Source organism: Diceros bicornis, chromosome 24, assembly GCF_020826845.1.
Source record: "Diceros bicornis minor isolate mBicDic1 chromosome 24, mDicBic1.mat.cur, whole genome shotgun sequence".
Classification (NCBI taxonomy): domain Eukaryota; kingdom Metazoa; phylum Chordata; class Mammalia; order Perissodactyla; family Rhinocerotidae; genus Diceros; species Diceros bicornis.
Window position 1 is genome coordinate 37,712,731 of NC_080763.1, and position 113,234 is coordinate 37,825,964.

Consider the following 113,234-nt stretch of genomic DNA (forward strand, 5'->3'; position numbering starts at 1 on the left):
TCTTTATCAGCCTTTATCAGTCTCTTTCATGCACTTTGAAGGATTTCCCTGAGTGAGCTTTAGGAGGTCCAGTGTTACTCCAAGTAGAGTATCTACTGGAGAGTGATAGAAGGTAGGGGTGAGAAGATAGGCTGTAAAGTCTCTTGAATATCTTACTAAGGAGTTTGCATATTAATCTACAGGACACATATTGAATAAACTAGGGACTATTTGAGGTGGGATAAGTTTTTTCTTTTTTCTTTTTCTTTCTCCCTTCATTTTCTTTCCTGGGTAACTAGTACCCCCTCAAGCTAAGGTAACAATGGGAAAATAGCTAGTTATAGATGCTCCACCAAGAGACCTAATCATGATGAGGGCCTCTTTTCTCAGTGTCCTTGCCCCACAACCCTTCCGTCCTCCAAACCCCATTAATCAGTGAAACTTCATAGCACCAAAACGCTGACAGTTTCACTGGAGGCCTAAACAAAAAATATTCAGCCCCTAGGATGGAAGGCCATAGCCGCAGTAGGATCAAAGAAACTTATAAAGAAAGAAAAGAAGAGAGGATTCAGGAAAAAAAAAAAAAATAGAAGGGTTTCTACCAGCCACAAAATGGAGTCACCCAGGCTGGGAAGCTGGTCCAAAGGGGATGAGAGACATGTGGAGCATGTGGTGTGAAACTGCCCCAAGATTCCAGAACAAAGGCCCCCAGACTCATTCAATAAAACAGAGAAAGATCTAAATCCCAACTTCCTCTGAAGTCTGTAGGGATTGGAAGAAATGATTCACATCTGAAGTAAATAACTCTGCATTTTTCTGGACATGTGCAATGGTTTAAACTGTGTCAACTTGCTTAAGCCAGAACTATCTTTCCCCAAATTTCTTTCCTCATATAGTTCTGAGTTAGATTGACCAAAAAGAAGAATTTAGATGAGATTTGGAAGGTAGCAGTGAAACAAACCTATTCCTCTCTGAAGATCCTCATGATTACACACAGTGGCAGACAAACACAGAGATGCTGGCACGTTCCAGCTTGTTCTTGCTCCCCACGCCTAGCTCGTCCTCCTAACCGCTGGCCCTGCTGACCACCAGAGTCTCAGGCCCACCTCCAGAGCTTGGCTGAAGACCTACAGAGGTGACAGCTCTCCAGAGACTTTTCCATGCTCACCTCCTGGATAGCACTTGAGCAGCTAGATGTGCCCAGCTTCCTAGTTTCATTGCACGTTCTGAGCCTACAGGTCCACCAGGGCTTCATGGGGGCTGGTTAGTAACTTTTCTCTGATCCTTCAATCCCACATCCAGGCCTTTACTTCCCTAGTTTCTCCCACAATTCTGTAAGATCTTATTCTTAAATGACTAATACTTTAGTGTTCTGCTTCCCTGATCGAAGCCCTCTGGTCACCATGCACGTACTTGGCTGCCCAACAGGAAGATTCTGTGGATTGTACTCTCTTCCCTTCCATTATTAAAGGACAAGTGCTGGAGTTATATATAGGAACTACAGAAATCTGGGTAAAAATTACGCCTTGGTAGAGGTGTCCCCAAGAGAGGGTGGTTGGTTAGTTGGCTTCATGGTGTGACTGTAGTATGGAAACTGACGTTCAGCTTTTCAAGCTTGAAACTTGCTTCCTTTCCCCTTATCGTACTAAGTTAACCTCTGCTGAAGAAGAAGACTCAGTCAGGCTCACAACAGACTGAAGTAGACAGTAGGGGGCCTGTCTATTAATACAGCATGAGAAACAGAATTGTTGCAGGGCCCAGACATTTGTATCTTATGATCAAAACACTATACCCTGTAGAAACAGGCATATAGGAAGCTAAATGATAATCACAAGGTTGCCTGGGGAGGGACATGGAACCAAAATTAGAACACTTAGAAGGAATATTGAGTGATTAATAGCATCAAGTTATGATAGCCATCATCAATACCGCAGAACAGACTGGACTGTCACAGTTGCAGACAAGCTGTTTGGTCCTGCTCACCAAGGGTACAGCCATAGTCATAGGCCTTCTTCTCTGTAGTAGATTACAGCATTGGCCCCAGTTCTTCATCCCTCACTGTATCCTTTGTCATGACTTTGAAGTTTCTTCCACGCAAGGAGTAGAGTATATTTCCCTAACACTTGATTATAGGTTCAGCCACGTGACTTGCTTTGAAGATGAAAGTAACAGTATTAAAGTTCTGAGCTTAGGCCTGAAGAGGCCTCATATGCTTCTGCCTGCCCTCTTGTGCTTCAGCCAACACCATGAGAAGATTTTGCTTGGGCCAGCCAGCTGATCCAAGGAGGACGAGGGACGTGGAGCAGAGTCATTCCAGATAAGCCCAGACTAGATGAGCTAATCCCCAGCTGACCAGCAGACAGTTGAGAAGTGGTAGATGATTGTCATTTTATGTCATGGCATTTGGGGACTGTTTGTTACACAGCAGTAATTACCCAACATGCCCTCCAACCATGATTTTCTGGGATGGGTTGGAGGAAGTATTCTTATCCCCTTGTGGCCCCAGAGATCCAGACCAGTGTGCCCAGGATTCCCTTCCCAAGTCACTAGGGGGCACCAATTGGGCCAATAGTAGATTAGAGGATTCAGCTTTGCACCCTCAGTAAAATTGTTTGACATTTTCTATCCTTTTGGTTAGATGTAAAATCTAAATATTTGTCACCGCAGAGGAAAGATTTAAAAAGTCTTCAGAAGGCTACTTCCGAATATTAATGGTTGTTTACAAATGCAACTCAAAATCACTATCTGAAATAAAATTTGAAGCCCATCATTTGCGATTTTTGCTTTCATCAGAGTTTTAGGAAACCTCATACGCCCAGCAAAATCCCCAGGCAGCTTAGGTTGCCAAGACTTTCTTCCCCCTCTTGAAATCTGCTCCAAGTCCATAAGGAGAATTCATGAATAAATGTGTTTGGCAGATGAACCAAATATCTAAAGACATTTTTTGTAACAAATACGTCTTAATGTGTTAATTTGAAGTATGCATTCGTCTTTATATGAATTAGAAGGATTGGTGGGGGGGGTCCTCAAAACACTTTACAATCCTGTTTTTTCAGACATTCCTTCTTTCCCCACCACTCCCTGCCTTTCATTAGCTTCCCCCACCCTTCTAGTTTATGAGGAGTCTGATGATGTTGGGATATTTTTTGAGGAAATGTGGGAGGTCTGCAGTCCATTTCCTATTTGAGGTGGGCTTCACTTACCAGAAGAAGAAACAACGACGACAACAATGACAACAAGGCAAACACCCTTCCAGCACAGCTGGGCAGCAGCTCCACACTCTGGCTTTTAAAGAGCTATCGCGTCACCCCGCGAGGTGACAGCACTCAAGGGACAGGACGGGGTCCGTGAGGGCCAGTGAAGCATACTCTTCCATTCCTGAAAAACATCCCCTCAGGAAACAATTTGGCATTTCCTGCAAAACATGAATTGCTTGGCAGTCTGACCAACTCATCACCCCTGTTCGTCTCATACCGCATGCCTGACTAATAACAATAACCAGTCCGAGAACATAGTGAATACAACTTCACTAGGAAAGGGGACAAGGAGAGACAAACAATACCATTGCCAAACAAACACGCATGCACACACACACACCCTCCCCTCCAGGCATATAAAGCCACTTTTAAAATGTTGAGAAATACAAAATGCCTCAGTCGAAACCACTTCACGTTACTGGGAACAGGGTTGAAAATTACTTTCTTCTCCCATCCAAATATGTTTGGAATGATAATAGCTGCCATTCTTCATTGACCGATCATGTGCCAAGCACTGTGTTAATGGTCCATACAGACACATTTATTTTAATTCTTGCAAAAACCCTGCAGAGGAGGTATTATCATCCAAACTTTACAGACATGTAACTTTTCCAAGATCACAAAGAAGTGACCGAGGAGCTGGGATTTGAACCCAAGTCTGCGTGTGACTCTAAGGTCAAGCTCCTTTCGTTAAATCACAGACTCGGTCGATAAACTGTAAAGCCCAGACATAGGAGTTGTTTTTACATAAACCCAATTCATTACTCAAAGCCCATTGAACTCGCCATCTCTACTATGAATTCTTGCCTTGTTTTACACAGAGCTCTGAGGGTTACAAGTAACAGAAACCCCCTGAAATTAGTTCAAGTAGAAGGCAGAGAATGGTATTCTAGTCTCAGGCCTAACTTGGGTCTGGAAGCAATGGGAACGTACAGGAATTCAGGAATTTGAACAAGCAGGCCTCAGAAAGGGCCGGACCTGAGGCAACCCAGATACCCCTCAGCCTCTCATCTCATGGAGACTGCTTCTTTCTGCACACCTGTGTGTCCCAACCAGCTTCTTTGAGTCTCTAATCCCTCAGAGCTGCAGTCTGCACCCGATTCCGCAATGAATTCCTTGATGGCAAAGCTACTAGACCTGAGCTCAGGGCCTACCACCTAAGAGAACTACCCGCTTCTCCCTTTCCCGATTCCGGGAATCTGATAGGCTCAGCTCGTATTTCCCACACACAAGGCACAGGCTGCTGGCTGGTTTATAGATGGGCACCCCGGGTCAGATGATCACCCTGGTCCAGTTGGAGGTAGCTGGGGAAGAGAGGATCAAGTGACCCGCTGCTGCACCTTCTGGGTGGGGAAGCACCCTGAAATCCAGGAACTGCTCAGCTCTTCCTCACTCCCCTTTTCTTTACAAGGCTGGTTTATACACCTGGTTTAGCACTTAACTTTAAGTAGCCTCCCGTTGCTCTCCAATTGCCTTCTATTTATTTTCTAGATTCCTAGAGAACCATGTCTTATTGTCATTATATCTGCAATGCCTAGCAGAGTGCTAAGAACAGAGTGGACACTTAAAAAATGATTTGTTTTATTAGAGTTCATCGTGGGGCAATGCAGATGATCAATAATTTCTTTATTCGTTCCCTTGTCCACAGAAAGACCATCAGAATTAGAGAGAGAATATCAAATGTGACACAAGTCTTTAACCTCACTGGCTTAGCCGAAGCATATGTGGAGAAGGAAAAGAATGTGACCCTGAGCACACAAACTGTAAAGTTCCTTCTAACTCTTACTAAAAGAGGCATCCAGGCCAACGGCTCTCAACCTGGAGTAATGCTGCCATGGACCATATCCTTGCTCTGATTCCATCCTTTCATCACCCATTCAGAGAAGTCTACTAGAATTAAAATAAATGGCTCTTTTGCTATTATAGTTGTAAGCTTAATTCTGCTCTGATTTACAAAATAAAAAAAGTAAATAGTTTCACAACCTAGGTATTAAAATACTAGTAACAAATTAATGGTAAACATGTGACAATTGGCATTGTGATGGACAGCTGTTAATTTTAAGACATTCTGCTGCCCACAGCTGAGATGAGACTAACTGTATCAATAAGGGTGCTTTCAGCCACAAATAACAGAAAACCCAACTTAAATGGTCATAAAAATAAGGAAATGTATTAGCTGGTGTGGTGGCTTAAATCTTGTTCATAATTCTTTGAATTTCCTCTCATCAAAGTTTGGAATCTGTGTCCTCTCTCCTATACCTAGGTAACCATAGTGACCATGTCCTCTTTCCTATATCTAAGGTAATCATAGTGGTTGAACAAGAGAGTGCTGTGGAAATAATGGAATATGACATCCAAGGCTGGGTCATAAGAGGCAATAAAATTTCTACTTGATTCTCTTTGGATGCTTGCTTTTGGAATCCAGCCACCATGCCCTGAGGAAGCCCAAGCAGTTTGTGGAGAGACCCACATGGAGAGGCCCACATGAAAAGGAACCAAGGGCCGTGACTCCCAAATCTGACTGAGCCAGCAACCAACTTTCTATCTATGTGGCTGAGCCATCTTGGAAGTGGATCCTCCAGCCCCTAGCTGAGCTGCCCCAGCCGACACCTCATGGAGCAGAGGCAAGCCTTCCTCACTGAGCTCAGCCCATATTGCAGATTCATGAACTAAATAATGATAATATGTTGCTGTTTTAAGCCACTAAGTTTTGGGAAAGTTTGTTACACAACAATATGTAACTGATACGACTAACCTAAAAGGAAGTCCAAAGGTAGATAGAATTTCATAGTCAATGATTCAGCAATTCAACCATTTATCACTGAATGTTTTCCTTCCCTTTGCTCTGTTCTAGATTATGTGAGTTTCAGCCTAAAACTAGTTCCCTCATGTTTGTAGAATGGCTGCCAGGGGCAATCAGACCTTCCTCCTTCAATTTAAGTGAGGGGGATAGAATGAATTCCCCTGGACTAGTCTTGAAAGAGAAACTTTTCCAGAAGCCAGCAAACCTATCCTCATATTTCTTTGATCAGAACTAGGTCACATACTCATTCATGAACCAATAAGTGGCAAAGAGACTGAGACAACATTTTTGACTAAACAGGGCTACCCCTTAAGTTGAGATCAATTCCCCAAACCACATTGCTAGTACTTATGGGATGGAATGGATGCTGGGAAAGCCACTTCTCTGATCTAAGACATTTGAAAAGAGGGTCAGATGAAAGGGGAAACCCCAGGTTGTGACCAGCCCCAGCATATAACTAGAAGATTCACAGGATTGGCACTGTCCTGAGTAAGCTATACAGAATCCAGCTTTGTATAGATTATGAAGGAGATAAAGTCTACTTTCAAAACCCATTGACTCTGGACATTTCCCTTATCCCCTTCTTTGGCCTCTCCCATTTTTATCATCTGTCTCATCTTCATCAGCCATCTGCATATTTATACCTGCTCTCTGGCAAAGGTCAGCCTACTGGGGAGAAATGCAGTATTCAACTTCTATTAACTTTATTTCAATTTCTCTCTGAAGAATAACCCTCTAACATAGGCAAGAGTTAGTGTTATCCATTTTTGCTGATGAAATAATTAAGGCTTTATGGTTTGGGCAGATTACTTCTCCCTGGATCTATCTACTCGTATGAAAAAATGAAAAGAATAGGCCAGAAGGTTAATAAACTTTCTAACTCCAGGAGTTTCTGTATTTTGCCTCCTCTGTCCTCCAAGATGAGTACAGCCAGGCCTGAAATTCAACCCAGTTTTGTGCCTAACGTGCTACATGCTTAGCTCTTCTCACAGTCACCATCTCCCCATCCTTCACTAGTGTGCTTTCACTGCTCTGGGTCATCTCCAGATTCTGCCTTCCTCCTTCACTTCCTGGCCTGGCTAAAAGTAATGAGGATTCCTTAGCTTTTCTACTCAGAGAGCAGGAGTTATCCTGCTCATACCTTTTGGCATTGTGCTGCCTCCTTTAAACACAGCACAACATTGTGATGGAGTTCAGCAAATATTTCATTTCCAAAAATAGAATAGGATATTTCTTGAAAAAAATATTTTTGTGGATTATGTTTAGGATGCCCAGAGTAGATATCTATTTATAGTCTGATCGTGAGAACCACTCCTCCCTCCACTCCAAATCTGTACTTCTAGCAGTGGCTACTATATTCTCCCATGACTTCGCTCCCCTAGTCAGAGTTGATCGGTTCATGAGAAGGCATCTGACCCCAGAAGGGTCAATCAGAATCCTCTAGAATTTCTTTTCAAACTATAACTAGGAAAAAACAGCCAGTCCTATTTTTAGCAATAGAGGTGGCCATGCCTCTAGGTAGTCACTATATAACAAAGGAGAATGAAGTTGATATGCTGAGAGAAGTAAAAATAAGAGATGGTATAAGAGGTTCCAAAGGTATTAGATTTCTTGATTCCATTCAGTCCTGAAGGAAGCTGCACCCTGGTTTTTCCATTGTACTGGTATATAAGCCACACCAGCTAAAAGCCCATAAATTACATCTTTTGCCTAAGTTAATACATGTTTAGTTTCCATCACTTAAACACAAGAGACTTGATATGAGTACTCAAAAAACTAGTCCCTACAAGATTCTTTGGAACTAGGTCTTTGACATTTTTATTTGATTGTGACTTGCATACATTTCCACTTGCCTTAAGTGCTCACCTCTTAGTATTTGTTTATGGCATAGAATGGGAAAAAATGGGATTTAGAGGAAAAAAACCTGAGATTAAATTCTGGCTTTAATACTTCTTTAGTGACAGTGCGAGATCCTCCCTGAACCTCAATCTCTTTCCTATAAAGTGGGGACAATAATATTCTTTATCCTACCAACCTCTCGGGGTCATTATGACAACCAAAATAAGAAAACAGGGAGACGGACAGGGCCGTATTCATCTTTGCACTCCTGGGACAGTGGTGCAGATGCTGAGCAAATATTTGATAAATGGAATAAAAAAGTGAAAGCATTGTGTACATTTTAAAACATTATTTAAGTGTGAATTAATATGATTAAGACCACTTCACGATAGTGGAGTGCAAGTATAAAGATTTACATTGGTAGGTTAAATTGGTCTTGGACTGAATGACAATTTCAGCATCATGAACAAAACTTCCTATAAACAAGATGTGAACGGAACCTGTGTCCAGCACCCCTCCATCCTCTCTTTGGTTATTCTCCCTGTTTGGTCCAGACAGTGTGTCAAAGTGTCTCTGGTCCCAAGTTCTAAAAGTGGCCAATGTTCTGGAACTGCTGGATGCTGTTGCAGAAGCATCAAGATGGAGATGACAGTGAACGAAGAGATTATTAAAATGAACAAAGGCCCTTTCACTTATAATTAGCACATAAACTTACCTCTCCCTTTGAATCATCAATATGGCTAAGGCTCCCATAAAACACTTAGGATGCAAATTGATCATTTGTGACTCCTTTTTCCCTTCCCAAATGCCCACGTAGAATTATACAAAGAAGACACCAGGACTCAAGAAGCACAGTTGCCTGGGCCATTCAGTGTAGGAGCAAACAGATCTCCACTCTGTATTATAATACATCAGAGTGTAGCCACCAGTGTTTATAATGATAATCCCGAATTATCATCAAGTGAAACTTTACACATGGCTACCAAGACAAGAAAGTGGTCAATGCTTTATTTTAAAAATCCATCAGAATGACTAAAATTACTTTAAAGGTTTAGTGCTTCAAAAAGCACATTCTGAATTATCTAAAACACATTTTCCAAAATGATTCATTTTCCAACTATTCAAAAGAGCCTTAGTTTTCGGGTATCATTGCTCACTTGATGGTTCAGTAATTTAATCACAGATACTAGATGCCCATAACATAAAGATCCCAGCCTTTAACATTGTATAGTAGGTAAAAATGAGCAATCTCCTAACAATAAGTATATTCTGTTGGGATAAAAATGCTTTTTCTCACTAACCATGACTTTTTTAATTTATAAGGGAAATTTGTCTTTGGCCAAAGTTCCTACAGCAAAGATTGTTGAAAAAAATGAATTATCATGGGCTTTGGATTTTTTTTACCCCACCAATAGATCATTAAATTAATCATTTGAAACAAATTATCTCCCACTTGCCTACCTAAACCGACATAACATAATATGTATGCTTTAACTTTCACTGGACCAGTGAACCATACAGAAGAAACTTGCCTGGCATGTTTGAGGAATGGCGAGAGGGCCAGAGCGAGTGGAGCAAGAGAAAAGGAGGAAGAAGGGTGGAAACTGAGGACAGAGGAGCATGGGGTGGGGTTCGGGGTAAAGGAGATAGCGTGGGCCATTGTAAAGACATTTGCTTTGGCTCTGAATAAGCTGAGAAGCCATTGGAGGGTTTGAGGTAGCAGAATGACATGAACTGATTTGACATTTATACGGATCACTTCAGCTGTTGGATTGAGAATAGACCACAGGGAACGGGAGCAAATGTGGAAGCAGAGAGACTGGCTAGCCGACTGACTATAACGGAGGCAAGAGAGGAGAGTGGCTGGAACCAAGGTGGTAGCAGTGAAGGTGATGGGTGTGAGGGTTAAATGATATAACATATGCAAAGAAAGCAGCATAATGATTGGCACAGTCGGTCCGCAGTAGATGCTGGCCATTAGTATTACAGCATCCTGAATTCCAAGACTCATCAATAAATGGTTGGTTGATTGAATGGCAGACCCACGTGATTGATTATAAGTTAGAGAGTCAATGTTAGGATTAGAAAAGAAATTTTTTGAACATTTCTGCATAGATCAACCAAAATGAGCTGAAATTGAGTCAAAACTAAAGAATTCATGCTCCCCCTCATTGAACTGTCTGCTTGGATTGTTTAAAAAAATTATACACATACACACACACACAAAAACCTGTGATCCAAAAGGTTGTTGAGGTGCTGCAATCGCCCAGAATCCAGCCTGACCTTGCAACACTCCTAGATATTAAAAATCATTTCTATGGTCTTACGTTTTTTGGTTTAACAAGCACAAGAGGCCATGAACTCCAATATCTGAAGCAAACGTGTTAAACATCTGGGACCTGGCATAAGTTTTTCCTGTGGGATGCATTGTTTGTGCAAACTTTTATTGAATAAAAAAAAAAAAAAGGAAGGACTGAGTTTCAAAATATTCGTGTAACCTAGTAAAAATATTTTTCTGAAACCAGAGTCAAAATACAGAGTTCTTCAAACAAATTAATAAACTTAATTTAAAATCAGGCTAGAAATCAGTTCTGAAAACATAGAGTTGTGTCTAAATGAAATCAAGCCTACGTATCCAGAGCTCTGGCTCTAATAAGAAGATGGCTGGACCAAATCGAGTGGATTTTTCCAGGCTACAGGCTGCAGCTCACAACCAGTCTAAGAAAGGCCATATCATTTGCAGGAAGGATGCTGGCCTGCAGTGTAGGGCAAGCTCTGTCACTTAAATGCAGATGATCTTGGGCAATTTACTTTACCTCTGGGATTGATTTTCCTTATTTCCTTTGAAAAGTGAAAAGAACAATATAGCCCCACAAGTCTTAGAAATTTATAAGCATTAAAAAAATAGAATAATAAGGGTGACAGAACACTTAAAAGCTCTATACATACAGACACATAAGAGAAGAGAAAATACAGAGAGGGAGGAGGAGGAAGTAGAATGCAAGAGATTGTTACTAGAAGATGAGAGAGATCAAACAAGCTGAACAAGGCTTTTAAAGAAGAAAAGCTAAGGGTGGTTCTCTGGAGTGTTCCTCAAGGATGGGACAACCTCTTGTACTCCTTTAGTATCTCCCCAAAGTGCCCAGGGCAGCATCCACTGACTGACAGACGGACTTGTCCCTCTTGACTTCCACAATCCATACCCTGAGCATTCTAAGGGATGGGTGGGGTGAGGGTAAAGGTTGACAGAGCCTACCCCATTGTCTCTGGCAGGCTGAAGGACAGGAGGTAGAGAAGGAATATGTCCTCTCAAAAGGGGGACAGGAATAGTTTTTTAAATCCACATCTCTCTTCTGAGAGGGGTTGCTAGTCTCTGCAACGTGTTTTGTGCAGCTGAGCTCTGGAGGAGTTTTGGCCTGAGTGTTAGACTGGGAGCTGAGTTTGTGAGTAGGAGTTCTGCATAACAGAGTAAGATGAATTTGGAATTTGTGCACTTCATTGGAAGGAGGGATGAGGAGACAAGTTGAGCACGGAAGAGGAAGGATGGGTGGCAGAAGACAGAGCCTGCAGAAGAGCAGGGATGGAGAGCTGAAATATAAATTCCTCTCTGTCCCACCCTCCACTCTCAAATCCTCAGTAAAGTTGACTACATAACCAATGAAAATGGCATTTGTATTAGTTTCCTAGAGCTGCTGTAACAAACTTGGTGGCTTAAAACTACAGAAATTTATTCTCTCCCAGTTCTGGAGGCTAGAACTCCAAAATCAAGGTGTCAGCAGGACCATGCTCCCTCTGAAGGCTCTAGGGAAGAATCCTTGCACACCTCTCTCGTAGCATTTGGTGGCTCCTGGAAATCCTTGGCATTCCTTGGCTTATAGCTGCATCACTCCAACTCTGCCTCCATCTGCACATGACATTTTTTCTCTCTACATATCTTTGTGTGCTCTCTCCTCTTCCTATAAGGACATCAGTCATTGGATTTAGGGCTCACGTTATTCCAATATGACCTCATCTTAACTTGATGGATTACATGTGCAAAGAGCCTATTTCCAAATAAGGTCAATTCTGATGTTCCGGGCAGACATGAATTTGGGGGGGAGACTATTCAATCCACTACAGTGCTATTTCATCTTGTTTTTGTAGAAATCAAGTGAGAGGCAGAGTTTCATGTCAGGGTCAACTGGCAAAGGACTCGGGGGAGAGAGGGCGTTGGTGGTAAAATGGCCTATGAACCTAGTGAATTCAGGAGAAGTTCAGAGTTTGGAGTCAGAGGTGACCATGAAAATAAAAGCCCTTCCACCTGCCTTGGGAATGTTCAGAAATCTGGAAGGTCTTTGGAATTCGATAGGGCATGGAATGAGGCATTCAAGGCCATATTATCTAGAGTCATGGGCCAGGAGACCACAGCTAACTTCTGCGTTACCAATAAAAGCAAGGCAGCTGGGAGAGGGGAAAACAGAGAGGTGTAAGAGAAGAACCAACAAACGGGAAAAAGGTGGGGAGGTGAGTAAGAAAGACAGATGAGTTTTTGAAGAGAGACACAGGGAAAAGATAAGTTTGGGGAAGAAAGAAAAGAAGGGAGGGAGAGAGAGCTGTGCATGGTAGGCCTCAGGCAGTGTCACCAACAATTGCCTCCACTGTCACCCATAGCTGTCTGCACCGTGGCTGCTTGCTCATGACCCTAATTAACTTCAAAGACCAGAGCGCCACGGGGGAACCCTGTCTGCTCCTCTCTCTGTATCACAGTATTTTAGACTGAAGAGGCAGCAGTCCATTTTCCACCCAAGGCCACTGAAGTCTTTCCTTTTCTGATGATACTATCCTAACTCTATTCTATCTTACCTCTAATTTGAGTTGCCACACACTTCTGACCTCTGTGGTTTCCGCTGCCCCTTATAGTGCTAGAGTTTACCTTACTGAATTCCCACAAACGGCCATGAAGGTGGTCTAAATTAGTGAATGTCCTTCAACACAGAAGGGCAAGGACAGCCCTGTGGATTAAGCAAATAGCTTTCAGATCACTTGAGATACAAGCAGTAAAAATAGTTTAGGATTGGAAAAATTCTGTGGTTTACGGGAAAGAGAGCTAGACCAGGAATCAGGAGACCTGTATCTCCCACCAGGTTACCTGGAGCTAGTCAATCCCTTCTCCCCAGCCTCAGATTCCTCATTGTAAACAAGGCGATTGGACCTCATGACATAATTTCTAGATCCTTTCAGCTGTTGTGGTCAATATGGAGGCATTATCAATAAAATTCTATTAAAACGACCTCCCTGGTACATCTATAATGTCTTGGAAGAGTGAAAATGTTGTTAGAAACCACATTCCCAGTTTGTAGAAAGTGGAGATGAAATGGACCTGATTTCAAGTCTCCCTGAAATGAGATGAGAAGGAAATTGCTGAAAGTGTGCTGAGGGAGGTGGGGCCACTTTGGTCCTCCAGGTTCCAGGAATTGTTTATAAACTGAGTCGTGACTCAGGTCAATGGCTTGCATATTTGGACTATTTGAGGTGAAGAAAGACATAGGGCAACTGCTGCTTGCTAGGATAATAGAGAAGAAAAGCACCAAGCATTTCTACACACATCATCTTCTTTCTCAGAACATCAGGAAGTATCATTATCCCCATTTAACAGATGAGGAAAGTGAGGCTCAGAGAACCTAAGCGACTTATTCCAAGTCACAAACTTGGAATAAGAAAAAGTGGAAAAAGTGGCAGAATTGGGACCAAAATCCAAGTCTAACTCCAATCCCAGTGTTCCCTCTGCCTCACCAGATAGATGGGCACTATTACGCCCCATTGGCTGAGCCAGAACAAAATTCCTATAAAGAACCTGAGTGGTGCACATCTCACTTTTCTGTCCTGTGCAGTAAAGAGCACAGGCATGCTTTTGAATTGAGAATGATGGCTATGCGGCCAAGGGCCAGAGCAAGGAATGGTTAGAGCAGGGATTCTTAACCAGGTCAGAGCCAGGAACAGAGTAGGAACTTGAAAAATATTTATTGAGGAGTTCAGGGTTCAGGGTTAAAATTTTCTGCAGGTTACAAAAGAAAGATCTGAGGCTCGGAGAGGCCAAGTGACTTGTCCTAGGTTGAGACCTAAAATAGGTCTCTGTTTTTCCAGAGAGAGCAGGAAAAAGAAAAAAAGATGTCTAGACTTCCAGACTAGAGATCTTCCCACCATATCACCATAACTCCCAAGGCCAATAGAATTTTTCCTATACATTTAATTAAATGCAGTGTACTTTGGGGGGAAATGAATGCTAACCTCCAACCGAGAACATTTATTTGCCTGGTGGGTTAATCAGAAAATGACTCTGCTGTTTCCAGATAGCATGCTTAATGCGATTTTCAGTTTTCAAATTAGGCTGTGAGTCATTTTTGTTTGTCTTAGCGTTCTTTCCTCATGTGTGGTATGTGCTGAGCATAATCACCAGGGAAAGGAGTCCCGTCCCTTACTCAGGAAGCAATTGACTGACTCGCTGTGAGTGGATGACTCTTTCATGAGCGTGTTTGGTCATTTAGATCAAAGGATGGGTTCTCAGCTTTCTCATCCCCAAGGAGCCACCTCATCTGATCCCCAGGACCCCTGCTCACAAGGACCCCCAGAGCTCGATCTCTAGCACCAACTCTCTCCTTCAATACATACTTCTGACCATCTTCAGAATACCTCCACCTAGATGTCTTACAGTCTTCTCAAATGTGTAGGATACTCTTTCTGTCCAAGTGTATCTAACTGTGGAATTAAAATCTATGCCTTTCACGGTATGTAAATTATACCTCTGCAAAAAAGAAAAAGAAAAAAGGAAGCAAGTTTAAAATGGAATTCATCTTCCCCCTCTACCAAAACTCCTCCTCCTGAGGAATTCTTTAGCTCTATTCAGGGTGTCCCTTAGTTCCCTAAGCCTCCACACCCAGTAAATCACCAAGTCCTACTGCTTCCATCTACTACAGTTCTCTTGCATCTTTCTCCTTCTATTTTCTCTTGTCAGTTTCCATCATCACATTCACTGAGCTGACACTGATCACCTACTGTGTGTTAGGCACTCTGCTAGCCCCTAAGTCTACAGTGATGAGAAACACATAAATAGTGTCTTGAAGGACTTTGCGGAACAAAAGCACAGGTAACACTGAAGGAGTGATTTGCTCTACACAAGAGTAGGGGGCAACGTGGGCAGTGCAACTGGAGGGTGTCAGGGATGGGTCTGGAAAGTTCCTAGAGGAGCTGACCTCTGAGGGGAATGTTGACAGATGAATAGGCATTTGCCAAGTGGGCAAAGAGAAGAACTGCCAATGGGAAGAGCTCTGGCAAGAACAGCTGGAGGGAATATATAAGCCTGTTAGGTTTAGGGGAGTGTGTGTGTTTGCAAATTTGTTATAAAGGAGGGGAAAGCGGAGATGGAGCTGGAGAAGTAGGCAGGAAACAGATCATGGAAGGCTTTGTCAATTGTCTTTAGCAGTTGGAACCTTAATCTGTGCGGAGGTGGGGTGTCAGTAAGAGTTTTAAGCAAGGAAATAGTCAGCCTTGCTCTTTAGAAAGGTCAACTTAGAGATAATGATCTCTTGTGTAAACAATTGCATTATTTTTATTGACTCCCATCTCCATACACCATTTCTAAAGTGATCTTCCTAAAAATAAGACCACGTCTCTTCCCTAATTAAAAAGCAAAATAAGGGGGCTGGCCCCGTGGCGTAGCGGTTGAGTGCTGGCGCTCTGCTACTGGCGGCCTGGGTTCGGATCCTGGACGTGCACCGGCCCACCGCTTGTACGGCCATGCTGGGGCGGTGTCCCACATGCAGCAGCTGGCAGGATATGCAACTATGACATACAGCTGTCTACTGGGGCTTTGGGGAGAAAAAGGGGCGGGGGAAGCAAAACAAAATAATAACCCTACCATAGTTCTCCATAGCAGACAGCAGCAATTCCCAAGCTCTAAGGAAAATTGTTTCTGAAGGTGTTGATGGTAGTTCTAGGGGGAAAAACATTTCCCTGGCAAATAAGTTTGATTAACCTTGATACAAAATTAAATGTTTCCTATTTATTGCAGGACTTCTCAGAGCCTTTCTCTAATGTCAACTGTGAATCTTTAAAAAGGAGGTTCAGAATTCAGATTCCCCAATCTATTAAACAAGTGAACTCTTTGATCTTGGAGCACTGGTTAGCATCTCCATGGATGAGTGTTCTGTGAAATACTGGCCTCCGAGATCAAGTTCAAACTCTGATGAACAGGGCCATAAATAATCTGGCCTCAACTTCCTTTGCTTCTTGCCATACACACAACCCTGCATCCTCCGCTCCAACCATATGGTCTTTTTAGTGCTCTTCCCTTCTTATGCTTGAGGAATTCTTAATCATCCTGAGTCATAGCCAATTATCAACACCACTGTGAAAAAGTGGTATACGGGTGAAGGTTGCCAAGATATGGGTTGGTCTGAAAAAAGTCTACTGCCCATAAAACCACACTATGTACTATTTGGGAATAGTTTGGACGAATAATTCTGTAATCTGTGAAAAGTACTAGACTATTTTTTACAAAGAAAATTAAGGGTTATTTGTTATTGCAAAAAGACCCTAGTCTCTGGAGACTCTGTACTGTCCTGTATTTAAAGGGACTCCAGTTTTTCCAGCCCCTCTGCTCCAGATTACGTGAGGAATACAGGCACCGTGTCAAGCCACTAGATGCCGTGATGGACTAGAGACAAAGGGAGTGCTAGAAATATCTTTAAAAGTGCATTTGTGGGAATAAGTGGGGGTAGCCTGGCTCCCCGGACAAGGGGTGTTGGACTGAAGGAGGTCGACCCTAGAATGGAGAGACTGGAGGTCAGAAAGAACCCTGGGGTGGATCTTCATGAAGAACAGCCACAAGGAAGCCCCAGGATCAGATGACTGGATCAACATACTTTCTTTTTTGAGCAAGGGAAAACAGGAAAAGAACAAGAAAAAGGAAGTCATGGTTTTGCTCAGGAAGTGATGTCCTGGAGACTGGGGAGCGGTTCTGTGTGCTTGGGAGAGAAGAAAAGGGGAGCTGGAGGGAAAAGAGGTCAAAAAAGTAAACAGCTTTGTACGTTGCCCCTCGGACCCAGCTATGCTTTCACTGGACGGGACCTTGCCCTGACCACTTCCTTCCAACTTTGGGATGGAGATCAGGTAGTGCTGGTGGGGGACAGGGGAGAAAAGGAAAGAAGAGAGAGAAGAGAGGAAAGGGAAGAAATGAGAGGAGGAAAAGGAGGGGAACAAGGGTTCTCCCAATCACAAGCCCACAACCTTACTCAGAAGCAAAGCAGGGAAGCAGAGTTTAACCTCGGGAGGAAGAACAAGGGAACCAGCCCCATCTCCATCCTCCTCCTCTTCTCTCCCACCTCAGCCTTCAGCAGGTTGTTGAAGAACAAACAAAGGAGTGGAGCGGGGCCGAGAGAAATCTGGTGAAAACTAAGAACAAGAGCAGCCTTGAGGCAATTTCCCCAAGATGGAAGCACGCAGCTGGAGGAAATGAGTGTGAAGAACAGAGTATTTCTTAGCTGAGTATTACCAGAGTGTTGGCTCAGTATTAGCTGGAAGGAGCAGCTTCGTCTCATCCCAGGGCCTGCCCCATCTCCACAGTTGCTCCAAATGAGGCAACCACTCCTTTTTGGTCTGCCTTATTGTCCCAAATTCTTGCAGGACACCTGGGAGCTCTTCATCCCCTACTTGTGAAAAGTCCCGGCTTTTATGATGAAAAATGATGCCATGGAGTTTTTTAAAAGTCCTACTGAGGGCCCTAAGAAGATAATACATTCCAAAGTTCCAATAGGAAAAAAAGCAGGAAGCAAGGGGGTCCAGCTCTCCCCAAATATGCATAAATTCTGAGCTGAAAAGATCCTCTTGACTAACCATGGTTTTACTGAAAGAAGCAGATTCTGGTTTTAGTGGGGCCCTTGCACATAAAATGCAGCAGTGTTATTGGCCCATTGGTCTGCTTTTCAGAAAGACTGGCAAGATGCTGTGTGGAAGTGCCAGGCTTAGGGTGGAACTCTCCATGGGGTATTTTTCAATGTGGAACTAGAAGAAAATAAGACAAAACAAAAACGTAACACTATAGGATCACTGTAAAGAGCTTAGTTTTTTGCAAATACCACTTTGGTTTCCATGATGGCTTTTTTGGTAAAATTTTTAAGAGCAGAGGATATCACATTTCACAAATATAAAATCAATCCATGCTCTTCTTTAAGGATACATTACAAATGGTTTGTACGTTAAGACTCAAGAACTCAAGGCGCCTGTTTTAAAGGATAGTAGCTATCTTGTGATATAAGCCACTTCTGCAACACCACTGCACTCTGAGTGGAAGGGTGGATAGTAAGGACTAGAACAAAGGTGAGGTTGAAACCAAAACAATCCTACCCCCAAACTACTTTTAGATGGCATCAAGCTATCCAACAACTCTCTGACCCTAAATCAGTATTAGTAAATTAATAATTTGTCAAATCTTGATAAATAAGTATCATAATGACCTTGGTGTCTGCATTTACAATTTACCCCAGCCTTCATTTTACATGATTCTTCAAGAATATTTCAAATTCCTGAAATAAGTGCTGTTAGTCACAGCCTGTCAACATATACTTCCTCTCTCTGAGAGGACACCAATAATGGCAATTTAATAGACCATTCCTATGTTGACACCTACTTTCTCACCCAAATAGTTTATTTCACTGATGGCTGCCATGGAAGATTTATTAGTAGTAGGAAGCATTAGCAAGTCAAAGATTCTAACTGGAGGTTGTCATCACAACAAAAGCCACAAAGTGATAAATTTTGCCTCTATGCACTCCCTTTGTCCTGAAACCTCTTGGTTCTTTTTTTTTTTTGTTTGGTTGGTTTTTTTTTTTTTTTTTTTTTGTGAGGAGATCAGCCCTGAGCTAACATCTGCCAATCCTCCTCTTTTTTTTTGCTGAGGAAGATGGCCCTGGGCTAACATCGGTGCCCATCTTCCTCCACTTTATATGGGACGCCGCCACAGAATGGCTTACCAAGCAGTGCGTCGGTGCGCGCCCGGGATCCGAACCAGCGAACCCCGGGCCGCCGCAGCGGAGCGCACGCACTTAACCGCTTGCGCCACCGGGCCGGCCCCCCCTCTTGGTTATTTTTTTAAAAAAATATCTTTTAATCATTCTGAGGGATTCTAATGAAGACATCAGCTATCTGTTAAGTAAATTTGAGAACAAAAATATCAACGAGAAGGAATGATCTGTATATTTGTTTGTAGTTGATAAGTATTGGCCAATTCCAAAATAATAAGAGCTTTACTAAATGTTTGGTTTTTTCTAGAAAAGAAAACACTGCATTTCAAAGTACATACAAACTGTATCAAAAAGAAAGAAAATTTTCACCCAACATTGATTTTGTGTTTCCTTTCAATGTATTTAATAATTCTCAGCAGAGGGATCTTATTCTAAATTTCAAATATTTGCCTGTGGATGTTCATAAGAATTTTTGTTGTATAAAATAGGTATATCTTAATACTTATTAAAATCTAACCAAAATCGTTTTGTTCACACTGCTAAAATCCTGTATTCTAGTTTTGTCTTACCGGCAGCATAAACCCTTGGATAAATATCTTATCAATGGATTGTATCTATCTTGTTCATCTCTCTAAATCCAAAAATTGGCTCAACTGAAGTTGGGTGGGTGGGCGCTCAACCAAAGTGTGTTTTCCTCTTCAGACAAAAATCTTTCACAAACAGGATTTCACGTGTTGAGAGGGCAGTAAAAAATAGTTGCTCCTTTGTCGTGTCACCTCTCTCCGGGTGACCATCTTGGCTCACCCAGATGAAGAACTTGAGCACATTAAACTCTCAGGCCACATAAATACATTTTAACCACTGAAAATGAAGGAATCAGACCTACTTGAATGTTTTCACCATCTGGGAAAATAACACCCCAAGGGCCAAGACAGTTACCTAAGAAAATTTCTAAGTATGTTCCCCAGGCCTGAGAGGCAACAGGTAGGTGGATCTCATGCCAATTAGAAAGTGTTATGATTGGCAAACCACTGTGAAACTCTGCAACTGCAGTTTAATGGAAATGCTGGCTGTCATCCCCAAAGTACATTTCAAGGAATCACAAAACTTCAGAATTAGAGGCAGCTGAATGGAAGTTTTCATCCATATTGAACTCAGAAGATTAGGCGGTAACACAAGGACTTTTGCAGGTGTCCCAGCTCTTAATCCGGCGCCCCTCCGCCACACAAGGCTTCATTCTTCAAGACCTGATGGAGCAGGACAGAGCAGGGTTCATATGACAAGCTCTCGGCCCAGCTCGGGCACGGAGCAAAGCTGACCAGGGACAGCCACGGAGACACCAGATATCTGAGTCCAAGGGAACACCAGCTCCGTTAGACTCCAGGGAAGCACAATGCTATGATTCAAACAGCAAGCTTATCCCCAATCTTGTGAAAATAATAACATCCGACTATTCCCAAGAGGTGGGTGAAGCCAACAGCTTTTCGGGTTCTAGGAGCCTCTGTAACTGTTTCCCAAATGTTTTGAGTTTGGCCTTACAGAACACGCTTTGCCCCAGGGCGTCTTTCCCTTAATTTCTAGGCCCAAGTGTATTTTAAGGTAAATTGATCCCACATGCTTCTGATTCATTTACACTGAACTCATCAGACCGTGTTTGGAAAGAGCAATCTGAGGTCCAAGAAGCCCTTTGAGCCTGCTTTTATGAGTCTCTCTGCGCCTTTTTTCTTAGAAGCAGGAAGCCACATTTTGCCATGGACAAGTAAAAAGCAAGCCCTAGAGACTCGGGTCTGGTTCCAAATGTGGCACCTCTGAAACCAATGGGTCCTCAGATCACCAAGACAAAGCTGCCCGACCTTCTTTTTCAGACGTTCAAGGAAACCTTACCCTTGTGCTGTGTTGGGCCTTGAGTCAGTAATTCGGGGCTGCTCGGGGCAGAGCGCACATAAACTGTCAGCATGCCTAATTCCACACCCATCCCTGACACCTAAGCCTCCCCACAGGAGGGGAGCCCCAGGCTCAGCGCCACCTTCTGCTCTTGGCTCTGCAGAGAGCTAAGCTGGGCTCGCACGCTGGCAAGTCTGTAGGAAATGGCCCTTTCTCTTCCGAGCTAGGAAACTGGGGTGTCCTGAGCCATTTGTTCTTGATGTTATGCTTAACATCACTTGAACCTGACGGAAGGGGCACAATGGGAAATGGTTTGGATGTGCATAGTTTTAGTTAGAGAAAAAAAGAACCACAGCCAGCAGCAGAGTTAGGTGTGCGGTGTGGGTGTGAGAAATGCTCTCCGGGTGAGGGAGCTGAACATGCTATTCCCTCTACTGAAGAACTAGCTATTAAGAATCTATGAAACCCCTATGAACCCTGAGAATCCGGGGCACAGTTCCTGGCACATAGTGGGTCTTTAATAAATATATCCCCAAAACGTAGAATGGGAGCATCCACAGATCTATCCTGTAGACTCAACCTCGGCCGTCAGGGAGGATGCCTTCTCCTTCTGAAGCCTCAGGTGGACTCCTGGGATGGGACACAAAGGCAGCTGTCCCCACCTGTTCTCTAGTCTGACTTGCGCTATTAACTCTCTTTGTGCCTACCTGGGGTTCTAAGACTTGAAGGAAATCCAGAGTCCCTGATCAGGAAAGGGACGACGAACCCTATAATTAACTGAAAACACGTTGAGGGCAAGGTGGCCAGGGCTTGGGCCACAATTGTCTCCCTCTCTTTATAGGATTTATAACAATGCACTCTCAACTCCTGCTATATATTAGAGTTTTCAAAAAATACCGATGCCTGGGCCCTACCTAAGACCAACTAAATCAGAATCTCTAGAGGTGAGCCCTAGGAAATCAGTTTTTTTTCTTAAAAATCCACTAGTTATCCCACTATGCAGTCAGGGTTGAGGACCACTGGTTTAAAGAAATTTGGATGCATTCCTGTTCTGGAAGAGTACCTGAAAATAATCCACATAACAGAGAGATTTTAGTTGTTTTCTAATCACATGAAACAGGATTCAGGGTTGATGCTTCCCTCTACCTTCTGCACCCCCATTTCTCTGCCCCTCTCTCCCCATCACATGCCTGATTTATAAATGATCATCAAGTTCTCCAGAGAGTTTTGAAGCTGGTACACAATAAATGGGTTGAAAGTGAACGAGAACCAACCCCAAATGTTGAATCATCTACCACGTCACAATGAACCAAACACAAGATCTCTTAGAATATTTAATCAGTTTGGAGACTTCTGCCTTCCAACCCAGTTGGGTAAAAATTCTAAAGAAAGTATGATTAAGGGGTCTTCAGAGAAAACATTGGGCTAAAATGGACAGGAGACTGGGCTTGGGAAGACAGAACATAACATGTGTCTTAAGGCCTTTTGAAGGAATTCTACCACTTGTTTAACAAAAAAGTACTCAAAATGAACAAGGAAGGATTAAACAGTTACACACATTTAAGGACAACTAAAACTTCTTTTATGGCTGAAAAGACCAGACGTGGTTTTGAAATAGACTCTTTAAAAACCCTTAGATCCTGCTGCGGTTTCTTTCCATAGCCTTCTCTGTACATACAAGAAGCAAACTAGCTACACCCAGCATCCCCATGAGCTCTTTGAGCCTTGGCAAAGCAGCGATCAGCGCGAGATAGAAAGAAGGCGTGGAAGAGGCGAGAGCAAGCTGTTCACAGTCTTTGAACATGGACTCAGACCCCAGCAAACCTAATCTATTTTCTTTGAAAAATATGAAAACAAACTGAAGGCCTTGAAAAATCACCGTCGATCTCAGGTCAGGGTGCCAACGATAATACTTTTCAATAACTGCATCGCAGGAACTGGGGGAAGCGTGTCCTCCACAGCGACAGGTGTACGATAAAACAGGCGGGATCAGGACATCGGCACTGACCCCTCGGGGAACGGTCAGCAGGAAAGGCGTAATGTCTGTCTCGCTCTCATCCTCCCTCTGTTTCTTCTCTTCTCCTGTCCCTTGGTGCTGTTGAGAGGCAGTGTCTGAGGCGCCAGCCCAGGCTCAGAACGGGTACTGCGACACGTATATCCGCAGTCGGATCACGGAGCTGCCTCTGAAGTTGATGACAGTGTTGACGGTGATCATTTCCAAGTCCAGCTGTATGTCCCGGGGCCCTTTGATGGGGCGCGTCATCACCAGGGTGGCACTGATGGGGCCCGTTTGCTGTGGACAGAGCCGGGATACTCGTTAGAGAAGGCCTGACCGACTTAAGGGGGCCCCAGAAATTGTCGAGCAACAGCAGAGAAGGTGAGGAACGAGGAAAGCAGACGGCTGTCCGTCAGGAGACGTGGCATCTTGTACAGTCCCCAAAGTAGACCAGGTGTCTGGCCTCTGTAGCCTCAATCCGGGCGCTCCCCCTTACCCACAGCAGTCAAACTGGCATCCCCTTGGTGCCACGCTCTTCTCCCGGCTTTGCCCCTGCTCCACCTGGCTCTCTCCTGCTAACCCTTCAGGTCTCCCCTGAACCATCACTTCCTCAGAGGAGCCATCCCTGCTTTCCCCAATCTAAGTCGGAGCCCCCTGTGACCCTCTGCCTCTGCACCCTTTGCTTTGCACAGGATGGTAAGTACTCATTACCACGTGTCATCGTCTATTCTAATTTCTTGGTCCATGTCTGATAGCTAGGTCCCACTAGACTATGAGCTCCATAAGAGCAGGGACCGGGGTCAGGTTTTTCACCCTTAAATCCCTCCAGAACCCAGCATGGTGCCTGGCACACAGTAAATATGTCTGGAATGAAAGAATGAATAATTGATCGAATTAACTGTGTGACTCAGGGCTGTCACTTCACCTCTCTGGGCCTCATCCCTAAAATGAGGGTTTGTACCCGATCAGTAGTCCCCAGGTAAACAGCCTCCAAAGCACCTGAGACACTTTTTTTTTCAACTAACAATTCCAGGGGCCCATTCCAAGATTTTCTGCTTCAGTGGATTTTTAGCTGAGGGAGGCCTGGGGAAAGTGTCATTTGTTTACGAGCCTCCAGGTGGTTCTGACGTGCAGCCCCTGCTGGAGCTCCCGTCTAGACACTGGAGCCACGTCCAGCTTGGCCCTCTGTGACCCTGCCGCTGTGGTCCTAATAATTTCATGTGAGCTTTTCTCCTCCATGGAATCTTTTTCTAAAACTTTTGAGGAGGTGGGGAGAGAAGACTGACATCAACTGAGCACCCACCACGCGGGACGCACCCTTCCAGCCACTTTTATGTACCTGTGCTCATTTAATCCTCATAAAAACCCTAAAAGGCCTTGCTACTCAAAGTGTGGTCCCTAGACCAGCAGCGTCAGCATCATCAGGGAACTTGTTAGAAATGCAGGATCTCAGGCCCCACCTAAGACCTACTGAGCCAGAATCTGCGGCTTAACACAATCCCCAGGCGATCATGGGCACGTTAACAATTGCGAAGTGCTGATCTAAAAGCACAGGACCCAGTCTGGGGACCCTGGCTGCCATACTAAAGACACGTCTCATCACTTCCCTATTTTATAAATAGGCAAACTGAGGCCCAGTGAGATTAAGTAATTTCTTACGGTCACCCGACTAATCAAGGGCAGAGCCAAGGGATTCCATTTGGGTGCTTCTGTCTCACCCTTAACCCCAGGTCATTTTCACTGCACAATTATCAGAAGAGACTGCTGTGTGTTTTAATTCTCCCTGGCACTGCCCTTAAGGAGAGATGCTCAGGGGTCAGCGCAACAGCCAGATAGTGGGTCCCTGAAGAGGAAATAGCACGAGGGAACCAGGAGAGGCTGGACAACTGCTTCCTACAAGCTGCAGAGCCCAGCACTGTGCCCAGAAGCTGAAAGCAACAGGCTCTGCAAAATCAAGAAACGTGGCTTGTTTAAAGCCACGCCAGGTAATTGATCTGTCTCCATAAAGGGAGGGCTCCCCATAAAGTTCACCCTGAAGAGGTGCCACAGGTATGTCAAGGGCGGGGCTGGCAGATAGGTGCGGCCAGGTATTGGGACCCCCTCTGTTGGCCAGGCTATCAGCAGCCTGACAACCACGCCATTTCCTCTTGGCATCCGCTCCCTCTGTTCCCGTCAGCATCAGCGCAATTGTCACCTCTGCACGCAGAGGATCGCTCGGACTTCCTTGCCAACTCTTGCAAAACCCCGGAGCCCTGGGCCAGGACTTCAGGGGTACAGCCACACAGGGAAATGCCCAAGGCATTTACATATACAAATATCTCGCCAGCTTTCACTGTTCACATGAATAAAGGCCAAAGGTTGAGGACTGAGCAGTGGGCAGCCCTCTGAAGGGAGATCTGCAGAGCCTGAGAGGGGGAATGGAACAAATGGAAACTTCCAAGTGGTTCCTTTGCGCTTTCCTGGTAAAAGTCTCCAGAGTGTAAGAGGATCATTGCCTCTCCCACTTGGAAGTAATCTTAGAGGTCGGGGAGCTGATCTCCACCAGGATCAGATCTGCAGCAGCCTGAGAGAGGCCTGCCCACAAGCACCTGGGAGGACTTGAGTGCCTGCCAGGAATGCTGAGGACAGCCACCTCCACTCCTCGCTAGGCTTTTAGGGCAGACTCAGGGCATTAGTGAAATAGGCCCCCCAAGAGCCCCTGGTCATTGTGGACTTGGTGGTCATTGGTGCAAAATGATGATGGTGATGATGATGATGTTGATGGTGATGATGGTGGTGATGACGGTGGTGGTTGATACCAGGCATTTGACTACAACCTTTCATACATCTTTTATTTCATCCTTATAACCCTACAGTGTAAGTAGGTTAAGCACACACATAAGGTCACAGAACTAGTACATGGTACCAGAGCATCGGACTCCAAAAACCACGCTTCTAACTACTACGCTCTATGATAAGGTCTCGGCAGCTCTCAACTTCCTGAGAGTCCCACCACACTTACTCAACTTGAGAACCACCACTGTGCATTGTAAATGTTGGCCTGGTTGTCCGCCCCTCCCCGCTATAGCGTGCGTTCAAGGGCAGAGGCCACATCCTGTTTGTTCCTGAACTCTCAGTGTCTGACTCAAAGCCGCATCTATACTGGTGCCGAATTAACATTGGTGACGGAAGAAGGAACGAGTGACTGAACGCCAGTGGAGTTGACCGCAGTGGGAGCAGGTTGCAAACAGCCCACCAATGCATGTGGTCTTGGCCCTGCTCCCACAAATGCTCAGGTTTGTTCTGAATCGACTTTCGGCATGGCATTGTCTGACGTGGCAAGCAGCCAGGCAGTAGCAAGTCAACTTCCCTTGGCCCTGCCACCTGACCCACGTGTGTCACAGAGTAAACGCACTTTGGCACAGTCTGAACCCCGTGACTGTGCTCCTTCTTCTGGCCCTAATTGTGTCCCCAAGTCACCTGGCCAAAGCCAATCACCAGTCCTTTATCCAGGGCTCAGGGTGAGACAGACTGCCAACAGGGCTTATGAAAGGGGCATGTGTGTGTCCATGTGTGTATGTACCTGTGCATGTGGGTGTGTGTGCACGTGTAGGTGTGCACTTGCATGAATGGGTATGCATGTGTGCGTGGGGGGGTGTGCACATGTGTGTGCATGCATGTGCGTGCATGCATGTGCGTGCATGCATGTGTTTTGCCTACCAGGTGAGATGAAGCACCTCCCAAGTGCTTGTACAATCAGTGAGTTTCGGGGTGGAAGATCCTGAATGGCCATCAACCCCCATCTGCCTCGTGATGCTCCAGGACCTCAGGCAGTACTGCCAACCTCTCCCGGGCCCAGGAACTCACGAGCGCCTTACCACAGCAGCAGCAGTAGCAGAAACAACACTATCAATACAACACTCACTAATGCTTATTGAACACTTTCTATTATTTACTAGACGGTAAAGTAGACTTTTCTTGTTATCTCAACGTCTGCTGAGACCCCAAAACTAGAAGAGTAGGTGAAAATACCCCATATCCCAAAGAGAAATGTAAGAGTATACATCGATTTTGGTGGCAGACTGCCTGAGTTTGAATCCTGCTCTGGTGCCTCCCAGCTGTGAGATCTTGGGCAAGTTCCTAGCCTCACTGTGCCTCAATGCTCTCATCTGTAAAACTGGGACAGTCAAGCAGGCCCTATATCACGGGATTGTTGTGAAGATAAAGGGGATGATATGTGGAAAGTACTTGGCCCAGTGCCTGGACATGTCAAGCGCTGTGTAGGATTTGCTGCCGATGCCATCTGTGTAGTTTCTGCTGCTGTTATACGGGACTTGCAAAGCAGAGGCCCAAAGCCAGATCTGTCTCTCTGGCTCCGTCACCACCTCCAGCCTCCATATGTGTATTAAACACACTTACTAGCCCCCACCTCAAGCAAGAGGGGGTCTCAAGAGAACTGTTCAGCGATGTGGGTGCCCTGATGTTGAAAGATGCAGAGAGCAGTACCAGACCCTCTCCTGGAGAAGTCTAGGGAAGAGAGCTCCCAAGCTGCCTTGCAGCAGAGTGAGGGGAGGGGGCTACAGGGGAGCTGAGTGTTGGTGTCCTCAAGGCCCTTGTGTAAGGTCCACCTTCCAGAGTGAGTGACCACCCCCCAACCCCCTACGGAAAGTCTATGTGGGACATAGAACCAGAAGGAGGGGCAGAGAGGTTTAGGCTGGCAGGTGGCCAGTTAGAGCCCCTATCACCTACACCAGGGAATGGTCAGTGCTCAGTCCTCATGGAGGCCTCCAAAGACCCCACAAAGCATCCCCTGAAAGCAGGGCCATTTGGGTCTCTGCTCCAGAGAGAGCACCAATGTTCACTCACAATAATCCAGTAAGACCCCAGCCCCCCTAACCGCTCCCCTTCCACCATCTGTACCCCCAACCCTGAAGGAGAAGCCAGAGGCAGCACCGTCAGTGGGGGGAGAAGAAGAAGGCAGTAAAGAAGGCACCACCCCCAACCCCACCTCTGAGTGGGGGAGAGGGAGGAACTTCACACTGAATGAGAGACTGAGAGGTGGAAGTTTCTATTTAAACCAGCTCGGGCTGGATATGGGAGAATGGGGCAGTTCAATAGTAACTGAAAGTGTCTGTGACTCCTATCGGTTCACCCTGAGCTGTCTCCCTGGGGTGGGCAGGTCAGGGTAAGAAAAAGAAGGTGATTGAATGTTCCACCCCTGCCAAATCCCACTGGTTTGATAAAGACAGTCGCCCTGTGCTACAGGCACTGTGCAAAGCAGATGATCTCATCTGATCCTAAAGTAAATAGCATTATTATCCCCTCTCTACAGACAAGGACATTGAGGCTCAGGAAAGTTAGGCCATGTGCCCAAGGTTACGCAATTGCTAAGTCGTAGAGGGCAAGGGAAGCGGGTCAGCCTGGCCCCGGAGCCCACATTAGAACAACTATGCTATACCTTTTTGATTTATCTTTATAGTCTGATTTTTCTACCATAAGTATGTAAAAATAAAATCGTGTAAAAAATAAAAATTTAAAAAAATTTTTAAAAAGAATGACTATGCGTGGCCTCCTGAAGAGGGCGCTGCAACTTTGGACAGCTTGGACAGGTGGAATCCCTGCCTTGTCTGACAGATTTCTCTTTGTCTTCCCGCCCCTGTGCCCTGTGGTTTCACAGGGCCCCACGCCAAGCCTGCTTTCTCTTTCCAGGTGCAGAGCTTGGGACCTTTCAAGACAGGAGCCACCGCCCCATCCTCAAGTTCCTTCAGCCATTCTCAGAGCAGGCCTAAAACCCCTTGATGCGCTGACATCCTCCTCTGAATAGATACTAAAGTATTCGAGCCCTTCTCAATGTTCTCAGAGAGGGTACTAGCCACATACAGCTCAGCTTTGTAAGTTTCAAGGGCCCCCTAGTTGCTATGACAATCCAGGCACTAGAGGAAGCTTCGAGGATGAGCTTTCCCTCCTGTCCACTCCACCTGTAGGACAATCTTCTTCCCCCACCATCACTGGGTACCTCTCACGAGTCAGCCGCATGAGGAATGCTTGGGTCTAGGGGGATTTTAGTGGGTGGTGACCTGGTGAGTGAAATCTTGCCTAGACAAGGCCACCTTCTGCAGATCTTCTATTCTACTGGGGGGAATAAATGGAAGCAGGTGGTATCAGTGATGGTATTTTAAATCCCCAAGAGGGGAATCTTTGTGCCCTAAGATTGAGACCCTGTGTGTCAGACGAGAGGCCTGACTGGAGAATGCCAGTGGGCTAGGCTTATGCTCCCAAGGGCAGCAAGCCCACAGAAGCTCACAGACGTGGGTTTTTGCTGGACAGCCACTGCTTATGGGTTTGGGGAAAGGACAGACATTGCTTCATCTTGCAGAAGCTCCTCTCCCCTCAATTCATTCCATTTTCTTCCAAAGCCTTTTACCCTGCTGGTCTACAGATGTTGGCTCCAAAGACCATGTTATCACATGTGACCTGATCCTGTTAGGGGCTTGCCAAAAATGTATTAGTGAGGATACATGCACAAAGCCAGCCCCTGGGGCCTTTTCTAATTTGTTCTAACTGCTGCTTCTGAGATCTCTTTATTTTCAGACAGTCTCGGCCTGAGGCAAGGATTGGAAGATTCCGCCAGGAGAGAGGGAGAGGAGGGGTGGAGAGCTCAGACATGTGGTCCTCTCACAGGCCCTTGCGCAGTCTCCTGTAACAGTGGGTAAGCTTCAGGGGCCTATCCGTCTGAATAAAGCTCCCCACAGAGACCCTGGAGAATCACATGCTGTATTTGTTAGAAATGCAGATTCCTGGGTGTAGTGGGCTGAATAATGGCCCCCCAAGATATCAGGTCCTAATCCCTGGAACCTGTAAATGTTACTCTATAAGGAAAAGGCATCTTAACAGACATGGGGAGATTATCCTGGATTATCTGGGTGGGCCCTAAATCCAATCGCAAGTGTCATTATAGGAGACAGAGGCAGATTTGATACACACAGAAGAGGAGAAGGCAATGTAACCACAGAGGCAAAGAGTGGAGCGATGTGGCCACAGATTAACACTTGCTGGTGGCCACCAGAACTGGAAGAGGCAAGGACTGGATTCTCCCCTAGAGCCTCTGGAGAGAATACAGCTCTGCCAACACCTTGATTTCAATTCAGTGAAAGTGATTTCAGATTTTTGGCTTCCAGGACTGTGTGTTGTCTTAAGCCACCAAGTTTGTGGTCATTTGTTACAGCAGCCACAGGAAACTGATACTCGAGGCTTTACCCACCATCTTCTGAAACAGATTCTCCAGACAAGTGCTCAAATTCACGTTGAAATGTGAAACACATCTCTCTAAGCCAATGGTCTCTAAAGAGGTGTGATCACCCCAGAGGTGGCAGGAGATGAAGCCCAATAATGCAAATAGTACCGTATTACGTGTATGTAATTTACAAACAAGCAAATATATTTTAGGATGTATGCTCTAAAATTTTTTACTGATATAGATAAGTCAATACTGTCCGATCTAACTCTCTACCATGATAGAAATGTTCTATATCTGAGCTAATACAGCAGCCACGTGTGGCTATTGGGCACTCGAAATGTGGCTGGTACCATAGAAGAACCTAATTTTTAATTTTATTTCATTTCAATTAGTTTAAATTTAAAGAGCACAGTGGCTACTCTGTTGGACAACACTGGTAGAGCCCACTTCTGTGAGACGCGTCTTTATGTTCACTGCAATGTAAGTATCATGAGGGCAGAGATTTGGGGATGTTTTGTTCACTGCTGTATTCTCAGTTTCTGGAAGTGCATAGCAGTACTGATAAATATTTGTCAAATTAGTGGATGGATAAACGGATACGTGAATGCCTCTCCCACAGAACAGCAGGAGGAAAGAGTCCTAAGATTGCGTCTTGGCCTAACTTCTCTTTACGGATGAGGAACCTGCGGCTCACAGAGGACAAGCATCTTTCCCAAGGCCACACAGAAGGTGACAGGAACCAGAACCTTGCAGTCCTGACTCCCACCCACTCCCCTCTTCTCTCTTCACACCCACCCCTCCTTGCCGCACTCTGACCTCTTTCTAGAAGCATGTGCCAGGCTAGACAACATAACGCATTGTTAAAGATGGTGACCATCGCTCGCCGCCACCTCTTACCCGCATGTAGAACTCTCTGCCCTCATTCCCAGACTTGATCTGGAAAATGTAATAAGCCCCAGGGTAGCGAGTCGTTGCTTGCATTTGGAAGATGTCAGCAGGGACGGAGCGTCCTGACACCACATCCATATCCCGGTACAGGATGGTGAAGGGCTGGTCTCTGCAGCCAGGACTCTCAGAGGGACACATACAGCGGCTGTTGGGAAGGGAAATCGTGTGAGAATGCAGTAAATCCTTTCCAGATGCTGGTTGTACCTACTTCCTCACTTAAAACACTGACAAGGAGGCCACCCCATTTTTATCATCCAAATGCTGTAACTACAGACCCTCTCTGCTCCTGGCTCTTGTCTAAAAACTCTCTTCTAAAGACTATCCAGTCTTTCTAAAAACTCTCTGGTAAGCTCTCTATCTCCTATTCTGGATAATCAGATATTCTTGCTACTAGACTATAAATCTTAGATGTCTTGTTTTCAGAACACTGGAACATTCTCTAACACACTTTACATATTTACCTTGTATTTAGTCAGTGAGATGCACTGCTGGTTGTGTAGCCCCTCACTTCCCCAGCCATACATACTCATTAAGAAATTTTAAGAGTGAGAAATTACATTTGATTGACAGGCCCTGGGTGATCCTTTTACTTTCTCTATTGCACTTAGTCCAGTCTGTGTGGAACATAATCTAATCTTTTCATCCAATAAACAAGAGCTCAGGGGCCAGCCCGGTGGCATAGTGGTTAAGTTCGCATGCTCCACTTCGGCGGCCCGGGGTTCGCAGGTTCGAATCCCAGGTGCAGACCTATGTACTGCTCATCAAGCCATGCTGTGGCGGCGTCCCATATAAAGTAGAGGAAGATGGGCACGGACGTTAGCTCAGGGCCAATCTTCCTCAGCAAAAAGAGGAGGGTTGGCGACAGATGTTAGCTCAGGGCTAATCTTCCTCACCAAAGAAAAAATTAAAAAAATAAAAATAAATAAACAAGAGCTCAGAATTCACTATGTATAAGACACGATGTTAAGACACTTGGGAATTACAATGATAACGTAAGATACTGACCTTGAATAGTTCACCTTCTAATAGGAGATAAAAATCATAGACATAAATAACTCTAATACAAAGCAGCTAATATGAAACACTAGTAACAGCATTGTCATAATTACCTTATACCATAATTACCATAATGACTCTTATTACCAAAGAATGCCTGTTATAGGCACCCCTTGATTTATCCCTAACCAGCCCCCATCTCTCCTCATCACTGAGACTCCCCCTAGGGGTCAGAGTTCACAACACGATGAGGATGTGTGTTGCTCCTTGGTAGCCAGAACTGGGAGACAGCCTTGTCGTGTTTCTGTCGCTCTCCCTTAACTTCCAATCTATCTTCAAAACCTATCGGTTCTACTTCCAAAGTACAGTCCAAATCCAATCACTTCTCACCATCTCCACTGTCACTGCCGTGTTATTTAGGCCACCATCATGTCTCACCTGGACCTCTGTGATGTCCTCCTAACAAGTCTCCCCTCTCCAATCCATTACACGGCAGCCAGAGTTCCTTTGTCAAACAAAAATCAGAGTATGTCTCTATCATGCTGAAAGATTCTACAGTGGCCACCCACTGCAACTTGAATAAAAACTAAACACCCACGTTAGCCTCTAAGACCCAATGGGGTGTGGCCTCTGTCAGTTTCTCTAACCTCCTCGCAGGTCACTGCCCACTTCACTCACTAGGCGACAGAACTTGGGCTTCTTCTGTTCCCTGAAGACATCAAAGTTACTCCTGCCTTGTAGCCTTTGCACATGCTGTTCCCTCTGCCCGTCCACTCTCTGTTAGGTTAACATCGCCCCACCTTCCCATTCCAGCCCAAACGTCATTTCCTTAGAGGAGCTTTTGGACTCTTTCATTTTGTAAATTTCCATTCTTCCTGTTCACAGCACCTATCACAACCTATGACTATGTGTTCATTTATGTGACAATCTGTTTCAAGTCTGTCTCCTCCACTCTCATAAGAGCAAAGCCCACAGCACCTGGCACGGTGTCTGGCACATAATAGGACCTCGACTGACATTTAATAAATGAATGCATAAAAAGAATTTTGAAAGTTTTATTTTTTAAGGCTGCATCAAAATAGCCAAGTCAAAATGTCCCTGGTGCCAAAATGGCCACATGAAAATGTCACGTGTCACACAGAAAAGAACTGTTTCCTAAAAGATGTTTGGAGGAGGGAGTGATGGCTCCCAGCTGATGAGGATCAGAAACAGCTGGGAGAGGTGGCACTGGCACTAGGATCTGAAAGATGGGGCGGATCTGGCTGTGTGACGATGGAAGCAATGCCTTCCATATGGCAGAAAGTGTGTGCACGAAGGCTGGGAGGCTGGAGAGTCGGGGGCCTGGGGGAGGTGAGGGCATTCTGTTGAGGTTGGCAGGAGTAGGGACACCTGAGCAGGCAAAAGTGCTGCAGAGGACAGCTGGAGTCACACTGGATGGGCCTGGAGGCAGGAGTCACCCGGCGTTTTTGGCGGCATGTCAGGGACCTCACAGTAACACCAGCTCAGGGCTGCGAGTCGAATTGGGTCAAGTCCCTGGCCACAGACAAGGGCGACCTGGAGAAACCCAGAGAGAAGCGGGAATGGAAGCCAGTAAGAGCAGCCCGAAGCTCGGCTCTGCCAGGAGGGCCCTGGAACCGGAAATCAAAGAACCTTGGTCTAAAGGGCTGCTTGGAAGCACAGCTCTTAGTGATAAGCAAAGACATCTCTAAAGGACCTGCCTGTCCCTGCCTTGTCTTCTTTCGCCCATTTTTGGTCAGAGCAGGAAGTACACTGGTAAGCCATGAATTCCTCTTAGATGGCATTCCTAGAGGGCATGATAGATGTGTCCTAGTCAGCCTTTCATCTCCAGCGCCAGCGCTGGACTTTGCTCAGGGGTAGTAAACGCGTGACTAGAAGAGAGGAGGGCAGAAGATGCATGCTCATGTGTGTGCATGCATGTGTAGACTGAGGAGGAACTGAGATGGTTAAATAGAGACTAAAAGAAAGAAAAAGGAACTCCTAGCATGCCAGGCACAGAAAAACGCTGCCCTAGTGCTTTCACCTTGTGGAGGCTGTCTTCACCTCAGTCCTCTCTCGACTCAAATATTTGCCTTCTGGTGATTTAGTAAAACATCAAACATTATGACATCGGAAACTTGATTAGAGCAAGCTGAGTACCCTGGGGTATTGAGAACTCTAGCAACCTCTCCAACCCCTCGCTATCCACAGCTTGGTCCAGGGAGACTGGCAGCATCCGTTTCATCTGGGAGCTTGTCAGAAAGGCAGGATCTCACACCACCCCAGGCCCACGGACTCAGAATCTTCACTCTAGCAAGATCCCCAGGGGATTCCTATGCCCATGACATTTTAGAAGCTCTAAAAGACCCTGCATATCCAGAACAAAGTCATGAAAGGGAAAAGGAGGTTTGTGAACCCTGCCTCTCCTCTTAGTTAGCTTTCTAGAGAATCTTTCTACAGCTCCGGCATGAGTGGGGTAGTGACAGAGAACAGTGTGTGTGTGTGTGCATGTGTGCGTGTGTGTGTGTGTGTGCGTGTGGAAGGCAGTATAGGCCAGGTCTCCCGATTCTCTGGCAGGTACACTCTCCTTTACACCACACTGGCAGCCTCCTGAACCAGGCCCCTCACCCGTGTTCCCATTCCCAAGGGGAAGCCAGGACTTACTTATCGCTGATCCGCAGATAGGGCTCCTCGCAGCGGATGGGATCGATGCATTTGAAGCCCCCTTGCAAATTATAGCAAGTCTGCTGCAAGATGCACGTGTGGTTTCTGTGCTCACACTCGTTGATGTCTGAAATGCAGGGTAGAGAGGCTGAAGTAGGGCAGCGCTTGCAAGGTGCTGGCCCTGGGCCAGGTGTGTGGGGTGGGGATGGGGGCTGCCTGGGTCTTACTATAGAGTTGCACTATCCAATATGGCAGCCACTGGCTACATGTGGCTACTGAACACTTGAAATGTGGCTAGTCTAAATTGAGATGTGCTGTAAGTGGGAAATACACACCAGATTTTGATGACTTAGTACAAAAAAAGAATGTAAAATCTCACCAATAATTTTTATATTGAGTACACGTTGAAATAATATTTTGGATATATTGCCCAGTTGTGTAACGTTAACAGAAGTGGTATTAGCTGATAGTGTTACCGCATAAGAATTTTCCACTAAGTAATGAAACGCCTAGGAGATAAGCATTGTAGAACAGAACACATATTCTTTGCACTTGGGATCACCCTATATTGGATAAAAATGCCTTCATGAACATTTGTGATGTACCAAAGAAAACATCTTCATTCATCTCACTGCTTTAGTTTTACAGATTAAATATATTCAGGGTCATTGCTACAGTAAATGATATAACAGAAAGCTACCTAGAGTTTAAAAAAAATATTTTGGATGTATTACATTAAATAAAATATACTCTTAAAACTAATTTTACTTGTTTCTTTTTACTCTTTTCATATGACTACTAGCAACTTTTAAATTACATACATGGCTCACATTTGTAGCTCACATTATATTTGTATTGCTCGGCACTACTGTGGAGAGTTCTTGCTTAGTATTGCGGTAACACAGGTTCAAGGATGCTGAAAACGGGTCAGTTGCTCAGCTACCAGCCTCCCCAACTGACCCCAGTGGGCAGAGCACGGGACTGGAAATTACGCCAAGCAGCCAACCTGAACAAGACCCACCCCTTTCACAGCGTGGGGTCCCGACACTGTGAGGGACACAGTCGTCAGATGGGTGAGGTCTCCCCGCCATCCGTTCTCTAGGAAGTCAGCAGAAACAAGCTGACCAGGATGCCCCCCAGGTGCCATGAGAAAGCCTGGGCCCTGGTCCACGAGCAGGGCCAGGCCACAAGGAGTCCCGGTTGGGTTGGTCCTCAGAGGGGCTGCAGGGATCTGCCTGGGGAGGCAGGACCAGCCCTTAGCGGGTGCCACCCATATCTGCAGAGTTCACTACAAAAGTGAGAGTGGTCATGTCCTTTGTGGGGCCAAAGGATGGATCACAGGGCAGGAAGGCACCAGCCCAGACATCCCGCCCAGAGCCTGCCTGTCTGGGAGCCACCAGCACCCACTCGTGGTCTCACCCCTGCCACCTTCCCAAAAGCCACACAGGACGCCCCAGGTGAAGACATCCTGAGTCCCACCTCACACCTCCCCCAACCAGGCCCCTGGGCAGCCTTACCCTGGCAGCTTCGGTTGTCATCCAGCAGGATGTAGCCAGGAGGGCAGGAGCAGAAGTACGTGCCGGGCTGGTTCACACATTCGTGTTGGCAGAGGAACTCGGAGAAGCTGCACTCGTCCATATCTGGGGGTGACAAGTTACACCTGCTGTTACACCCCAGACTACCTCGGGATTGGAGCTTAGTGGTCATCGACTCCAACTCCCACAGTCTCCTGACACATATGACGGCTCTGCTGCTAAGAAGATGTCAATTCATTTCTCGAACACCTCTGGTGACGGGGAGCTCGCTATCCACTGAGGAAGCCCATAGATATTTGGACAGCTCTAATTGTTAAGGAAATTCCTTCCTACAGGGAGCTAAAATCTGTCTCCATCGAGCTTCCAATACTCTCTGCCTCTGGCTCAGCTACATTATCTACTCATTACTGACTCATTGTGCCCTGTAGGTGAATCTACTCTCTGCCTGCTGGAGTTTTCTGGGTACGGAGCTCTTGCCCAAGACCCAGAAAATATTCACTGGTCCCAGTCTTCTGAAAAGGCACCTTTACTAATCGCCCCAAAGTTGAGAAACAATATTATTACCAACACTGCAACTAAAAGGGACCAGAAGGCCAGAAGGATGTCAATTATATTAAAACTTTATTGTGTCCAAAAACCTCCTAGAAAGAGAAAACTCTGGAGTGGCATGGGGGAGCGGGCGTATCGTCCCTCGGTAGCCTGCCTGCTCAGGTGGTCCCTGGGACATGGGAACCTGGAGCTGGGCCACTCTCCAGCTGCAGAGGTGGGGACATGAGGCGCAGCCATGGAACATGTCGGCCGTGGCAGTTGATGCAGAAGTAGGCGTTCCAGAAAAGCCAACTCTTCATCACACACAGAGTTTGGCAACAGAGCCCTCATTTGAGCCTCATTCAATAAGCATGCCAAAGAAAACATGTTTTTCTTTCATTTGTTGTTTCCCAAAAACTGGCTTTCACTAGTTTCCCCATGTGACATGTCCTCGGATTGCTCTCCAGTGCTCTCACAGACCGCTGGTGGCTGGAATCACCCAGAGAGGGTGTCAGCGCAGATGAGGCTGCTTCTCCACCATCTGATAATTCTGGGTGTGACGTGCCTAATGCCTCTCCCATCAGACGAGGAAAAACTCCTTCCCATCTCTCCCAGGGGTCTTCCGGTGATGGGTTCTGAGCCAGCAGAATTGGGATGCTGATTTGAAAAGTAAAGCATGCTCCGTGAGGTAAGATCTACTTCTCCGCTCTCCCGGGAGACTTGCAGAGTCCGGGTCTCCGGCCCCAGCCCATCATAACAGAGTCCTCGTTTATTTCTGTTGAGGTTGTAGATTCCGTTTATATCTTTAGCAGAAGCAGTGGTAAAACCTGTCAGTTCTTGAGAGCTCACTATGTACCAAGTGCTGGTTAAATGCTTTACACGCCTCACGGTATTCATTTATTTATTCATTTATTTATATTTATTTTTCCCCCAAAGCCCCAGTAGATAGTTGTACGTCATAGCTGCACATCCTTCTAGTTGCTGTATGTGGGACGCGGCCTCAGCATGGCCGGAGAAGCGGTGCGTCGGTGCACGCCCGGGATCCGAACCCGGGCCGCCAGTAGCGGAGCGTGCGCACTTAACCACTAAGCCACGGGGCCGGCCCATCCTCATGGTATTTAATCCCCACCTCAGCCCTACGAAGGAGGTGCTACTACAAGCCACATTTTACAGAGGAAACATTGAGGCTTGCAGAGGTTAGGCAACTTGACTAAATTCACAGATAAGTTAACAGTGAAGCTGGGATTTGAACCCAGCAGCCAGCCTCCGGATCCTACACTTGTCAACACAACGCTGTAATGTCTCCCTGAGCAAATCATTCTCAGGACTTAAAATCGGTAGATTTGGGGAGTGCTGAGGTTGGGGGAATCCACTGAGCAGGGCGAGCTCCAGTGCAGATGGAGAGGGTGGCATCCATTTCTACCTCCCGGTGGGCAGGGAGGGCCCCTAACAGACCCACTCAGTTTATCTTAGGGTCACAATCTCCAGACTTTACTAAGGGCTGTGGCTCCATCCTTCACCAAAAAACTGAAATACAAGCCCGGGTTCTGGCAGGAAGCATATGTGAGCCATTTTCACTCATCCATGTGAGAAGCCACCAGGGTTTCCACCATCAGCTCAGGTTGGCAAATGCCAGAGGGACAAGGGGACACAGCTAGGAAAAGTCTGGTGCTGCCCGGAGGGGCCACACCAGCTGTGATAACACAGTGAGGGTAACAGTTCCTGGGAAAATGAGAAGCAAAGGAAGGTGAGTCAGTAGGAAGGGATAGTGACAGTCACACTGCTATCCTGCGCCAGCCCTAAAGCCTGCAGTAGCCAGAGGTCACTCTAAGTCTTAGGAAAGTGGGCATCCTGGTGAACGTGGAGGAGAAGATGGCCATTTTGGGTAAAATGAGTCAACTGAAGATCCTTGGCAAACCACCAAGAATGTAAATTCCTTGAAAAGCAGGAAGTGTCTTACACTTACACTTAGAGACAGTAAATTAACATGTAGTGACACTGAGGTATATCAACTTGTTTAATCTTTATGACCACCCTATGAGGGTGTTTGCATGTTTTTTAACAAATGAGGAAACTGAGGCTCGGGATGAAACTTGGCCCAAGAAAGCACTAAACGGTAGAGGCAGAATTTGAACTCGGCTCCATCCAGCTGCAGAGTCACTCTACATACTGCCTCTGCAGATGGTCAGTAGACACCGTGGATGTGCACGGAATCCTGGAGAAACAGAGATCCCATCTCACAATGCTAAACTTTCCACCTCTTAGTCCCTTGGCCCCGATTCCCTAAGGAGTGCCACGGGGAAGTGAAATCTAGGAAGAAAGTAGTTTTTCATGCCTGAGGGTATTTTATTGCTATTTCTGAGACAGCCTTCTAATCGGTCCAAGGCTCTCCGTAACTGCCTGCTTGCATCTCTGGTTCTCCTGGCCCCAGGGAGAGACGCTCATTTGTTTCGGAGATCTCTGTCCCTAGAACACTCCAGTCCCAAGTGAAGCCATCACACGAGCCTCATTCATGACCTGGGTCAGTTCCTGTTACAATGAAACTCAGGATTAGGAAACTTTCCACTCTGCAGGACAAAAAGACTTTCACGCCCTAGGGGATGGCCCACTTATTTTGAAAAATACAGCGAAGCGTCATTAATTTGGACTGTGTTCATTTATAATTGCTGATGATGCCAAAAGTAGATGGAATGGAGTTGACTTTAACATTTACAAAAAACAGGGAAGGAAAGAAAGAAAAGAAGGAAGTGCGAGAGAAAGAAAGAGCTGTACATGGCTCTGGGCAAGATGCCCCAGGGATTTCCATGAGTAAGGTGCTATCCCCATTCTCAAGGAGTTTACAAGAGCTCACGAGTTTCTTATGACAAGGTTTAATAAGAAAATTATAATACAGTCCACAAGCTAGCATGGGCAGAGAATCATAGCTTCTTAGTCTTGGAAGGAATTTATGAAAGGTCGACTAAGCCATCACATCCATGTTCTCACAACAAATTATTAGAAATGCATTCATGCAACAGGCAATCATTCATTCATTGATTCGAGAACTATTTATTGCGTGCTCATGTACCAGGCCTGGGGCTAAGCACCAATTATTTGTAGAGATTTTAGGAGTTCACAAAATGTTTGCACTTACATACACGATCTCATTCATTATCTGTCCCCCCTCCCAACCCTACCCTGTGAGACATGCTATTCTTCCTAGTCACTGCCCTCTATAAGTACTATCTGTGCTATCCCCAGGACTTGAGTCACTGCTGAGTGAGGACAGATAACTCAAAGCAACATGCAAAATTGGGTGACTCCTTTCCTTCTTCGACCCCATCTCAGACCCTCAAAGGTAACTCCACTTGTTTTTGCATCAGGGGTCAAATGACAAGGGAGGGGACTCTACCTTTCAGGAAGTGACTCATCTCTGTTTTGTGTAGTTGTGACCTCATTGCACTGGGATGTGTCCCAGACTGGAGATGTGTCTGGGAAATTCAAGGAAACACCTGTGAAGGAAGCCCTTGCCCTCCGCCCCCCAACCCCGTGTCCCTAGTACAGGTGGAAATCGTCAATGCCAAAGCCCCTTACCACTGCAGTGAACACCATCCTCCTCGAGTTCATATCCTGGGTCACAGCGGCAGATGAAAGAGCCATAGGTGTTGACGCAGGTTTGCACGCAGGGGTTCTCAGTTGCACACTCGTTCACATCTATGGAAAGCAAAAGCACATCACTGACCATTCCAACAACAGAACATCTGCACTAACGAGGCAGAAAAATGTACTGTCTACAAAATCTACCACCACTAGGAGACCAGATTCACAGGTACCACGGATCTCAATTCAGGACCTATCAGATCGAGAGCTCAGACCCCAAAATGTTCACTGAAGGATCAGGGCCTCCATCCATACATCCCTTCTTTGGTCACAAGTTGGGAAGGGCAGAAACAACACGTATACACATCATATGCACGTATACACATGTGCCCATAGACACCTCCCAGTAAATCCCCTCTCTGAGGCTCATCAACAGAAATTTCTAGGCAGCATCTGCTCTTTCCCATCACCTACTGCATTCCATCACCAGTTGGCTCTTCCCTCACCACTGCCTTTGAAGTTTCAGGTAAACAGATAAATAACCATGACAATTCTAATAATAACTCTATTTATTATTGCTATGGACTGAATTGTGTCCCTACCCAAAACTCATATGTCGAAGCCCTAACCCCCCACTGTGACTGTATGTGGAAATGGTGCCTTCAGGAGGATTAAAGTTAAATGAGGTCATGTGGGTGGAGCCCTCATGATGGAATTAGTGTCCTTCTAAGAAGAGACACCAGAGAGCTTGCTCTTGCTCTCTCTGCCATGTGAGGACACAGTGAAAGGGCGGCCACCTACAAGCCAGGAAGAGGGCCCTCACAAGCACCTGACTGTACTGACACCTTGATCCTGGACTTCCAGCCTCCAGGTCTGTGAGAAAATCAATCTCTGTTGTTTAAGCCCCCCAGTCGATGGTATTTTGTCATGGCAGCCCGAGCCGACTAAGACAATTATGCATAAATAACGTCACTGATTATTACAAAAGGATCTCTCACTCACTGAATCCTTAAAATAACCCTGCTTCAGGACCATTTCCCCACGTTATGAGTTCAGCAGGTTAAAGAGAGGACCACAAAGGGGCACAAGGCAAACTTTAGGAGTGATGGAATAGTGATTATCTTGACTGTGGTGATGGTTTCATGGGGGTATACACATGTCAAAGTTCATGAAATCAATAGTGCAATTCACTGTACACCAATTATACATCAATAAAGATGTTTACATTTGTTTAAGGTTGGGAGATGTGCCCAAGTCCCCAAGCTAACAAGGGCACACTTGGAACTGGAACATGTATCACGGGTCTTTCCACAATACCCAAAAGTCATTCTACACAGCTCATCAGGGTGGGCAGGGGAAGGAGGGAGTCCCTTTCTACACTGGCATTGGCTGACTCATTTTAAGCACATCCTCTCCTGTGCTCCATACGCCAATGACCACAGTTCCAGCAGAGAGAATTTCTGTACGCTTCAAAAGTCCAGGTAAACCTCGTAAGACTCTGAATAGAGATTTGAATGTTTTCAGAGCTAAAGCCTCCACAGTGAGCAGCTCGAGAAGCTTCTCTTAAAGAGGAAGGCTAATCCATGCTCACATAACTCCTGCTTCCTGGCATCTTCAGAGCATTCAGAGGGAAAAAAAAGTAGACAGCCACGCAGGTAGGGTCCAGCAGGGTACCAGTCTCCCCTGGTGCCCACGGGAGCTTGGAGGCTCTCCACCCAGGTGGACAGGAAGATGCCATGGTGCTAGGCCACTGAGTGCAAGTTCAGACAGGACGACATTGGTGAGTACAGGGCTGGCGGTCTTGGCTTCCGACCACACGCTGGCCACATCGAGATGAATGAGCGCGAGTCCTGCCCTCTCAAAGCTCTCTGCCGCTTCTACAGAGCAGCAGGACCTAAAGGAGTCCGGGCCCTGGGCCCTGGCTGCCCTTTCTGCCAGCCCTGGGATCCACACATGCCCAGTGCCCTCTGAATCCTATGGATTTAGACCACTCCCCACCCCGACTCGCTGGACAGGAAGGCTGGACCTTTGGTTCCACTCTCAACTCTGCTGGCTCCTGCTGTGTGACTTTGGCCAAGTCTCTTAACCATTTTGAGCCTTGATTTCCTCCTCTGTGAGGCAGGGCCACAAACACCTGCCCTGCCTGCCTCATAAGGCTATTGCTGGGGTTCAGTGAGATTAACAGGCGTGACAATGCTTTGAAGAGTGGACAGTGCTCCTCCTGCACGAGGTGTTAGGATTACAAAAGCTCGAAGGAGTCTGCACATCCTGGGTCGCCGGCGGGCCCTGCTGATGCAATACCCCAGTGGCCCAGTGCCTGTGTCCAGGCCTGGGAGCTGCTCCTGCTGGTTTATCATGCTGCTGGACCTGGTACTGCCAGGTGTATTATCTGCTCCTTGTCACAGGCCATCCCTGAGGCCCGAAGGACACATGGGCCTTTTGTCTCTGCTGCGCATGGCTGTTCCTCAGGAGGCACTTGGGGCATGGAGCCAGCTCCTGGGGGAAAACCTAGGCTGGCACCTCCAACCCCCAGCCTTGGCATGGAGAAGCCTGCATCTGCCCTGAGCCGCTTATCGCAGCAGCAAGGGAGCCAGGCGCCTGCTCCCTGCTCCAGTGGGAAGAAAGGGTCCGGCTCTCTCAGCTCCCTCACCCTACCAGCCCGCCCTCCACTCTCAGAAGAAAATGACCTCTCCCGGAGAGAGGAACACAGTCGAGACTTCTTGGAACAATTGGCAGAACCAGCTTTGGAAGAGAGAACTACAAAGAATCCAGGATCAAACTCTTTAACGCTCATGCTTTCCTGTTTACCCCAAGGTTTCCATACGATTAAACTAATGGAGACATAATATCCTCCAACTAGCTGGCCAGGAGCCTGCCAGCCAGATCTCCAATGGTGTGACAAGGAAAAGGGCCCGGCAAAACCTGGTGGCAGGCTCCAGACAAAGACCTCATTCTGCGTCTCTGGCGCTGCCTTCACCCTGGACGGAGCAGCTGCCAGGGACTGGAGGCCTGGGCGGGGGTCTGGGGGCGGGGGAGCCGGGGGCCAGGCAGGACGTGCCCTAATTCCTTGGGTCTTAAGTACCCATTCATTTCCTAAGCAGAAGAAACTTTCAGATGGAAACCAAAATAGGCATGTAGCTTGTTTTTCTTACTTATCAGTATTTGAAATGATCATGTGGAAGTCAGAAAATGCCTTTGTTTCATTCTGTTTTTATGGGGAATGCTGCGTACTAGGGGAAGTTACCACCACCAGCAGACTCTTTGCTAAATAACAGGCTCTCCTAGCACAGGTTGGAGGGAAAACTGTAGCGAGAGGCATCAAAATTGCCCGTGAAATCCTGCAGAGAGCGTTATGTGTCTGTTTGAAAATGGATTAACGGTCAGGAGCCCTTTCTGACCACCATGCTTTGGGCCTCAGGAACTGAACTTAGGCCACAGGACATGCGAGAAAATTTCTGATTAGTCAAGAAAGCTGGCAAGGCTACTTCTGGAGAGCAGACAGGCAAGGAGAAGCAAATCCACGAAACCATAACCTCCCAGCTGATGGATGACTGTGGTTCTAATCTCAGCAAAACCCAGAGCAATTGTTGAGACGTTTTGCATAATCTCAGTTCTGATCTCAGGTTTCTGTAAGCAAAGGGGATGGGCAGGTGATGACCATGAGCAGGAATACACTTGAACAAGAGCGTTTCCCACCAACATAAACTGCTAGACTCTGAAGAAGACAGCATCTAGTATTTCACATCGTGTTCACGTTATCACTCGCGTCACACACCTTGGCAAGACCTTCCATCCTCATTGAGGGTAAAGCCAGGGTTGCATGTACAGGAATAGGATCCAGGAACATTCGCACACAGCTGCTGGCAGTAACCGTAGCGACATTCATCAATGTCTGGAAACAGAAACACAAGCAAGGTAAGACATACCTCCTCAATCACCGATGCCGTCCTCAGCATCATCATTGCCCACCTCTTCTGGAGCAGGATCATGGAGGGAAGCAAAAGGGAACTACGTGAAGACAGTACCTACTAAGTGTCAGGGATGGTGATACCCTCTGGATTCTGAGGCTCAATCTCCCTACAACCCTCCCTGACCCATTCAGTCCCATGAACACCTGAACCTATCCTGAAAGTTGTAGAAGAAATTTCTGCTTAGAGTGGGATGTTGGGCAAGACGGCCTCTAAGATTTTACCTAACATTAAGATTCAACTCTAAGATTCTACATAAATATTTCACTGCCCTGGGAAGGGACAAGTTAGCTTAAACAATAGGAGGAATCCATAGCATTGCTCCACTAGGCTCCTTGCCAGCTCCATCAACAATGAATACGTCCAGCGGTCAGCAATAAGAGCGAGTGTGGCCAGGACGAGCCAGGTAGCACTACAGTCTGCAGACCTATGAATCCAGTAACACAAGGATGCCGGAGTTCGCCTGGATCTCCTCCTTGCACCAGAGCGAATAAACACACCTCTTCCAAGCCCTGGCTGGCCCTTCCTGAGCCAGCAGCTCTGTGGGTGAATGGATCCTTTTAGCAGAGCCAGGCAATACGACCTTGCTGCTGACATGTACCAGTCAATGGGAGCTGATGTCATTGGGAAGCGCTTCCCAATATCCCAAGTTGACGGGCTGGCGAATTCACTCCTGCGGGGTAGGATGTCTTGAATGAAGCCTGCAGGTGGAGACCAAGTCCTCACTTATACAAGCACTTGCTGTGACCAGTTGATCTTACTGTAGCTATAACTGGTCCTTATCTCATCTCCACCTTCCCCTGAACGTTCCCTCCCTCGTACCCCAGTTCTTTTGGAAGGAGGGTCCATTCAGGGCTCTGGAGGCCAGCTCTGCTGTCTCTGTGCCTGGTTTCCACCACCTACCGCCAGAAAGGACCCTACCTCTACCTTCCGCATCGTTCAGCCCTCCTCAGAGCCTGTGCCCTGCCCTTGTGATTCTGCTTTATCTCTGAGTCGCAGCTACCTCTAACCTGGCCCACCCCACTGCCCAACTGAGAGCTTCCAGACCTGCCCGGAAAGCACACTGACTTGTGCAGTTGCTGGTCCTGACCTCTTCCCAGGGTGCAGTGGGGCACCTCACCAAGGCCAGGGAGGCAGCTGGGGGAGGAGAGGGCATCGTCTGCCCAGGGGTACCTTGGAGGAAAGGCAGCCCCTAGCCCCTTATTTTTCTGCAAAAGCAATGCCTCCAAAGGTGAACAGAGAGGGTGGTGGACAGCTATGGAACTTGCGTTTTGAAAGAGAAAGAAGAGTTTGGCCAGGAGAAGGCATGAATTCAGCCACAATTAGGAAGTCTTCACTTTGAATGTGAAGTGTGAGCAGGCTTGCACATGGCACCACGTTAGGCCTCAGGGAGCATCCTTCCCTCTGTGGAAGAGAACAACCCTCCCAGGTAGAGGAATGTCCCAGTTGCTGGGGCCCCCAGGTGGGGAGGGGTTTCCTGGCTCTATGATCTCTATAATCCCACCTGTATTTCCGGGTCACCCGTCCTCTCCAGCGCCCCCTTGTGGTGGAAAAAATGGACTGAGAAACAGGAAACAGATTTTAGACCGAACTTGCTCTAACTTAGTCCAAAATGTTCCTCCTCTTTGAGTCTCAGTTTCCAACTCTATAAAAGTTGGATGACATAATATATAACATCCCTTCCAACTCTGAAATTCTACATATTAAGTTCCCATACAAATAACTCACACTGATCTGCTTATGCTCAAATCAGTGGCATCAAATTTTCCATAATAGCCAAGGTTGGTTAAAATGCACAGGGACCATCATATTCACAAACGCCCATGTGCAGCCAGCTCTTCGGTGCATTCCTGGAAAGGAGAACTGAGCCAAGTCTAGGCTGGCTTATCAGGCCCCGAGGATGCTTCGGACAGGGCTCTAGGGCAGACCTAAAATCAGTCTCAATCAAGAGATACTTGGAAAGAAGAACATTTTTTTTTTGTTTCCATGATGTTGTTTGGATTTGTTTCTCAGCTCCTCCAGGACTGACTTTCAGGCAACAGAACAGTGTCTTAGAGAATTTAAACTGGCAGGGCTTTTTGAAGAAAACGCAGCATAGAAATCACACCCTAGAAATAGAAATTGAAGTGACAGCTAGAGATTGCTACAAATTCATTCACTTGGCTCAACCAAAAACTAGAGGGAAGAAAGGAAAATAATCCTGCAGGAAAAATAAACAGAGAGATCATATAGCAGATGCCAACTGCGAGGGACAAAATTCTCAATTGGCAATGACTGACTCCTTAGGAGTAAAAAGACCACAGCTCGTGGGGTGGGCACGGGGGTGGCTATGGTGAGTACTGGATGATGAGATGATGTTAGATCAGAATCTACTGGTCACATTTGAGACTTGGAACTTTTCTGTGACTAAGCAAAAGCATTCCCTTCTCTTAGTATGACTTCTAACTAGGACAGAATAACCCTCACCTCTATCACTTCCTGACTTGGACAGAAACTTCCTGAAGACAGGAAGAAGGTGTAGGTAAAATAAACCATGAGGCCTTAAAAAATACAATCAGGGGGCCGCCCCATGGCTTAGCGGTTAAGTGTGCGCGCTCCACTACTGGCGGCCTGGGGTTCGGATCCCGGGCACGCACCTACACGCCGCTTGTCTGGCCATGCTGAGGCGGCGTCCCACATAGAACAACTAGAAGGATGTGCAGCTATGACATACAACTATCTACTGGGGCTTTGGGGAGAAAAACAGAAAAAAGGAGGAGGACTGGCAATAGATGTTAGCTCAGGGCTGATCTTCTTCACAAAAAATAAATAAATAAATACATTCAAAAACTCTGATGATGACACGACAGTGATGGTGACAATTGATTTTAAGGAGTGATGCTACATGTAAGTTCAATGGCCTTCTACCTCCCCCACCAAAAGAAAAGCCCACTCCCCTTAGGCCACCCAGCTACTCCCATATTTCAAAATACCCCTGGCAACCACTAACTTCCCAGCGTCTGTGGTAGCCCCAGAGAGTTCTTACCCAAGCACTGGCCTTCCAGAAGCCAGTAGCCATCAGTGCAGGAGCAGGTATACCCTCCTTCGGTGTTGATGCAAATCTGGGTAGGGTTGCACTGGTGGGAGTCCGTTGCACACTCATCCACATCTGTAACACAGACAAATTCCAAAGAATGTCACCTACACCTCTCCAGAGCCCTGGAGCCACAAGAGGTGCCAGCTGTTGCTTGTCTGGCTGGGAGGCAGTTGATAATGTCTCTGGGTTACATCCAAGGAGATGGAAGCACCTCCCTGTCGGGTACCACGAGCAGACATTGATCTTTCATTGCAGGGGGCAGAGCTAGTCTGCTCCCCCGAAACCACAAAGAGAAATGGCCAAAAGAGAACACACAACCTTAGGCACTCTTCTGCCATCATATGCCGTCCTTCTCTGAATGCAGGTCACCTTGATAATAACCATTAGTTGATGTAGAAAGGTATATTGTATTAGGCTTATTCATTCAGGTGTTAAACAGGGGTCTGTTGTGTACCTACCGTGTGCGCACAGAGCTATGATAAACACCTCTGAGAACATAACAGAAGGAAAAGAAATGTCCCTGCCAACAGAAGCTTGCAGTCGAGTCACTTGATTGCATCCATGCATAAAAATCTTTCAGCCTGGAGCTCCTGCCTCTTCACGAAGCTTCACGGAGCCCTCCAGCCTTCCCTGCACTCCAGAACTCCAGGGGCTGATCTCTTGCTGCCCTCTGCTCACATTGGGTTTCTCTACGTTGCCACATGCCCATCACCGTTTGTCTGGCGGTGTATAGGTACTTGTGTCCAATTTAGTCACTTCTCCTTAACTGAGAGCTTCAGAGCATAGAGACCAAGCTGTATTCATAGTCATATTTCTCAAGACATCTGGTGTACACAGTCAGCGCTCAAAACAGTTTATTTTAACTGAAACGAATCCCTCTTCCTTTCTCCCCACTGCACTTTAGGGAGAGCGCTCAGAATCCTATAACGGGACCTCCTGACAGCCCACTCTCACTTTGACCTGGAGGAGGAGACTTTCCCTCAACATTCATCCATGAATTCACTCCATCAGCATTCACTGAGCGCCCTGGATCCGCCTGGCCCGACTCCAACGCCTTTCCCCCTCGTCAGTGCTGCCCTCACCTGTCTGCACCTTAGGAGGGCACCTTCCTTTGCCCCCCTTCTTACTGCAGACAGGATTTGCTCATCTACACCTCCTCCCCGCCTCTCCCGAATGGACCATCACGCACGCAGAAAAAGTATTAAAAGCCACAATTCCCTGAGCCTACGTAGCGTGCCCAACACCTCACGTACGTTACCACACTTGTTCTCACAATCACCCTGTGCGGTGGGCTCATGAGCCCCACTTCACAGACAGGAAAACTGTGCTGAAGGAGCTAATACGCACCAAGCCAGGAGCGGAGCCCAGGCCTCCCTGCCTGGCTGACTCCAAGCTCCCTCTGTGCGGGAATGACGGAGGTCCCATCGCCTGGGACCAGGCAGGGTCAGGAGGGAGACGGCAGACCGGGAGAGGAGAGAGGACTGGGCTTTTGCCGCCTTTTCCTGCCCCTCCCGGAAAACTGTCTGCCTCTTGACATTGCAGATCGCAGACTGTGGGGAGGGTGAGGGGGGCCCCTAGGGCCCCCAAGTGTAAGCTCCTTGAGGACAGGGCCTTGTGTAGTCCAGGGCTTTGCCCGCTGTACGCTCAGGAAGCCAGCACAACTGATTCAGCAAAACATTTGGCCAGGTAAGCAATGGTCTCTTGGGTTCAAGTGACATCACCACAATGCACCACCCACCTGCGACAAGGCAACACCAATGACACTGATCAATTCCCACTCTTCCTCCACCCTCCCAAACAACCAGGTGTCTGGGCATCACGTGGACCAGCCTTCAGTCCTTTACACGTGGACAGCCTCCAAGAACCAGGTTCCAAGCTGGCGGCAGCCTCCGCCCAACCCTGACGCGTTGACGATGTGCAGCCTCGGTGGCAACAAACCAGCCCTGTTCTCAGCTGCAAGAGCTGCTGCCTCTGCCCTTGGCCTCCCTTCCACCCCGGCTCTGCCCACCCAGCAAAGCCTCCCAGGGGAACCTGGAATAATGCTTGGCAGGCAGCCGCTCCTGCTCAAATCCACATCGAAGCCTATGATAATAAATAATGCCACTATCGGCCAGCGCATATTTACATCTTTCCAGCGGGGAGTGATGGATGGCAATTGTACGCTGGGAACAACATTGCCCTAGGAATTTGTGCTCTGTGAGGGAGACCCTAGGGGGATTAGAACTGTTAGAGAGACAGAAAGTTCCCGACGCTCTGTGATTATGTCACTTAACGGAGCATACGACGTGCCCGCAAAGCCCTACAGAGGGAAACCAGTCACTGGCCAGCGGACCAGACTGGGCCCCGAAGGGCGTGCGGGCTAAACGTGGGCACGCATGTGTGTGCACGCACTTGCACACAGGCACATGCAAAATATTCAGACCTGGAAACAAAATCTTTAAAGTTCATTTATTTAAAAACTCCACCACTTTTACTGAGTTAAAGAATTAACTCAGTTACATTACATTTCTGTTGATGTGTTCAAAACACTCAATTTTTAACTTTCCCTAACTCATTGAATGGACTGTCAATACAAATATATTTTGAGAACTCAATAAGTCCCCGGAGTTTGTTGGGGGGTGTGTCCCATCTTTATATCTTCAAAACATACCTGGTATAATGCTGTATCCATAGTAAATATTCAATACTCTTTGGTGAATGAATGAATGAACACACGAACTATAAACATTCATGTCTTCAAGCCCTCAGAGAAGTTTTTCCCAGCCAACTTTCTGACAAGACCATTTTGGTGTGTGGACTTTAAAAACAACCACTCCTACCCAAAACCACTGTCGGCTTACACACCTGGTGGGGCTAAAACTGGAAATGTTCACGCTCTGGGTTCCACACGGGGCTGAGAGACTCATCGCACATTCCAGCTCACAGCTGAATTGCTTACATTAAATACATTTGACTTAAATAACAGAAGGAAAAATACATCAAACCACTCCAAGGACATTCTTTGGCAAAGCGTCCTCCTCTGCATCAGTGGAAAAATACAAGTTACAGCAACCTGAGTAAGTGTCATTATTCTCGTACGCAAACCGTGCCTGTTATTTCTTTTCCTTTTCTGTGTGATATTTAGGAAGAGTCTCCCAAGAGAAAGGAATGCTGGGTTCATTCAATCATTTATTCACTCATTCATTCATTATATTCTGCTGTGGCTTGGTGTCCTCCCAGACCTTCAGGCCACTTGGAAGAGCTGGCGTCGAGCGTAGTCCCTCCAGCTGTATTATTCCCAGAAGCAGACTTGACCAAGAATCCTTCTGCCCGCTCCCTGCCTCCCTCTTGGGGGCTGTAGCCCTGGGCAGCTGCCTGGGCACTGGGAGGATTCCACCGCAGCAGCCATGGCTTGTCTCTCCCCAGGTGGGGCCACGTCCATCTGCTGTCCAGGCAACCAGCGCTCTGGCAACCAGAGGCAAGAGCTTGCTGACTTCTCCAGAACCTGGCAGCAGATCAAAGCCCAGCATTGTGCCTGCCCAGGAAGAAATCATCCTCTGCGTTGAGCGGCACAGCTCTGCTGACCTATGCGACTCTGTCTGAGCTGTCACCCCTTCCTTCAGACGTCCCTTCAATTAAAACATTCTCAATCTGAAACAACTGCTCACCTAGGAAAGTCATCAAAACCAGCCAGCCTCATCTCCTTGACGCCCTCCCGGGAGGCTGCAGGCAGAAGTGGGCTCCCAGGCCTCAGGACAGCAGTCCACACATTAGGGATTCTCATTTAGGATTTCATACCGCTAGCTATGTCTCATGTCCCCAGCTAGACAGAAAGCTTCAGGCGGACAGGTGCGCCAGGCCAATGTGAATACACAATGTCCTTCAAGTCCAGCCAAGATCTCAGAGGCACCAGATGGAGGCACTGGCCTCAAGACATCAGCATACACTACCCAACCACCCAGGATAACAAAACAGATCTTCCAGGCTGACGCAAGGGACAGTACGGGGAGGGGCTGCAGGCAATAAAGCTGCTGGATTTTTAGCCTTGGAGCAGGAGTCTGTGATGGGAGCAAGTGGTGACAGGCACCCCCTCTCTTTTGTGAGGGGGAGTGCTCGCAGGACTTGAGGAGTACGTGCTGTAGGTTTATGCCTACGATGTGTCCTACCCTGAAAATAGGCTGGTTCTCAGAAAACAGCACACAACCCAGTTTTCTGTCCCAAGTCAAACTAATGGTTCCAAGTACGATCTTAGTGTAATTCACAGATTATTATCTAAAAATCTCTATAGGTAGCCATAACAGGCTTAATGGAGTGCCATAAATATGCATAAATATGTTTGAATATAAATAATATGCATATGTAGGCCAGCTATTTATTATATTTGAATGTACATATTATATACATACATGCATCTACATTTCAGCATTTATTCCTAAAAGCTAAGGGAAAAATACTTAAACTGTTTTCATAAGACAAATTCTAATTGAAATAAAATGTCCTTTAAAAACCGTCAAACAAAACAAAAACGAATGGTTCCCTATGCCCATAGGGAGAACATTTTCTAGGCCATTCTCCCAGCACCAAAGCTTAAAAGGAAAAAAGCCCAAAGGGCTGAGACTTCCCCCAGAAAGGACTAGTGGATTAAAAAATAAGAATGTCAGGGGCAGGCAGAGCTGGGTGTGAATCCAGGCTCCTGCACTTAATAACTGAGTATTACCAAGCAAGTTCATTAACCTCTCAGATCCTCAGGTGTTCTGCAAAATAGAGCTATGGCAGCCTGCCTCATAGGTTGCCATCAGAGTTCATAAGTTAATGTTGCCACGAGAGTGCACAGGTCCCATCACCACTGCCTGGCACATAGTAGATGCCTAGGAAATTTTAGCTCCCTTCTCCAATGAGGTGCTCTTTCTAACAGCTGTGAAGGACAGGGGGAAGCTTGGCTTCTCGCTCCTGCAGGCTCTGTTCTGGAATTCACCAAAGATGCCAAGATGATAGCACTGGGGATAGTGGGCTGTCAGGCACGGTTAGTTCTATGGTTCAACCATAGCCAGAGCTGGAGACTTCTCCTCTAGAGCCCCAGACACATGGCATGAGATTGGGACAAGAGGTGAGAAAAGGCAGGGTCCATTCCTTCATGGGGTCTCAGTTTCTACTTCCGCACTTTGGCATTATGCGTCCACCTATGATTCTATCATTGTGGACATCAGAAAACCTAACGGTATGTGTGTCTTACTGAATTCTACAGCCAAATACCATCACCCTTTGCACAATCTCTGATGCCTCCCTCCTCCCATGTCTTCTCTTCTCCAACACCATGAATAAGCTAACTTTGTGAGCCTGTGTCCACAAATTCCACTGAATGTCTCTGTGCTTGTATAAGAATGGCCATCAGCCAAAGGGAAACATTCTCACTGGGCGACACTGGGATAAACTGTCCCAAGTATTTGGAAGACTACACCTTTGCAAAGCCCTCCACTAGGCCTTTTTTGGATACGGCAAAATCATTTCCTTGGTAGTAAATTTTTACCCAGTGAAACAACTTGTTTTCCCAGACCGTTTTTGTTCCTCCTTGCTCAAGCTAATGGGGCTTGATAAGAAAGAAGAAAATAACAATGACACATTCCTATGCCTCCAGTTGAAGCCAGTTTCAGGCCTGCTGCTGGGCTGGGTCAGGGCCATTTTTCAGTGAGACAAGCCCAGCCAAGGCTGGGAGCTACACAGAACCTACTTCCCAACACCTGCTTAATTAAAGATCTCAGCGTTTGAGAACTCGCTTGTTGAATTCCCAGGACATCTGCACTCCATGTGTCTTCTGGGTCCCGGGAAATCGTTGGAAACCAGATCTTTTTGTGTTTACAGCACTTTTCCCAATGCTTGACATTAAGCCTAGAATACAAAGCTTGTTCACGTTGTGCCTCTAATTAGGCAACAAATATGCGGTCCATTTTCCAAACAACAAAAAGTCCTTTCCTCTTGGATGAAACCAGTTGGAATGCAGGTTCCAACCTCTCCATGGATTCTATTTTTCTATCCATACAGTGAGGGCTTGGAGGAGAGTTGAAAGGCCTCTTCTAGCTATGACCTTCTACAGAAACAAACTATGCAACTAATGGGGATCACATTGTTTGGTTCTTAGGTAATTATTTTCATCCAGAGTGCCTGGTAAACATCAGCTGATTTTAGTTGCTTTCAAACGGGACAGTGAATTGGCCAAGCCCATTTGACTTTTGCCAGTGTATGAACGGTCACTGCAGTTGTGGGGGGTGGCAAGGTGAGGATGACACTTATGTTCCTTCTTGAGCATCGTGCATCAAATTGTCCTGAGAGTAAGGGGACAAGGTTGCTTATTGCCAGTCTAGATACGGTATTTTCTTTTACAGGGCATGAGCCTTTTGCCATTGTTATAAACCAAACAAACGTGGAGCTCAAACTAGATTTCCACTTATTAAAATTCTTGCCATTTGTCCATCAACAGAGAAGGATTCCTGAACCTACACAAGCCAGTGGTTCCCAAACGTACCTACCCGAGAGAATCGCCTCACTCTCAGAAGTCTGGGGTTGAGGCCTGGAAAGCTATTTAAAGTTACCTAAATGATTCCAATGCAAAAAACCATATCTGAAACTTGCTGTGCCAGACGAATACGTCTCAAACTTTAATGTGCATGTGCATCAGTGGGGATCTTGTTAAAATGCAGCCTCTAATTTGGTAGATTCTGCATTTCTAACAAGCTCCCAGGTGTTGCCAATGCTGCTGGCCAAGGGACGACACTTGGCGTAGCAAGGTGCTAGATTATGGTGAGCGATGTTTGATTCTGCATCCACGCAACCTGCTCAGAGTTTAAGCTGTTCAAGAGGGTCAGGGAGAGAATTTAATGTTCAAAAATCAAGCTGGTAATTCCTCACCAGATTCTTCTCTAAGATCAAACCTGCTGGTTAGAATAGTATTGTGATTTTTAGAGTCTTATTAAAGTTCTCAGCACAGTCTAAACCAAACAAGGCTTTTCTGGTGTGCAGACACGGCCATTATTGAATTCCAACCTGCAGTGGGTGGGTGTCTACTGTTGCAGTGCCCTGGGCTAGAGCATTGCGTGCCTGTAAAAGTTCTCCCTCCCTTTAGTTTGCTAGTGGTGTTTTGATTTTCTATGAGTAAACTCAGTTCTCTGAGTCTTAACTTAGTTCTTGGAAATACTGCCCCCAAAGTGATGATAAAAAGTGCAATTCCAATCTAAAAGATTCCAATTAGGAGAGGGCAATTTCTTTCCTCGTATACAGACCATCCCTTTTTCACGAACACAGTCTATAAATACTGTAGCTCTTGAATCCTGTCATCTCCACCGTTATCTCCCCACTGGCTTCTCCTCCTAGTTCCTTCTGAGCCCGTTCCTACCTCACATCCTGACTTCCACGCATCCTCAGTGTCATGGTCTATGATCTCCTAGTCCCCAAACCCCACACCCTTCTCTCCCGATGCTGTCTCAGTTAATGATGTCACCACTTTCCAGCATGCTGGGCTAGAAACCTCAGCCATCCCTAAGTCTTCCCCCAGACTCCCTACTCTCACACAATTCTCCTTCTGAAGATCTTGTAAATTCCCCTCTTTCTTTACATCCCTCACTCCCAAAGACTCCAGGGCCTGACTGTCTTTTCTCTAAATGACTGTAATAACTTCGTTACTAGTCTGCAGGCCCCCACTCTCCCCCTGAAAGCAAGCTAAACCCAACCTCCAGAACCATCCAACTCATGAAAATGATCGTGTGGCTCCACTACTCGAAACTTTATATCCTTCCTTAGAAACCTCATAGCTTTATTTTACACCTCGGCAACACAGCACATCAAACCTGCTTCTATACTCAAACATGTGCTACACACATCTGGTTTTATAGCACTTCACAGTGTATTACAGGGTTAGCTGTGTATGGCTCCACCTCCTCTCCCTCCCTACACCATGACTTCTTGAAAGCAGGAAATGGGCCTTTTCACATCTGTATCCCAAGCACCTAACACAGCACCTGGCATGATAGAGAGAAAGGAAGTGAATTATCCCGGAAATGAAGACACTTTGTTCTTGAACTTTTCTGAAGGCGAGAGGGGAAAGTCAGCTAAGCCACGGGACATCCGAGGGAACCAGTTCAGTCATGCACCTCTTTAGTGGCCCGTATCTCATCTCTGTGGGATGAAGCGTATCTGGCAGATAGCTCCAGCCCCAGCGGAGCCCAGGCCACAGCTGGCAGCGCCCAGGGCCTTATTCTCACCCCAGTCTTTGCCCAGGGCTGATGTGAGTGTTTCCTCAACCTCCAGAGGCCTTGACACATCATCCACTTGGCCTGATGGAGTAAGCTGCATTTCCTTTTTCTTCCTACAGAGCCAAGCGACCCAGACGAGGAAGAAGTTTATTGTCAACAACCACAGGAAGGAGGAACATCAGAGGAGGAAAAGGTACACCTTTCTGGCCTGAAAATGGGCACCAACAGGACCTCTTAGGGCACAACCAGGAAACCCAGTCCATTTTTCAGGCTCAGGACAAAAGCCTCAGCCTGGTGCCAGATGTGAGAGTCCCCAGGTGTGCAAATTCACCCCAATCAGCCCAAGGTCAGCCACAAACATGCCCTGCCAGGTCCCTCTCAGAGCACGATGATGAAATCTCCATGTGTTCCCTTTCCCACACCTCGAGTCAGAAACCCTGCTACCACTATTGACTCCATCACTAACTCACCAGGGTGACCTGTGCATGTCATTGACCTTCTGCATTTGCTTCCTTATCCATGAAATGGAGTCACCATCATCTGCCCTCATAGGGCCTGCAGACTAGTGGGGAAGACAGACAATGGACACAAACGAGTTGGAGAGGGAGCACTGCAGAGGGCTCTGAGGACGCAAAACTGGGAGTGTCCGAATCTGGGAGGTGAGGGCAGGTCGTGGCACTGGGCAATGATGTAGGGGAATGGTTCCTTCATACACCCATTCCTGGAACCCTAGGTCAAGGGAGGGAGGTGACAGATGGCTCTTTCAACATAACAAGTGACAAGCAATAGTCCAGCAGGCAATTAAGACTATAGATATTTCACCCTGAGACCAACCTACTGTGCAGGTCTCCTTTCCTGCCCCCACCACCACCCTGGTATGGTCCCAAGCTCCCTGCTCCCCTTCTCTAGCAGATGACCCAGCATAGCAGGGAATAACTGTTGAGGCTACAACCTCAGAGGTGAAACCTCAGGGGGTGGAGGAAGAGGTGAAAAGCATGCAGTGACCATGGGGTTGGGGGTGAGGATGCCAGAGAGAGAGTCCTGGGGATACTGTCCCCTGGCTGAGGGGGGCCACAGAGTCTCCTGAGAGTCTGGAAGTGGGGCCCCACCCCAAACAGCACAGGGCTGAAACAGCCACGCCCGCTCCCATCACTCTTTGGACTTGGTAAGAGCTGGATTGTATCACTTGAACCTAAAATAAATATTTGAGCAGATTAAACACTTTTCAGGATTGTGTGTTTATCTAGCTGGTGGAACAGGGGCTGCCCTTTTCCATCCACCCCCTGTGGTCACTAGCACACTCCTGGATTTCTCTAGTGTGGAAGGCAGGGAGGCGAAGGAGCTACATGTGGGGCCAACCAACTAACTGACCTTCCAGACCGCTCTAGCCCTCTCTCCCACCATAGAGATCACAGTGCCCGAGTCCTCACACCAATAACACAGCTACGCAGGGTTCATTTACGCCACACACATTCTCCAGGAGCCAACACTGCTGTCGGCACTAGGGATTCAAAGATAAATGACATATGGCCAAGTCTGTTTACAATCTAATAGGGAACAGATAAGGGACCAGATAATCCCAATTCAGTATGGTAAGTGTCACGCTGGAGGGAAGAATGGGGGCACTCCCAGGAGGAACAGGCTTCCTGGAAAAGAAGACATTTGGGTGAATCTAGACGGATGACGTGGCAGAGGCCGCTACAACTGGATATTGTCCTCCAATATCCATTCTCCCAACTAAAGACTGCATTTTTCAGCTCCCTTTACAGTGAAGTGCGGCTATGTGACTAAATTCTGGACAGTGGGACATAAGTAAAAATAATGTTAACAATTTCTGGATCATGCTTTAAAAGAATGATTGTGTGGTCCCCTTGTCACTTCTCTGCTCCCTCTGGCTGGGATATAGGTGTGATGGTGACAGCTAGAGCAGCCATCTTGGATCCAGAGGTGAAAACCACACACTGAGTTTGGCCAAGCCACCCTACCAGCCCTGAAACACGTGCTTCTGGACTGCACCATGAGAGAGAATTTAAATTCTGTCTTATCTAAACTAATGTGTTGAAAGTCTCTTCATTATAGCAGCTTAGCTTGTACCCTAATACAAACTAACAGGAGTTAGCTAAAAGAAGTAGGTGGGGAACGGCGTGTGCAAAGGCACAGAGGCATGACCGGAACAGCACATTCAGAGAGCCAAGTGCAGTTAACACGAGCAGACGTATGTGGGTGAGCATGGTGAGTGAAGGGGGAGGTAAGGGGGTGTAAGAGCCCATTTGTAAAAGCATGCCAAGCTAAGGACGCTGGAGGAGGAGAATGGGAGCAGAAAGAACTGGAAAAGGAAAAGAAAATAAAAAAATGAAGAGACAATGAGGAGGGAACAAGAGGAGAGAAGGGAAGGACAAAAACACAGCCGTCCTCTCCTGCATGTGGGAACTTGTTTTGGTTCTCAGTCGACGCCCACAGAAGTCCTAGCCCTTTGTAGTTCTGCCAAAATTAGCATCGAGTTTTATGTTTTGATGAACTCTGAGTTAGCTTCAATCAGAACAATTTGGCTTCCTTTTCTTTTTAAAGCCACAATAAGGTGAGCCCAAAAAAACGTAGTCCCTGATTTCTAAACGGTTGGCTCAAGAGTCTGCTCATGAGAGGCGCTCAATTGGGTTCTTAATAAACGCTTTTTTGATAAGAGTCAGTTGCAGTAGCAGAGGAAATTCTAATAAAAAAACAATAAAGGGGCCGGCCTCGTGGCCGAGTGGTTAAAGTTCTGTGCACTCTGCTTCAGTGGCCTCGGTTCACAGGTTCGGCTCCCAGGCATGGACCTACATCACTCATCAGCTGTGCTGTGGTGGCAACCCACATACAAAACAGGAAGACTGTCACAGATGTTAGCTCAGGGTGAATCCTCCTCAAACAAAAAAACAATAAAAACAAATGGCCCAAGGGCCGGCCTGGTGGCGTAGTGGTTAAGCTCACACGCTCTGCTTTGGCAGCCCAGGGTTCGCAGGTTCGAATCCCAGGCACGGACTGACACACCACTCATAAAGCCATGCTGTGGTGGCATCCCACATACAAAACACAGAAAGACGGGGACAGATGTTAGCTCAGGGCAAATCTTCCTCACACACACACACACACACACACACACACACACACAATGGCCCAATGTAACTCCCCAGTGACCACCACATTTCTCTGTGCCCCTGTGCCACAGACTTCCTAGAAGTTGTTGTCTACAATCGCCGCTCGGCCTCCACACCTCCCGCTCTCTCTTTCACCCACTCCAATCAGACTTCCATCCCTTTCAATTCTACTACAGCCTCTCTTGTCAAGGTCACCAATGACCTCCACAATGTCAAATCCAGTGGTTCAGTGCTCATCCTCCACTAATTCTTAGCATTTGGCAGAGTCAACCTCTTCCTTCTTTAAAGACTTTCTTCAACAGGCTTCCATGATCCACCCTCTCCTGGTTTGGGGACGTCTCTAAGGTTATCCTGGTAGCCAGTATGAGTGGGTCAGGACACAATTCAAGCCTTTTTATTTGAGCTCAGTCTGCTCTCAACCCTCACACCCTAGCGGACCAGGGCCTTGTACAGAGAAAACAAGTCAATCAGCATGTGCTCAACTAAAAAGTGCTGCCCGTGGCAGAATTTTACAAGTAAAAAGAATTTAGAAACCATCTAGTCCAATGTTTCTCTACCTTGGCTGTACACCTGTATCACATGAGAAGCTCTAAAATATATTCTAGAAGCCCACCCCAGACCAGTTAAATCACAACACCCGAGAAGGGCCAAGATGGATTGTAACGCACAGCTGGATTAACTACTGATCTAGCCCAGTGGTGTGCATTAGAAGCTCCTTGGAGGCTTGTTTTTAAAAAATAAATAGAGCTCTTGATTCAAAAGCTAGAGAGAGTCCTAGGAATCAGTATTTGTAACAGGCATCCCAGCTGACGCTGCTGTAAGTGTTCACACCTGCACAAACACTGGTCCAGTCCAACCACAGGACTGAGTGACTGGAGGGCAGGAGCCACACTGTCTTTATCCTCATGGCCCCCTCCTCCAAGCTCAGTGCCTGGCACAGAATATTCATTTAAAAACCAATTGCTTACCTCACACCCACTAGGATGGCTGCTATTAAAAATGAAAAAGAAAATCACAAGTGTTGGCAAGGATATGGAAAAATTTAAACACTTGAGCACTATTGGTGGGAATGCAAAATAGTGCAGCTGCTGTGGAAAGCAGTATGGCAGCTCCTCAAAAAATTAAACCTAGGGGCTGGCCCGGTGTGGTAGCATTGGGTTTGCGTGTTACACTTCCATGGCCCAGGGTTCACCAGTTGGGATCCTGGGCATGGACCTACTCACTGCTCATTAAGCCATGCTGAGGAGTGTCCCACATAGAAGAACTAGAGGGGCATACAACTAGGATATACCACTGTGTACTGGGGCTTTGGGGAGAAAAAAGGAAAGAAAAAAGAGGAAGATAGGCAACAGATGTTAGCTCAGGGCCAATCTCCCGCCCCCCACAAAAAAAAAAGTAAAATGAGATAAATGTGCATAAACTACCTGGTGGGAAAAAAATTTTTTTTTTTTTTTTTGTGAGGAGATCAGCCCTGTGCTAACATCCGCCAATCCTCCTCTTTTTTTGCTGAGGAAGACGGCCCTGGGCTAACATCTGTGCCCATCTTCCTCCACTTTATATGGGACGCCGCCACAGCATGGTTTGCCAAGCAGTGCGTCGGTGCGCGCCCGGGATCCGAACCAGCAAACCCCGGGCCGCCACAGCGGAGCGCGCGCACTTAACCGCTTGCGCCACCGGGCCGGCCCCGGAAAAAAAATTTTTTTAATAAAAAATAAATTAAACATAGAATTGCCACATGACCCAGCAATTCCACTTCTGGGTATACATACAAAATAACTGGGTATACAAAATAACTGAAAGCAGGGTCTTGAAGAGAGATTTGCACACCCGTGTTCATTGCAGCATTATTCACAACAGCCAAGAGGTGGAAGCAACCCAAATGTCAATTGATGGATAAGGGATAAATAAAATGTGGCATACATATGATGGAATATTATTCAGCCTTAAAAGGAAGGAAATTCTGACATGTGCTGCAACATGGATGAACTTTAACAACATTATACCAAATGAAAAAAGCCAGTCACAAAAAGACAAATTTTATATGATTTCACTTATAATGAGGTATCTAGAATACTCAAACTCATAGAAACAGAAAGTAGAATGGTGCCAGAGGCTGGGAGAAGGGCATGGGCAGTTAGTGTTTCCTGGGTATAGAGTTTCAGTTTTGCACGAAGAGAAAGTTCTGGAGATGGGTTGCACAACACTGTGAATATACTTAACACTACTGAACTGTACACTTAAAGATGGTTACAATGGTAAATTTCATGTTATGTGTTTTTCCCACGATAAAAAAGAGGTTAATATCTGTAAATCAGAGCATATTTCTTCATTAAATTCCATTCTAAACGTTATGAATTGTTCCTACCCAAAGACATGATTGACCCGTGATCTGAAACAAAATCACAGTGAAGCAGCAGACAGCAGAGTCCTGTGCTCTGGAGCATCTCGCCTCTCATTCCTGGATGAGAGCAGGGAACCAGGAGAAAAGGGATGGAGGAAGAGGAAGGTGAAAGCATAGAAGGGATGGGGAGGGAAGCAGGAATGAAGAGGTCCAGACTATGACGTGGGACCTCTTGTGCCTCTAGTAACTCAGTTCAAAGGCCACACAGGTTGGTGGGAACACGGGCTTTGGGGTCAGATCCATTTCAAATTCTGCTGCCACCACTTTTTTAGCTGCGTGATTTTAAACAAGTTTTGTATTGTTGTTGATGTTTGTTTTTAGCACTAAAAGCCTTGGTTTTCTCATTTATAAAAAGTTAATGCACGTACAAAACTCATGAGATTTTGTGAGGATCCCACGTAAATAAAGCCTTTAAACCAGTGCCTGGCATAGAAATGGCCCTCAGTCAAGTTTGACTGTGACGGCTTCATGTCAGGAAGCAGGAGGAGGAAGAAGAAGAGAAGGAAGGGAGAGGATGGGGAGACTACCCACTAAAAGAAAAGAAAAAAGTAGGGACTGAAAGCCAGCTTCCAGTCCAGAACCTTCTACTAGCTTGATGGTGGCCTTCAGGCAAGTCTTTCTCAGCCTGTTTCCTCCTTTGAAAAACGAGGTCTGAGGTCTCCTCTATCTGGAAAGGTTGATGAATCTGAATCCTCTATGCTCCAGATGAGTTCCCTACCCTCATCACTCACTGTCTACACCTCTTACCTATGAGGGCCAAGGAGGCCCTCTGGAGGACGCAAGAGGAAAAGACGTAAGCACAGCTGGGAGATGCCCACAATTTGGTTCTGTATACAAAAGGAGGACACGACCTTGTAGACCAGACTATTAAGAAGTAGAGGGACAACTTAAGGTAAGAGGGTGACCCGAGTGGGGAAGGCCTTCTTACCCGACGCCACCTTAAAAAGTATTGGGGAGTACAATTAAGTTACCTTCTACTTTCTGGTCAGTCCCACTTCAAGTGTCTATTACAATATATAAAAATCGTTACAATGTATAACCATCGTTACAGTATATGAACATTGTTATAATATGTGAATGTTGTGCAATATCTGAATGTTGTTATAATGTATAAACATTGCCATCTCTCCTGAGATTTACTCTGAAATAAGAATGTTCTAATATTTTCCTCTAGATCTCTTTCAAGACCTGTTTAATAAGCATCTTCAAAAGGCTTCTCAAGAGCTTAGGAAAAGACAGAGAAGCTAATGATTCATTCTTTTCTCCTTCATATGCCTTTAAAGTGGTGTTGATTCAAAAAGGAGAAAATATACTCATCAAAATAAGGACCGGGCCGGCCCCGTGGCTTAGTGGTTAAGTGCACGTGCTCTGCTACTGGCGGCCCGGGTTCGGATCCCGGGCGCGCACCAACGCACCGCTTCTCCGGCCATGCTGAGGCCGTGTCCCACATACAGCAACTAGAAGGATGTGCAACTATGACATACAACTATCTACTGGGGATTTGGGGAAAAAAAAAAGGAGGAGGATTGGCAATAGATGTTAGCTCAGAGCCGGTCTTCCTCAGCAAAAGGAGGAGGATTAGCATGGATGTTAGCTCAGAGCTGATCTTCCTCACACACAAAAAATAAATAAATAAGGACCCTTCATTCATTCATTCATTCATTTAACCAATATGTATTGACTAGTGCAGAATGGACATGTAATTTTCATTCTTTGCCTTCAAATGCCCTTTACAAGCAGAATTCAGTCAAATGTTTTTATCTACCTATACTCTCTTAGGTAAGTCTAAGGTGTTACCATCCTGTTATTATAAGTGATAAAAATGAAGTGGATGGGGCTGGCCCCATAGCCGAGTGGTTAACATTCCAATGCGCTCCACTTCGGTGGCCTGGGTTCGCGGGTTCAGATCCTGGGCACAGACCTACACCACTCATCAAGCCATGCTGTGGTGGCAACCCACATACAAAATAGAGGACAATTGGCACAGATGTTAGCTCAGGGCAAATCTTCCTCATAAAAAAAAAAAAAAGAGGTGGAGATGGTTAGTGTATAGAACAAAAAGTACAGATCGGGAACTCAAACAGCCTCACCACTAACTAGGTTTATGGTCAGTTTTCTCATTTTTTAAATAGAGGTATCACACCTGATTACTTTCAGGGATTCAATGAGAGTTTCCTTTGGAGGAAATGCCACCTTACATGTGTTTTCTGAGACAATTACCATTAGAGAAGAAATACTGTTCTCCAGGTCACAGAAGAAATAAGTGGAAAGCAATTATCTAATTCTATTATGTTTAAGACTGGGTCACACTACCAGCTTTGCAAGCAGCCTGTCACTCACTCACTGTCTGCTTCCCAGGAGAAGTGGGTGAGCAGGACAGAAGGCAATTTTGGAGGGCCATTGTATTTCTGGTACTCATTTGCAAGGCTCTTTTGAATATGATGTAGCTGGCAGGACTGGACAACTTGGCTGAGAAGAAAGAGATAATCCTTCTAATGCCTAGTCACTAGACATTCATTCATCTGTAATTCATTAGATCAGAAAACATTTACCAAACAACTTCTACATTCTTGGCATTATGCTAGGCACTGTGGATATCAAAGTGAATAATTCATGTTCCAAACAAATTTCACAGAATCAGTATCACACAGATCATATTACCTGATGACAATGCAATTAAGTAGAAATCAATAACAAAAAGATAAACCCTCATAAATGTGTAAAATTTAAAAATTCATCACTAAATAAATCATGGACCATAAGAAGTAATCACAATAAATCAGAAAATTCTTGGAACTTAATGGCAGTGAAAATACTACACATCCAAACTTGTAGAACACAGAGAGAAATATATAGCTATAAGTGCTAATATTAGGAAAAAAGAAAGGCTTAAAATTAATAAGCTAAGCATCCAGCTTAAGAAATTAGAAAAGGAACAAAGAAATCCAAAAAATTAGAAAGAAGAAAATAATAAAGATAAGAGCAGAAATTAAATAAAAAGCAAAAAGTAAAAAAAGAAATAGAGGAGATCAACAAAGCCAAAAATTGGTTCTTTGAAAATGGCTAATAAAATGGATATGACTTCAGCATATTTTTTTAAAAAAGAATTAGCACAATAATATTAGGAATGAAAACAGCAACAGAACTACAGATTCAGCAGAGATTTATAAGATAATACAAAGAATGTTATGAAAAAGTTCATGCAAATTAATCTGAAAACATTTATTAAATGGACAAATTCTTAGAAAAACATAACTTTGCAAAACTGACTTAAGAAGGAGTAAAAAGTCCAAATAGATCCATAACTGTTAAAGAAATTATAATAGTAGCTAAAAATCTTCCAAAAAAAAAAGTAAACAGACCTTGGTGATCTTATGGACAAATTCCAATAAACTTTCCATGAATAGATCATTCTAGCCTTCCAGAGAACAGAAAAGGAAGAATATCTCACTCTATCAAGTTAATATGTTGATACCAAACCCAGCAAGAGTAATTTTTAAAAAGGAATGTGATAGGCCATTTTAATATATAGACATTAATCCTAAAAAAAAATCCTGAATAAAATATTAGCCAAACAAATCCATTTTATAGTATAATTTTAAACAAACTATAGTATAAAATGACCAAGTGGGGGTCTGGCCTGGTGGTATAGTGGTTAAGGTCGTGCACCCTGCTTCGGTGGCCCTGAGTTCACAGGGTCGGATCCCGGGTGCAGACCTATGCACCACTTAACAAGCCATGCTGTGGCAGCGTCCCATATAAACTAGAGGAAGATGGGCACGGATGTTAGCCCAGGGCCAATCTTCCTCAGCAAAAAAGAGGAGGATTGGCAACGGATGTTAGCTCAGGGCTAATCTTCCTCACACACACACACACACAAGTGGGTTATCCTAGGAATGAATGAAAGGTAGTTTAATAAGTAAATCTATCAAGGTAATTCCCCACATAAGCAAATTTTTAAGCATATAATCATCTCAAGAGTTGTAGAAAAAGCATTTGATAAAATTCAATACCTATTAATGATTTTTTATAAAGAAAAGAAAGAAAACTCAGCAAAACTCATTCTCAATGAGGAAACATTAGGTCCTTTTACCATCAGGAAAAAGACAAGGATGCCCACTGTCACCATTTACATTCAACACTATTCTAAAGGTACCAGCCAGTGCAGTAAGACATGAAAAATAAATAAAAGGTATAAAAATTAGAGAAGAAGAAATAAAACTCTCATTATTCACAGATAGTATAATTGTTAGAACAACCCAAAACATTCTACAAAGTATTGGAAATAATAAGAGAATTTCACAAGCCATCTGGATGTAAGATCAATATTCAAAAATAAACTGCATTTCGGGGCCGGCCCGGTGGCGCAAGCGGTTAAGTGCGCGCGCTCCACTGCGGCGGCCCGGGGTTCGCTGGTTCGGATCCCGGGCGCGCACCGACGCACTGCTTGGCAAGCCATGCTGTGGCGGCGTCCCATATAAAGTGGAGGAAGATGGGCACGGATGTTAGCCCAGGGCCGTCTTCCTCGGCAAAAAAAGAGGAGGATTGGCGGATGTTAGCACAGGGCTGATCTCCTCACAAAAAAAAAAAAAAAAAAAAAAAAAAAAAGAAAAATAAACTGCATTTCTACACACTAGCAACAAAAAGAAACACTGAATTTTTAAAAGATACCATTAATATAGCAACAAAAAATATACACTTCCTATGAGTGAATCTAAACAAAGATGTGCAAGACTTGTTTGGAGAAAATTATAAAACCTTATTGAAAGATATTAAAGAAGACCTTAAAAAGGGAAGAGATTTAATGTTTAAGGATATAAAGACTCAATAAAATGAAGATGTCAGTTCTCTTCAAATTTATCTAAAGACTCAATGAATTGCAACCTTAAATCTCAACAGGGTTTCTTTTAAGGCACTTGGCCCAAGAATAGCCAAGACACTCCTGAAGAAGAAAGTAGAGAAACCTGTCTTATTAGATAATAAGACTTATTATAAAGCCATAATAATTAACACTGAGTGACACTGGTGCACAAATTGACAATGGAAGAGAATAGAGAGAACAGAAAGATACAACACAGGTGTGGACACTTGATGGTAAGCTAGTGGGCATTACAGAGCAATGGGGAGAGGAGAAACTATTCAACAGAAAGTGTTGAGGTAACTGGTGATGGGCCATACGGAGAAAAGTGAAACTGGATCTATGCCTCTCACCACGTACTCAAATAAATTCCAAACAGATTCAAGATTTGTATGTGAAAGGCAAAGCTTTAAAACTTTTAAAAGACAATACAAGAAAAACATATTTATGATCTTAGAGTAGGGAAGGATTTCTCAAACAAGTCCCCACAAAAACACTACCTACAAAAGAAAAGATGACTAAGTTCTACATTAATTGGAAAGGTCTGTTGCTCAAAAAACAACATAAAGATACTGAAAAGATGAGCCACAAATTGGGAGAAGATATTTGAATCCATACAACTGAAAAAGGATCAGAATCTATATATAGACAAAATTCATACAAACCATAGATACAAAAAAGAAAGAAAATCTAATAGAAAAATGGGCAAAGACACGACCAGACAATTTCACAAAAGAGGAAACACAATGACCAATAAATATATTACGAGATGATTAACTTCATTAGTAGCCTGGGAATTGCAATTTTGTATATAAGAAAAAAAATTTACAATTACTAGATTGGCAAAAATTAAGAAGTCTGTCAATACCAAGTGTTGCTGAGATTGTAGATCAATAGAAACTCTTAATTACTGCTGGTTAGTGTGTAAACTGGTATTTGGAAAACTATAAAACATTATTTTGTAAAGTTGAAATTCCCATACCTATAGCAAAGCTGTATAGCACCCAGAAGACTATTCATAGTACCATTCTTTGCATAGCTAAAAACTAAAAACAATCCAAATGTCTTTTGACAAAAGAATGAATCAACAAATTGTGCTACAGTGTAGTCTCACAGTGGAAAAGTGAAAAAAGCAAAAAATAAACCACGGCTACACACAACACAGATGGGAATCTTAGAAACATACCATTGAATGAAATAAGCAAGTCTCAGAAGACACTGGAAGAAGCCATAAGGTGTAATGGTGGAGAAGTACACAGGTGCTTAGGTTGGGTGCTGGATTCTCCCATATGCATAGCTAATAAGCTCTGGCTTACATATGTTACACATAATTTTGTGTTTATATCAAATATTGCATAAGTCCTTTCCACAGTTCAGCTCACAGTTTACTGAGACACACTGACAACAGCCACAATACACTCTAATAAATATTATAATGGAGCAATTTTTTAAAATGCTTTGGAAACAATTAGTCCTGTAGATTTTATAGGAACTAAAGGCTTTACTGTATCACTAATAATCCTGTGAGGTAGGCAGGGCAGGAATTGTTATCCCCATTTTACAGAGGAGAAAACTGAGATTCAGAGAGTTTAAGACACTTGTCCAAGGTCACACAGCTAATGAAGGGCAGAGCTGGGGTCCAACCCAGATATCCTGGCCCTGGCCTTGAGGTCTTTCTATGGATGCTTCTCCATTAAACAGTTGCAGGGAAGATTCTAGTCTATTTCTGATACCTCAGTACTAAGCCCCTAGAATGATTCCAGACCATTTTCAGAATAGCATTATTCAATTGTTTAAGATTTTCTTTCTCAGTCGGGGGCAGTGGTGCACCCCTAAACCATCATTCCAGTTCAAAAGCTCTTAAAAGCTATCTTGCACTTCGCAAGTCACAGTGGGACTTTTTTTTTAAGGGCAGAAATTAATTACTCTAATGAAACATGTTTTAGGGAATATATGGCTACATATAGCTAAGCGTCTTACTTACCGAGCACCTTCTAATGTCACCTGCTTTGTATACATTCTCTCTTTTAATCTTCACAGAAAAACTATGAGATAGGCATTATCCTCATCTTACAGATAGGAAAATCGAGGCTATTCCCAAGATTTATTATGATAAGAGGCCAGGAGATAAAGAAGGACCAACAGCTCTCCACATGTGAGTGGAGGCAGTTAGAGTGCATGACTAGGAGTATCACCACATTAAAATAAAATGGGATCAGAAACACATAGGTGCTTTGATATGGGATGATGATGGTGGTGGTGGTGGTGATGGTGGTGGTGATGATGATGATGGAGATGATGGCGATGATGGTGATGATGGTGGTGGTGGTAGTGATGGTGGTGATGATGATGATGGAGATGATGGTGATGATGGTGATGATGATGGTGGTGGTGGTGATGGTGATGGTGGTTATGGTGTTTTGATGATGATGGTGATGATGATGATGGTGGTGGTAGTGGTTATACATGGTAATAATCTACCATTCTTTGCTTTTTATTTTTTGTTTTTCCTAGGGCAGGAGGAGAAAGACAGCAGCACAAAAGATTCAAGCAAGACACTAGGCATTTCTTTTTGACTTAGAGCATTGTAACAGCCTGATATTTCTATAAAGAAGATTTGTGGTATTATCTCCCTGACAATTTTTAATGAAAGGGAGAGTTAGTTGCCTTTGAGGGGCAGTGTGGGTACCTGCCTACCTGAGGACAGGTGGGTAGCATAGATGATGGCTCCAAACCCCTTCCTCCTTTACTGTGACCATTCCCCAGTGTCACGGAAGGGTGCACGTACACTGTATGCTGAATCAGCTGGTGAGCGCATCCTCCATTATCTGTCCCTGTTGCCTCAGAACAAACTTATAGTCCATCTGTTTCTTCTCCTTCCATGTGGAAGCTGGGATCCCAAGTATAGTTCTTGCCCCCTCAACATCCAAACTCCCTCCATCTGATAACAGCACCCGAATTTCCCTTTGAGGAATCATCTTTCCAAACTTTCAGTGCATGTGTGCCAGGTAGCTTTAGACCCACTACTGGCTCCAGGGTTGGACCAGTGACGTAGGCTTGGTACATCAAAGCCCCACATGTTGCTAGTCACAGTGACGAGCTCAGGGATGGGCGTGGGACCCGAGCTGAATACTAGAGCCCGACCACCTCCTTTTGCTGGAGCTCTAGGGATTGAGGCCTTTTCTCTGGGGTGCTAAACTGGTAAGAGAAGAGCCTGGAGCTGCCAGGGGCCACCACTTGAGAGAGCCCGCCCTGAGAATGAAGAAGCCTATGTATTAGAGCCAAGAGATGGAGAGAGAAAAAAACCAAGGCCATACGATATCACTTGAGCCCTTGGATCTAGCCATATTCTGAGGCTAATTCTACTTGTGGACTTTTCAGTTATGAAACAATAAATTATGTGGGCATGTGGTTTTTTTTTTTTTTTTACTCTTGTGTTTTGTTGTTTATTTATTTACTTTTTGCTTAAGCCACTTTGAGCTGGGTCTCTGTTACTTGCAACCAAAAGAGTCCCAATAGTTAATACACCGAGTGTAATCAAATCGTCGCACAGCTTTATTGAACCACAGAATCCCGATGTTGGCATTCACTTTGTCAAAAGCCAGAGCACCAAGGGTAATAAGTGAATATGTTTCATTTTAAAAGGTAAATATTGAGAAACCTGCTCTGTGTTCCTAGAAATCTCTGCATAACACATCAATCTACAGTAGTCCCTCCCAACCTTTTCCATGTCAAGGCACACATAGAAAATTCTAGAAGTGTGTAAGGCACAATGGAGAAAGCAAAGGCAATTAGTTCAAGGACTCAGACATCTCAAGGCCCTGCCAACCATCCCAAGAGCTGAAGGGACCAATCCCCAGGGACACCTATCTCCCAGGTGCCAGCTGGGAAGTTTTACTAGAGGAAAGTAAAGATGGAAGATGAGGAAACACGTTTCAGAGCAAATCCTCAAATGAGTCTCCTCTTAACGAGACGGGTGACCTGCCATATCTGACGGTACATTCTTCATCTTCCATACACCATTCTGGAACCAAGTGCTTTTAAATTATCAGCATTGTTTTTCAAAGTCTGCCTGCCACAGCCCAGCTGTTTCTGCACCGTCAGGCTTTCCGGGGTGTGTGGCTCTGGATTCGTGGGAAGGACCCCTCGCTCTGCTGAAGCTGCTTTTGCTCCACAGCAGACCCAGACGTTCAGCCAAGAAACAAGGGGACAGAAGGTCATCGAACTGGGGGTGGAGGGAGGAGTGTCCACAGAGCTGGGTCCAAAGAATGCCATTATTCAAGAATGATTGAAGAGTTTCTTCAAGACTGGCCAAAGGAGTCATTCTCTCTGAACTCTGGGGGTTTAAGAATGCTGAGCTCCCTGTTTGCAGATTCTTCCGTTGACCTGTTGTGGTTAAACAAGGATAGAAGGGTGGAAAGAGCTTCTTTTCCTTATAAATCCGGGCGCTTGACTTTGTCGATGAGTGCAAAGAATCTAAGGAAAGGCACGTCGCTGTTGCTGTTTATTAACAGCACATCTTCCTGTTTATCCGGCACTTATGACCCAACTTTCTTGGACAGCTGACCCACCAACAAGCCAACAAACACTATCGAACTGGTTCTATATGCGAGACAGGAGGCGAGGGGTGTGAGAGATACAAAGATACCTAAGAGGTGAGGCTTTTATATGCAGTGAGCACAGACATTTCTAATTAAGTCTAACGTAGATGACGATAAATGTCCCAAGAGAGGGACAAGCAAAGTGTTTTGGCAACTCAAGGCGGGCTGAGAGGGAATTCCAACGGGCTTGGGATGAGGTGGTAAAGATCTAAGACGGCATCCTGGAAGAAACTACATATGGGCTGTGTCATTAAGGATAAGAAACAGGAATGGCATCCCCAGTGGTCTCTTCGGCCACCGCTGGAAGAACAGGACTGTGTCCTACGTTATGGGCTGAATCGTGTCCCCAAAAAATTCCTATGTTGAAGTCCCAATGCCTAGTATCCCAGAATGTGACTGTATTTGGAGATGGGCTCTTTAAAAAGGTAATTAAGTTAAAATGAGGTCATTAGGTGGATCTTAATCCAATAGGTCTCCTCATAAGAAGCAGTAATTTGGACACAGAGATATGCAGAGGGAAGGTGATGTGAAGACAGCCTTCTACAAGCTAAGGAGGGAAGCCTGGAACAGATCCCTCCCCGTGGCCCTCAGAAGGATCCAGCTCTGCCGACACCTTGATCTTAGACTTCCAGCCTCCAGAACTGTGAGAAAATAAATGTCTGTTGTGTAAGCCCCCTGGTCTGTGGTACTTGTTATGGCAGCCCGAGTACGCACATCCATCCTGCGCGCTTCCCCCTGGCCCTGAACACCTCCCACGCGGGAGACCGCCACCCAGCCTTCCAGAGGGAGTGAATCGCCTCTCCCTCCTCCCTCCCCTGTCTGATCTTAGGGTCTTTGTTGACGAGACCCTATTAGTGTGCGTGTGGCTCGCTGGGCTTGATTCTGGAGCCCCACACACTCTTCTTCACGATCACAGGCTGCACTGGAATGCGATCCTGGCAAGCCTTCCCTCCTCATGAGAGCTAAAAAGCTAAAGGCACTATCTCTTGTTGTCTTAATCACTTTTTACTTTATTAACCTTTTTGTGGCTTGTCTGCCTGCTGAAGTACCAGGGTCTCCTGCCTTGTTTTGTTTCATCTTCAGAAGCAGATAATGCTAGCAGCCGAATTTATTCCATTTATAACCCTTTATGGAGCTCGAATGTGGAAAGAACAGAGCTCTATGGCTTACAAAGATTAAGCTTGGCACGTCCACGTAGCTGGGTTGGGGGAGAATGCTTGTGACACCAGACTCTAGTTAAAGGAACTGAGGCCCATGCCATGAGCCCACTTTAAAAAGACAGTTCCATTGAATGCCAACTCACCTTATCCTGGCAAAAACTGGCCTGACCAAACCGGTTAGAACATAAACACTAACACAGGCAACAGAATCAAAGATCCTAAAATCGTCCATCTGAGATGCTGTGTTGTTTATCAGTTTTCCCAGTATCTCGCAGTGAATAAGTATCTAAACTAATCTTACAGATCCTCCTCCTCTTAAAGTGACGGAAACCCACAGAGCAGTGACTTGCCCAAGGTCGTTCAGCTTCCGAATCCAGTCTCTTTCCACAGCACAAGACTGGTTCTCGGGATTAGGAATCCAGAGACTGGGCTTTATCCCGTTCTGCCCCCCGACCTGCAAGGTGACCTGGGGCAAATTACATCTCATCCCTGGTCTCCAGGTTTTCCAACTAAACTGTACTGTGTCGCTTCTCTGCGGGAGACTTCCTCGGGCAGAATTAGTTGCTCCCAGGATACTTAGTCCAAGCAGCCACGTGGTGGTCTCCGCAGGAGTTATCACCTCTACACACACACACACACACACACACACACACACACACACACACACACACTCCATTTCCTGTGGGTCCTCGAAGGAGCCCTGCCCCAACTGGAGAATGACCTGTAGGCCAGCGGGGCCCAGGCCCACCCTCAGCACTCCCCCACAGCGACACCTTCGGGGGTCTGTGACTACCTCAGATCTCATCTCCCACTCCCCTTTGCCAGGGAAGATCAAATTTTACAGTTAAAACTCAATTGCAGTCTGGCAAAATCTCAACGTTGTTTTTTTTGAAACCAAAGGGTAGGAGGAGGCCTCAGGCAGTTGAGAGTTCTGAAAGCACCACTTTGGGAATTACAAGGAGAGTTCTGTGCAAGCCAGTCATAAAATTTCAGTTCACTTACCCAGAAAGTTCCCGAAAGGTTTACAGCTGTGGCGGCGTCTGGGCTGGGTCGCGTTTGTTAGAATGCGGTGCTGACAAGCCCAAGATCAAGGCTTCTTCCCTTTGTGCCAACCTGCTCATGTCAGAGGAAAACCCTGAGCGATAGGCACAGCCCCTCCACCCCAACCGCAGTGAGCGCGCCTGTGATTTGTCCCAAGGGAAAAGAGAGGCTGTGCCGGCTCTTCCCCCCCTGCTGACAGGTGAGGTGAGCATCAAGGATTAAGCACAGCAAGGAGATGGGCCAACTCGGGATCCACACTTGGCTGGGTGTCCTGTAGCTGAACCTCCTGGGACCGAGATAGTCCAATTCATTGACCTGGGATTTTATGAAAATTGTCCATGCAATCTATACACAAAAGTAATAATGAGCCCTAGAAAAAGCTTGAGCATGAAAAAGTCAAAGAAAAAGGTAAGAGGGGAGAAGGGATTAGACCAAGTGACTCCCAGTGTTTCTGTCAATGTTTGACCTTCTCTCTTAGGTGTGGAATGATTATAAAGCAAGAAGTCTCAACCAACTGTTCAGTCAACACTCATTTAGCAAGTGCTTATCAAGCAACAATGATGGTCCAAGCTCTAGGGATATGGTGGAAACAAGAAGAGAGATCGGACAGACAATAAACAAATAAATACAGATATGTAAACAACCTGTGTCCATCAATGAATGAATGAATAAAGAGAAGGTGGTGTATATATGCAATGGAATATTACTCAGCCATAAACAAGAAGGAAGTCTTGCCATTTGCGACAACATGGATGGACCTTGAGAGCCTTACACTAAGTGAAATAAGTCAAACAGAGAAAGACAAATACCATATGATCTCACTTTTATATGGAATATAAAAAAAAAAAAAAAAACCAAGCTCATAGATACAGAGAACAGATTGGTGGTTGCCAAAGGTGGCGGGGAGGGGGTTGTGTGAAATGGTTGAAGGGGGTCAAAAGGTACCAAATTCCAGTTATAAAATAAATAAGTCATGGGGATGTAATGTACAGCCTGAGGACTACAGTTAATATTGTATTGCATGTTTGAAAGTTGCTAAGAGAGATCTTAAAAGTCCTCATCACAAGAAAAAAAATTTTTGTAACTATGTGTTGGTGACGGATGTTAACTAGATTTATTGTGGCGATGCAATATGTACAAACATCAAATCATTATGTTATACACCTGAAACTAACATAATGTTATATGTCAATTATACCTCAATGTAAATAAATACTTACATACATACATTAAAAGATAGTTATCAATCAGTGATTCTCAAAATGCGGTCCCCAGACCAGAAGCATTAGCATCGCTTGAAAGCCCGAGCCCCGCCCTAAACCTACTGAATCAGAAACTCTGGGGGTGGGATCCAGCAATCTGTTAGCAGTTCTCCAGATGATTTAACACACACTTGAGTTTGCGGTAGATAATAACGGTAAGGGCTGTGATGGAGATCACATCACAGGCTTACTTTGGACCAGGTGGTCAGGAACCGCTCTGTAAGAAGGTGACATCTAAACTGAGCTGAAGCCTGAAAGAGGAGAATGAGCCAGAAGAGAGTTCCAGAGGGAACAGCAAGTACAAAGGCCCTGAGGTAGGGAAGAGCCTGATATGTTTGAGGAAGAGAAAGGAGGCCAGTGTAGCCTGTGAACCACAAAGAGCATCCAGGCCATCTCACGGGAGGAGTGGAGCCTGCAAGTCAGCAAGCCTCCACTCTGGTCGGCCTCTCCTACGAAGAACGGCAGGATGTTGGGACAGTCACAGAGTCTTTCCAAGCATTCTCTAAACTGGGGAAAGCATTATTGAGCCTGCCTACTGGGCTGTTTGAGAATTCAGCGAGTTAGGGGACGTGAAAGCATTTGGGAAAGCGAGAGGCAGTGTTCAAGTGGGAAAGATTACAACTCAGGGAGTGGATTAAGGATGTAACCGCAGGATCCAGCCTCCCACAGTGAGAAGCCAACAGACCACAGGCCAGCGCCACCTGGTCCCTGGCCAATGCCTGCTCCCTGGAGCTAAACAAGATTGAGATGATCCTTAAAAGGGGTCAGTTTAGGAGGTCTGAGGTGGGGGATTTCCCAGAAAGTTCTGAGTGTGGAACTCTCACATTTCTACCCTACTGGTCCATCCAGGAGGATTCTTGGCTTCCTAAGGAGTCTGCGTTTTACTCCAGCTGCTTGCAAACGCTCCCCAGTGTTATGAAGGCAACACTGACTTTTCACGGAGCCCGGCCAGGTGCTATCATCACAGTCAGCCAATGTCATCACCATCCACTGATGCCCCTTTGCTGGAGGGATCAGAAAAGGGCTCATCTCTGCCTCAAGTTTAAAGGAAGGCTCCAACCAGGCCTCTGAGAACTTGGGGGGATGTCGTTATGAGGTAGCTCAGGAATTAGCCCCCAGAGCTTAGACTAAATGCAAAATCAGTGCCTCAAATGAAAAGAAACTATCTCCAGAATCGACCTGCCTCCAGAAGCTACTCTTCTTCTAGTGGTCATAAGCATGTTAACTCCCTGAGTGATGAGGGCTGGAGGGAGCCTTAGAGACTGTGGTCCAGCCCCTCTCGTAGAGATGGGAAAATGGAGCCCAGGAAGAGAAGGAACTGGAACCACAAACACCCACTGAGCCCATTGCAGTGCTAAGGTTAGACGAAAACCCCAGTCCTCCCACTGGACCCCTAAAGCAGGAACCTTCTTCAAACAGATGTCAACACACCACTTCCCTACTCCAAAACCAGTGTTTACAGAATGAAGCCCAAGCCATTGGCATGGCATTCAAAGCCCCCATAGTCTAGTTCCTGCCAACTCTCTTAGCCTCATCTCTCACTCCATGCTGCCCCACCCCCAGCCCATGTCCACGCTGCAGCCATGAACTGGGTGTCATGAATAGGCAGGTGACCAACCCGCTGGCCCTCACCAGTATTCCTCAACGTGCCAAGAAATTTCTTGCCTCCACATCTTTGCCCATGCTGTTCTCTTAACTCAGAAAGCTCTTCCCCATCTCCCACGTGAAAATCCTACTCAATCCTCCAAAGATTCTCTTAAAGGCCATCGTACCCATGCCCAGAGCAGACTCCCCATTCCTCATGGGCACTCCTACGGCACCTGGCACATGCTGCTCTCAACACCTCTCACCCTCTGGCTCGTGCAAAGATTCTGATATCCACCCCTCCCCAACTCCCACTCACATCCGCTCTGCAAGATCCTGAGGCCAGGAACCGAGTCTTATTCATCTTGCGATCCCGTCCCAGCACATGGCAGCATCTGACAAAGAGACATGCTCAGTATCTGTTTAATTCAGCGTATGCATAGACGTGTAACACCTATCTTTATGGAAGGTTTGCTGTGACCACTCCAGCCAGGGCCAACAGAGATCCTTCTACCTGCCTTTGCTGCTCCATGACATTGGGCTGTAACCGTATGTGTTACGTTCCCTATTTCCTGCCAACCCACCCCAGCTCCTGGCAAGACAGTGTGAACTCCCCAGGGCAGTGATGACACCTCAGTTATTTTGGTGTACACAGCACAGACCCCCGCACATAAGGGATAAATGACTGAGTCAAGTCCATTACTGATAATAAGTTAACCTATTTGGACAACTATACCTGAGACATAATCAATTTCTCTGGCTCATTTGAAGCCTATCCATACAATTGGCCACGTAGCTTTTCTGCTTGTTCAACAAATATTTATCAGGCGTTAAAAATACAACAGTGAGCAAGACAGAAAGTTCTTGCTGGATAGAGAGATGTTAAATAAATAATAACAATGTCTAGTTATCACAGTTATGGAGCATGCGCCAGCGGACACAGTACGGGATGCTGTGGTCGCTGCTAAGTTCGCCCTGAGTTCATCGTTTGGCCCTGACGGCCCTGTCCCATCGTGCATCGTCTTGGTCACAGCGGCCCCAGCAGAGATGGCCACCCTCATCCAGCTCGGATGCAGAAAACAGACGACTCTTCTTTCTCCCCAGCGGGAATGAAGCAGAGTCCGGGTTTTTTGTGTCTTTGCATTGTTTAATATAATCTCCCTCGAATTATGACCCCCCGCTTCCCATGGGAGCTGTTGAAGATGCCAATTTCATACTGATTCCGGATGCAAAGTCTGTTCTGTCTGACCTCATTGATTCCTGGGGGATGTGTTAAGACCTGTGAAATGTGTGGAGCTCGTAAATCAACTCTGGCTGGGTTTCTGCAAATGTTCTAGTGCGAAGGAAAGTCAGACGGCCCTGACGAGTCCCCTAAGCCTCACAGCTTCCCCAGCCCCGACCCGCCCACCGTCCCCAAGACTCTGGATGCTGGCTGCCTGGGGCAGGGCCCAGCGCTGGCTGTCCCCATCTCCCCTCTGGCCGGGCTCCGACAAGCTGGAGGGGAATGGGAGGTCAGTCCTTGACATCCAGTCTGATGTCTGAGGCCCTCTGGAGGGAAGGAATTCTGTGAATGTCCTTTCCCTGCCAGCCCCCCAGGAGATGGCCCGGGGACCCTTCCCCAAGCATGCCCTTCTCTTTCCAAGATAAACAGGAGCCTCAGGATATTTGTTGGGCTCCAAGGGAGTGCCGAAGGCATGTCGTACAATTGAATGGCGCCCCCTGGAGTTGTGAGGGGAGCTGGATCCGGCCGGAGGTGGATCCCTGGGAGCTAGTCCCCGCCATGGCAGTGAAACGAAGCTTTGGCTTCAAGATGGGAAGAGCACAGCCCACCACAGATTTCCTTTTTGGCACATCCCAAAGGGAAGGGACAGTGGCAGCAGGTCTCTGTAAATTAATCTAGCTGGATGGTTCTTCACAGGCATCCTTTCCCATCAACCCCTCAGCTATGGTGTAAATTCAATTCGGTTGAACACTCACTGAGTGCCAGCGGTGCAAGGAACCGTGCTGGGTGCAGGCATACATGGTGACCACGACCCTGGCCCACCAGTGCTCAAGGAACAAGGACACTCTGGGTCATCGGGGTCCCCTCTCATCACCCAGCACATTGGGGTTGATGGGGGTGTGCCTTGAGCAAGTGATGAGAGACAGAGCGTGGAAATGAGTGAAGGTTCCCCTCTCATTTGCCTGGGTTTAACAGTACCCACACTCTCCTTCCATTCATTCATTCACTTGGCAATCTTATTGAGAGCTCACGCTGCCAGATGCTGTGGATAAACAGTGGACGCTGGTGCAGTACCTCCATCCAAGGAACACCCCGCCAGGCACCCCACCTACTGCCCTGACCCCTAACCCTTACGTCCTGATGAGATATATGGGCACCTGCCAGCCTGGGGCTGCTGAGAAGCCGTGGCCTTTCTGCCTCCAAGCAGGAGACCAGCTGGCCTGCTGGGGGAGATTGTCTGACTCAGGGATCTCTCTGATGAGGGGTCGGCCCAGCACCCCAGCACTTGCCCAGTCACAGCCCACGGGGCCAGCATGGTCTGGAATCTGTATATCTCTCTGTCTGTGTGTCCATGTGTCCAGATAGGCTGGTAGCCAAAGAGGAGAACAAGTGGACCCATGTTACTCCCAGGCACCTCCAGAGTTAAGAGGGCCCCAGATGAAGGCTCGCCGGCAACCCCTCTGGCTGAGTGGGGTCAGAGTAGAGAAGAGAAGTACCAGTGCACGGTCACAAATTGAAAGGCGGTCCCTTCTCTTGCCCCTCCACCTCAATTCTCCCTCCCCAAACCTGCCCACCTGCGATAAGCAGCCAGCAGGCACCTGCCACGCGTCTGACCTTGTAACTGGGCAGGGAGTGGTAAGGCATGAAGCAAATAGTGTTGCTGTCCCTACAGGGGTGGGGCGGGGGAGTGACAGCAGTGATTGTTAGGGAGTGACCCCACTCTCAGACACTCAGCATATCCTTTGCTAAGCCTCAAAACAATCTCACAAGGTAAGTACTATTATCCCATCTTGTAGACGGGACCCTCAAAGGGTTTAACAAGCCCGGAGCCAGGCAGCTGTGCAGGGATGGGATTCGAACCCCAGTACGTCCGAATCTAAAGCCAAGCTCTTCCCATGGCATCATACTATCTCCTGCTGCTCCCTGGCCTAAAAACCCACTCCCTCCAGGTCCTTTGAGAAAATAAAGATCCCCTTTCTTTCCGGAACAGCAGATATTATAACTTGGACCTATCAGATGATATTTACATGAGGCAGTTGTCAGCAACATTAAATTGATTCCTAATTTCTCGTTTTAATCAGTTTCATTGTACTCATGCACACACTCTCCATAAAACTAGTACTCTGCATTCATGTGGTATTTTTACTTTTTTATCTCGTTTAGTCCATTCCTGATAGCACAAAGAGCTCTCATATCATTCTGCTTCTCGCATCAGGCTGGGGTAGGGGCAGGAGCTGCAGACACCCTGCAGACACCATCCACAGAAGCAGGTAAGAGCCATAGAGAACGTCTATAGAAGCTGCCAAGGTGAGCACAGAACCTATGCGAGCAATTCTGCTCTAGAGTACACCAGTGGTGTACTCAATCTACCTCCATCAAAAGGATGTTTGAAACGAAATCTACAACTAGCCTTGACGACAAAGAGCAGGCAAAATCACTGCCTCCATTTCAACACATTTGGAAGCATCGTGTCTCTCTGAGAAGCCTCATGACATGCACCTCCCACTAATTTAAAACACATATGGCTAAATGGTCCTCTAAATGGTCCGCTCAGCCCTGGCACTGGCAGGTGACTGTGACCTCCTGCCCCCCAGCAGGCGCTCTCTGGAGACCTGGTCATGCATCCACCTTGGCCAGAACCATCAAAAGCAGAGCTGAATCATCCCACTGCTCCAAGTCTACACTTCTGCCATCCTCTTGCAACACCCCTTACTTTTCACACACAACCAGCTAATTCTAAAATGGAACATAATTAAAAGAAACAGCACCAAACCAAGGAACGTAAGGTGAGAGCCAAGGAAAATTTGTAGGTCATTGAGAAAATTGCCATGCTAGGCACCGGGGAAGTGCCTACTGCACAAAGGCACCAAGGGCTGGGCGGGCCCCACCGGTGGGTTCCCACCCAGCGCCGAGGCCAGTCAGTACACTGAACCTCACCGCAAGCCAGAGCCAGTTCCCAAAGCCCGACTCCAGCTGTGGGTGGGCGGGGCTTCCTCATAAAGGGAGAATTGACTCGGTCCTGGCAGAAGGTGTCACTGAGCACGTGGGCCGGTTGAAATAGACAATAGAGAAGGCCACGTCATTGAGCAATCCGGATAGACGGAGTTAACAGAAAATCCAGACTGTCTGGACACAAGCATTATCCTCCCTAAGGAGTGGGAAGATTTAGAATAGTGGAACATTCTTGAGTTGAAGGAAACCTGAGAAATCATCTGGTCCAGGGAATTTAAGCCTTTTGTGTGTGTGTCATGAACACGTTTTGCAGACCGATGAAGCCCATGCCCCCCTTCTCAGAATAATGCTTTTAATTGCATAAAATTAAATTCATAGGATTAGAATAGAAACCAATTATACTGAAAGACAGTTATCAAAATATTTTTAAAACCAACGTGTGATATAGTCATATCTATGCTTCTTTATCAGTGCAATAAATGTTAAGATTGGGCAGCAGATCTAATATCTTCTACAATTTTGAAGTAGTAAAAAGTGAGACTGATATTTCAAAATAACATTTCAAAATGTACCAAATACTGCAAAATATTTCAGAATAACTGCTCTAGCTATAACCCGGTGTATAAATATCTGTGTTTCTCTTGTTAATACTGTCACAGGTACTGCTAAGAGTCCTATGGCTTATTGCCTATGTAATGGAAGATAACACTAAATTTCATTAGAAGTTAGTGGAAAAAAAGCATGAAAATGGATCCCCTGAATTCTATCCACAGACCCCATATTAATACTCCTACTTTCCTACCATTCCTTCTTTTTACAGATAACAAACCTTAGGCCAGAGAAGCCAAGTGACTTTCTTGATGTCACATAGCTAATAAACAGCAAATCTGGGATCAAAGTCCAGTTTACCAATCTCCTATCTGGTCCCTTCACACTATGTCATGCTGTTTCAATTTAGGCTTTAATAAATTTCTTTTGGAATTTTTGTTTTTAAACAAAAGTAACACATTCTTCTAACAAATTCAAACAATATGGGAATTACATTTTAAAAATAAAGTTTCTACCTTTCTTTAAATGCAGCTCTAACTAAGAACAGACAGATGGACCAGAGCCTTGCTAATCAAAGTGTGGTCCCCAGACCAGCAGCATCTGTCACCTGGGAGAAATTCGAACCTGAGGCCCCGCCCCAGATCTGCAGAGTGGGAATCTGCATTTCCCCAGGTGACTCACAGGCACATGAATGTTTGAGAAGAGCTGCTCTGGACAACTTCCTCAAGTCCCTTCTCTGCTGAGGTGTCCCTGGGAGCACAAGTAACCAACCCCTACTGCCAAAAAGTGGCAAGAATTTAACTGTCACCCCTCTAAAAGGCATGTGCTATGAAGTCTAATTCCCAGGGGAAAGAATACACAATAACAGAATAACAGGATTAGGGGTTTGGAGTAGGAGAATTCATCATGGAATGATGAGATTCGAAATAATGAAAGCAAAATTATAATAACCCATTGTTATTACCCCTTCCATGAGCCAGCCTCTGTGCTAAACAATTTACATGCATTATCTCATTTAATTCCCACAAATAGCCTATGGAAGTTGGTACTGTTATCCCTGTTTACAGATGGAAAAACTGAGGCTCAGAGAGGCTAAGCTGCTTGCTCACCACCCCAGCACCAATGATTGGGAAAGACTCGAACCAAGATGGGCAGCCTGAGTCAGGGAGCTGCACGTGAATGAGCTGGTTGAGGCTCAGTGCACGAGGATGTCTGTGCAACCCCAACTGCAGAGCCTCCATCCGGGGTCCCATCCTCCCCAGGCTTGACTGGTCTCAATGCCCTCAGCAGCTCAAGAACGGAGTGGCCTTAGCTTCCTGTGTTTTCCTTCTGGTCTCATCCTGAGGACTTGGTTTCAAGTTACAGCCCAAGCCTGTATAAAAAAGAAGACGACTACACAGGAAGGTGCTGCTAAGTCAGACAGAGAAAGACAAATACCATAGGATTTCACTCCTATGTGGAAGATAAACAACCTTATAGATAAGAACAGATTAGTGGTTAGCAGAGGAGAAGCAGGTAGGGGAGGGCAAAAGGGATAAACGGGCACATATGTATGGTGACCAATAAAAACTAGACTATTAGTAGCAAACACGATGCAGTCTGTACAGAAACTGAAATATAATGATGCACACCTGAAATTTACACAATGTTATAAGCCAATATGACCTCAGTAAAATAATCTTTAAAAATTTTCTAAAAAAAGGAGACGAGGGCTGGCCCCGTGGCTTAGCGCTTAAGTGCACGCGCTCCGCTGCTGGCGGCCCAGGTTCGGATCCCGGGCGCGCACCGACGCACCGCTTCTCCGGCCATGCTGAGGCCGCGTCCCACATACAGCAAGTAGAAGGATGTGCAACTATGACGTACAACTATCTACTGGGGCTTTGGCGGGGGGGAATAAATAAATAAAATCTTTAAAAAAAAAAAGGAGACAAAAAGCCTGCAGGAACTTGCCACCTCGGGGGCTAAATGAGGTTTATACATGTTCTTGTCCTTGTCTCATCCTCCAGGAACAAATGCCACGTTGGGATGACTTCCCATTGTTTTATTTCACGATTTAAATAAACCCAGGCTCTGCCGGCACTTTGAAGCAGGATTCGACTGAAGTCTCGTAAAGGGCTGACCTGGGCAATGCCCTGCAAGGTCTGGAAGGTGGGTGTGCGTGAAGCTTGGTTTTAGGTCATTATAAAGGTTTTAAAGAATTAGGTCTTCAATACATTTTCAGACCCTGTGAATCTTTCTACAGGTTATCATCTCAAGACCCTAGAATCCTTCCCCTCCCAATTGACAGTTACCAGGAGATACTCCATGCAGACCCTGGACAAGGCATTTTCACATGTCAGCTGCGAGGTAGGCATTGTCATACCCATTTTGCAGATGAGGAAACCGAGACCCAGGTCTCACAGCTAGGAAGTGACCAAATCAAGGTGAGAATCAAGGTCTGTCTGACTTCCAAGTTCCAGCCCCTTCCACTCCAGGACACACAGCCTTCCTTCCCATCTCTGCCTCCTCTTCATACATCTCAGGAATCTATCAGAGGTGGCCTAGTGTGTCAGCTGCTTGCTTCGTGTCTAATCTCCCTGCCTTGACAGCAGGCTCTGGAGAGAGCCCCAAGGCCATGCCCAGACTCCCAGCCCCCTGAGTGCCTAGGCCAGAGCCTGGCACCACCGAGGTGCTCTGTAAACATTGTCAAATAAATACTGGCTGGCTTTCAAGAAAAATAACTCAAGAGAAAGCCTCAGGCCAACATCATCCATCTTCCAAAAGGATCCGTATATGTTCCTCTCTGCCTGCTCCGGCACTTTGATCAATGAGAAAACCCAGGCCAGAAGGGAGAATAAAGATATTGCTTGTAATTTCACAAAGACCAGAAGAATTCCAGCAGTCCTGGAGAACACGGATCCAGGAAAAGGCTGTTTTCTCAGCCACAAAACATTTCATGAGCATCAGTTATTGGTGGAGTCCTTAAATTTGCCATTGAGCCGAGATGATTAGCAAAGCCAGAACTAAGAATGTCCCCCCAGAGAGGTGACAAGTTGAGCCCCAAAGGGAATGAACACACATAATCAAGGGCACCCACTTTCAGGAACCTTGGCCAAAGGCCCTGTTCTCAGAGGCAGCGTGCCCCAGCCCCTCTGCTCAGCTCACCGCTCTCCCTGAGCCCTCAGCACCAAAACTGTTAATCCCACACCGTGCTGCTTCCGCGACGTCTGCTGGCCAGCCCAGAACCCTTTGTGCGTGGTCCATTTTGCTTTCTGTCTGGGTCTGGGCTATATTCTAGGCAGGTGGGGCTTCCCTCCATCAGCCCTTTCCTCCTTGACGATTAACCACATCCATCTCACTCTCCACCCCTGAGAAGCTGGTTGCCAGGTCTCCCCAGGGTCCGGCATCTGGGGGACACATTCTAACCAGCCTTGAGTCCCACCACCCTCGTGGAGGTGGCCCTAGCGCCGGGCACCTCCAAGCCGAGATGACACTTTTCTTCACGACGCAAACCTCTCCTGGCTCAGGAGCGGCATTCTTGGGCCACTGCTCACTCTGTCTGCAAGTGCCCCGAGGGACCCCGATTTACGTCTAGGGGCTTGTGGACAAAGCGGAGGCCAAACTTTGTTCCAGAAGGAGCAGGGGCTAGTCACAGCCAAAGGGGAACCCAAACCAGAGAAGTGGAGAAGGAAGCTCGGAGGCACAGAGGACGCGGGCGCCGAGCCCGGCCCTGCCCGGCCTGCAGAAACAGGGCCCCATCTAATCTGGGCAAAGGGAGGAAACTGCTTCCTTGCAAGTGGGTCCAAAACCCAGAAAAAGGAAGCAGAGTGAAAGGGGATGTCCATTTGCTTCTATAAAGCAGCCTTTCGTATACTTAGAAGAAACCAGCACAAGGAGGCACAGGAGAGGAAGAGTGCTACCTGGGAAGCAGTTTGCCCAAAAAAAATCACACCTGAACCGGATCGGGTCTCTCAATGTAACTAGCACCAGTTTACAGAAAAATAGATGATGAAGGGACATGTTAAATACCACCACAGGATGCGATCAGCAAAATCCCAAATGTAGGAAATTCTGCAGGACAAACACCTCAGCCTCTTCAACAAGCAGGTGGCAAGAGAAACAAAAACGATTAGGAGATATTTAAGAGGCTTGTCAATCAAACGCAGTCTGAAGACCTTGTTTGGATCTGATTCAAACACCAACAGAAAAAAGACATTGAAGCAATGATCAGGCAAATATGAACTCCACCTGGACATTTAATGATAAAAAGGAATTATTGTCGATTTTTGTAAGTTGGATAACAATATTGCGGCCATTTTTTTTAAAATAATCTTTACCTCTGAGAGATATATTCTGAAGTGTTTAAGGATGAAATGATATGATGCCTGGGATTTGCTTTAAATTAATCCACTGGGTGAGAGTTAAGAAGACGTGAGACTGGGTCATGCTGATAATTACTGAAGCTGGGTGACGGGTAGGTAAGTGTTCATGATGTTTTCTCTGCTTTTGTCTAGGTTCAAAATGTTACAGAAGAAAATTTTTAATTACAAGAAAAAAAAGGGGGGCCGGCCTAGTGACCTAGTGGTTAAGTTCGACATGTCCGCTTCAGCAGCCCGGGTTCAGATCCCCGGCACAGACCTACACCACTTGTTGGCACCACACTGTGGCAGCAATCCACATTCAAAATAGAGGAAGACTGGCACAGATGTTAGCTCAGGGCAAATCTTCGTCAGCAGAAAAAAGAAAAAAGCCAGAAAATGCCCTTGATTTTAATCATGGCTCCAGTACCGACTCTCTGAGAGGCTTTGAACAAATCTTTACCTCGTTGAGCCTCAGTTTCCTCATCCAGAGCCTAAATGGGTACAAACCCTGGCTCACTCTCCGTTCACTGTGTGACCTTGGACAAGTTTCTTTTGCTGAGGGAGATCAGCCCTGAGCTAACATCCATGCTAATCCTCCTCTTTTTGCTGAGGAAGACTGGCTCTGAGCTAACATCTATTGCCAATCCTCCTCCTTTTTTTCTTTCCCCAAAGCCCCAGTAGATAGTTGTATGTCATAGCTGCACATCCTTCTAGTTGCTGTATGTGGGACGCGGCCTCAGCATGGCCGGAGAAGCGGTGCGTCAGTGCGCGCCCGGGATCCGAACCCGGGCCGCCAGCAGCGGAGCGCGCACACTTAACCGCTAAGCCACGGGGCCGGCCCTGGACAAGTTTCTTAACCTCTCTGTGCTCCGGGTCCTCAACAGTACAATAGGAATAATAACAGCCCTACAGCATAGGGTTGTGGTGAGGATTAAATGTGTTAATTCATGTAAAGACCCTGGCACACAGCCCTATATATTTGTTTGCTATTATTACTACTGCTGCTGTCATTACTGTTGTTTATTGTTTTTTGTATTGAGGAGGAGGAGAAGATCCCTTTGGAGATGTTGTCCTCTCCTAGAACACCAAAGTTTCAGAAATGTTTCCCAGTTCTCCCCGATTACACACCGCTCACTCCATGCTTCCCCTGCAGGATCAGACCTGCGTTCTGGGAAACACTGACATTCTCTTTCTCTGGGCAGTGACACCTCCAGCCTCACCTCTTTCTCCCTCTTCTGCACCTTGCCTCCCTGTTGCCTGTCTCAGGCTCACCTCTCTCATCCCCGTTTCTGGAGGGAACAGCGGATGGAGAGCCTCCCTTCCCTGTTCCTTCTCTTGCCCCCTCCCCGGTGACGCCACCTCTCACAATGCCCAGAAGGACCTCTGTACATCAGGAAACAGTGGGGTGGAGTGAAGGGAAGTTAGAAAGAACCGGGACTTATGAATGCATAATGCTGAACTTTCTGGAAACGGACAGGCCCGGTGCCAGTCCTCACTAGGGTTCCTAGATTGTATTCTTCTTACAAAAGGGCCATTATGAAGGCTCTGCATCTCCCGCGTGACAGGTTTGGAGCAGTAAAACTGTAAGACATCATAGGGCCCAGGAGACAAATAGGTTCCCAGCCCCGTCTTTATTCTCAAGGGCACAGGGATCTTGGAAGGTGGTCTCTGGGAGGGAGGAGGATAGCGGCAGTTCCCAGCTGTTCCACATAAGGGGCCTGTGGGACTGCCCCCGACATCTGGTACAGGAGCCTACACCACAACCACGAGAGGCCCCCTCCTGAAATGCTGGGGTGCCCCGAATTCTCATTTCACCCCCTTCCTCACTTCAAGTCCTGCACATGGTCACTTGGCTTATCCAGCCCCACAGGACGTCTTGGAAGAACAGCACTGCCACCCAACCTCTCTCTGCATCCCCTTTGGGGATTATTTCTTTTCTACCAGATGAGAGCGGTCACGTGGTCGAGTTAGGAAAATGCAGACTGGTTGTCAGGAGAGCTGGACTCCCATCCCACCTCTGTAATTATCTCCCTTGTTGGAGTCCACGTTCCCTCTGCTATAAAATGAAGAGGCTGATGTTAAAGATTGTTCAAGTCTCTTCCAGTTACAATGGCTTATTGTTCTGTTGCTTGTTATAAGGAAGTGTGTGACTATCTTCACCACCAAAGCATCAGTCCATGGCTTGCTTGTCACAGTCTTTCCCTTTACACACTCATCATATTCAGAGTGACCATCAACCAGCTCTCCTTCCTCCCTCTCTCTCTCTCTCACACACACACACATCCCACGCCCCTTGTGACCAGTAAGAATGGAGAAGTTTGGGTTCAGGTGTATCCAGTTTTCCCTTGAAGCTCTGAAGGATGCCTGTTTGCATACTAGTTGCATGTATTCAGATGGAAGTGAACACTTATTTGCATGAACATATAGAAGACATTACAAAATAACCAGCACAGCCTCTCCAACAGTTGGTCACAGCTCAACACTCCAGGGCCCTGAAATGAGACCAACAAAAACCTCACTAGGTAGACCCCTGTTCTCCCAAACTTTCAGGGCACAGAAAGGGAGTATTAGAACTTCAATTCACAGTTATTTTTGTCACATCCTTTAAATTTTTCTATTTCTTATGTATGCTTTATACTTCTCAAACCATATTGGTATAACAGGATATGTATGTATTTATAAATATGCATATAATGGGGGTCCAGGCTCAAAAGATTTTGCGGACGGAGTACCTGATCAAATAAGTTTGGAGCCATCACTCTCAACCATCTCCCAAAGCTGCAGACAGTTACAAGGTTTTGGTCCAGCCACAACCAAAGAGAGCAGGGAGGATCCCGGGTAACCCTCCACCAAAGCCACATGGGCCAACAGAAGTCCCAGTCTCACTAGGGCACCGGTCACACCACTCGACCACCCCTCGGGACCTCATGGCATATGGTGTCTCCTTCCTCCCAGAGGTCTCCCCTTCCTTGAGCTCCCATCAGCGAAGCTCCTTTTGGCCAAAAGAACATTGGTTCCCACCCAAGGAACCCGCTTTCTTTCTAGAACAGTTGGTCTTGGCCCTCAAGGCTTCTTTTTTTTTTTTTTGTGAGGAGATCAGCCCTGAGCTAACATCCGCCAATCCTCCTCTTTTTTTGCTGAGGAAGACGGCCCTGGGCTAACATCTGTGCCTATCTTCCTCCACTTTATATGGGACGCCGCCACAGCATGGCTTACCAAGCAGTGCGTCGGTGCGCGCCCGGGATCCAAACCAGCGAACCCCGGGCCGCCACAGCGGAGCGCGCGCACTTCACCGCTTGCGCCACCGGGCCGGCCCCCCTCAAGGCTTCTTTTATTGTAGGAGCATACATTCCATTCAAGGGTGAGAGGTGTTGAAGAGAAAGTTCTGGTCCTTTCTAGATCTTCTTTCTGAGATTCACTTACTAAGTTTGACCAGATGCTTTTGTTATTGAATAGAGAAAATATGAGCTTGGTCTTTAAATAGATAGATGATAAATAGGTAGATAGATAGATAGATGGATAGATAGATAGATAGATAGAGAAAAGAAAATTAAGAAAAACAAATTGGCTTTCTGGAGCACTGTCAATGAGACAGCAAACTAAACTACTCTCTGGGTGGGCAGGTGCCCAGAGATACAGGCTACTAAGAGTGGAAGAACTATGTAGCAAGTAAGTTGTTTCACTGGGGCATTGCTTGGAAGCTGTCATCCCACTTGGGGAGGATGAGGGCGATGCCTTCACCAGAGCACACAGACAGGAGGACTAAGATGCTGGCTACTCACCCACACACTGGTTGCTTTCGTCCATCTGGTATCCAAAGCGGCAGATGAGAGGCCTCGAAATTGTGGGGTAGTTTGGAGCCGACAGCGGTGGGGCAGCTGCTGGGTACGGCCCTGAGTAGGGGTTCGAGTAGGGGTTCGAGTAGGGCCCCCGATACACTGGGTTTGTTCGGGGGATGCATAAATACCCGCCGTTTTGGTTAACACACATCATGTCGCCTCGGCAGGCCTCAGGGATGGTCCGGCACTCATCGATGTCTAGAAGGGGCACAGAAAGGACGAGCGTTAGTGCCCCGGCCACACTGTGCAAGGTGCACATTTAAGCAGAGCTCTGTACCGAGAGCACCATGAAAGACCCCAAAACACTCTCCACCAGCATCTGCTCCCAAACATGCAGGGCAGCCCCTGTCTCATTGCCAGGAGTTACTCCCAAATTGTAGCTGAACTGAATCAAATTGACCAGTGCCATCCAAACATCAGCCATCCAACACCGCCATCACGATTTGGGCCATCTCCACAAAAAACTGCACTATCACGTGCTTAGTACTTTTCTTTAAATGAACTCACATTTGAAACCCAAGTAAATGTATTTTTTTAATCTTACATAACTACAGCAAAAGAAAAATGCTACCAATCAGCATAAACAGAAGGTAACAGTAAAAATAAATATATAACAATTAAAATAAATTATACAACTAATAAAATAAAGAGTGTTTATCCATGGGTGTATCATCTAAACACACCTCGGGGACTCCAGTACGCCCTACAACGTTCGGGAAACACTGGGATGGACCTAAGAATTGTTCCCACTTCTACTCCAAGTAACAGCTGGGCAGGGGAGAAAGAGTCCTTTGCGTCAGGAAAGACGAGGCTTGGCCAAGAGCTAGTTATTTGTTCAGAAAGCGGAGCCTTACTTGAAAGTCAGCTCACACCGTGCCAGCAGACGGGCCTGCGTCCAGCCGGGCTGGTGCTCTGCTTGTTCTGCCTGGACAGGGAAGTGGATTCTCTAGAAAATCAGCCTTGCTGGGTGGGGGCAGGGGAGGCCTGACCTCTGGCTGCAGCGGGAGCGGCCGGCCTGATCCCTCACTCTGGGCCCTCACAGCAGCTTGGGGGCTGCTCCAAGCAGACCAGAGGCAGGGGGAGAGTTGCCTAAAGCCTGACAGCTCACCCAGCCTTCTCATCTGAGAAACTCACGCCAACTCCCCACTCAGGAAAGGGAAACGCTGAGGCTCAGAATGCCCGGTTCTCTAACCATAAGCCTGAAATCATCGTTCAAACTGGTGGGCCAGAAAAGAAAGCTGCTGCCCCTCCCTGCATCCCTCCTCATCCTCATCCTCATTCCCCTTCACTTTAAACCAAAGTTCAGGCCTAGATTTTCCAGGGCAGGGTTGTATTCCTCACCACTGGTCATTTTTTGGAACCATCTGTCTCCCCTCTGGTTCTCAGCTGATGTGAGCTCAGGGAAGACAAATGATTTGGCCTGAATCAAATATAATTAAAAAGCTAAATACATCCCTGAGGTGGGGGCAAGTGGGGCTGCCTATTCTTTTTATGTATCCTGTGCTCCATCCACAACGAACTATTCTATACTCTGAATGTCCTTTCCACCTCTGGTCTTTGCTTTTGCTGTTCTTTCCACCTGGAATGCTGTTTCTCAGGATCTTACTCATCCTTCAACACCCAATTCAAATGTGACCTCCATGACCCCAGACACAGGCATCACTCTCTCCCCGGTTTTGACAGGGCCCCTTGCTTTCACCTCCACCGGGCAATGACTTTATTCCACCCTGTACAGACTCACTAAGTCTTGGTCTACTTCTTCCACTAGATGGCATGCTACGAGAAAAGCCTCCAGAATGTCTTCTGCCTCTAGGAACCATGGCAGAGGTAGCAGATAGAATTAAAGTTGCTAATCAGCTGACCTCGAGATGGGAGGATTATCTGGGATTATCTGGGTGGGCCCAGTGTGATCACATGGGTCCTTAAAAGTGGAAAAGGAAGAGGCAGAGGGGTTGGTCAGAGAGATGCAACAACAGAGAAAGAAGAGATTCAAAGTATGTGAGCGACTTAACTCACAGTGTTGGCTTTGAAGATGGAGGAGGGGGCCATGACCCAAGGAATGAGGATAATCTTTAGAAGCTGGGAAAGGTCCTCAGCTGACAGCCAGCAAGGCAGCCGGGGCTGGGGGGGGGGGGGTGCCTCAGTCCTACAACCACAAGAAACTGAAGTCTACGGGAATGTAAATTGGTGCAACCACTACGGAAAACAGTATAGAAGTTCCTTGCAAAATTAAAAATAGAGAGGCCGGCCCAGTGGCACAAGCGGTTGGGTGCGCGTGCTCCACTGCAGCGGCCTGGGGTTCGCCAGTTCGGATCCCACGCGCACAGCAACGCACCACTTATCAAGCCATGCTGTGGCGGCGTCCCATATAAAGTGGAGGAAGACGGGCACAGATGTTAGCCCAGAGCCAGTTTTCCTCAGCAAAAAGAGGAGGATTGGCAGATGTTAGCTCAGGGCCTATCCTTCTCACAAAAAAAAAAAATTAAAAATAGAACTACCATATATGATCCAGCAATTCCACTTCTGGGTATATATCCAAAGGAAATGAAAATAGGATATTGAAGAGATATCTGCACTCCCATGTTCATTGCAGCATTATTCACAATAGCCAAGATATGGAAACAACCTAAGTGTCCATCAACAGATGAATGGATAAAGAAGATGTGGTACCTATATATATATGTATACATATATATATATACACACACACATACACACACACAATGGAACATTATCCAGCCATAAGAAAGAAGGAAATCCTGCCATTTGCAACAACAACATAGATGGATCTTGAAGGCGTTACATTAAGTGAGGTAAGTCAGACAGAGAAAGACAAATACTGTATGATCTCACTTATATGTGGAATCTAAAAACCCAAACTTATGGAAATAGAGAGTAGAGTGTTGGTTACCAGGGGCTGGGGGGTGGGGGAAATGGGGAGATGTTGGTCAAACAGTACAAACTTCCAATTAGAAGATGAATGAGTTCTGGGGATCTGATGTACAACATTGTGATTATAATTAACAGTAATGTATTGTATACTCGAAAATTGCTGAAAGAGTAGATCTTAAATGTTCTCACCACAAAAAAGAAATAGTAATTGTGTGACAGGATGGAGGTGCTGCCAAATGTTATGATGGCAATCATATTGCAATCTATAAGTGTATCAAATCAACACATTGTACCCCTTAAACTTACACAATGTTATATGTCAATTATATCCCAATTTAAAAAAAAAGAAAGAAAGAAACTGAATTCCGCCAATAACACAGACAAGCAAGGAAGTAGATTCCCCCCAGAGCCTCCAGGAAGGAACGAGCCCCTGCCGGCACCTTCATTTTAGCCTGGTGGAACTTTTGACCTATAGACCTGTGAGATAATAAATTTGTGTTGTTTAAGCCACTAAATTTGTGGCAATTGTTACGGCAGCCATAGAAAACTAACACAGATGGAGAGCTCCTTGGGGACAGGGATCAATTCTTACTCATCTTTGCCCCCTCCAGGGCTCAGCTCCGTGCTAGGCACAAAGAAGACAGTCAATAAAAGGCATCATTGACTTCAACATTCTGTGGCACTGTTTTCTCCCATGGGCCAGGCTAATGCAGATTTGCCAATACTGAACTACGGCTGAGAAAGAAATGACCCTGTGATCCGGTTGATGCTGAATGCCCCACCCAGGGAAGCATCTTCAGTGGCCTCATACCTAAACACTGTCCCGACGGGCGGTCCAGGTCAAAACCGTTAGTGCATTGTTGCTGCAGGAAAGGAGACAGAAAAAAGAGGCAAGGTCATTTTCCGTAATTATTATTTTTTTTTACTTTTAAAATATAACTGCATCACAGAAAGTTCAAGAAATGGAGTGAAGAACAAAAGCATCCATAATACCAACACTGTATTATAATGCCTTTTTGTCTTTTTTTTTTCCTTACAATCATTTCACACTTAGCATTACTTTTTAAGCTCTCACACCATTGCTTCAAAACCCTCATTTTTAGCAGTTGGTTATTGGGGCTTTTTCCTGCTCTAGTTATGAAGAGCAATAATAATCACATCTGATCTGCCCGATGAGTCACACCCTATGTTCATCCCTTTCTGAGAGTGGATATGACTGCTTTTTAAGGCAATGGCTCTCTTGGGCCGGCCCCGTGGCTTAGCGGTTAAGTGCATGCACTCTGCTACTGGGGGCCCGGGGTTCGGATCCCGGGCGTGCACCGACACACCGCTTCTCCGGCCATACTGAGGCCACGTCCCACATACAGCAACTAGAAGGATGTGCAACTATGACATACAACTATCTACTGGGGCTTTGGGGAGAAAAAAGGAGGAGGATTGGCAATAGATGTTAGCTCAGAGCTGGTCTTCCTCAGCAAAAAGAGGAAGATTAGCATGGATATTAGCTCAGGGCTGATCCTCCTCATAAAAAAAAAAAAAAATGTTGTGGGGATTGACTATCAGCGGACCTTTTGGAAAGACCCTAGAGCCTGACATTTTATAGGGATAAGCCAAGGAGGTGTGTTTTTGACTGTGGGACCTGGCACTCCCTACAGCTTCAGGAGCTCGGCTTCCCTGAGCTGTGGGTTGGTTGGTGGAGACGATGGATTTAACCCGCATTCATGGGAGTAGGTTCAGGTGTCTAGGGCCTTAGGGCAAAAGAAATGGAGCAGATGAGCCAGGAGGCTGTGCCATAAGGCTCGGGAAGCCAGGAAACCTGGGTTGCACCCCTGACTCACCAACGAAGTGCTGGCGTGGGTTCAAGTCCACTGGACTGCCTGGCTTCAAATTCCCACTGTAGCCCCTACTTGCTGCATAACTTTTCTGGTTCTCAGTTTCCTCATCTGTAGAATGGGGGTGATAGCACTTATTGCTGAGTGGTTGCCAGGACTGAATGTGTTAACATATGTGAAGCACTTAACATGCAGTTAACACGATCCTGTAACGGCCGCCCTCTCTGGGCCTGGATGTCTTCATCTGTCACCACGAGGCTGAATTAGAGGACTCCAAGGTCCCTCCAAGGTCTAAAAGTCTTTGTTACTCTTCCCAACATTCTTTCCACTCCCAATGGCCTGAATACCTTTCAAAATGCTTAATAAGAAGGGAAAACTATTCCCCTACCTGCCTGCAGCCCCTCAGCCCTGCTCAGGGGTGGGGCTTCCCTCATTTCTCTCCTGAACCAAAGAGCTTGCAGGAGGGATCCGCCCACATTTCTCAAGGGCTGACACAAACGTCGCTGTGTAAAGTCAGGGATGCTGCAGACCATCACCCTGGGCCTCACCGCCTTCTCCCCTTCACCCTCCTCTGAGGTGGTCTCTGCCCAGAGGTGGGTCCTCGAGGGTCTGGAGCTGAATCACCTCCCACTGCATCCACTTCTTCTGCCCTCCTCCTCCAGCAGGGGAAGGCTGACACACAGACCCCCGTGGGCCACACCCAGGCACCCCAGGGGCACTATCACCCAGCAACGCCAGAGCACACTTGACTTTTTCACATTTACGATAAGTCAAGACCCCCCGAGGGGCACACTCGAGGCGGTGTGATCTGATTAAGAGTCTTGGACCAGGAGTCAGGACACTGACGTCCCAGGCCTGCCACTTATAAACTACGCCCACTGGGGCAAGTCTCCACTTCCCTGAGCCCCAGCGTTCATCTCCACACAATGAGGAGCTCAGCTTAGGTGAACTTTAAGCCCCTCCCACCCCCACAATCCCGGAATTCTAAAACTCGTGGCCAGACACCCTCACCCTGGTTTTCAACCCACTTCCAGATAATTAACAAAATAAAAATCTTACCTGTGCATTCCCAGGACACGGAAGACAGAGAGCCAGAATGGTCACAGTGAGTATCTGTGGATACCTGTGGAGAGCAAGTCCATATAAATGCCCCAGATACTGCAGGGATCCAGGTCTGGGCTGAACAGGGGCCTCCCGCAGCCCGGGCACGTACACTGGGGACTTCCTTTGTGCTTATACTCGGGGGGCTGCACTCTGGGGAGGCCAAGGGGTTTCCAAGTACCCGAACCATCCCAAACTCAACTGAGCCTCTTCCACTGGTTTCATATGTTGGGATAATGTGTAAGATGGTTTTTTGTTTTGTTTTTGTGAGGAGGATCAGCCCTGAGCTAACATCTATTGCCAATCCTCCTCTTTTTGCTGAGGAAGATTGGCCCTGGGCTGACATCCGTGCCCATCTTCCTCTACTTTATACGTGGGACGCCGCCACAGCATGGCTTGATGAGCTGTGCGTAGGTCCATGCCCGGCATCCGAACCTGCGAACCCCAGGCTGCCAAAGCGAAGTGTGCACCCTAACCACTACACCACCCGGCCAGCCCAAGATGGCATTTTTAAATAAAAAGTTTTGCTGCTTCAAAGAAAAAGTCTAAAATCCACCGTTGTGGTATTAACAATGTATCAACCAGCTGCTTTGGTCTCTCCTCCCCACACGGGAGATTTGCCTGAGTTTTGAGCATCTTTATTCTGAAATGATTACAGGGTGAACGAGCCATAGTGCCCTCGAAGGATGAAAAGAGAGGAAGGGGAATGTGAAGCAGTTGAGTTCTACGGAAGAAAAGTGTTGCAGGAAAGTCACTTAATCCCAGAGCAGGCTTCTCGCAGGCCCTGAGGGAGAAGAGGAGGTGGGGACCTTGGCAGCCTGGAGAAGAAGAAACACGGCAGGGGAAACGTAGGAGGAAGAGTCAAGAAACGGTGGGTCAGGCCGGCTGTGCCATTCACAAGCCACCACACCTCTCTGAGCCTGCGACGTCTACCCTTCATCACTCACGAGCTTCTGCCCAATAAAATCGTGGTCGCCAATGTGGTTTAAAAATACAAAATCAGTACCACCTCACATCCATCAGGATGGCTATAATCAAAAAGCAGGAAACAAGCGTTGGCAAGGATGTGGAGAAATTGGAACCCTTGTGCACTGTTGGTGGGAATGCAGAATGATGCAGTCGCTGTGGAAAATAGGACGGCAGTTCCTCAAAAAATTAAAAATAGAATTACCATATGATCCAGCAATTCCACTTCTGGGCATATACCCAAAAGAAATGAAAGCAGAGTGTTGAAGAGATATGTGCACACCCATGTTCATAGCAGCACCATTCACAATTGCCAAAAAAGATGGAAGCAACCCAAGTGTCCATCAACAAATGAATGGATAAACAAAATGTGGTATATACATACAAGGGAATATTATTCAGCCTTAAAAAGGAAGGAAATTCTGACACATGCTACACATTGGATGAACCTTGAGGACATTATGCTAAGTGAAATAAGCTAGTCACAAAAAGACAAATATTATATGATTCCTCTTATATGAGGGACCTAGAGCAGTCGAAATGATAGAGTCAGAAAGTAGAATGTGGTTGCCAGGGGCTGTGGGGAGGGGAGATGGGGAATGGTTGTTTAATGTGTACAGAGTTTCAGTTTTGCAAGATGAAAAGAGTTCTGGAGATGGGTTGCAGAACAATGTGAATGTGCTTAACACTATTGACCGTTACACCTAAAAATGCTTAAGATGACGGGGCCGGCCGGGTGGCATAGTGGTTAAGTCCGCGGGCTCTGCTTCAGCGGCCCGGGGTTCGCAGGTTCGGATCCCAGGCACGGACCTACGCACCGCTTATCAAGCCATGCTGTGGCGGCGTCCCATATATAAAATAGAGGAAGATGGGCACGGATGTTAGCTCAGGGCCAATCTCTCTCACCAAAAAAATAAATAAATAAAAGGTTAAGATGGAAAAAAATACAAAATCTTTGCAAATACAGAGTTTTAGTTAGTGTTATTATTATTCAGTTCAACAGCTATTTATCTAAACAACTACTACTTGCAGGCATGGACTGAGGCAGAAGAGCTACAAAACTATGACTCAGTCACTGGAGAGCTGGCTGGAAGCACAGGAATCGATAATGTTTGTCCACTTTGGTTAGGGTGCTGAGAGAAATACCCACTGAGTGCCATGAGAGCCAGGCTCCGGGGAGGGATAGGAGGTCAAGGAGGGCTTCCTGGAGGAGGTGCTCCTGAAGGCTTCTTCCAGAGAGCAGTGGACCTGGGATCTGGTTGGTGGCCTGTTACTGTCAACATACACTTCCATTTTATAATCCCTCCCTTCATAAAAAGGGTGTCCAATAGATTACAAAGCTCACTCACAGTCATGACGCAATGCTCCTATGAATCAGCAACCCCGGGTACTTGGAGGGCCCCGGAATTAAGGTGACATCCAGATGGAATAGAACCCTGATGTACCACTCAGAGATGCAAGCCCACTTCCTCCATCTAGTCCCCGATCCAAAGACTAAAGACCCCACGAGTCCCCAAGTTTTCATTTCATCTAAGTGCCGGCGTGAGCCAGGTTCTAGAACTCTGGAGACGGCTCCGAGCTTATAAAGCACAGAGCCAAATCCCAGAGCTGTTTGATATTTGCAAAGGCCAGATTTATATCTGGAAGGAATGAAAGAACAATAACAAATTTATTTTCCAGGCTGTATATTATGAATTTCAATGTTTTCCTGTTACTTCACATGAAGTTTCCTCTCGGTTGCTTATAAAAACCCTGTCTCGTTTGTGTTGGAGACAGAACAGCCTGACTGGATGCAGCCGACTTCAAGAGCTGGTGGAAAAGGCATGCGAACCCCATTTCTCCCCCAACGCCCAACTCCCCCGTTCCCTTTGGCTAAAGGGCAGTCCCGGGACAGGTCTCCTTGGAGAGGTCCGGCCTCAAGCCCGGCCTCCTGGAAGAGCCACAGCTGTGACCTGGAGGCCAAGTAAGTTCCAGGCTCATCAAGAGGGTTTTCCGAAAAAGAAATAAAACCCTAGCTCTGCTGCTCTCTCAGTGTCACAAATAGTTACACCTTGTCATGGAAAACTCTAGAAAACTCCAAAAATAAACTAACTATAGGAATACCAGGGGGAAGACTTTGATGGTCATAACTGGTTTCTGGAACTTTTGAAAACAGGTGGGTCCACCCATTTTGTCCACCATCCTAAACTGTGAGGAAAGCCAGAGAGACTAACCGGACCTCAGAGCTGTCTGGCGGAGAAGTGCTGGTCCCCAAACCAGCATGACATTATTACAGCTTAGTTTTCAGCGCGCGCGCGCGCGCACACACACACACGCACACACACACACACACACACACACACACACACAGTTAATCTATCTAAAGCAACTACGTTTTCAAGAGTTCACTGGCTAAAGACTGTGCCAGTGTAATCTAGATAAAGTTCTTCAAGGTTTAAGGATTACTTGCCTGGAATTGTAATTTCCTTAAAGAATAGCAAAACATTCGCTTACATGTATTTCTGTCTGCAGTCCCCACTTTTCATTGGCTTGAAACTTCGGGGTCGCATGCCCTTTGTGAATCCCACACAGACATAGAGCAAATCCAGCCTCGGGATGTTCAGCTAGCCTGTTCTCTTGTCCAACAGACGATGCAGCAAAATAATTGCTAGCGAACCAGTAACTGGTCTCCCAAATTTAAAAAATACATAATTTTTTTGAAAAAACGGCACACAAAGTTTGCTGCCCTTTCCGAAAAGAAAGCAGAATCAAGCTCTGAGGTTTTTGCAGACCTCTTTCAGACTCTGACTTCTGAAACTGGACTATAAAATACCCACTCCCAAAAGCAGGCTTCAAGATGGAAATTACCGAGGCGCAGCTTTTTATAATTAACAATATCATTGCATCACTAGCAAATGCCTTTTCCAATATCCTGACACACAGCCACTTTCCACCCATCAGGTTTTTAGCAGGGTTTCCAGACTCTGGAGGAAAAAGTCCGGAGCAGAAAACCTACCTTTTTAATCCTGGCATGTCCAAGATGCGTGAGCAGGAGAAGCAGAAGGGAGAAGAAAAAGAGCTCACAGTGCGGGACCCTGGGAACAGTTCCTGAACTTCGGCCTCCTCTGGGCCCTGGGGCTCGCCGATATTTTTATTCCAGGGGGGACGAGCCAGTCGTGGAGAGGACAAGGGGAGAGCCTGGGTCCTCCCAGCCACTGGAGAGCCCACAGACAAAGCACCTGGTTTTGCTTAGCTCTCTTCAGTAATTCAGCATTAAACCAATTGGAGGAGGAATGTTAAAAATGAACACTTCATTTTCTAAGTATGTTAAACAATGCAAATGGGGGCCTCAGTCTGGACACAGCTGGTTCAGATTACAGCGCTCACCAACTGGCTAGACTCCTCACAACAATCTTGGGGCGTCTGCCAGGACCAAGTGCTCAGCGCTGGGAGGAGAGCCCTATCCCGGGCGGCCGAGCAGCCGCACTCCGGCTCGCAGCATCTCTACTGGAGGCGATTGGCGGGCAAGTGCGGGAGGGTGGGGTGCGGGGGCCTGGGAGGGCCTGTTGACCCTTTACTTCCCACCCGGGGAGCGCGGCTGCCGGCCGGGCGGTCGTGGCTGAGGCGGGGGAGGGGGATCCCGCACACCAGCACCTCCTGGCACTGGGACACCCCTGAGAGTTATGCCCCTCTGGGAGAAGAACAACTTGAACTCATGACCAACACCGCGGCAGACAGGGACTAGACTCTTCCGACTTATTGGGAAACCAGAACCAGTGAAGCAGAGGCTTGGGGTAAGCGACAGGAGACTCACCATTTCCCAGAAGAAGGGGTGGGGAGCAGGAGGAGGAAGGAACCTGACTGCCGCTAATTCGAGACATCAGCTGGTGCAAAGCAAACCTTCGCTAGGACGTCTCCCCGCCCTGCCCTCATCCCTTGATTCTCGCCGGCATGTTCTTGCTTTAATTAAAAACCGTGGGTATCAAATCAGCACGTTGTACACCTTAAACTTACCAACGTTATGTGTCAATTATATCTCAATAAAGCTGGGAAAAAATTTTAATTAAAATAAAAGTGTCCCTTGGCTAGGAAGTTATTTTAACAAGTCAAAAGGTGATTTGAAAAGGCAAAAGGAGAGTCAGGGAAAGCAGAATGACGGATAATAACCTGAAGGCACTATGCTAACTCCTTCACATTCATTATATCCGTGCTTTCAAACTATTTCTTTTTCTGTCTTTTGTTTTGTTTTGTTTTGTAGCATTGGAACCCTTTTATCGAATGGAATCTCACTAAAGACAGGAGTATTCTGTAAAAGACAAAGTGGATTGCCAATAGTTCAAGTTCTTCCTTCCCCACCTGCATCTTTCCTTGGGCCCCTCAACAAAGCCCTACCTACAGCTGGAAAAGCACTGGTGAGGTCCTTTCTCCTCACCATGACTCTGTGCAGTAGGAATTATTACCTCCATTTTATTGGAGAGGGGTTAAGAGAGGTTAAGTAACTTCCCCATGGACACACAGCTATTCATTGATACAGCTGAGACTCCAACGTCTACATATTTAGGCTTCTCAAAGGGCGTTTTTTGGATAAGTAAATGGAATCCTACTCTAAAAATACATTCAACAAGAATGGCAGAATGTTGGTAGTTGTCAAAGCTGATTGTCCATTATACCAGTCTATTTACCTTGTATGTGTTGGAAATTTCCCATAATAAAACATTTTTTTAAATACATTATATTTACAAGGTTGTTCACTGCTCCCATTGGTTGTAAGAGCAAAAGATTATAAACAGCCTTAACATCCATCAATTGGGCACCAATAGGGTTAAATAAAGTAAGGGACTTCCAAAAATGGACTATTGTGCAACCAATAAAAAAAGCTAGACACAGGACAGTGCATACTGGATGACTCCTTTTATATAGAATTCAAAATGGGGTAGTGACTGGGAGGGGCCCCGAGAGTCTTCTGGGTGCTGGTGGTATTCTAATTATTGATCTGGGTGCTGGGTCCACAGGGACGTGCACACTTGGGATTCATGAAGTCTTATCTAGGTTACACTTTATTTAAAAAAAAAAGTCTGAAGCAGTTCTTTATGTGCTGATATTGAAGGATTTCCAACATATTTTGTAGGTCAAAATGGTAGAATATTGGTAATTTCACGTAGATCAACCTAATATATTAACAAGTATTAAAAGTAAGTTGTAGAACTGTGTGTAAGGCATGCCACCATTTGAGAAAAGTTCTTTACAAGTTTTTGCTTGTATATGTGTAGAAAAGACATCTCCTGAAGGATACACGAGGAACTGTTAACACTGTCTGTCTGTTAGGAAGGCAATTGGGTAGGTGGCTGGAGAACAAATGTGAGCGGAAAATTTGCTCTTCACTGCTCACCTTTTGGTATAAGTTGTATTCTGTACCATGAACATCTATTACTTCTTCAAAATATGAGGTTAAATTCATTTAAAAATATGTTCTATTTATGCAGAGCTATTTAGTGGGATAGGGAGAGCTTTAAATGACTTGGTCCATTAACTCACTAATACTGTCAACCTTGCTGAAGGACAAGGAGGAGAGGAATCAATGTGCCTGTGTTTTCTACATGAGCACATTGAGGATCTTGACAGCAAAACTGTCCAGAGACCCATCTTGGACCAGTGATTGTTTCCATCTTAAAACCACAGGGCTGGAAGAGAGGAGAAAATGAGGATTATAATAAGAGACTTGGGTCTGAGTCTTGGTTTTGTTGGATGACCTTGGACAAGTCACTTAACCTCTCGGCACCTCGGTTTCCTCATCTGCAAAATGGAGGTAACATCTATGTCTCAAGGTTGTTGTGGGAATGAAATAAAAATTACTTATCCTCATGATTGTTACTATGTCCAAATTCCCACCCCTACCCAACACTCTCCAAAATATCTTTAATAACTAGTAAATTATCCACTTCCATGGACGAGGGAATCATAACTTCACAAAACAGCCCCACTCACTGTTGAACAGCTGAAATTGTTGGAAAGTTCTGTGTTGAGTTGAACCCAAATCTGCCTCCTTGTATGTAACTACCTTCCATGGGTCCTAATTCTCCCTTTGGCAGCCACGGGCTACTCCCTCTTCTACATAACCAGCTTCCTTTTCATGAAAACAGTCCCACCTCTTGCCCGTGCTGGTATCCTCTTCCCCAGGCTGAACACCCCCAGTTCTTTCAGCCGGTCCTCGCGTGTCACATGACCTCTGCAGCCTGCTCCGTCTCCTCCTCCAGCAGCTGCATCAGCCTCTGGTTCATACTGAACTCGCACCGATGAAAACAATCCGTAGTTACGCAGGCTACTTAACACCATCTCCCCTACCCTGAACTTGGATTGCCAATTATTTTTCACAGAGAACAAGCTTTTGCATGTGTCCCTATTAACTTTTTGTCTATTGTTCAAGATCTTTTCCAGCATGAATTCTACTGTCTCAAGTATTAAGTATCTCTCCGAGCTTTGACAACCACAGATCTGCTGACCGTGACTCCTTTGACTTTATCAGAGTTATCAATAAGGTATTTACTAGGACGGTGCTGGTGTGAACCTCTCTGTCCAGATTGGCACTGATCTGCTTCTCTTTCTTCAACACCTTGGGACCATGTGTCCAACTTGGGGTGCCACCAACTTCTCTCACTCAGCTGACAGTTCCCCATCTTGTCCACAAAGTTTTGATGCGAGTTTGTAAGACGTGCTGCTAACACCAAAATACACGTTACCATCGCATCTCCCGATCTAGCAATTCTATTTTCAAAAAGAAAATGAGGTTTGTGGAGCATGAACTGCTAAGTGACCCTGGCTGGCTTCTAGAGATCACTACTTCCTTTTCTAAGTGCTTTTTTCTTTTTTAGTTGCAAAATAGGGATCCTCACATCTGCCCCGTCGCCCTTCATCAGAACCAAATCTGATCACAACTGTAGAACAGCTTCACACAGTGTAAGTTTAGCATAAATGTAAGAGGTTATCATCTGCTGAATGGGACCTTCCTGGCTCCAATGAAGCCCAATTTCCTCACTGTGCCATGGGTTGGAAGACAGATGTGCTATTTTTTTTAAAGGTGTTGTTTCAAATTGGGGGGAAATTCTCAAAATTATACATTTCATGATATATTTTGACTATTAATATTAAATTGTTTATTTTTTCACTGTCCAAAAATAATTCCATCACAATGCCTTCCTGGGAGCGAATGCAAAACAGGGAAGAGAGGGTTATACAATGTCTGTGATTGTGCTGGACTCTGCACACACGCTCTCCTTTGACCCCACAAGAACTCTGTAAAATGGGACACCCTCCATTTTTCAGATGAAAAACAGACCCAGAGAGATTAGGACCACACAGATAATAAACAATCCAAACTCCAGCCCAAAACAAGCCTATCTGGTTCTAGAGCCCTCACTCTTTCCAGTTTACCAAGCCTTGCTTTCTCTGACTTACTGCTTACAGGACTAATTCCCTCCCTTCATCCCAGCTCCCCAGGAACACTCCAGAACTCCATGGGCCCTTCCATCATGACCTTCTCTTGTTATTTTCTTTGCACTGTTAAAGACTTTCCTTTCTTATATTATCCAAACTTCGCCCAAGACAATCAGAAAACTAAAATAACAGCCAACACCTAAGTACAGTATTGGGCAGCAGCTCCCTCCACGAGTCTTCCCATCTTGGGGTAGGGGGAAAATTTCTATTATTCCTGATGCTCCCAGTGGCTTCTGCTCTCCTCCTCTATCAGGCTTCTCAATGAGCATGTGTCAGTCATCTCCTCACCACCTAGTCCTGCCTTAACCCCCTGAAATCTGGCCATGTCTCCACCACTCACCCAAAATGTTGCTCCCTAAGTTTCCTAATGATCTCATGGCCAAATATGATGACCTTCTGAACTGACCTTTTGTCTCTTTGAAGGATTTGACCATTGATGACCCATCTTCTCCTCTCTTTTGTCCATGACTTTAAGTTATCCTGGTTTTCCCACTATGACTCTGACTGCATTTTCTCCAGCCCCTGTCTTTCTCGTCCTCCCTAGCCAAAGACTCCCTAACCTTAGATCCAGCCTCTCTACCCATTCTCACTACCCTCTTGTTCCGGGAATAGTGACTGGTCCCACAGTAGTTATGGGACATAGGTCCCATAAACTGTCAGCATTATGCTGATGACTCTCAGATAAATCTCTCTCACATCCCTAACTTCTCTCCTGCAGACCCAAATGTTCAACTCCTTATGGGATGTTTCCCCAAATCCATGTCCTCTCCTGACTTACCAGGCACCAAGTCACTGCCTATGAACTAATAAAAAAGTCAAAAGGATTCCACGCTAGTGGTGGTTTTTGGTTTGGGGCTTTTGGGGATGGTGGTTTTTGGGTTTTTTAAAAATAGAAATAGTTCAACGATTATATTTGATGATAAAATGATACATGCTCTCACATTATACTTTGTAGGTGGGTGGTCTAGGGGTAATATGGTGGTTCTATCCCTTGAAGGTACCAGAACTTCAGGCTCCTTCTGTCTTGTTGATTGGCAATCTCTAGGGTGTTGACCTCTCTCTACATGGTCCAAAATGGCCCACCACCACCACAGCCACATTTCAGGAAGCAGGAGAGAGTTGATAGCCGTACCTAGCTGCAAGGGACGCTGGGACATGTACTCTGTGTTCTGAGAGATCACAAACCTACTTACCTAAAAATCTAGAGTTCTCTTACTGTGAAAACAGAGAATAGTCCTGAGAAGGCAAGCAGCAACCTCTGCCCAAAACCCTAAGGAGCATCAATGATCTCTCTACTCTCTTTTCCCACCGTTATTTCTGTAGTGAAGATAGTTCTCCATCATCATTTATGTTGCCAGTATTTTCCTGTTTGTCTTTTGGCTTTTAGTCTTGTTCATGAAATTTTTGTAAACCTACACATTTTACATTTTTGTGTATTTAGATGTCTTAATCCTATCCTTCATAGTTTCTGCCCTCAGTGTTATGCTTATGTTAAACATTCAATGACCTTTAAAAATATTGGCTTTGTTTCTCTGGAGAATCCTGACAAATACAGGACCCTAAGCAAGTTTTTAACCTGCTGAGCTTCAGGTTTTCAGCTATAAAATGGGGGCAAAAATATATCATAGTGTTGTAAAGGAGACAGTGTTCATAAAGCACCTAGCAGGTGCCGATGCATAGTAGGCCCTCAATAAAGGTTAAAAACCTTTCTCTCTCTCTCTCTCTTTTTTTTTTTTTTTACCATGAGGCAATGATGGGTCAATAGTGCAAATAGGTGCGCATAGGCCAAAGGAGGGCACAAGGAGGTGCCCCCACCCATCTTGGGACTGTTAAAAAAGGATGTAGGACATTGCCAGAGGAGATTATTGAGCTCTGAACCTTATGAATCATTTACTGTAAGCTCCTAATTTTACAAATGTGAGAAACTAAGGCCCAGAGAGACTAATTTACCCAAGATCGTATAATCAGAGGCAGAACAGAGATTGAGACCCAGGATTTTGAACCTCTGCTCCAGGATTTCTTCCCTGATTTCGTGTGGTCTCTGACTGTACTTTAGTGTAACTGACTTGTTCAAGAGTGTCGGGATTTTCTGCACATACTTGGAATTCTCAGGAAACTCAGTGAATCGTGAAAACACTTGGGCTTTTCTTATAGATTGTTTTAACTGACTGTGGTTTTAACATATACCCACGTGTAAAATATGGGATCCCTACAACGAAAAAGACTTCAGGTTGGGGCCGGCCCCATGGCCCAGTGGTTAAAGTTCCATGCTCTCAGCTTTGGCAGCCTGGGTTCTCAGGCCTGGATCCTGGGAATGGACCTACTCCACTCATCAGCCATGCCGTGGAGGCATCCCACATACAAAATAGAGAAAGAGTGGCACAGATGTTAGCTGAGGGCAGATCTTCCTCAACAACAACAACAAAAAAAAAAAAAAAAAGAAAGAAAAAAGACTTTAGGCAAGCGCACTCTCTGCCACAGAACCCCAGAGTTGCACTCAAGAAAATTGTTAATGGCATTTGCCATCTCTGTTTTGTTTTTGTCTGTTTTCTGACACTTATTATGGATTGAGGTTTGGGACAAACTATTTAATATAACTTTATAATAGTATGATGTTCAAATTACCTCTTTTCCTATTTACAATCCACATAAGATTAGTGACTCCCAGATTCTTGAATTTGCCAGACTAGTAAAATCAACCCCCTCAAAAATTAGAGGGAACAAAATTATGCTGTCAACTTTTAATTTTGCTGAATAAAAAATATGTACAACTATCATCTATCATAAAAGATATATATCATCATATTGCGTAAAAGAAAGGACTTTTAACACCAAATGTAGGAGGGATGGTATAAGTTTCTCTCTGTAACCAGATGGGAGGTCAGATTTCAACATCATTCCTGGAGAGATCACGATCAGAAGAGGCCACTATTGGACCATCTCTATAGTCTTACAAAAAGTGATAAGATTGACTCCTTATTTGTTACAGTTTTAAGACATGCTGTGTGAAAATGCTTTTAAAATAGAAAAAGGAAATAGGTGGTGGTACGAGATGAAATGAGAGTTGATAATCCTGAGTTGAGAATCGTTGAAGCTGGTGATGGGTACATGGGTTCATATGTTACTCTATTTTTGTGTCCATGTTTGAAATTTTCTCTAACAAAAGTTTTTAAAATTCTTCAGAAAATGCGGCATAACGTTAAGATTTGAGAAAGCTGGGTAATGCATATGCAAGTGTTTATTCTGTATCCTTTGGACATACTTTCCTGTAATTTTTGTATTTACAATCACTGCTTTGAAGTTTTTGTGGGCTAAATCCAGCATTTAGGCCCACAGTTTCTTTTGACTGCTTTTTTCCTGAGTATGGGTCACACTTGCTTCTTTGCCTTACTCCTAATTTTTGGTTGAAATCTGAACAATTTAGATTACGTTGTAGCAACTATTGATTCTGCTGTACTTTTCTGGTTTTTTAAAACTTGGATTTAAACTGAGGAATCTGCCTCCCCCATGGGAGAGTGCAGCTGCTAATGTCTCTGCTGTTTTCATACTCTCATTTTTATCTTTTACTCTGTCTTCCTAGAGGCTATGCCTGCACGGCCTTCGGGTCAGCAGAGGCTATGCTCATTACACACCTCGAGCTCACGCAGCTTCTGTCCATTGCCCATGGATGTGTGTGTGTGATGCCGGCCCTGATGTCAGTTCCCCTATGTTAAACCCAGCATATATGGGGTTAAAACCAAAAGCACCCATCCCTTTCCCCTCTTGTCTAAGTTACATTCATATGTAAATAAAGGTTTTTTTAAACCTTTGTATCCCTGAGCTTCACAAGGCAAATAGAAATTACAAATTGTTAAATGCCCAGGTGGCCTCATGCTAAGATTTTGGCTAGTTACCAGACCTTTGAAGTTTTATTACAGGAAAAGTGATGTCCAAAGGATATCAAGAAGCTGAAGCTCCCAGACCCCAACTCCTTGGCTTCCTGGCACCAGAATCCACCCTCCATCATGGAGGCAGACAACCAAGGACACCCACCTGTGGATCCCCTTATCTCGCCATCCCCTTCTCTGCAAGCAGCCTCACAAGGCCTAATGCAGGCTGGTGGGAAAACGCCAACCGGCAAGGCCACAGTCTCCCCCTCCCTGCAAGCAGCCACATCCCTCACAACCTTTAAAACCCCTTGCCTCCCATCTTTCAAGGAGGCGAATTTGAGGGCTTACTCTCGTCTCCCGGCTGACGTCACCCGAAATAAACCCCTTTCCTTGCCATAAGCCTGGTGTTCTAGTCTCATTTGGCCCCTCTTGTGTGGTGGGTAAAAGAATCTGGATCTGTGTCCAGTAACATGTGGATTGAGAAATACTCAAAAGACCAGTCTCCCATTGGCTTGGGCATTTCTTCCCACGGGCTCTCTCAGATCTCCCCTGTGTGTGAGTCAGGTCTTCCCATCAGCCAGGCCCGTTCTACAGCTTTCTCAGTTCCAGGGTCTCCCCATTAAATTCCCACTGGTGGAGCACTTGCCCTGTCTGGAATTGCAACCTCAGGCTAGCGTAGTTTTCTCCATGTTTCCTTCCCAGTTCACCACTCTCAACTGACAAAGTCATGGTTTCTGCACAGCCTCCACCCCTACCATTGAGTCCACCCCCCCAGACAACAAGGCTGCTGGTTTTCATGCCGAGCTTGGTGCTAGAAAAGCTGGGAGGTTTGGCGGTGGGTAGCGGGGTAGCCCCAGGCAGGAAGGCTACAGACTCCAAAGGTTCTTACCTGAGCTCAGGAAAATTTTCAAAAATCAACAGTTTTCAATTTCTTGTCTGCTTGGTCAATTACCAGAGCCCCAAAATGGTTTTTGACCATTTTAGTTTTATATTTGTTTTTTGCAGGGAGAATTGGCTGGCCTCTTCACACTGCCACAGCCAGACATCTCCCCTAATATCTTTACTGTCCATCCTTAAATGTTTGAAATATTTGACACACACACAAATATTAAAGGATGAAAGCAGGGGTAAAATTATTTTTTACCAAGTAAAACTAATGTCAGAAGGAGAAAAAAAAGTGAAAAGACTTATAAAATGGAAGTCTTAACGTCTCAAATAGCAATTCTGTGCATTGACTTTCACCATCGTCAATATTTTCCCACACAGGCGCTACAGCGGGCAGTGCAATCCTAGAGAGAACAGGGGTTGGATGCCCGTATCTAGACCACTCTATTCCTGCATCTGCAAGCGACGTGGCAAACGCTGTAGGGAGACGACTGAAATGATTCCAAACATTTTCAAAGTCTACACATTCCATGTAAGTTTTTAAAAATAAAAAATTACCTCACTAGTCTAGAACTTGTAACTTTATCACCACTGCTCCCTTGTTATTCAGGGAGAGTGCTTGAAAATCCCTTATTTATAAAGGGATTAATGTGTTACCTCACAGATGACACCATGGTTCTTTAAATACACCTAAATGGAAAAGGCTGCATAGAAAACCTGAAGCAAATTTATATTACTTTGTTTCCAATCCTTTTCTTTAAAAGAAATCATGCTTCCCTTCACCATCGGGGATGGACTTCGCCCTTTGGGAAATGTATGCATTTAAGAATGGCTGCCCGGGGCTGGCCCGGTGGCGCAAGTGGTTAAGTGCGCGCGCTCTGCTGCGGTGGCCCGGGGTTCGCAGGTTTGGATCCCAGGCGTGCACCGACGCACCGCTTGGCAAGCCATGCTGTGGCGGCATCCCATATAAAGTAGAGGAAGATGGACATGGATGTTTGCCCAGGGCCAGTCTTCCTCAGCAAAAAAACAGGGGGATTGGCAGATGTTAGTCAGGGCCGATCTTCCTTACAAAAAAAAAAAAAAAAACGGATGCCCATTCATTCACCCAGGGGTAACAAGAAGGGCCTGAGACTGATTCACCCTCGTTAGAGGGAAACATCACAATGTGAGGGAAACATCACAATGTAATGTCCTCCAACATCTAAATGCCTTACATTCTACAAAAAAGAACAATGTATCTTACATTTTTAACAGTACAAGGATATCCAGAAACAACTTTACCAAACTCTTACTTAAAGTTCACAAATATTTTCAATCATTGAGATTTAATTTTTGAGGGTCGGAAATAGTTCACTGAAGTCCAAGGATGTTAGAGCTGAAAAGGAGCATACTCCTGTAAAAACAGTCACAGCTGAAAATTATCACAGTTAAAATATCATTATAGTGCAAATTTTTAATTTCTTAACCCCAGAGGGGCTAAAAGACGGATGCACAGAAATAGCCAAGGCAGAAAACCAACTAAGGGTTCAAATATTTGCCTTAAGTGATCCATTTATTAACATTCTTAAATATTTATCTCCAAAACAAATATTGTTGTAATTATAATGGATTATTAATTTACTGGATGTATTAAATTATGACAATAACAGGCTGTAAAACCCTCAGATACGTATTCACATGCCCTAAGTCCAAAGAACAGGAAAATAAGGTTCAGATTAAATGACCTTTTGTATGTCATCAGAATTGGTTAAGGCAAGAACTCTTTGACTTTTACCTGACATTTAATTTGCTGGCTTGCTTCCTTCTAGAGTGCTCAAATTTTACTTCCTTTCAGATGTGCTTGACAACCACTCACCCTCCTCCTATTTGTCTGCCAGGCTCAAGTCAGGGCCTCCAAGCACTTGGCACATGCCCCACGAGCACTTCTCACACTTCTCTAGTAATCTGGACCACGTGTCTGTCTCTCCCACTTGACTGTGAGTTTCTCAAACCTCAGACACCACCCCACCCCTGCTCATTTTTAGCAGATAAAGCTCCCTGGCAACCTCACAGAAGAAAATTCTCACAACTTCCCTCCACCCAAATCCACCTGCTCTCTGCATCTCCCGTGCCGCAGTAGAGGAGTCTTTCCTATCTAAGGCCAATACCTCCGTGTTCAGATTCCATCAGTTCCCCCTTTTCAGGAACCCTTCTCTCTCCACTCTCTCCAGCCTCTCCTGTAAACTGTGTCCCTCCTGTAAGCATTACCACGTGCTCCAGGCCCCCAGTCCACTCCTTTCCTCTCCTCTTAACGTCTTCTTTCCCCTCCAAAATCTGATTTCTCAGAAGAGTTGCCTACATACCTCCACTTGCTTATCACCTACTCAACTCACTTAACAATACGGCTTTTGCTCCCACCTTCCACCAGCACTGCTCTAAGTCAAAGCCAACAACTTCCTGGTCCCTAAATCCAATGGATTCTTCTTAAAACATATCTCAACAGAGCAGCAAGACCTTCACAGTTTTGACCTCTCCCTACCTTCTTGAAACAACTCTTGGCTTCAGTAATGCCCCCACCCTGGCATTGTTATCCACTTTTTGGCAGTAATAATCACAACTTCCAACACCTGTGTAGAACTACAGACCTTTATAAAGCATTTCCACAGGTGGTACATTTATTCATTTAATAAATGTTATGAATGAACGTGCCATTTGATCCTTATAACACTGTGAGTTTACTATGTGGGTTTTATTTCAGAGATGAGAAAAATCAGCCCCATAGTCAAAGTAGTTTTCTTAGAGGTCACACAGAAAGGGTTAAAATCAGTACTCCTATCCCTCTCCCAACTTTAAAACCCATGTCCCTTCCAATACTACCATCATATGAACAGATAAAAATATTCAAGTACCACATCTAAGAAAAAATGAAGACATAACTGATTATCTTGCAGAAAGACCAAGAGCCCAATGATGCATAGTACCACCTCTGAAGCTAAAAAAAAAAGGCTGGCTAAAACCTCTCACATCCGCTTTTGATACATAATGTTGAGCATCTATTAAATTGTTCATACTTCACATTTCCAAGGCTCAAACGGCATGCTAGCAGCAGACATCCGGTGACCACTTGAAGACATTAGCTTCAGGAGTTCAACTCTGCTATAAACAACATGTGTAAGTAATTTCTCCCCTTCTAAAGAAAAAGTCAGCAGCTGTTTGCTAAAAAATTTTTTTATTGTGAATGAAGACATTGCCAACTTACATATATCATTTTTATTTGGAGTATTTTTTGCCTTACAGTGCTCCTGAGAAATTCAGAAATGCATTGACTTTAGCTCTATAAAACATAACTCAATATGAAGGTTGGGCTGTAAATTTCCCACATTTAGATATTTCCCTAAAAATCAAAAGACAATTTATCCATTTTAAGTAGAGAAACCTTAATAAGTTAAAAAGTAAAGACCGGCAAATAATCACAAATGTCAGAACATTAAAAGTACCATTGCTTTTTCCATAGGAATATAGAAAATAAATATCAGTTATACTTAATATTTACAAAATTAAAGATAAATTTTTGTTGATGGAAGATGTTTTAAATACTTTGATATATGAAAAAACTCATTGGCTTTAAATCAAATTCAAATGCTAAGTTTGACACATAATAGCACTTTCTCCACAATTCTCATCAATCCCCTGTCCCTGAAGATATAGTCTGGGTTTTTTCCACCTACTGATTGAATAGTATTTTGAGAGTCTTTTTCCCTCTTTCGATTAACCATTAAAAGGTTAAAATAAACTAGAGGCTTTATTTGGGAGGATATTTATATATTAATTGGCTGGTTTTAAGAAAGTCATTCCTTTTTCTCCACGTTTCTGTTTAGTTTTCGTTTTGTTTCTTTTTTTCTTTTAAATCAATAAGGGCAGGAACTAAAACTCAAACAACCGTATGATACAGGATTATACTAAAATCAAATCCAATGGATGGATGGATTTTACACTATAGTAGAGCAGTTGAAAACCACTAGGAATGTTGTGAAAACCTGTGGCCGCTAAGGCAAAATTCAACCACAAATTCTAGTAAGTTTATAGAGAAGTAAACAGTAAAACTACTATAGTTAAAATACTGCAGTAAAATTACTGTTAGCAATGTCCTATTGCTAACATTAGAATTATATGCTTCATCACTGCAGGGTTACTAAGATTCCTTGAGCAGATGGTTCATCTCTGACACAACTTAGTTTCAGAAAAGTAGATGAGTTATGTCTGGTTTAGATCAACAAACACTTAGTATGCATACCAGTGAGCTATAGTTTCAATGATGATACAACTGAAACATTAGGTACTACAGCTTCAGGACAAGGTCACATACTTATTTAAACAGCAGCCATGTAAGGTCATGCTGTGATGTTTAGATATGCAATCCACCCATAACAGCTTCCAAACTTACGTTAAACTATGGGGTGAAGGGGGACAGGCTGTTTTGAGCAGGGAAGGAAATACTCAAAATGTCATAAAAGGCATTTAAAATATGATGACATGCTACTTAAATACCCACCATACATCTCCTTTTCAAATTAAAAGAGAAAATTTTTTTGCTTGTTCTATTTCTTCAAAATGAAGGATCGTGTCTCTCTTTTTTTAACTTAGAAACTTTTATTTCAGATGCTCCACACTGAAATGAAACTTCAATGGCAAGCAGCAAATAATTCAGGAAGGTCAAAGTATCTTTGAAAGGATCATATAAAACCTAAGAGTAATAATTTCATAGAAAAATAATGGGCAAAACAGACAGGAGGCAGTTTGACAGTTCTAATATAGAACTTGTATGACAACTTCCTTTCAAGTGCATGAAATAAAGGATGGCAATATAAATAAATTAGCTAAGGAGACAGGCGATGTTCTGAAGCAGCAATGTCTTAGTTACTAACTTTTTCAGAAAAACAAGTTTTACCCGTCAACACATAAAGACTTCCAGTCTTCTAAATACTGTAGAAAGTATACAGTTAACCACAGCAAAATTTACAACCAACCAAATTCAGCCCTGGCCGGAGCAGGCCTATTGACATATTTGATTAGTATCATTGTCACCTTTCTTTGTTATACAGATGTTTCTATTTTCAAGGCTTATCGAAATTTACAAAATTTGCAAGAAATGTCTTTAAATGTACAACTTCAACAACTAATACAAATGTGAACATGCTGATATAATTAAGATCCAAGTCAGGATTTTTTATGACGTGCTTATAAAAAATTAAAGAAATACTCCCTTACTCTTAAGTTCCAAACACCTGGTGCTGGTGTTGTTGAAATGACTTCATACCCTCACGACCATGAGGATGAGAATGGAGGACTTCTGGTTGACGTACCTGTCATATCAACACCTCAGACAGAGGCAAGAGGTGTCGTGTTTAGTGATATTGCTAAATATAGTTACATAAATGCAACTGTATGATTTAACACTTGTATGAAAGTTGTGTGTATGTGTGTGAGGAAACAATTAGTTTTAAGATGGAACCTTTAAACAAGATACCTTAGCTCTTAAAACTAAATCATATATCCACAGTATGTACTCAAGAAAAAAAAGAACAAACTACTGATATATGAAACAACTTGGATGGATCTCAAGGGAATTATGCTGAGTGAAAAAAGCCCATCTCAAAAGGTTACAGACTGTATGATTCCATTTATACAGCACTCTTGAAATGACAAAATTATAGAGATGGAGAGCAGCTAGTGGCTGCCAGAGGTTGAGGAGGAGGGAAAGGAAGAAGGTGGCTATGTTTATAAAAGGGCAGCACAAGGGGTCCTTGAAACTG

At 45.7% G+C, this 113,234-nt stretch overlaps 1 protein-coding gene across 1 annotated transcript; it reads right to left on the minus strand.

The window, feature by feature from the left end:
* Positions 1 to 22,888: 22,888 nt before the first annotated feature.
* Positions 22,889 to 98,577, minus strand: FBLN5 (fibulin 5). Its single transcript, XM_058567566.1, has 11 exons — positions 98,214 to 98,577; positions 94,211 to 94,274; positions 92,131 to 92,182; positions 88,371 to 88,625; positions 47,212 to 47,334; positions 43,994 to 44,110; positions 40,213 to 40,332; positions 36,094 to 36,216; positions 34,577 to 34,703; positions 30,869 to 31,064; positions 22,889 to 23,052 (listed from the first exon to the last, which is right to left on the minus strand). Exons 1-11 carry the CDS (start codon positions 98,228 to 98,230, stop codon positions 22,891 to 22,893), a joined length of 1,356 nt encoding a protein of 451 aa, XP_058423549.1. The 5' UTR covers positions 98,231 to 98,577; the 3' UTR covers positions 22,889 to 22,890.
* Positions 98,578 to 113,234: the final 14,657 nt, after the last annotated feature.

Excerpts from the sequence above, each read along its gene's own strand:
- FBLN5 (XM_058567566.1), bottom strand. Across the intron at positions 92,183-94,210 it reads CGTGTCCTGGGAATGCACAG|CAACAATGCACTAACGGTTT; the intron begins GTAAGATTTTTA and ends CCTTTCCTGCAG. Across the intron at positions 23,053-30,868 it reads GCAGAGAGTTCTACATGCGG|CAAACGGGCCCCATCAGTGC; the intron begins GTAAGAGGTGGC and ends CTCTGTCCACAG.